This window comes from Alosa alosa, chromosome 1, assembly GCF_017589495.1.
Source record: "Alosa alosa isolate M-15738 ecotype Scorff River chromosome 1, AALO_Geno_1.1, whole genome shotgun sequence".
NCBI classification, from domain to species: domain Eukaryota; kingdom Metazoa; phylum Chordata; class Actinopteri; order Clupeiformes; family Clupeidae; genus Alosa; species Alosa alosa.
In genome coordinates, this window is record NC_063189.1 from 9,820,182 (window position 1) to 9,935,406 (window position 115,225).

The 115,225-nt window shown below is 42.6% G+C and overlaps 8 protein-coding genes across 15 annotated transcripts in view; 2 read left to right on the forward strand and 6 right to left on the reverse strand.

The window, feature by feature from the left end:
- Positions 1-732: 732 nt before the first annotated feature.
- LOC125290934 (cAMP-specific 3',5'-cyclic phosphodiesterase 4B-like) lies at positions 733-37,835 on the reverse strand. Of its 4 annotated transcripts, XM_048237388.1 has the most exons (17): positions 37,768-37,835; positions 31,271-31,390; positions 26,955-27,202; positions 22,390-22,584; positions 21,982-22,018; positions 21,828-21,892; positions 20,416-20,465; positions 11,950-12,062; positions 7,187-7,280; positions 5,649-5,857; positions 5,299-5,397; positions 5,041-5,205; positions 4,259-4,358; positions 3,906-4,060; positions 3,687-3,809; positions 3,370-3,552; positions 733-2,924 (listed from the first exon to the last, which is right to left on the reverse strand). In XM_048237388.1, the coding sequence occupies exons 2-17, from the start codon at positions 31,310-31,312 to the stop codon at positions 2,604-2,606; spliced, it is 2,199 nt and encodes a 732-aa protein (XP_048093345.1). In that variant the 5' UTR covers positions 31,313-31,390; positions 37,768-37,835; the 3' UTR covers positions 733-2,603. The 4 variants fall into 4 exon arrangements, with proteins under 4 accessions (XP_048093345.1, XP_048093354.1, XP_048093363.1 ...); XM_048237397.1 differs by lacking the exons at positions 26,955-27,202; positions 31,271-31,390; positions 37,768-37,835 and adding an exon at positions 25,825-26,140; XM_048237406.1 differs by lacking the exons at positions 20,416-20,465; positions 21,828-21,892; positions 21,982-22,018; ... (2 more) ...; positions 31,271-31,390; positions 37,768-37,835 and adding an exon at positions 19,619-20,401.
- A 4,298-nt stretch (positions 37,836-42,133) lies between these two features.
- Positions 42,134-44,668, reverse strand: LOC125298281 (leptin receptor gene-related protein). The gene is made up of 4 exons (XM_048248987.1): positions 44,539-44,668; positions 43,904-43,979; positions 43,476-43,662; positions 42,134-43,377 (listed from the first exon to the last, which is right to left on the reverse strand). Exons 1-4 carry the CDS (start codon positions 44,552-44,554, stop codon positions 43,261-43,263), a joined length of 396 nt encoding a protein of 131 aa, XP_048104944.1. The 5' UTR covers positions 44,555-44,668; the 3' UTR covers positions 42,134-43,260.
- Positions 44,669-45,106: 438 nt separating this feature from the next.
- LOC125293784 (tyrosine-protein kinase JAK1-like) lies at positions 45,107-64,194 on the forward strand. Of its 2 annotated transcripts, none has more exons than XM_048241912.1 (24): positions 45,107-45,311; positions 46,911-47,120; positions 47,349-47,469; positions 47,572-47,701; positions 48,018-48,184; positions 49,524-49,863; positions 50,165-50,344; positions 50,500-50,657; positions 50,838-50,952; positions 51,518-51,707; positions 51,977-52,074; positions 52,197-52,346; positions 52,536-52,623; positions 53,424-53,551; positions 54,100-54,232; positions 55,190-55,341; positions 55,637-55,787; positions 56,018-56,112; positions 57,806-57,998; positions 60,215-60,339; positions 60,469-60,641; positions 60,979-61,096; positions 63,040-63,150; positions 63,451-64,194. In XM_048241912.1, the coding sequence occupies exons 2-24, from the start codon at positions 46,940-46,942 to the stop codon at positions 63,583-63,585; spliced, it is 3,432 nt and encodes a 1,143-aa protein (XP_048097869.1). In that variant the 5' UTR covers positions 45,107-45,311; positions 46,911-46,939; the 3' UTR covers positions 63,586-64,194. The 2 variants fall into 2 exon arrangements, with proteins under 2 accessions (XP_048097869.1, XP_048097875.1); XM_048241918.1 differs by having other exon boundaries at positions 45,107-45,303; positions 46,909-47,120.
- A 109-nt stretch (positions 64,195-64,303) lies between these two features.
- Positions 64,304-74,861, reverse strand: LOC125293796 (ubiquitin-conjugating enzyme E2 U-like). Of its 2 annotated transcripts, XM_048241926.1 has the most exons (10): positions 74,695-74,861; positions 74,425-74,533; positions 68,792-68,884; positions 68,597-68,691; positions 68,214-68,349; positions 68,081-68,120; positions 67,892-67,983; positions 67,381-67,477; positions 66,301-66,419; positions 64,304-65,996 (listed from the first exon to the last, which is right to left on the reverse strand). In XM_048241926.1, the coding sequence occupies exons 1-10, from the start codon at positions 74,776-74,778 to the stop codon at positions 65,857-65,859; spliced, it is 1,005 nt and encodes a 334-aa protein (XP_048097883.1). In that variant the 5' UTR covers positions 74,779-74,861; the 3' UTR covers positions 64,304-65,856. The 2 variants fall into 2 exon arrangements, with proteins under 2 accessions (XP_048097883.1, XP_048097890.1); XM_048241933.1 differs by lacking the exon at positions 66,301-66,419 and having other exon boundaries at positions 65,914-65,996.
- Positions 74,862-79,212: 4,351 nt separating this feature from the next.
- On the reverse strand, positions 79,213-85,761 carry LOC125299926 (phosphoglucomutase-1-like). Its single transcript, XM_048251433.1, has 11 exons — positions 85,430-85,761; positions 84,369-84,531; positions 83,419-83,565; positions 83,182-83,307; positions 81,993-82,183; positions 81,587-81,741; positions 81,128-81,243; positions 80,868-81,003; positions 80,337-80,520; positions 79,983-80,117; positions 79,213-79,877 (listed from the first exon to the last, which is right to left on the reverse strand). Exons 1-11 carry the CDS (start codon positions 85,685-85,687, stop codon positions 79,788-79,790), a joined length of 1,701 nt encoding a protein of 566 aa, XP_048107390.1. The 5' UTR covers positions 85,688-85,761; the 3' UTR covers positions 79,213-79,787.
- Positions 85,762-87,562: 1,801 nt separating this feature from the next.
- Positions 87,563-95,722, reverse strand: angptl3 (angiopoietin-like 3). Its single transcript, XM_048260629.1, has 8 exons — positions 95,643-95,722; positions 91,553-92,096; positions 91,129-91,239; positions 90,747-90,861; positions 90,364-90,477; positions 89,839-89,934; positions 89,033-89,305; positions 87,563-88,231 (listed from the first exon to the last, which is right to left on the reverse strand). Exons 2-8 carry the CDS (start codon positions 92,027-92,029, stop codon positions 88,032-88,034), a joined length of 1,386 nt encoding a protein of 461 aa, XP_048116586.1. The 5' UTR covers positions 92,030-92,096; positions 95,643-95,722; the 3' UTR covers positions 87,563-88,031.
- A 2,985-nt stretch (positions 95,723-98,707) lies between these two features.
- On the forward strand, positions 98,708-109,690 carry LOC125305860 (KN motif and ankyrin repeat domain-containing protein 2-like). Its single transcript, XM_048260893.1, is given in 11 exon segments — positions 98,708-98,878; positions 102,399-102,460; positions 102,606-103,967; positions 103,969-104,172; positions 104,356-104,431; positions 104,704-104,925; positions 105,092-105,170; positions 105,886-106,105; positions 106,505-106,647; positions 107,273-107,473; positions 108,533-109,690. Coding segments are annotated over 10 exon segments (2,607 nt in total). The 5' UTR covers positions 98,708-98,878; positions 102,399-102,444; the 3' UTR covers positions 108,617-109,690.
- A 1,846-nt stretch (positions 109,691-111,536) lies between these two features.
- Positions 111,537-115,225, reverse strand: part of LOC125305632 (low-density lipoprotein receptor-related protein 8-like) — a 48,275-nt gene continuing 44,586 nt past the window's right edge. Inside the window, exon 18 of one of the 3 annotated variants that reach the window (XM_048260537.1) lies at positions 111,537-114,729. In XM_048260537.1, the coding sequence (XP_048116494.1) occupies positions 114,380-114,729 (350 nt within the window). In that variant the 3' untranslated portion in view covers positions 111,537-114,379. Of the gene's footprint in view, positions 114,748-114,838; positions 115,222-115,225 lie in introns of those variants that run through there. The other 2 variants (XM_048260528.1, XM_048260541.1) reach the window with 2 other exon arrangements.

Below are 115,225 nucleotides of genomic sequence, written 5' to 3' on the forward strand. Positions count from 1 at the left end.
GCATGTGTTAATGAGATGGCCTACTTTTTCCCTTTGCAGCAGCCTAAGTTTGGGTCTTTATCTGACAGTCTCAAGATTGGCCTGTGTCCACTGCTGGGCCACTCAAGTGAAAGCAGTCCCATCTCTACAGCATTCTGTTTGTGAGTAAACTCCTTCCCTCACACACTTGGTTGCTTCCATGATCAGGGTGGAAAACGCTGGCCTATGGGTCACTGCGTATTTGCTAAACAAGTCCTCTAAAGTTCACAAATCTCTAGAGACTCCGTAGAATTATCTCACCATCACTGAAACTCTGCTCAGCGCTGAGTCTAAACCTTCCATGTGAATGTGTCATGTCATTTTATCTTCTTTTCAAACAATTACACTGGCTCAACTCAAGTCTGTTTCTGTCCATGAAAACACACACTAGTTCAGAAGAAATCATTTGGGCCTCAGAGATTTTACTGTAGCCGGTCACGTCTGCTTGATCCTTATCTCTAGTTGGTCATGGGAGACTGGCAGCCAGAGATGGGCTTGTGCATATTGCTGTTATCTTCATAGACCCACGTAAACCTTTCTCAGTCTTCTTCCCTGCAAGTGTGACGCAGGTTGAATTGGCCATTTGTGAAGCCATGGTCAACATTCTTGACAAAATGTAAACTGTCCTTGAGATTCAACCATCTACCTGGATATCCGCTTTGTCAGCAGTCTGATCTGCCCAATTGTAAAGTTGAGAATAAACACAAAATCATGTCTTGTATATCCATACATTTATTGGAAAGTTGGACACATTGTTTTTTAACAAATTGACTGGATAGTGCAGAGCTTCATGAATGGTTTTGCATATGATGGCTGGTCATGAAAAAACATGTGTATGGTTCAGAGGATGATGACAGCTTACTCAAATCTTGACCACAATCTTTGTGCAAGATATACAGGTTTAGATACATTTAAGGAATAATTTCCTCAGGTTTAAATGCTCTTTCCTTGTGCTTGAAGTCTTTTTTGTCTACCATAGTCAATGAATCATGTAGAAAATGCTCCAAGTTTCCAAATGAACAAAATATAAAACTGACAAACAACCTTAAAAAAGAAAATTCCCATAATTCTCCATTCATAATGTCCACAGTAGTGCATTCTTTAGTTGTAAGACGATTACAGTGGGTCGTTCATAAATGGATATGAAAGGTCTCCAATTATCATAAATATTATGGACCCTATTGTGGACATACTGTACATACTCAAAGATGAGGTGGGACACAAAAGCTTAGGATAGCAGCATACACAATGTCAAAGTATTATTACAAATACAGCATACACTTTAATGCTGAAAGACCAGAAGTTAAGTACATGATTGAAGGTCTACATTGTTCATAAATGTTGTTTAGAACACAATAATGAGTGGTGTGTGAGAATCATAATCCTAGCATAGGGCTGCATGTTAACCACCCTGATGTTAGGCATTACAATGAGGCTGTTTTTGATTGTGTCGAAAATCTTTTACATCTTACAACTCCCAAAAGATGGTGGCACCACAGGGTAACTTCTTTGTTCTCATATGTGACCCTTAGGTCGAACCACTTACGACAATGTTTCACTATTGACAGTGTACAAGGTCTCCAATGTTCAGAGACTTCTTATCTAATCGAGAACCATTTCAAAATCATTGTATGTATTACACTGAGTCATTACATCTAATTTAGATGCTATTAAGTTTCTCTCAAAGTGGTTTGAGTGCCACTTCTAAAGTGCTTTATTTGTGAGCCTTCGGGTGCCGAGTTGTCTCTCTTGTAACCCCAAGTATATCAACAGCATTCCACTTGGCAACCAAACGAACACTGGCCTTTTTGGGGTTACAACTGGTGTTGCTGTAACATTAAAGCTTCCCATCTGAAACGCAAAATTATGTACGCTTTGGATACAACTTTGTGTCAGTAAATTAACCTACTCAACAGTTCCTTTTTAAGAAAAGCTTGATTTCCTATTGTGTGCTGTGCACACAAGTGAACTGCCAAATATGTTTTGTCTTTTAAACTATTAAAAGAGAAATAACTATTTATGAACATTTGTACAAAACCCTGGAAGACAACTGCTCTCAGTACCAAGATAACTTCCTTAAAAAAGACTCATTAAACAGGAGTCACAGTTCAAAATAAATTACATGAAAAAAGAAAAACATTTAAAAATGTGGCATTTGTAGAGAAAGTGTTCTTCAGTCTTTAGTTACAAAAGGTAAACTTGTCCAATGCAAAATCCCAGTACTCAGTAGTTGCGTAGTCCCAACACAGAATACCAGCTGGTTCCTTCATCAACCAGTCAGTCGTATCGTCCCAGCAGTGTTCGCTTCACCAGGCATCACTTCCTTAACCCTTGTATCGCCAAACTGCCAAACCTGCTTTTGGCAGCGTGGGAAATCCCCGTCTCAGTGAGAGGCAGAAGACAAGTGTGCTGCCGCCTCCACGGCCAGCTGGCCACATGGCCGCGCAGTCTTCAGGTACTCAAAGGCTTCCTCTGAAGGCCAAGACACCAAGAGATTTAGTTTCCCTTGCTTCCCCTTTTGAAGAAATGAAAATTCGCTTGACTCGGCGACCGCACGCACAAGTGGGCGGTCGACGGCAGCAGTACTACGTGTCCACAGGCGAAGGTGCTTGTGTAACAATCTCCACGCAAGGCGGAGGTGTGTGGCCGCTGTGTTGGTGTTGGTGTGGGCCGTGCTGTTCCCCGTCGTCTTCCCTGTCCCCGTGTAAGGTCAGCTCAAACGTAAACTTGTTCGCCCCCCCGCATGTCTCGTCGTCACAGAACGGCGGAGAGGGGCTCTGGGGGATCATGCTGTGGTACCAGTTCCTGTTCTCCTCCAGGGTGTCCAGGATGTCTTGGGCGTCCGGGTGAACCAGGTCTGCCCAGGTCTCCCACAGCGGGTGCACAATGTAGTCGATGAACCCCACCTACACAGAGAGAGGGAGAGACAGAGCTGTGAGCCTGGGAACATTTGGAAGTCATAATGTAATAGCTACCCCTCTGGTACACTTTCTCACTAATTACTCATTACTGTGCCACTTAATTGACTTTTTCCACTTTCTTAATGTGTCTGTTTTTGTCTCAGAGCGAAACCTTTTCTTGTCATAACTTGAAACAAAACTGAAAAGCCATGAAACGGAAAAACAGTGAAAGACACACACAGCTGTGCCCAGGTCTACTGGAGGCTTTCACACTACAGTGCAAATGTCTGTACCCCTTCCAATGGGCCAAACCCATTGATAAAGCCACACACGGGTCCATCACTGGCAAGGCAGGGTGGGAGGTGTGTGTGTGTGTGTGTGTGTGTGTGTGTGTGTGTGTGTGTGTGTGTGTGTGTGTGTGTGTGTGTGTGTGGGTGGGGGAGGCAGCTACCTGGGACTTCTCCACTGAGGCTGTGTGCTTGTCGCACATGGGGCTGATCTCCATTCCTCGGTCCCTCTCGCGGTCTCCCTGATGGAAGAACTCCTCCATGATGCGGTCGGTCCACTGGCGGTACACATCCAGGGGTTTGGTGGGATTGCTGAGGTCAGCACAGTGCACCATGTTGCGCAGGACCTGGAGGGGTGCAGACGAACATGGTCAGATGAGAGAGATATGAAACAGTTGACACGGTTTTAGGTGTCTAGATGTCACTGCTGACATAAAGTTGTAAAAAAAAATCATAAGGGAGATGGATTTAAATTGTGTACCTGTATCCTATCTGTGTAGTTGTCGAGCAGCAGTACTCCTGAGCTTGTCACTTTCTTCGTCTCCACCATGGTCTTCAGGTCCGCCAGTAAGCTCATATGCTTTGACATATCTGTGGCCAGCACCTGCAAATATACACAAGTTTGATAATGCAACCAATTCTCCCCACATGACACAAATAGACAGTCTAAGCCTGGGAAAAGTGGTTGCTGGTTACTGACCATGTCAATGACCATCCTCCTGAGATTCTGTCGCTGTTTCTTGGAGAGGTTCTGGAAGATGTCACAGTTCTCCCCCTGTAGCAGCTTGAAACCCACGGCTAAGTGATGGTTCTCCAGCACGGACTCATCGTTGTACATGAGAGCCAATTCAGAGTCTACAGGAAGATACATCAATGCAAAAAAATCAGTAAAGTATACCTTCAATACTACATTGCAGAGTATGGTTTCATTTCTGATTCATCATAAAAAAAAACTAAAAAATGTTATTGCCATTTTGAAAGCCAGTTTGTAATCTTGTAAGCTAAAATAGCTCTAAATAGCAGTACAATGGAAGGGAAGAGAATCCAACTTACTAGTATTAATCAAGAACTGGTTTGAGACGCCAGGGTGGTCCACATCATGGATTGCAGCCGCAAAGATGGCAGCAAGAATCTCCAGATCGGTGAAAACTGCCTGTTGTTGGGTAGACAGAGGACATGGGTCAATGTAGTCTACACCTATAATTTAGCCTGACTTCATTCATGTCACAAGACATGAGAGGGCGATAACAACAACAATGTCTGATAGTGTCTCCAATCTCTTCTCCCCAAGTATGACACATTGTTATGTGAATCCTGACACCAGACAAAACATTACACAATGTTTAGGGATTATGTTAAGGGTCACATGGAGTTCCACCCCGCGCTTCAGGCATTGGTCTTCATTTGTACTACTACAGACACACAGCAATTCCCAGTAAATGGAATATTTCCAATAAAACCAAGTGATTTATCACACACTGGTAGGCTGTATTAGGGAGGGATTATCTAAAGAAGACAGCAGTGACGAAAGTAAACAGGAATTAAAATAACACCACCGCTTTTTACACACATCACATTCTGTTTAGAGATTAGCCTGGGTCATGTGGAATATCACCCTCCCACAGACACTACATGAAATACGATTACATCCACTAATGTAGGGTTTCATTAGATTTAAACAACAATAAGAAACTCTCCCTCATGTTTTACAAGGTCTTTACTCTAGGACGTGGCCACAAAGAATTGTAAACACCACTCAATATCATAGCTGTGCTGTCTGCGATCAAATGATTGTTTTGACTGTTTGCCAGGTGTGGGAAAGCGTATGTCCTTACGTCCAGAGCCGGAGTGGAGAGGAGGATGTGTGTGGACTGGGCCACGTCAGCTGCGTGGAGGCTGTTATGGTACGCCACGTCCGCGTGGTAGTGGTCCTCCAGGGTCATCATGTAGGTCACAAAGGTATCCATGGGGATCTTAAATGTCTTCATCAGGTCTCTCTCCTTTGAGAAAAAAAGCCAAGTGCATGCAGTTTAATCCATTACTGTATTATTCTTACACCAAATTCATTCATGAAAAAAAGATTTGTGACTCACCTGAAAGATGGTATACATGACACAGGTGAGAGGCCGCTGATGGGAATGCTCAGCTATCCTGAAAATGTTGAGACCCCACTTGTTGATGTCCTCAAGGTCCTATGCAGGAAAAAATAAAGAGGACATTTCCAAATGTGCTCTCCAAACTCAAGAGTGCACAACTGTGGTCTTGTAGTCATCGCATGTCCAAAAAATGCTAAGGGGCACATGAGATGCCTGTGCCTTACTAAACAGAAAAAATAACTGCCTAAATGCTATAATGGTATAATAATGCTAAATGCTATAATCAATACTCTATTTGCCTTGCTATGTAAGGCTGTAGCTAGCTCCAGAACACCAGGTCTTTGTACCTTAGAGAGCAGGTCTTCCATGTCGGTCTTGACCCCGAATCGGGCCACACTGCATCCCCCCGTGATGCTGGGCCCGTGGGTGACCTTCCTCACTCCGCTGATGTGACTCATCATGAGCTGCTGCTGGTGCTGCTGCTGCTGCTTGTGTCTCCGCTTCATCTCGCGGCCCTTGGACTGGGGCAAGGGAAGGTCCAGCTCATTCTGCTTGTCTGTGAGGACGAGACCAAACAGGAAATGACTTTTAATGACAATTCAGGTGATAGGTGCCTGCGCATGTCTGTAAGGATGTGGGAGGTGGAGAGGATAGAGTCCTTTGTTCACAAAATAAACCACTATTGTCACCACTTGTCATACAGTCAACATGAGTGCAGACTCAAAATATTACACGGAAAGTCGGATGCTGAAATGTGTACAACAGAAACAAGTTCGAGGAATTGTTTAATGCTGGTGTCATTGATGGCTTCTGGTAAATATGCCATGAAGCCAGGACAGTCCAGGACAACACACCCGTGTTCACTCAAACACTCACTAAACACTCACTCATGCCCTTCACAAGCCAGTTTTAGATCATGTTTGAATTTAAGCACATATAAAGGATGGATTATGCCAGAAGAGATTGATGCAAGAACTTTGAGCAGCAGAACCAGACGCATGGTGTAGGTGTGAGATGACTCTGCTACGATAAATCTCTTCCCCTGTGAAGGTCTTAAATTCCCCTAAATGAGTTGGAAATGGTCTTCCAGAGGGATTTCCATTGTTTGCTTTTGCTGTGTGGCGTACTGATAGAAGGTGACTTTCTTAGCCCTGGCCATGTGATCACTGTTGTGCTGTACACCCTTATAAAGCAGTAATTTAGCAGCCCTCCCTAGTTTCATCTTAAGCATACAGCCTGCACTTACTCCAGCTACTGATAGCTACACTACAAGTGCACAGCAACAAACAGGTAAACACATATGTGTATGCACACATGCAAACACACACACACACACACACACACACACACACAGCAGCAGAGGCTGCGCAGCAGCTGCAGACCAGATCAGACTGGTTTGAAAACAGAGGTGCAGGCAAAACCACAGAACAACAAACAGAACCCCCCACCCCCCCTTACCGCCCCCTCTATTCCTTAGCCCACTTGCTCTCACCCTCCACACTCCCCCTCTCTCTCTCTCTCTCTCTCTCCACACTCCCCCTCTCTCTCTCTCTCTCCCTCCACACTCCCCCCTCTCTCTCTCTCTCCCCCCCCCCCCCCCCTTACTCGTCGGGAGAATCTTCTCCAGTCCTGCCAATTTGGAGCTTTCAGTCTACATGTGTTAAGAGCTCTTCCAGTGAATCAACAAACACTAAATTCTTCAGCAGTGTCCCTCTTCCCTCACAGTCAAAATCCTTCCTTCTATAAACAGCCTCTGACAAACACCTTTATAGTTCAACGCAAAGCATGATTTATTGTGTGTGCAAACACTAAAAAAGGGATTCTCCACAGTGAATCATCTTTAAGTTCCATGTGCACACGTGACTTGTTGACATGCAGTGCTTACCTAAAAAGGTGTTGGAGATGTATTCAGACACCTGGTTGCCAGAGCGGCTCATCTCGGACAGATGAGTGAGTTCCCGGTTCAACATCCTCTTGAACTGGAGAGAGAGGAGAGAGAGAGAGAGAGAGAGAGAGAGAGAGAGAGAGAGAGAGAGAGAATCATCAGGTTGGCAAGTGTGCACAGTTTACACAGGCTGTTTGAAGTCTACTACTGTCTACAGGGCAAAACATAAAGGGCAAAGGTGCATGTTGAAATGGACATCTTTGGAAAGCAGACAATTCCTAGAACATAAGTGTCCTTCCAAATGACACAAACCCAGAGTAAAAAACATGCACTAGCACACTGACACACCTTGATATAACCCCAGGGCAAGGAAAGTAAATCGTCGGTTTGATGTCCAAAAAGCTCAGTTAGCTCTGGCTGATCTAGACCCCTCTCTCTCTCTCTCTCTCTCTCTCTCTCTCTCTCCTCTCTTTCTCTCTGAAACCTGTTTGTTGACCCCTCAGCACCATCCGTCCAGCCTCCCACTCCCCCTCTCGCTGTCGGCCTGTGCTTCCCACACTTCCCATCCGTGTCCCCCGGCTACAGCAGACCACTGGACTGCGCGGCGCGGCGCGGCACGGCACTGCGCTGGACGCACCACTGTGGGTGATGTAAAACATCATCGGCTGGCTGAACTAGAGAAACTAGTTTCTACGGTAACTGTACGGGCTGCTTCTGCCTGACCTGTTCCGGTCTCATGCAGAATGGGGTACGGTGCCGTTTCTTTGCACCTTACAGTACATCCTCCTCTCTCCTTTCTCTTCTTCTCTCTCTCTCTCTCTCCCTCTCTCCTTCATAAACAACTCACACACATGCTTCTCTCATCCTCCTCTCTCCTTTCTCTTCTTCTCTCTCTCCCTCTCTCTCCTTCATAAGCAACTCACACACATGCTTCTCTCATCCTCCTCTCTCCTTTCTCTTCTTCTCTCTCTCTCTCTCTCTCTCTCTCTCTCTCCCTCTCTCTCCTTCATAAACAACTCACACACATGCTTCTCTCATCCTCCTCTCTCCTTTCTCTTCTCTCTCTCTCTCTCTCTCTCTCTCTCTCTCTCCCCTCTCTCTCCTTCATAAGCAACTCACACACATGCTTCTCTCATCCTCCTCTCTCCTTTCTCTTCTTCTCTCTCTCTCTCTCTCTCTCTCTCTTTCTCTCCTCTCTCACTCTCCTTCATAAACAACTCACACACATGCTTCTCTCATCCTCCTCTCTCCTTTCTCTTCTTCTCTCTCTCTCTCTCTCTCTCTCTCTCTCTCTTCCGTGGTTAAAATCTTCTCAATGTTTCATAATCTTTCATTTTTCTTTGAATCATCATGCTCTTTGATGTTCATAACTAGCAGAGAACTTCTCTCTACCATTGACCTTTACATCAAGTGTATCAAGGACATCAAGTACACACACACACACACACTCACACCTAACCTAGAGCTCATGTTATTAGTCATCTGAGTCACCCTACTTGATAAATCAAAAAAGGTTAAATACACACACACACACACACACACACACACACACACACACACACACACACACACACACACACACACTCTCTGTGAACTCCAATGTTGTTTCACACCATCTTCTGCTTTTATTTAATCGATTTCACCACCTCTGCAGTGACACAACTACCATGGTGCCAAAGCATTCCAGTTTTACAAAATCACTTGAGAACATCAACAAAGACTATCAAAATCAGATCCTGGGGTCGAGTATCATTTTCTGAATAAGTTTAAACACAGCACAGTTTGCACTCCTCGGGTTAGTTCAGTTCTACTTTGTATAATTCCATTAAATTAGGTTATGCATTTAAAACAAATGATCAGGAAACCATTCTTCAAATAAAAATCTTCTAAAAACCTCTCCAAAATCAACTCAACATCCTACATAGCTGACATAATTTAGACTACATTTCAGGTAATTATTCAGTAACAATTTGTAACAATTATAATTCAACAAATCAAATTAAAAAGTTCCTTTTAAAAGCTATTAAGCCATTATTCATTAAAGAAAAAGAACCAAAAGTTAAATTTCCTAGGGTCTTCAGAGTCAGTATTCATTAAGCCTATCGCCTTCATGCTCTAGCTTCTAACACCATGTAGATAGAGATTAAAAAATGCTAACAGTGACGGACTAAAACTTTTAGAACCCATTAACTTTTACAACATGGAAATGAACAAATCTTGACCAAGTACAACTTCACATGACCACTAGATATGTACAGTCACATTCAAACAGCAGCGTGGGAGGTTTGGCTTAAACTTGCCTTTCAACAACTTGCCTTTTCACTACTTTGGCACAAAGACTGAAAGATGAAAAAAAAAATCTTTTAAAGTAATTTTGAACGTATGTCTCCACTCACCTCTCTCCAGCCCTTTATTACTCCTGTAGGTTTCTGGGTCTTTTCTGAACAACACAATCCCATGTCTGTTTGCTTGGTACTCCAGTCTCTGTCTGTCTGTGTGAGTGTGAGTGTAAGTGCCTGTTCTGCTGCTGCGCTGCGCTGAGTTCACTCACTCACATGAGACTGCTCACTCTGACGGTTGCCAGGAAGTGCATGAGACAAAGTCCCGGCTGATTCAGCCACGCCACAGACGGAGACGGTTCCTTCCTCCTCCTCCTCCACCCCCACTCCAACTCCAACTCCTCCTCTGGCCCCGTCTCCTGCTCTTGCAGCACACAGAACCTCAAACTCACCCCCCCCCCCCTTGGAGTCTCTGTGGCCCCACACAGACACACCTGTCTCAGCTCTTTACTCATGACCAAGATGAGCTCAGCGAAGGGAACGGACAGTGTCTTATACTCGTCTGAATTATACGGCTAATATATTTCAGATCGACTTGACAGATTTGTGAGAGAGAAGAAGTCCTTGTACCACTCACACTGTTGTCGAAAATGATCAGTGGAAAGAGTTTTTTAAAGAAAAAAAAAAAACAGGCTGAGTTATTGCCGTGGGGAAACCATGAAACTAAGAAAGAGGGCTATCATGACATTGTCCCAGGTGCCCCTGAGTCGCTGATTCCGACTTACAAGGTATCCGTACGGGCTGCTCCCGCCTGACCTGTTGGCAATGCAAACAGTCTCATGCAGAATGGGGTCAGGTGGTGTCTGTTTGCACCTTACAGTACTGCTCATTTCCTATGCTCTGGGCTATTAAAAAGGGGGGCATAGCTTTAAACAAGAAATAATTCTCATTTACATTTTAAATAAAAATCTATTGTAATGTGTTGCATGTTTCCTAACATGAAACTGTTGCAGTAACTCAGTATTGCGAAAACTACCAGTAAGGTCAACCTAATAGGTTGCGGTAAATGTGGAGCAATTTGAGGGCTGGAGATGTGGCTTAGAGAGAAAGTACAAAGGTTCATGGCACACAAAATTAGGGAAACACCACAGAATTTCCTTTTTTACTCTGTTAGGCATGAACCCGAAAAGAAACAGACCAAGAGTTTCCTGACATCAGTTAGACCCTCAAAGCCTCAGCAAACCCGCCACTTGCAGAGTAAAGCAAAGGAACATAAGCTTCCCTAAATACTGTCCTCTGAACGCTTGATCTCTTACCCAGAAAATGACCCGCACAAACCTTACAACACAACAGATCACAACCAGAGGAAATCTATGGCTATGATTATTACAACACAAACTTCCCCTCTTAAATAATAAGTTCTGTATGGATATGAACAGCATGTACTGTATTTTCTACTTTCAACACAATTGCAACAGTGGCTTTTATAGCATATTGTCTGCATATGACCGATCATAACCTTCCCTGAATCTAAATATACAATACCTGATATACAATATACATTAACAGCAATCCTTTTCAAAGTCAAATCAAGCTCTCATAATACAAAACTCTAATTGTGTCACTACAAAAAACGTAAAACAAAATTGTGGCAGAAAACAGTCAATTAGGGCAATCTGAAATTGCCAGACAGTCTTTTGGCTCTAAGCTGACTGACCTTTTTCAGAGCAGCATTCCGGTTAAGCAGATAGTGGGCTTGAGTTAGGCCTAACCATATACCACCCTCTACGTGAAAAGATTAATCCTCAATGCAAATTTAACAATGCAGGGAAAGTTTACGGCGCCCCCATAAACCCATACATGACAAGTGCACGATCGCCCTGTACGCAAGCAAGACACCTCACGGCAATCACCCACCCTCCACACACACACAGACGCACACACACAAATCACCCACCCTCCACACACACACAGACGCACACACACAATCACCCACCCTCCACACACACACAGACACACACACACACACACACACACACACACAACGGCCACTTTCACAGCTGCCCCCAGGGAATGACACACAAAGGTAGTGGGAGTGCAGCAGATTTGCATGCGACAATAAGACAGCACAGTACAGTACTATGTGAGCAGACAACTTCACAAAACATATATCATATCTTCATTTAAACAAACACACAGCCTTAAAAATGATCTGAACTGTTAGCTTGTGTTGAATCAGGTCAATACAGTGGCACTGTTGTCTTCAACCAAGTACGAATACTTTAATTACATTAACATGTTTGTTTTTCCACATTTTTCTGTTGAGGAAAAGCAAAATACGTACCTGCTATAACTGACTCAGCATCAGTTTTCAAACATACTGACAATCATTACACTGACCCGATGCACTGGTCCCACGGCTGACCATGCCGTGGAGATTTCCCCACACCGCTCACTCTCCCTCCCTTCCCGCCACAGACTCACCTTGTTGGAGGCCATGTCGCTGACGGAGCGGTACGTCTGGATGGTCTCCAGTTGGTCCAGACACCAGTCCAGCTCCTCCATGGTCTCCACGGCCAGCCTCTGGTAGGACTCGTCTGGATGCAGGAGACACATGGACACAAAGTCAGAGTCGCGCGGGCCCAGAGAGCTCAGTGGCTCTAGGTGCTGCATGGCACACGGAGGACGCTGGTCACAGCAGACCAGAGCGGAACGTTCCCTGGCGCGCGCGCAAGACAGAGGTCTGGGTTGATCGGGACGGCGCAGCCACAGTCCAGAGCGCGTCTTATCTCTTAGCTGGGAGCTGAAGGCGACTCATTCTCAGACCGTTCTTTGTCTCACTCTATTCTGTTTTTTCTTTTTTCCTCTCCTTTTCTCTCTCTCTCTAGCTCTCTCTTTCAACTGCCAAGATCTCCTCTAGCGCAGCCGGCACCTCTGGAGCCTTGCTCCCTGCTTGAACTGTGGTGCACTGCACCCCTCTCTATGTGTCTCAGAGGCTTATGTTCTCATGCTCCTGTTGCTGCTGCCAGTTCATTCCCTCTCTGAATCTTACTCTTCAGTTGCACTACAGTGCATTACTCTCTTTCTCTCTTTCCCTCTCTGTCTCTCTGGAGTGCTGGAGTGTCAAAGCGCTTGCAGCCACAGGCAGGTCTGAAGGAGGCTCTTTATTTCAAATAAGAGAGTAAGCCCTTGTCAGTTTCAGTTTACACGAGGGAAGATGGATGATAGTCGGCTATGCCGTGGTAGGTCTGATGTGTAACAGAGTGAGATATCACAATCACAGAAACTGGGTGGGACCAGTGAGCCAACACAAAGGAATAAGTGTAATACCCAAGAGCAAAAGGTGAAATACAATGTGTGAGTGAGAAAGAGAGAAAGAGAGAGAGAGAGAAAGAAAGAGAGAGAGAGAGAGAGGAGGATTGACTGAGTAATATGAAGCAGATGTTCATGGTCTCCCTCTCGACACTGCCACCCGTCAGAAATGTGTCGGGCAACTAGAAAGACACAACTTAATGAGCCTGCACTGTTTCCTTTGATCCACCCAAAACGCAGGGGGGAGGGAGTGGTGGGGTGGTGGGGGATTCAAAGCTGGGGTTCTGTTTGCACGAGCAATGCAAGAGGCAAACTTTACTCCTTCAGCTGGAAGCAGGCCAACGCCAGCTGAGTCTGTGCCAAAGAAACGAGATCGACTTCCCCTTCGTGCGCAAGACATATCGAAAGGCTGGCCTGGAGTCCTCCAGGAGCCTCAGTCTGTTGACACCACCAACCATCACTCCAAGTCTGCCATTCTTATGGGACTGAACACCTCAGACAGAGAGACAGTGTTGCTTTTTTCTTTTAATTCAACTCTGGGAGCTACTGCGGTATACGGACATTCTTTTTTTTTACATTTCAGAATGTTTCCATTACTTTTGAAGGACCATTAGCGACCTCCCACAGCCTATAAGTACAAAATTGTGTACTTTACTTCACTTAGGTTGGGCGTAATCAATGAATCTAAACAATCTCTTTAATTCCACTCCTTTTTCATTAGGTTAGTTAGGCTAATCAGTAAAGTAAAGGCTATATCAATTCAAGTGGAAACTGTATCAAGTTCCTGAAATGCACACAACAAAGCATTATCTATGGATGAGTAAAAACGTAATTGATTTAATTACACCCATATACAAACTAGGTTTAGCTCATTACATTTAGATTTAAATGAATTTTCCAAAAGTTTCATTGAATTTATGATTGACATGGCTTTTCCAGGTCTTTTTCAGGAATTCCAGATAGTTTTTGAATTTGCAGATAGTTTAATAAAATATTGAGCATCATAGTCATGCACGACACAAAAAAACTGCCAATGGTCAGGCTGTAATCAGTTCATAACGTGAAGTTAATAGCATGACACTAACTACCAATCAACAAATATACTAAGGCGATTCCACAAAGTATTATCAGCTGACCATGCTTACGTCATCAGAGGCCCAGAGGCTGTTTCTCCATGGTGCGCGGGGCCATGACATTGAGGAGCAGGAGGGGGCATTGGTTTCCTGCGCTTCACATATGGAAGTCATTCAGCCCACATGTGCAAGTCGGTCGGCTGGCACGGCTACACTCGAACAGCCACATCAGAGGAGGAGAGCACCATGTGTGCCCGGCTTGTGCGTGTGCATATGTAGGTGTGCCTGTGTGGGTGTGTGTGTGTGTGTGTCTCATTAGTCTGCAGCACAGTCCATGAAATGTAATGAAACGTCCTGGGCAATACTATCCAAAGTCATATTGATGGAAACCATCAATTCATGTGTGTAACTATATATATGCCACATGGGAGTCGCCTGACGACAGGCTCTCGCATGCTCCAGTTGCAGAGGAAAAAGGTGCTTTTTAAAAAACGAAAATAAAGTTTAAGCTGACCCACTTGAGTAGTCAGCAGTGAGATGACGGTGACCTTTGTGAATGAGGGACCAATGACAATTCAACTCAAACAAAGTCAATGTATAGCTGAAAACAGACAGAAATAGAACCAGTGACCTTTTGCATGTTTGTCCAGACACATGACGTTGGTCCATTCAGGAATTGTTTAAATGTAGTGTGCAGTGACAATGTTGATTATTAATGAAATGGTGATGGTGTCTTGTGGGAATTTCACAATGACAGTCTTGGTCCTGGCTCTCTGACGCACTTCCTTCAGAGGGGGGGGGGTGTGACTCGAAACTCTCTCGCTCATGACAACCTGGTCATTCAGCGCGTCCTCCACACACACACACACACACACACACACACACTCACAGTCAAGCCTCATTCGGACTCAGCTGCTTACACTGGGTGTTCTGGGTACAACAGGCCACAGTGTAGCCCAAATGCCTCTAGCCCACCACAAAATGCTCTTTTGTGAAGGCAATCTGTTTTGCAGCATATTAAACTGTCATCATAAACATAAGCTTTTACTCCCATCTCATGCTGCAATGAAGGCTAGCGTTTGGCTGAAGGTTCACTGGCATCTTTATTTTAAAAAAGGGCTTTTACCTTGTGCGCCCAAGTACTGCCTGCTGCCTAGCTTGACTTCCCTCCTGCATCTATGCCACGGATATACACACTTCAGTGTCTCCCCAAACCTCAGTTGATTTGTACTCACTCAAGAACACATAATTATTAGGGCTGTCAAAAATAACTGATTAATTTCGATTAATTAATTTGAGAAAAAATAACTGATTAAAAAAAATAACGCAGATTAATCGATTCCGTGTGACCTTTGACCCCGAGCCATTCTAGTCAGTAACCATTAGACTGTAAAATGAAGGAGAAGAAAATGTGCTGCCTAGATCATTGATTGGAACATTTACTTTTAAAAAACAGCCTGATGTTGATAAAATAAAGTGTTGATTAAAATAAAGCCCTCTGCAATGTCTGCAGCAAGGAATTTGCATCTCACCGGAGTTCATCAACTCTAAAGTCGCACATCAATGCAAAGAAATAATGTTGACATTCAGGGGAGTGTTAATTTATTTTCATTGTGTCCCCTAGGTTATATCTGTGGCCAGAAATGCCTTGTATGTGAAAAAAAACTTCCACTTTTGAATTGATTTCCTCAGCATATTAGGTCATATCATAGATTATTATGGCCATTATTTGAACAAAATAATAATAAAAGAGTTTTTGAACTTTAATGTCACTAATGCTGATTATTCAATGATTCATTTGAATTTAAATATTTAAAATACTTTCACAGCAAAAAATATATATGCGATTAATTTAGATTAATTAATCACAGAGTATGTAATTAATTCGATTATTTTTTTTAATCGATTGACAGCCCTAATAATTATATTGAAGAAAATCTGTGAGAAAAAAATGTAGCCTACACATTTAAGTGAGAACTATGGTAGGACTTGGCCCTACCCTGTTTCACTTCTCGCTGAAGGGTATCTGGCATTGCCAGTCTTCCCTGTTTTAATCAGCCCACTGGGACAGGCATCTGCAGTGCGCTGAATGGGATAGTCTTCTAAACCCGAAGGCATCTGTCCTCTAATAACTTTCTGTTAGAGAGCAGATGCCTTTGGGTTTAGATTTGGGGGAAGTTCAGTCCACTTGCCATCCAAGGACTTGTAATATCTAAATAATGTGGAATAACCATTAAACAATACTGAGTGAAAACCACTCTAAAATGCAGAACAGGTGACGTGAATGCATTTCAACATTGGCTCTAGTGCATGCCCTATAGACTGAAGACATCAGAGTGAAGCACACCATAGGCAACACTCAGGACACTAGAACAATGGAACACTGGAGCAAGATTAGATAGACAATGTTGTTTTGTTCGTTTCACCTTCCAAAATATTTTGCAAAAAGGACCTGTTTGACCTTATGGCAAGTATCTGAGGCCGAGTCTGGTGCTGTCGTAAAAGCGCTCATTTCCTATGGCTAGCCTGTGCTGTGTGCTGTGAGAAAAAAACACCGTGGCTGACCCTGAAGGAGAGTGATTTGGCAGACACCTCTTGCCACTGCTCCTCTTGCGTGTGCAGTTGTGTGAGTAAACACGTTTGTCGGCCAGAGGAGAAAAGGCTCGCACGCGGCGCTCTTGACCCCCAGAGCGCCTGATTAGCCCCCAGCTGACAAACACTCCCCCTCCACACTCCACCCCACACACAAACACACACACATTGTTGTTTTTACACGGACCTGAGCCATATGGGCACTGGGCACGTGCGCTTAGAGGGCCATTTTCAGCGGAGAGGAACGAATGAGTCAAGGCCCTGTCATTCCAGCCGAGTGGCTCTCCGTCTCACGGCAAGGAACCGCTAACTGGCCAAACAATAGCCTGTGAGCGCACAGCTGCCTGCCTGGGTCTTTGATGACGCCAACAGGAACATGTGACAACAGTCAACAGCATCGATGGCAACATCACTGAAGCCAACATCACTGAATCCTTACTCTGAGAGGGCAGCATCGTCCACTCCGACTCAGCGGTAGGACGTGAGCCATGCGTGACACATCAGACAGTCATCCTCATCACAGAAAGGTCCAGTTTTATAATAACTCTGTTGAGTGACCAGTGGACCACTGACGTGTTTATCTGCGGCAGATGAAAGGTAGCTTTGTGTGGGGTGAACACTGGCTGGTAGGGAGGCTCTATGTTGTATGTTGTGTTACGCGCAAACATGAAGCAACAATGGGTTTACACACACATTGTGAGCAAACACACACACACACACACACACATTGTGTGTGTAAATCATGCTCAAACCATCTTTTACAACACAAACAGGGTGCTAGTGCCTCTGGGCTTGACATTTGATGTAATGCTTCCTGTTACAGGAATTGAATGACAACATTCCACCCTGCACCCCCCAACCTCCTGCCACACGCACACACACACACACACCGCCTCTTTATCTCAGTCGGCATCAAAACAACAAATGGCCCAAACTGACGACACACCCCTCTCTCTCTCTCTCTCTCTCTCTCTCTCTTGTGCCTGCCACTATTCCCGTGTCTGCTTGACAGCCTCCACAATGCACCGTGGAGCTCTTTTGGCTGGGGATTACTTTGGGGAAGGGCTGCAGTCAGCTTTACAGCTCTGCTGACGTCAATGGCATAATTCAAACACAAACCAGGGCGCATGCTTTCAGCCCGGAGGAGCCAGTTTTGCGGCCGAGCCCTGGCAAAGATGTGGACTGGATCGTGGATGGTGTGGAGGCGGAGGGGAGCTAGGCGAGCTGTCAGACGTCTATCTTCACTGACAAAGAGAGAGGAAAGGAGAGAGAGAGAGAGAGAGAGAAAGAATGAAAGAGAAGGGTAATCCATTACATTAATCCACTTTGTCAGCGGAGAGCCAGTAGCTCACATCAGGGTCAGAAACGCAGACAGCTGGATCTCGATATGTACTGACTGACAGGAAAATCCAGCCTAATACTATTTGAAAACAATAGATAGGTGTATACTTACATACAGCGCTATTCAAAAACTACAGTAGCTGATGTTATCCAAATCCGGTGCATATCTGCAGCCTGGATGACATGCCAGTGTGGCCTGCTTGTAGCTGTGTGAAGGGACCGCTTGTGTGTGTGTGCATGACGGTGTGTGTGTGTGTGTGTGCGTGAATGTGTGCGTGGATGTTTGTGTGTGTGTGTGTGTGTGTATTTGTGTGTGTGTATGTGCGTGCATGTGTCAGGTTTTGGCCTCCTGCACCTCCGTGCCTTCATGTCGAGAGCATAAACAGCGTTCCCATCACCTTTCCACTGGCCAAGGCTAATGCTGACCCAACACATTTGCCATGAAGGTGCTATATTTCAGAGTAAGCATGCCGACAGTCACGCACAGTATATAGATACAGTCCACCCGCAGACGTGAGCAAACACACACAAACACACACACACCCACACCCCCGTGACCCTGTGTAAACCCATTCACATGCTCTGCGGACTGAAAAGCGCAGTGAGTGTTGCCACATGCCAGCAGGCATGCAAACCCACCCACATGCTTGCTTTACACTGACAGCACCACAACTGTGCACAGGCACACTCGTCTCTAGCGACAGTACAAAGTCTGTAGCGCACGACAAACAGCACTGTATGCATGGCCAGCCACCATCACAAGTATGCACGCATGGAGGGAGGGGTTCTTTTGCACACATGCATGTAGGTGTGGTGCCTTTCAAATAAGCGCCAATGTTTGTAAGGAAGTTTCAAACCAACTTCCATATTCATATCCATACTATGTCTCTCGTTTAGTTCAATGGTAACCTCAGGAATGGGTCACAAAGTGCTCCAAAACAAGGCATTGACCCACTCGTTGCTCGCTCACTGTCCAGCCTAGATGGGGTCAAGCCCCGCACCACTTCCTCCCCACGCCTTCCAATCAGATTCCTAGAAGCCAGCTGCACTTTTAGGAGACCCCACCACTGCAGCTCCAAATGTAGTATGAATGTGCATTTTATTTCTTTCACTGCAATCAACTCTCTCTCCCTCTCTCTCTCTCTCTCACTTAAACACACACACACACAAACATTTTTATCAGGCTTCTTTGAACGGATACTTGCTAACTGAGTCAGTATCCGCATAACACACTCACAAAGGGATGACATTTTCTCTCAGCAACACACAAACCCCACCTAAGATAAGATACTGTATGAGAGCCTTCTGACGCACGAGTCAAAACAAAGACATTACTACCGACAGCACAGCAAACAACATCGACATCAAACATAACTTGTCATCATGAGAGAGACTGTAGTCCTCCATAGACTCTGTTTCCACCTCTTTTAAGCCATAGGCATGGGGGCTGGTGTAGGGTAGCATGGGGACTTTTCATACGCATGGTATGTGCACATGCTCTCATCTAAGGGCATGTGTGGCCCAAAGAGGGCAGCGCTATGACGTCCGTAAAGCTGCTCCTTTACGGTGCAGTCCATACGCAACTAATCTGCTGCAAATGTGCCCTGCAGGAGGGTGAAACATAGCACATGTCTGCATGCTATTATGTGCACAGCGCTTAAAGTACCTCATACTTAACTCATGTTAAGTAACTCATGGGTTGATATGCTTTTTCAGTCTGTCAAACCGTTTGTGTATATGTGCTTGTGTGTGTGTGTGTGTGTGTGTGTGTGCGCATGTATGTGTGTGCGCGCGTGTTTGCGCGCGCGTGTGTGTGTGTGTGTGTGTGCTCTCACTTTCTTTCCTTGCACAGGACATGAGTGTGTGCTGATTTGCGCAGACAGGAAGCTGAGGGAGCTGAGAGTAGGCCGTGACTGACGTCAATGAGGCTGGATGCAGCCGTGAAATAGGAACCGAAACAACATCCCCTCCTCCCCTACCTCCACCTGCGCTTGTGTGGTGACTGAACAGACACTCTCTCTCTCACACACACACACACAAACACACACACACACACACACACAGCATGTGCACGTGGAATTGGATAAACACACCTATTCTCGCTCACGCAAAAAAAACATTTACTCACAGACATTCTTGTGGAAAGCTTTTGTAAGACTTTGTCATAAAGTTTATCTATACACACACACACATACTGTACACACACGCAAACACACATAGACAGACACAGGCAGACGGAAGCTATAACTTGTGTTATGGCCATATCTCCTCCTTATTTAAAACTGAAAATTCAACTGAACACTCCTCATACCAGAATATAGCTACTATAACTACTTGAGGACCCATAAATACCACTGCTATTATAAAAGGCTATTCTAACAATTCTACACATTGCTAAGAACTTATAAGATGGTTTAGCATAAAATATCAGGCCCCAAAATAAAGCACTTTTTGTAAAAAGTTTTTTTCAAGTGTAAAGATGGATGCCCTTCACATCACGATCACAAACACATCAGATAGAGAATGAACAAAGGAGAGAATGTAGAAGAGAAAAGGCATCCATTTCATATTGTCATCTTTGCAGGAGTGAGTGACCGGGTGTGTGATGGCTCAGGTACTGTAGAACACTCACCTGAAGGACAGCATTTTGTTGCAGCAGGCTTACTACTAACTGGAGACCTCCTTAAAAAGGCAAATGGAGAAAAAAACAACTTTATTAGCCAATGTGCGTCATATGCGTGGTGCTGCTGTACATCATAGCACAATGTGTCAACTGTCTTGTGGTTCTTGATAAACACCTAAGCCTAAAAGGCGTTATGGTGATAAGCTACATGAGAATAAAACCGAAAAAGTGACACCTCGGATAATAACATGTTTCGGTGTGTTCGCCGCAGATTGCGTATTTTCCAGCAGTGCAGTCAGCGCTGAAGAGCTTTTTGCACTCGCATGCATGGTCATTCTAGCAGTGACCGGCACTGGTGTTTGATTATGCATATTTGTTCAGAGTAAATGCCAGTAAATGCCCCACTTATAACTGCATCGCTCTGTCCAACCACCCTCCTGCCACAAACATGCACAATGCGCGCACACACACACACACAGCAACAGTCTCACTGTATCAACACAGGGTGATAATAAAATAACTGTGATTGAGTGATTTCTAATATGCCCATACTTTCCCTTTTAACCGTACGGGAGACAAAGATATCTGATTCCAAACAGGGCAAGACTGGCCATGAAAACCATGAGTCATTGAAAAGCAAAGCCGACAGGCCACGAAGTTGACCTGAATTCAACAACACCTAAGTTGGCTTGAATTCAGCCAGTTAAATAATCAAAACATTGATTCATAAATCAATCTCTTCCGTGACACGATTACTTGGTTGACTGACAGTTACTATGTCTCCTAGATTTACATACAAACCTACGTTCACAGTTCATGACCTCACAAGGGCAGAACTAAAATGTTTATATTGCATAAACAACACTCAATTACATTCATAAATTATTATTTCCAGTAATTATTTTTCCACAGTATGCTTTGTACAGAGCTAGATGACGCTTCCATGGCCCCAGTATCCACAATGAACACATGCAACTCGTGCCTGAAAACTAATGAAGCAAACCATTATTGAGTCCTCTAGAAAGCCATCATAAAGAGTGTGTTGCAAAGATCATTTGTAATTCTAAAAACTATACACCTGTAATGGAGGCTAGCTTCCATCAGCTAGCGTGTCTTTCAAATGTGGGAACATCTATGTTTGTTTGTGTTTTTGAGAGGGCAGCGTAAATTATACTTCAACGTGTACTGCTAACATTGTATGGTGTCTCAACGGATCCTCTAGCGCCCACCCAGCAGAAGCATTACCCAGTGTGTGTGAACACTGAGGTGCTGGCGCCCCCTGATGGCGAACACATGAAACACAAAATAATTCTATCATTTTTTCCCGACACAGCACTTCTTTCTATCAGTCTGCAGGCAGTTATAGTGAATGTTCCATGGGAAAACACAAAGCCCAGTAACAAAACATTTTGTGTGCTTACTTATTCGATGGGACGTTCGTCAAGATGGTGACATTATTCCTTACAGTGCGAAGACTGGCGAGTACCTACAACAGAGCGTGACATGTCCGGTTGTACATTTCTAATTCACCATTAAACTTTCTCATTAGCATGATTTTAAAAACAACTCACTCACCTGAGCAAATGGTGTGACTATCAGGTCCTCCCCATGGCTAGAAAAGAGAAAAATAAACAAAAGAAAATTGGCTTGACAGTGACCAGAACTGACACACTAAACTGGTTAAGATAATCAGGGCATATAACATGGGGGAAAGGTAAACGATACAAAGCAAAAAGCTTTACAAATACTGTAATTTGACCAAATGCAGTCGCAAAATGGTACACTGACAACACACAACTCTGACATGTTGTGTGAGTAACTACAATAGGTCATTCTTTGACCGATCTGTACTTCACAAGGTTTTAAGGTGAAGAGGTTTGATGTGTGTGTGTGTGTGTGTGTGTGTGTGTGTGTGTGTGTGTGTGTGTGTGTGAGAGAGTGTGTGTGTGTGTGTGTGTGTGCGCACTTAGGTGTGTCACTTACAGCTCGCCCACGATGGAGGAGTTGCGGGACATGGACTTGGGCGAGAGGTCATAGTCGCTGTCGGACCGGTACAGGAAGGACTCGCGGCGCTGGCCGTGGCTGGCCATGTTGGGGTGCAGCACGAGGCCAGAGCCAGGGGACACCTGGGGGTCCAGAGGGCTGCCGCTGGCTGATGCCCCATTCTCAATGTCAAAACTGCAACGCAAATGTCCAGGATTTAAACATTTATTTAATTAGTAATGCCTATGCTTCTGTAAATACTATTCCATGTATTTCAATAAACATGTGTAGTGTTGGTACAGTGCGTCTACAAACAAACATGGGATGGAACACGTGTTGGCAGCATTACTGACACTAAACTGCCATCAATGTGATGTGTTACTACTAACAACATGGGATTGCAGTGCATTCTGCTTGGATTTTAAAATGAGAACAACGCAACAATGGTCTTACATGGACCACATCTTTTCACCGATATAATGATAATCTATATTGTGTTAACAGTCTACAGTTGGCAGTGCTTTTAGTACATTCAAACAATGTGTTAAAATATTTCCAGACAGTTACAGTATGTGTGAGACATTAATTACAGAAAAATGTATCGACATGATTGACATGTTGATCAAAACTGATCAAACAATGTTCTTTGCCAGAAAAAAATACTTTTGAAAAATATATTTAACTGAAACAGCTCAGGTGTCTAAATAGTCAATCTGAGTCAGTTGTTGGATAGCTCAATTTGATCTTGGTTTACATGTTATACCCAACCACACAATGCTCAAGTAATCATTTTGATTTCTATAGACCCTTTCAACATTAAAAACAAAAATAATGCTTGAACGTTCTATTTGGTTCCCAATCTACTTCCTCTGCATTAAGATAACATATGGAATGTTAAAACGGAAGCCTTGTGCGGCCAACTATGATGCTGATAATGGAACTCTCTTGAAAGGGTCTATACAGCACACATGCAATCATATTCACACCATGAGCACAGCCACTGCACTAACATGATTTTAATCCCATGTCATTTGGTAGGTGGATTAAGACATTCCAACATGGTTATGGCTTCTCAGTCAAATTACATTTTCTATGGTACTTCCCCCCACTAATCTGGCCAGGAGGGATTATCCATGCAGAATTATATGGAACTAACAGCAATATCCCAACACCTAAGTAATTCCTCTCTGAATATGCAGCAAACAAAATGCTGGCATTCTGCTGAAAGACAGGCATGCCCAAACACATTGCATTTACATGGAGCAGACAAAGTATGGTGCGATACAAATGTACACACTCTTACTGTACTTGCCTCGGGTCTGAACCTGTGATGCTTACCTCACAGCACAACAAGTCAGGCTACAGGAATACTACTGACACTACAACACAGTCTGACCAGCTAGACAAAACCTGGACCACAATGCTCCAGTCACTGTAGGATTCTGAAATTCTCTATGATAGTGAGACAAAAATCAACTGCACATATGAAACGTTGTCCCTCCTTCCCTAGCTGGAAATCTGTATGGAATACAAAGAGAGAGAGAGAGAGAGAGAGAGAGAATTAAATAAAAGAAAGAGCAGGAGGGAGGCAGATAGTGGAGAGCAGCTCACCTGAGAGCAGGTAGATCAGCTCCACTGACCACCTCCTCACTGAAGTCAAAGTGGGGCCGGCCCCGCGAGCGGCGGCGCGGGGAGAGCCTAAACATGTCCGCCCTGGCGGTCAGTCCGAGAGCCTGCTGGGCCGCATGCGTAGTGTCACAGAGAGAGAGAGAGAGAGAGAGAGCCAGTAGATCTGGGGTGGATTAAAGGAAAATGGACTCCACTCCACCGCTCTCTCGCTCTCTCTCTTTCTCTCTGTCTCCCTCTCATTTCCTTGCTATCGTTCTCTCTCTGACAGTCTCTTATCACATTACATCTCTTGTGCACTGGATCTAACGCACTTTTCACGTCACAGCACTCTTTCAAGAGGTGATTAAGCCTTTGTAGTTAACACACAAGCACACTCAGCTGGGAATTTACAGGAGCTGGTACGCATATCGAAAGAGAAAGTTTCTGCATTAAAGTCATCATAGTTGCTTCTGTTGCAAGACATAACTGAAGTTCAACACTACACTGGTGGCTTATTCAGACATAACTGAAGTTCAACACTACACTAGTGGCTTATTCAGACATAACTGAAGTTCAACACTACACTGGTGGCTTATTCAGACATAACTGAAGTTCAACACTACACTAGGTGGCTTATTCTGAGAGTTGCAGCCTTTCAGAATGGCAGTAATTTATGAAGAACAAGGAAGAGCAGCCGAGAGTTGGGAAGTTCCACTGTTGCATCAGACGGATGTAAGCCAAAGGGTAGAGAGACCAAAGGCAACTAGTCCGAATGGTGGTCCAATCACAGGCAAACAGATGACCAGCCGAATAGAGAGCAACGCCATAATTATCTATAAGCAAACTCAATGTCAAAGACTGATCTACCGTCCCATCAACTGAGAATGAATAAGGTTCAAGCGTCCTTTTGAGAATAACAGCTGGGCTACAGCAGATGCACAACTGAGGCCAGTGCTGTAGCTGTGGAGTTAACATTGTACATGGCGGGTGAAATCAGTCCCTGCCATTCTATTATATGTACAAATTCATGAACACATGGGTTGATATGTTTATTTATGTTTTCTTAAGAATAAAATCTAGTAGCACTTTTGTCATACGCATGCCATTGAGGGTTGTATAAATTACAACCATAACTGTAATCATATGAACATAAATGTGTGCATTGATCTAGAAAATAAGTCCAGATATTATTGTTGCATGTTCTGAGTATGCCTTTGTGTGGCTATATTACCATTGCTTCAGGTGATTATATAAACAATATTCAAACCAAAACTACCACACCCTATACTAAGCCATGACACTTTTGTCCTTTTGACCTTTTTTGTCCTTTTCTCATCCCATACCACCTTCAATCCCTGCCCAACTGGCATCATCACCCCTCCTCTCTCTCTTTAGGTCACTCTGAATGCATCAGAGTGAAAACATGAGAAATATTAGTCTCTTGAATGAACAATTAACCATTCCTGATCTGAATGGCAAAGCATGAACTATCGACTAATCTCTTGTAGGTCCTGCACACAGTGCAGTGTGCCAAATATCCAGTATTTTAGAATCATAATTCACTGATAGCAGTCGCAGATCAACCCACTTTCATCAAAACTTTTTTTTCTGTCTTCATGCAATTACTGACACATTTAGCAAAATATTGTCTGTCTCCACAATTACAGTTGCAGCATAAATAGACGTTAACGTTACCGTTTTTAACAGTGAAGTTAAAGTATTGGTGTGATGTGTTGTAGCCAAGCTTTGACAGCAACTGCACCACTATTGTGACGCACTGCTAAAACTACATTGTCCCCTCACACACACAGTTATCGTCAGCCTTACCAGGTATGGGCAACAGTGAAACGCCTGCGTTGCCGGAGAGCCTTCTTCACTACCAGCTTGCGGAACAGGCTCGGCGAACTCTGGGGTGAGACTTTCACAAGGGATGACTGATTCTCTGGGTTGGTATATTCCACAGTATCCAGTGCAGCCTGTTCCTTATGTATCCCAAGGCTCTGTTGGTGATCCTTTGGATCGTGCTGTATTGGTATTTGTTCATGCTCAGACAAAGAGGCAGCGCCTATATCCAGGAGCTTTCGTCTAATGTCTTCAGCTGACATATTCACTTTAGCAGTAACAGAAGGATAACAGAAGCATCACTGCACTGCTTCACACCCTTCCCCACTCTTTCTTGATGTATAACCCAAACATATATATGTATAGCAAATTTCACTAATCACTAACATACCTTATATACCATACCATAATAGACCTTATTTCACTAACATACTGTGCCTTGTTCTGTATATGCCTCTCTCACTCTACTGCAAGAACTCAATAACTCTGAGTCTGCTTTGTGGCCTCTGCCCTGCATTGCATCTGGGGAGGGTGTAGAAAGAACACAATTCATTCCATCTCTCTCACTCTGTCTCTTTGTCCCTCTGGGACAGTCAAGACACTTGCTCATGAAATATGACACCATAAAGTATCCTCAATGTAACTTTGTCTTAAGAATACGGACACGTGCACACACGAGCACACACACAAACACACATCAAAACTATAATAAAAGAGGAAACCATTCTTCCATACAACTTCAGATATGAAATGTAATGTAGACATGTAGGGAAAAACAACAACTCCCAACGTGATTCAATCAACAATATCACAACATATGAGCCGTGTTATGGAAGTAAAAAGAAATGCGCTGATAAACTGGGACACACACAACCAGCCATATGTCCTGTTCTCCCACCATCAGCTGATTTGTGTGAGGCCAGTGTGTGTGCATGTATATGCGCATGTATATGTGCATGTGTTAACAATGTTAACAAGTTAAATAGAATGCACTTGATGTACTCTGTGTCTACACTACTCTATATAGAGTATCTGAGTGGCACCCCCAACACGTGCCATCAACACATGTGACGAGTTTCAGAGAACATTAGGAAGGTGCTTTGCGACAGACTCACCCCTCGTTGGGCACTGGTGTGATGTTGATGAGCGGGGGAATGGGGAAGACCAACGAGGAGGGCCTGGACACGGGGTCCTCGTCTGGGGTGCGCGCCCTCTCTGCAAGTCTCCATGACAACGGGGGCAGCTGCAGGGTCCCCGAGTGGCGTCTGCGGCCCCTGCGCAGGTCCACTCCCAGAGCGCTGCCAGCCGGGTGCACTCCCAGAGCGCTGCCAGCCGGGTGCACTCCCAAGAGGTCTTTGCTCTCCTGTGAAGGGCAGCGTGTTAGGGCAAAGGCTGATGGCTTTCATTCAGGGGTTTACAGTAATTTCCTGTGTATTAACCGCATTGTGTATAAACTACAGGACAGAGTTTTACGCAAATTAAAAAAACTAAACCATGTATTATACACACCAGTGTATCAACGGCAGTGCCCAACTGCCCAGTGAATCAAAATCAGATTGTGCTCTAATCATAAAGACGCACAAAGAAAATAAATGCATGTATAGCCTGCCACTTTGTATTAAACGTATCTAAAAAAATGTTGCTAAATCAATGTATAAACCTTGATTAATAGTCGAGAAATGGTAGTACTTGAGTCCGGTCTTTTATATGGTCGCGGCCTCGTGTTGGACTAGGACTTGTCTTGGACTGGCCATGTCTTTGTCTCAGACATTGATCTGGCCAAATATTCTAGCTGGTCTTGACCGAACAAAATCATTAATTAAGTGACCTTGGGCATTGACATTAGCCACATATTAACCAAACAAAATGCTTGCCAAAAAAGTGTTCCTAGTATGTGGTTCAGTGACATAGGAGCTGAGTGCTGAACTTTGCTCAACTACAGATTTTAGTGTTTTAGAATGGCTTGGTTAAACTTCCACACTTGGAATACCCTCCCGGCAGAGTGGATTGTTTTTGTTTGTTTGTTTGTTTGTTTGTTTGTTTGAACACCAGGGGGCACTCCCTGCTATACTGGAGAGGAAACGGTCAGTTTCTGTGCAGCCACTTGATATACACTGGGATTCCTAGAGGAACTAGGATACACAGAGAATATAAAATGAGTAGGCTACAGTCACAGGATAGACTAGTGAGATGTAACAGAGGAGTTTCGATCACCTTGCCCTTTTCTCAGAGTTGCAGAACAGTATACCTCTTCACTGCAAGTCTACACTACTTAATATTAAGAAATGAAACTACAAAAAGCACATTTAATGCACAACAATGCTTTACTACTCAGAGTACATTAGTGTAAAGTACTGGCCTTTGAAGTGTTTGTAGTGTGACATAACGGTGGGCCGACGCACCTTTTGGGCCGATAGAATAGGCTACAGTGTTTCCCCTACAATGTATTCATCAGCGGCGCAGCGCCGCTCTTGGAATTCAAGCGCCACTGCAAAAAAAAAGTTGGCTAATTAAAAAAAAAAAAAAAACATGCAAGTGAACCTCAGGAACAGCTGCCGTTCGTTCAGGTTTGATGTCAACAAATAATAGTAGGCTAACGTTGAAGGCGCAGTCAGGGATTCCACAGGAGATATGTTAATAATTATGTTAACCAAGGAACCAAATTAAACACGCCAGCGAGGTAGCTCGCCCCTACCTTCAGTAGCCTATTCCCAGATAAATTCCACGCATTGTTTCGTTGTTGTTTGTGATACAGGCAATGCTTTCAAGCCCTGTGTTGCTAAAATACCTAGGCTGTGAAACTAAGGTCTAGCTAGCCTATTGGTGGGTTTAATTGAATTTGAGTAATAGGATACGCAACCATTTACATCTGGAGATAGTTTGTAATTCCTGTAGAGCTCACCAAAGCTTTTTGAGCATTTATTTTACCAAATGACATGGAAAACATAATTCATTTCATCCACATATTCTTATGCACCATGCACAACAACGCTACAGTGTACAGTTGTACAGTGGCTAATTACTAATAATGTAAATGAAAAAGGTGAAAGAAAAACATGAATAATCCTGTTCAAGTACTGCAATAATCATGCTTTGTAAATGCTTGTCTTTGTGGTTATGTCATAATTTGTAACACTCAATCTGAAAAAATCCACCAGAAGTCACCATTTAAGGAGTCATTTTTCAACATTTTCTTTTTTTTTTTTTTTGGGGGTTCCTACGATCAACAGCACCGCTGCTGGAAAATTTTCTAGGGGAAACACTGATATATATAATTTAATTATTTTGGCCAACGATCGGCCCAAAGGAAGGACAATCAGCGGCCCATTGGTTACATTTCAATAGTGACACTGGACTGATCCAATAACAGCTCACGTCAGGCCCCACCCCTCCCATTTTGGCTCAGAGCCAGGATTCTGTGAGCGCATCATAAGTTAATCGGGTTGCCTACATCGAGATTGGGGGGGTGCCGGTAGTGACAATTGTGCAAAATTAACACCAATGTAGAAGCTTTAAAAATACAATATTGCAAGTAGGCTAGCATATGTCAGCAACATGTTGAAGTTTGTTGAGTTTGAACGAGGATGTAAGCAAGCATACAGAGCAAGGGACAGTGAGCAGGTGGAGAGTGCGAGCCTAGTTGAGGCTACATGATAAGAACTCAGGTCAGATTGATCAGTTTCCGTCAGACGCCCATAATTCAACATCGATGGCATGATGGTTTGGTTCAGTTGGTCTCTCAAAGTAGAGAAGGGTTGTATCTTGGAAGGGTTATCATGGTAAAGAGCTAAAAGACTGTAGACTGACGGAAATGTAGGTTACAAAACGTCACGTCATGCACAAGTCAACTAAGCTACAGTATATATAACCTATACGATAGGCTACTGGAAGACACTACAGATAGTCCATGTAGCTGTAGGCCTACTGTTCCAAAATGTACCAGCAATGTAGGTAGGTAGCATAGCCTACAGGAATAAAATATTTCCAGCAACAGCCCTGTTTATTTTGTGTTGTTTCAGTTGTCCTACAGTGATAACTGGTATAAATTACATTAATGTCTAAGACAATCTGGGTAATTTAACTCTTTACACATAGGCTTCAGTAATTTTTGGTGCTGCTGTCAATTGTAGCCCATTGAATAATTTGAAATGATACTTTGAATTCAAGCAGAAACTCTTCTTTAATAATTGCTTGTTAGCCTACTTGAATATGGAGATCATATGCTCCATGCCTACCTCTGATCAGTCAGAGAGATAACCAATGAGGCCTACATCACTTTCAGTGCTCCATGACAGTTGAAAATATATGCATATTTAAAGGTAATGCGAAGATTTTGTATTTAATTAGGTGTGCCCGACTGATTTGAGGGCCGCTTGGGCCAAATATGCCAGGGCCGATTTTTGGTCCCAGTCCGCCCCTGATGGTACCCTTTGTTTCTCAGAGCTTCAGTGTACCCCTTTGGTTTTTATGTTTCAAAATGATGGCTTGCCAGAGGAGTTTAAATTATTCATGGGCAATGACATTGACTTAGATCTGTGCCAGCCAGCACTATTCATTTATTATTCTTTTTAATAGTGACACATGTCTGCATATTTATAGTTTGATGTTCAGCATTTGCCAAGGTGTCACTATAATTGCAAGTCATCATGTATCATGTCATTCAGTTTAACCTGATACGCAGTAAAAAGACAATCACGTCTGGTGAAACTAGACTACACAAAGATGGTAAACCAGGTGGTCAGAATCTACAGAAAATCATGACGGCAAGAGACAGAGAAGAAGGGAAGTGAGAGTAGGAAAAGCAGAAGCTGCTTCTTTTGCTGCTGGATGAGACCTGCATTATTAAAACCTCTCTACAATTCAAACCATGAAAAAAACACACCTGTCCAACTGAGCCAGGTCAGCCTTGAATCATCCTAAAAAAAACATTTGGACCAGAGGAAGCCGTCAGATACTGCACAAAAGCTCTCTCAAGGACAAGTGAGATTACCATGGCAACCCTCACTGCTCCTTTTCAATATTCTATGCCAGTGAGCTACCTACTGAAACGTACCATCGCATGACAGAGACATTAATGATGATAAGAAAATAAAACCTAGTGCTGGAATTACACAAAAAGTTATTTTAGCATCAAATGAATATACAAAACATGATAATAATTTCTTTCCTGCGAGTGGGTTAACAGATGGGTGGCTTGCCTTCTCTGTGTCCCTCTCTTCACTCTCTGTTGTCCGCCCCGTGGGTGGCCAGTCTGTTCCTATGGTCGTGGGGCTGTGACTCATCAGTCCCACTCCTGCCCTAGTTCCCCTGCCAATAGCCTGACTTAAGGTGTAGCTGCACTTTACTGTATATACAGGAAGAGTGAGGCGGCCAAGCATCAAACAATTGTGGAGAATATACTGCACTAATGGACAAGGAGTTCTTCTCTCACCTCAGTGGGGGTCACCGTGAGAGCACTGAGACTCTTCCGCATGGTGACGAAGTCCAGATAGACACAGCGCCTCGTCCTCCTGGAATCAATTTGGAAAGGGATGGAGTGCCTGGAAAAGGACTTAGCACAGTAACATCCTATTATATATTACACACGTCACACAACATAAACATTCAATTTGATACTTCACTCACACAAAGTGTAGGTCAGGGAATGGACCACTTTGTCAGTGTTCATTTCCTACAGTATAAGACCTATTTCGCTACCAACACTGAAACATCTCACTTATATCAACATCTTTACTCTGTTTTTTACTTTTCTTGGAAAACAGCAGGCTAGGTCATATAACACATACACACTGCGACCGAAGCTGTGCACACAAGTTTGTACAGACAGACACAAATACATGCATTCATACACACACATGAACACACATGCACGCATAAGCCTCGATGTTTACAAGGAGTTGCCACGGTCATATCGTGTACCTCTATGTACATCTACTTATAATTACTATTGTTACATAATATTATTTTCATAAACAATATTCAAACAAGATGCTCAAAGAGATGTCAAAAGGTTGTGCTGAATCATCAAACAGTGAAAACGACAGATCAAAGTCAGATGATGACTGTCTCTCTGATCAGAAAGGTCAAATTGACCTTCAGATAGTGAAAAAACCCTCATAAAAGAAAATAGAAAATTCTACCACCCAGACATCCATAATTATAGTCTGAGGGTTTCACTGACTGTGGCATGACATACTGTGGACGCATAGAAAAGGCTCAAACAGGTCACACTCCAGGGGTCACGTTCATTTACCTTTGTATTTATTCAAGCTGACATTTCTATCCAAAGTGAATTAAAGGCGAAGTCAGCAATGGCAGACAGCAGGAAGTCATGTTTGTTTACACTACCGGTCAAAGGTTTTAGAACACCCCAATTTTTCCAGTCTTTTATTGAAATTTAAGCAGTTAAAGTCCAATGAATAGTTTGAAATGGTACACAGATACGCAAGTGCTGAATTGCCAGAGGTTAAAAAAGGTAAGGTTACCCAAAACTGAAAATAATGTACATTTCAGAAGTATGAGTACAGTTTCTTTCACCATCAAAAGGCACTCAGAAACCAGGGAAAACTCTGACAGGAAGAGGTCTGGCAGACCCAAAGCCACAACAAAATCACAAGACAAGTTTCTGAGACTCAACAGCTTGTGTGATATGTGGCTCACAGGACAACAGCTTCAAACACAGCCTAATTGTGGTCGTAGAAAGGCTCAGTTTCAAAGATGTAAAGACAAGACTTCGAGTTGCAGGTTTGACAGGTCGAGTTGCAGCAAGAATAAGAAAAAGAGGCTTGCCTGGCCCAAGGATTTTTGTTTGGCGTAGAGTAGGCAAAAGGATGGTTCCTCAGTGTGTGACATCAACTGTCAAACATGGAGGAGGAAGCGTGGTGTCACATGTGTCTTAGACACTCTGCCTACCAATTTCTTCAAAACTGTTTTTCACCTCATAGCGGCGGATGTCCTTCAAATTGTAAATGTATCACTGCTGTCTGGCACCTTTCCTAAGTCACTAAAAACAGCTGTTGTAAAGCCACTTCTCAAGAAGAATAACCTGGATGCCTCCATGCTAAACAATTACAGGCCCATATCCAATCTACCTTTTATTGGCAAAATTATTGAAAAAGTAGTCTTTAATCAATTAACCACCTTCCTAACATCAAATGGGTATTTTGATTACTTTCAGTCTGGTTTTCGGGCAAATCACAGCACTGAAACAGCTCTCATTAAAGTTTCCAATGACATACGCCTCAACACAGATTCAGGTAAAACATCAGTCCTAGTGCTACTGGACCTTAGTGCAGCATTTGACACTGTTGATCACAATATTTTACTACACAGACTAGAACACTGGGTTGGATTTACAGGCATAGTTATCAGCTGGCTAAAATCATATCTACAAGAAAGGAGCTTCTTTGTTGCCATCGAAACTGTACCTCAACACCAACGTCCTTGACCTGTGGTGTTCCCCAGGGTCGATCTTGGGGCCACTATTATTCAACCTCTATATGCTCCCACTTGGACAAATCATTCAAAATAATTTGATTTCATATCATAGCTATGCAGATGACACACAAATGTACTTAGCTCTATCACCAAACGACTATGGTCCTCTTGAATCTATGTGTCAGTGTATAGAACAAATCAACACCTGGATGTCTCAAAATTTTCTTCAGCTGAACAAAGAAAAAATTGAAGTAATTATATTTGGTAAAAATGAGGAAAGACTTAGGGTTGCCACTCTCCTTGACACAAAAGGGTTGAAGGCAAAGGATACTGTTAAAAATCTTGGTGTATTAATTGACAGTGATCTAAATTTCAACAGCCACATGAAAGCGATAACTAAATCAGCTTTTTACCACCTCAAACATATTGCCAAACTCAGAGGGCTGATGTCAAAACATGACTTAGAAAAACTCATTCATGCATTTATCTCCAGCAGGGTTGATTACTGCAATGGACTGTTCACAGGCCTACCTAAAAAGACTATTAAACAGCTTCAGGTGATACAAAATGCAGCAGCTAGGACTCTAACAAAAACTAAAAGAACTGACCACATTACTCCAAGTCCTTGCACTGGCTTCCAGTAAGTCACAGAATTGACTTTAACGCACTATTGCTTGTTTATAAATCAGTAAATGGAGCAGGACCTAAATACTTGTCAGACATGCTTCAGCAGTACACACCTTCTCGTCCTCTCAGGTCCCAGGTGAAAAACCTGCTAGTAAAACCTACAGTTAGAACTAAACATGGTGAAGCAGCTTTTAGCTGCTATGCGGCTCAGCTGTGGAGCCAACTTTCGGATGACATTAAAAAGGCCCCAACTGTAACCAGTTTTAAATCTAGACTTAAGACCAAACTGTTCTCAGATGCTTTCTGCTAACTGTGCCGAGTTACAAATTCTGAATCTGCCTTGATATTTATTCTACTTTGTCTTTTATTACTTTTTTTACTACTTTTGCCTTTGTTTTTGCTTACTAATTATTCTTTATTTTTAAATGATTTTACCTTGTGTTTTATGTTTTCTTTTTATTTTTACCTTTTAACTATTCTTTGACTATATTGCCCTTCTATGCTTTTATTTGTTATTATTGTTTGGTTTTGTTTTTGTAAAGCACATTGAATGACCTCTGTGTATGAAATGTGCTATATAAATAAACTTGACTTGACTTGACTTGACTTGACTTGACTTGGTGGTCTGGGGCTGTTTTTCTGGGTCGGTGAGAGTGGATCCAGATCACTTTCTGGATCCAGAGTGAACCCTGAACTAAACGACTACTACAGCATTCTGCAGCGCCATGCAGTACCCTCTGGTATGCACCTACTGTATTTGGTCAGGGGTATATCCAAACCCCTGATAAGATAATGACCCAAAACATAAGTCCAAGATATGGCAGAACTACCTTAGGGGAAAAAACAAGATGGTAAGCTTGAAAAAATGGAGTGGCCAGCACAGTCTCCAGACTTAAAGCCCATCGAAGAATTAGGGTGTTTTTAAAACTTTTGACTGGTAGTGTATGTTTATGTTTAAATTTATTAGCAGACGCTTTTGTCCAAAACAATATACATTATATTTTAACCAAGGACCAAACGAAACATACCAGAGAGGTAGCTAACTCCTCCCCTAGTATTCCACACAGGGTTTAGTTTTTGTTTGGGGGACAGACTGCCCCCACTTTCAATTTGTTTTTTTTTTGTTTGTTTTTTACAGTGTACTTACAAAATGGGCTGCTAGTGGATTGTCAGGAGATTATTGCTGAATTTGACAAAAAAAAAATGATGGGCTTGAAATCACGTATGATTGCTGACTACTTTTACGAGAAAACTAATTTGGCAATGTCTTGTTGTAAAATGACATTTATCTTTACCTGCCACATTAGCTGTTTTATGCTTTCTAAACCAGAGAACAAACAGTAAATCATCAGCATGACTGATGATGGCTCTCCTTCTTGTGACTAAATTAGCAAAATTAATTTGAAGAAGCAAAGGGGACAAAACAAGCTACCAGAAAATAATTGAAATGCTGAGAACCTGCATGTTGCTTCAATTGCTAAAAAAACAGCCCATTCCATGCCAAGTAAAGATGATTAGTGATCACTGAACTTCTCAGCATGTCGAAGACACTTTCAATTTGATGGTCTGGTCCTTTGAATTACAGTCAAGTGCTAAAGTGGTGGGGAAGATTGCCTGGGGAGGTCAAGTCCATTATGGATATATATAGCAAATACAAATTGTAAGTCTACCACCAGCCTGTAGTATGTCCTGGCTTGGCTTTTCCGCCATTTTCATTTGCATAACATATAACCAATTTTTCAAAACCGTTGGGACGCTGTGTAAAATGTAAATAAAAACAGAATGCGATCATGTAAACCCATATTCTGCTGAAAAAAAAAAACATTGACAACATATCAAATGTTGACTTATAATTTTATTATTTGGAATTTAAAGCCAGCAACACGTCTCAAAAAAGCTGTGACAGGGTCTCAACAAAAGAAGGTTGCAAAAGTTTTAAATGGTTAAAAAAGAACCCAAGGAGGAACATTTCACAACTAATTACATGTAGGTTAACTGGCACCATGACAGGATACAAAAAGCATCCCAGAGAAGCTTAGTCTCTCAAAAGCAAACATGTAGAGGTATTTATCACTGTGTGAAAATCTATGTGAGGAAATCATGCAACAAAGAATAATGCTCCTCAAAGCAAAATTTCCTCATGGATAGTATATAATATAATAAAATATACTGAGAATCCAGAGAAATATTTGTATGCAAGACACAGGGCTGAAAATCAATATTGGATGGCCATTCTAGGCCTCAGATGGCACTGCTTTAAAAACAGACTTTTTTCTGTAATGAAAATCATTGTATGGGGTCAGAAAAATGTATGAAAACACTGTCTATGAACACAGTTTCATCCACAAGTGCTGGTTAAACTGTATCATGCAAAGAAGAAACCATACTTTGATCCAGACATGCTGCCATCTTATCTAGAACCAAGTTCTTGTAAGATGAACTGTGGCGAAGTGGAAACTGTCCTGTGGTAAAATCAATCAAAATGTGTCATTCTTTTGGGAATTCATGGACTTCCCCATCCTCCGAGATAAAGAGGAGTTGGACCATCCATAGTGACAACACCATGTGACGAACAGTCAAGACAGTGACGTCAGCCACAGAAAATGACTCACAAGTCACACATACTATCAACAAATGCCAGTCTGTGGGGAGCAAAGTAACGGCAAGGTCTTCAGAAGCCTGAACAAAGAATGCTTCTGTTGCCCAGCGCACTAGAGTAATCATACACAACACTGTCTTCCAAATGAATTAAATAAGCTTGTGACCAAATTAATCCTAAACAAGGTGTCCAATTGGGGGTAAAATTGTCCACATTTCATGATAAACCGAATCCTACACATCACAAAGAAGCTTTTGAGCTGTGTCTGACATCACAAACTAGGCATATTAGAGACCAATTCAACCTCTCTTTGATGACCTCAGTCTCTTAATTAATTACCTGTGGCTGGCAATTTCAGAAGATCAGGACAATATTGCAAAGCTAAATGGATAGACCCATTTCCCTCAAGTGGAGACATCTAAGCAGAGACACAGCACACCAACAGAGCCATCTTTTATTCTGAAATATATTAGGTCATCAGGCTGTAGTTTACACCGACTTACCAACATAAAGGTCATTACAATAGTTCAGGGAACATAAATAAAAAATAAGTTGACGATCTGTGGTTGTTTGGGGTATACACGCTGTGTAGGCATCCCAAGAGTGGCATTGAGACTACCCCAAACCTTTTCTGGTGCGTCTTTCGATCCCGTTTAGGTTGCTTAAACTGCAGAAGACCTAAAGCAACTCTGAGGAATGGCAGGGTAGACTATGGAATAAATGAATGACCAAGGTTAGCGTTCTACGCAGTAACGCAGTAGCCTACGCACGGCAAGATAGGGACAGTTGCTGCCAGCTGTAATAATGATGGAATTGTTTCATTTCAGATGGTGGCTGTTTTTTCTGGGATAAAAAAAAACACATTTTGTCGAGTCATTTAGGCATTCACAGTGGACTTCTTTTTTTTTTTTAAAACGCCCACGAACCGCATTTATCATTTCAACACCTCTAACTAAAGCGCGCATGCAAGTTGACTGTCCCGAGAAGTGAGTGAAATCACTAGGTGTTAAGGTTACAAACCAGGGTGCTACACGAGAATGAATGGCGTTGGCCAGAGTGTTAGAGAAAACAGTGGGCTACAGCCACACCTTTCACGTAATGTTACAGAAAAGTTCTAGGCTACACTTTAAATACGATAGGCTACAACTTAACCATAACAATAAGGGCCAGTCGACTCGAAATGACCGAAGTGCATAGGCTACATTCACATCTTACTAAGGGCAAATCCTTGTGAGAGATCTAGGTTTTTAAAATCCGACTCTTACCTGCTAGTCACTGGGTAGTCTTCAGAAAACGGTCGGTGTAGGCTAGTCTGAGGTGAAATCAGCGTTCAGGCTTTGTATCCCATCTGAGCAGACGAACCTGCAACGGCTCCATCTCATTCGCTGCGAGAGTAGCCTATTGTAGCCTATGCAGCGCAAAGCCTGCTCCGCAAAGCATAGGCTAGTTGATCGATTGCTCGTCTGTTCTCGGTTTATCATGAATATGACAAACGAGCAGGAAAATGATTTTGAACAATATTTCAGAATGTCGTCCGATATACAGCGGGGAAAATATATTAAACACGTCAACATTTATTTTCAGTAAGTAGGATATAGCCAAGGCTACTTCCAACGAGGCATGAGATTTTCACCAGACATTATGTTTTGCAACAATAAGGTCTTGGGAGAGCTCTTTGCTTTTACCCATCATGAAATGTTTCTTGTGTGACACCTTGGTATATATACCCCATCAATATAGGCTACTAACCCAGTTTATATTAATGTGCACAGATAGGAAGGATAATTACTCTCTAACTAATTTTTCCCTGTGTCATTCCACTTTTTTACTCATAACTACTTATGGACATTAATGTTTGGATTTGTTTTATATGTGTGGATTACCTAAGTTAATACTATGTCTGGTGAAAATGTCATGCAAATGGCCTCATTGGATACTTCAATATTGTGTTCAATATTATTTCCCCCGCTGTAATATAGCCTATAGATAGATAGATAGATACTTTATTGATCCCCAGGGGAAATTCAAGGTCTCAGCAGCATACATACAACACAAACACATTCTTTAACAGCAGAAAGAGTAATTAAAGTATATAATATAAAAACACAACTAAGCAATAAGGACAGTAGAAGAAGAAGATAAAGAATATGCTAAATATACTAAAATACAAATTATACTAACTAACACTTAATACAATATATAAAAATATACTAAAATACAAATTACAAAAATACAAATTATACTAACACTTAATCTAAATCAATTCTAAAAACAGTATCCACATAGTGGTGATTAATTAATCAGAGACGCTTGCAATGACTGAGGCAGGGGCTGAGCCTGTGATTCTCTGTGCATAGTAAGGTATGGTAAGGTGCTCTATGTGAATGAGTGTCATGGTGGTAGTGCAATGGTGATAGTGGTCATGGTGATAGTGCAAATGAGTAAGTCCAACAGTGCAACAATGCAGAAGTAAAGTAAAGTCTATCTATCTATCTATCTATCTATCTATATCTACAGACTGGGGGGGGGGATAGTCTAAAACTAATGGCACACACACACACACATACACACACAAGTCACCGGAATAATCATATGGAGGGCGCAGTTTGTATCCTGATGCAAAAGACATACTATAGCCATACATTAAGTTGATCATTATCATGATAATGATGGCTTGTTAAAACTGGGGTGAGTGGTCAAAAATCATGCACCAGCACCAAGGTATTGTGGATTCTGGCCGAATTCTTTTAATAGATGCCAGGACTGTATCAAATTATTAGTAGCCTATCAATTATCAATACAAAGTTGTCTTATAAAAGGATTATTACCTACCATCTCACACACATTTTCTGAAGTTTGTTCCCCATTGGTGCCTGTCTTTGCCTGATCTGATCTCTTTATAGTGGCAAAAACACCAGGGGTTGTCAGGGGCAGAAATGTGTTGGACAAACTGTCAGGGCAACTTTTAATCAACTTTTATTTTCCCTCATGGGATCAAAAGAGTATATATACTTATACTTATCTCTTTCCAGAGAAACCATGTACCAACATTTTAAAACAAAAACAGAATAGTAAATTAAGAGCTCTAACATAACCAGTTCTAAAATACTGGTCTGGATCGGAACCAGCCAAAACTTTCGTTAAGATTTCGTTAAAAAATTCAATAAGATAACTACTAAAAACTGTTAACTATTAAACTATAGCATACTGTAACTACAGTTTTTTCACCGTATGCAATTCACATCATACAAGTTTGAGTAACAATTGTAAACCATTAAAGTGTTTTAAATTATAAAGTGTTGTTGAATAAACATAAGAGAAGAGTGTCACTATTAAATAGCCAGACAAATAAGAAAAAGATTGTACAGCCTTAGTGAAGTACCAAATAACTATAGCCAAAGTCTTTGCGGCTTTTTAATTTTTATAGATTGAAACACTTTTTCCAGAGTTTCTCATGTGTCTCATTGTCAGTGTTCTCAGACAATGCTTCAAATATCAGCTCCTGGACTCAGCCGGTTCTTGTTCCAGTGATCCTTGAGGAAAAGACGGCCATGGACTGTGCCTAAGCAGCAGGGGATAACAGGGCCCTGTCTCCACTCTTCACCCAGTTCACAGACCAATGCAACATCCCTCACAGATCAGCAAGCATCTAAGAGTTCAGACATGACAGCATCACATCTGGCCTCATTTGACATCAAGGCAGCGCACCACCTGTTAGTGGACAGGCTGGTGACATGGTACCCCTACCTCCTACAGAGCACTTCATAAACAGGGGCCATGAATGTATCAATAAACCCATAATAATATTAGTTTCCACCCATGCCATCAGCACACTGGAAAGGGGGCGACCATATTGATCATATGCGTCTGCAGTCGGGTGCTAACTGATGGTTCACTTTTGTGAGAGAGATTGTGATCCATCCTCATAGAGGTCTCCATACAATTCTTACATCTGCAAACAAACTACAAAAAATCATTACTGAGCCCTTGTCTTAGCTTCTCTACCTTCCTTCATTAGTCTCATTGCAGCAGGACCCAGAGTTTTCCTGAGAGTGGCTCTAAATGATGTGTCTGAATCCACTGCCAGTTCACTCGATGTGCACAGGAGACTGCGCAAGTTGCTTTTTCATTTTGCAATGATTTATGTACCTTTGGCTTTATGTCTTTGGCTACCACAGCTATCACACAAATACCAGCAAATCAATGAAGATGAATGACAGCTACCTGGAATTGTTACAATGTCATTACTTAAGTAGGCCTATTACAGTTTTTTTCAACTGCTTACACACTAAATCTTTGCTTGTCACACAATTTTATAAACATGTTTTCCAAACATCATAACCCCACACCAAATCTGCAAAACCATACACTAATTTCCAATGTTTTCAATTTACTAAAACACATTTTTCAAAACACCACATACAATTTTCTACTTAACACACAAAAATCTAACAGGACCATACCATTATAATTACCATTAGCTCAATACATTTGTCTATAGACCTATGCATACATACACACACCCCACCCCCCCCCCCCACACACACACACACACACAAATACACTTTGCAAAACACCACACACAATTTTCTACCTAACACACAAAAATTTAAGTAACTTGATTTCATTTTTCAAACACAACCCATAAAAATGCCACACTAAATCGCAGTGCTTCACTCTCTCTCTTCACATGTAAACACTCTTTACTTTACTGAACACCATACATTTTTCTGTGCCTCCAGAAATGCCTTACTGTAGGAACACTTAGGATTGTTTTTTTCTGCAGGTGAAAGGGTCTATAGGCCTATGGATACATACTGTACACGACCCCCACACACACACACACACACACACACACACACACACACTTGTCTTTGGAAAAAGCAAAGCAATTTGATAGTATAGTCAGTCATTACTGTAGGCAAAATCAGTGTTTTCAAAACTCCATGTACATCTGGTGGTCACTGTATTAAGCTTTGCTTTTTTTCTTGTAGCTGTAAAATACTGTATTCGCAAAAGCAAATTTTTACTGTGTATTTCAACTTCTCTTTGTTGATACCGTAACTTTCACTCTTGTATGGAAATACATATAGAAAGCCTAAGACAGAAGAGCTTTAGGTTTTGAGCAACAGTGTGTACATGATGTATCCAAAATGTCATATTATGAAAAAAGTGTTTGTAATGTGAGGCGAATGTTTGGTTTAAAGATGTGTTTGCGACATTTTGATTGTTGTGTGTCATTTTGCAGATTTGAGGCATTTTGCATTTTGTGTGAGCAATTGTGGGTTTTGTGTGTGGAGTTTTGAAAAATAGACACAGAGTAGGTTAGGTTTTAAGCAACAGTATGTACATGATGTATCCAAAATGTCATATTATGACAAAAGTGTTTATAATTTGAGGCAAATGTTTGCTTTAAAGATGTGTGTATGGCATTTTGAATGTTGCGTGTCATTTTGCTGGAGATTTGAGGCATTTTGCATTTTGTGTGAGCAATTGTGGGTTTTGTGTGTGGAGTTTTGAAAAATAGACAGTTTTTGAAAATGTGTGTAAACAGTTGTAAAAAACTGTAAGGTGTGTAATTGGGATATTGTTGTGTCATTTTCTTTCCTTAGTACTGAAGGAATATTACCATTTTGTTGATCACAATAAAAGTGCAATATATTTACCGGTACTAATAATACACACAAGCAGAAATAATAATAAAAAAAAACAAGTGTTCTTATAATTTGACTGCCTTCAACAAAGACAGTCATGCACTCAACATATTCACTTTGTCAGTTTTACAAAAAGGTGCCTGCTGTACATCAAAGAAAATCCCTTTGATTGCAAATCCTATAGCATGATTGTGTTGAGAAAGTACATTTGAGAAAAGAGTGTAAATCTAAACAGATGAATATAGCTTCAATCAGCTTTGGTTATGGTAGTGTAAACTTTTACATTTTAAAACCTCCCATATTAGAAGGGGGTGAGATGGAATATCATCCGTAATACAGAAATCCTGAAAATCACTTAGACATTAGTAAATATAGCTGAGATTAGAATGGGTTATGTTGATTACAAGACTGATGTCAACTCAGCATGATAGTGACTTCGGTCATCCACAGCCGCATTAAAATGAAAAACAATCATATTGCAAGAGAGTGGATCTGGACTTAACCATAGAAAAAGCAGACAATACAAAGCTAGAAAGAGACACCAGAGCAGTACGATGACCATCCCTGCCACATTCAAAATCAAAAGAGGCATGATATATTTGAAGATGGTCCATTGCAAGAGACAAAAGCAGGTGCCTCTGCTGAAACAGGAGGACCTCAAAGGGGACGACTGACAGGTGGAGGGTAACCACCACATCCATTTTTTTTATATATATGTGTGTGTGTGTGTGTGTGTGTGTGTGAGTGTGTACAGAGAGGAGTGTGGAAGAGACGGCCACAGACAAAGGCGGGGCTTAGTTAAAGACCACTGTCTACGAGCAGTCGTAACGCAAGCAGAACCCTGTGATAGTGCGCCTCAATCCAGCTTTCTCCATCCCTTATTTGTATTTTGGCCTTCTGAATTCATGTCCTCTCATGCTCTTCCCATTCTAGGGGGATTTTCTGCTGCAAAAGCATAACATTTGCATTAGCAGTACAGTTTGGCCTTGTTTTTCCCATTGCACTCCTTCCCCCCACCTAAGTGCACTGTATATGAGGGGCTGGGGCTGGGGGGGGGGGTCCACTCTCTTCTCTTCAGCTTCGTCTTCATAGGGTGGGGGCTCCCTACCACTGCTCCCAGCTAAAATCATCCCCGCCACCGAACACCAGGAAGAAACCCAGGATGGTGAGGAAGATGACCGTGTTGCCAGCCAACACCAGTCCACAGGCTCCCCACTGGATCTGTCATGGGAAAAGGACCAATTGGTTCAAATGAGCGCCGAGAGAGACTTTTGTTTTTACAATAAAAAGTGTACAATGTAAAGTGACATGACACATACCACATATACGTGAGCAAGGACTATGGGCAGACCGAACGCAGACACCACAATACCACTGGTGAGAAAGTATGCCAGCTCGCGACAGGCATTACTGCCTGAGTCCCCATCATCACTGACTCTCCGCGCAATAAAGTGAGGGATGGGGCACAGCACGTAGAAGATGAGGACGAAAAATGGCCAATACACTCTGTGAAGAAAAGTGGACAAGATAAGTGCAGTGCTGGATGTAAATCAGAGCAAAGGGAAAAAAGACTTTGGGTACATAACTTATACGACGTGTGTAGATTTACAATACACAAGAGTGCTGTAACTCAGAGATTGAGGAGATTGATGCATATTAACTCTCAGAGAGCGGAGGACTGAAGTTAGCAATAATTTATTTCACTACTTCCCTATCCACTAAAATGATTCATCTGTAGGCTTCTTACCCATACTGATCCAATGCACAGCTCAACAAAAGGAATGTTAATCCAATAGCCCCACTGAAGGACAGTCCCACCAATGCTATGAAATATTAAAAAAGAGAGAGACATCAGCTGTAATGTTGTTCTACAGGCAATAATAACATACAATAATATTGTATAGCTAACAAAGCACACGATGCTGCCTCCTAGGGGACAAAGAGTGTAAATGCAGGACACCAAACAATGTTACCTTGCCAACTTTAAAAAAAAAAAAAAAAAAAAGTAATGTTAATAACAACTTAATTAGATTAAAGGTCTCATTCAGGTGTATATAGTGACTAGACCTATGACTGCTACTACTAAACTTTGTTTAACCCAATTGGGGAGTTGAGGTGTCACAGGTGCTCACACAACCTCTGGAGAATGATTTCGAGAGCTCAAGCTGCGAGCAAACACTGAAAACAGCGAACATGCAGTGTGCTTGTATTCCTGGTTTGGTAGCCTATATGAGTTGTGACGACGTAAATCAACACAAAAGACCTTCAAACATAGCGAACAAACGAGTCAAGGAAAATGACCCCTTCGTCATAAATATTAATATAAAAAGATATCGTAGGCTATGCTTAGCATAAATGATAGGCCTACAGTTCTACATTTACCTTTAATCCCAGCCATGTTTCGCAAAATCAGTTTCTTGTCTTTGTGCTAAGAGTTCAGAAGCCACTTCCTATTTCCTCCTTTTCGTGGGGTTTCACCAGCTGATGGTCTTAAAGAAACAGCTGCCGGAACGGACCTCATCATCATGCCTCAGACATGCACCATATGCCGGGCGGAGCTAGATATTTTACATTTTGTTCCTTTATATTTTATTTTATTCCATTTTGTTTTGTTACCTTCTTCCTGTCTATTTGACCAAATTATTTCCCTTCCAGAATAAACGACATTGTTCACCTTGTGTAGCCTATTTGGTCGTTAGGAGGTCTAACATTCACTTTTATGAGGCTAAGGAATATAATAGATAAAATAACTCTAATAGGCCTAATCATAGTGTATTATTATTACAATATGTTCCTTTCGGTATAGGGTCTTCGCTATCAGCGATAACTCCCACAAACAAAAACAAACGAAACAAAAGTGATTGACAGGACCTCCTGGCCAATCATCGGTGTTACCGAAACTTGGGGCGGATCAACAGTGACGAAGTTTACGGGAATCGGCATAATATGCAACCAATTTTCAGGAAACGTAATGATCCGGTTACTGGCGTTACTGTCCGAGGAAATTGGCCTACTGACACATTTACTTATGTACTGTAAGAAAAATATCTGAATAATTTTGTTTATTTGCCTACATCTTGAAAACAAAACAAGAACATCGTTTCATGTGCGCTGCTTTCCAGGACAGACATATGCGCACTGTCTTGAAGCAATAGGTGAGTTTACTTTCGTTTTTACAAAAGTGTGTCTTAGCCAGCTCATGCCTTATGCTACTACTCTGGTTATGAGATACATATGAATTGTGACCGTGTTGAATGTCGTGTTGGCTAGCCTACATAACAGAGTTATGGGGAGTAGGGAAGATGTTTAACAAATGCTGCTACGTCAAGTTCATGAAGTTTAGTGAAGCGTACGTGCGAATTGACTCCACATTTGCCTGTACATGTCCAAAGTCTATCCTGGCGCCCCCCCCACACAGGTTCGAAACTCTTCCCAAAATATAACTTAACTGATTGATATTTGGTAGGCTATAATTCACCTTATTTATGACAGCTATTATGGGGTTTATCTGAGTTGCTGTTGTCAGAGCGCATCCGCACGGAGACTCGTTCATATTCAGGAACACTGTTAAACTTATCTTGACAAGAAACTGTCAGACAAGTGTGGAGTCCAGGCAGAGACAAAATAAATTGTTGTGTGGTTTTATATCCACTCATCACTGCCCTAATTCACTAAAACAAAATAAGTCTTAGTACAGTACATCAATGGTGTAGTGTACTGCTAAGATTAAAGATAGGTCTAGGGCATTAAATAGAGCTGGCCACCTGATATTTTCAGCAGACCTAATCTGGCCCCCACTGAATAGTCAAGACCACCTAAACCAAGACCTTACCAAGACCAGGTGTATATCGAGACTGTAAGACTTTGAGAGACCAAGTTAAGGCCGGGTCCCGGTCAAGACCAGAACCACATTTTATATGACGTAGGATTTAGCATACATTTGCATATATTTGCTTGATCCCAGACAACAAGAGTTTCATCCATACCTTCACATATATCCTGTAATCAGTTGAGGCTTAGGGGGGACGGCAGTTAAGAAAAGTAACGACATGTTCACATTTTTACAAGCAGAGTTGAGTTGGATGTTTTACATCCAATAGTCATGTGTTAACAAACAAATTAATTTTGAGGTATTGTGATATAGTGGTCTGATCTTGAAATAAAACCCTGAGTCTCAAGTGCACGAGATCAGTAATTCGAATGCAGTCAATTCCGAGACAAAACCAAGACCCTGAAGTCTTAAGACCAAAACCGGTCTTGAGCACTAAAACACCCCCTGACCCCAGAGTAAATACTTCTCCATCAATCATTTTTGATTGGTGATCTTTTATTAGTAGCTTTTTAAAAGGGCATTTCAATGTCTAGTAGTCAAGTTCCGGGCCCCACATTGTCAAAAAATATTTTACTAACATAGACCTACCTAGTTATTACAACACAGAACACCCATTTCAGTATGTGTGCATGACTTTGTTTTTTCTCTCTCTCAGGGAAAGAGTAGCCTAATGCATCTGAAGCCTAAAATCTTCATGTTAAAGTTAAATCTGTGTTGATTTGAAGGGCCACTCAAAAACATTAACATTTCAGGACATGACGATAAGAGTAGTGGGCTGTTTCATCCAAATATTTTTTTAAAGCTATTTTGAAGTGGGTGTAATTTTTTTTTTTAAGCATGTGTTCAGGAATCTTTCATTACATTTTAAGAGGGACATATGTGGCATACTGAATTTGTGCTCTTGTATCTTGCCCATCCTCAGGTGGAGTTGGTGGATTAGAAGAGGCTGACATGGATATAGGGAGACAGATCCTGGCAAAGATGCGGAAAAAGAGAAAGAGTGACCACACAGGGCCGTCTAGTCCAAAAGGCTTAGAAGTCCACTTTTACACTCAAGCCACTCAGCCACTGGTAAAATCCAAAGGGTGCTATACTGTGGAGGATTTGTGCACTGAGTGTGCCAAACTGTTTGGTGAGTTATCCGGTCAAATGCACTGGGAGGTTTACAGACAGTCTGTCTGAATTTCCTGTACGTTACCTGTAAAAAAGTGATAAATGAGTTGAGCTTCCTGTTCCGATTGATGGAGTGACTATCTGTTCAATGTTAGTTCCTCATCTGAGCTACCACTTCATCTCTACAGCACCTCAAGCATTGGTCAGTGGTCAGTGCATAGATAACAGCCTATGGTATTTTTTGTAGGAATCTCTCCACTCTGTCACAGTTTGTATGCCCTGTATGACGAGGAAAGAGCAATATGGTACCCTCCAAATCACTCCTTCAAAGCAGACGGAGCCTGTATAAAGCTCTACTATCGCATGAGGTAAGATAGGAACAACTTTGAAGTTTAAAATAACCTGATGTATTTGGCTGTCAGTAGAACTGAAACCAGATAAGACATTCACCAGAGTCTGTGGCATCTTAGGTTCTACTTTACCAACTGGCACGGCACCCAGAAGATTAAGAAACCCATGATTAGGCACACTTTGAAGCGGGTGGGACCTGAAGGCACCTCCATTCTGGATGAGACCTCATTGGCGTACCTCTTTGCACAGGTCTGCAACCACATATTGACATGACTTCACGGATGTCTCATTCATGTCTCACACATGGTAACGTTCATGACAAGATAGATGCCTAGCATAGAGACGATCCCAGAGATGTTAGACCTAACTGTATGCATGTGCTGCCTTGCCGATCAATCCTCTACACTTCCTGGTCCACACTCCTTGGTGGACAGTGTGTGTATGTGTGTGTGTGTGTGTGTGTGTGTGTGTGTGTGTGTGTGTGTGTGTGTGTGTGTGTGTGTTTGCTTTTGCAGTATGTGTGTACAGTATGTGAATGTGCATTCTTGTGTTTGTCCATCCACAGGGCCAGTATGACTTTGTCCATGGCTTGGCCCCAGTACGTCTTGCTCAGGACGAGGGGGAGTCCCATGATATTGAGAATGAGTGTCTGGGGATGGCTGTGTTGTCCATCTCACATGATTCTGCAGACAAAGAGCACCTTGATTCAGGCTCCACAGTAAGGAAGATAAGGTAAGACAACTTCAGCTTTCTGTGGTACCACTCAAACACACATTCACCTAAGTTTCAAATGTGGTAAGAGCTCATTGTTGATCAATGCAGGATGTTGTACAGACTCATATTCAGCTGAATGATGTGCATTTGAGAAGTGTGTAATTTCAGATGTCAATAATATTTTAACATGTTGTTGATGGATTGGATGGATTGGATGGATTAGAAATCCAAGCTAAGATAGACATGAAGGGTAACTTAGAGCAGACAAAGAATGAAAACATGTTTTTACTTTGTGTTTGTTGAATAAGGAGTTTGGTTCAAAGCTACAAAGCTACTGTAAACAGGAAATCGTTGTTTCCTTCTTCATATGCAAACCTCAGACTTTGAAACAATGACTAAACGGGTGAATCTGAACAGACAGAGTGTGAAACACCTGGCTAGTATGGCAAACGTTAAGCTAACTCACAACGGGAGCACAATCGATTTCACTAACGTTAACTTTATTCAAGTTAACTAAATTTATGTGTGTGCTTCAGCCATTCGGTCATCATTTTCGACATAAACTTATTTGAAATGATTTGACGCTAACGTAGCCTATAGCTGCTACAGTGCCCACTAACATGGATGCTATAATGCTAACATCTACGTGGAATGTCACTTACCTGAAAAACTGGAGCGAAGTCTTCTTAAATTGTCGGTTAGTAGGCTTCAGTTAATAGCAACCCATTTTATGTCAGATATTTAAATAAACATTTTCAGAAAGGATGTGGTAGGATCACAGCCAAGACATCGGATTCTGAGTTTCCTCCACTCAGCTAGTGACTTCGTCTGCTGCCTCGACACCAGCCGTCAATCAAGTTGACCACGCCCTTAATTATTCATACATTTAATATCTAAATGCGATCTAAACTAACGAGTTAGAAAAAAATTCACCCCCCTCACAGTTGTCAGGCACTCGGGAACTACCAACAAATACAAGTCCATGGGACCAACCTGTAAAAGCATGAATTTATGCTGTGAAAACGGACATTTTAACATGGGGGTCTATGGACATTTGCTCCCTTTTGGGACCTGCCCCTAGCGGATTTTCGATGTATTGCAATTTTTCGCATTTCCGGGTGGGCTTCATTGTTCAGATTAGAATGTTGCCGCTTGGTAAAAACGTACTTAATTATTCATCTGGGTGCCAGATAAGCATGAGGGGGCGCTAAATGTCTGCCAAAATGGGCCATTTTATCCCCCAGTCTAATTATAGGCTTGTGAATGGGTTTGTAAAAAGTTTTTGACAGACCAATGTTGCATTTTTTTTCTATGTTAACATCAGAGTATGTATGTATGTATGTATTTATGGCTCCAGCTACAAGAGACACATTCCTGAGTCCCTGAAACAGTCCATCTATCAGCGTAACTTCCTTGTCCGGCTTCGCATAGCGAATGTCTTCAAGAGGTTCCTCAACGAGTTCAACCAGAAAACGGTAATGGAGAGATCTGTGAGCCCACTGGACCTAAAGCTGAAGTACATCGCCACTCTAGAAACGCTGACGGATGGCTTTGGCTGTGAGATCTTCGAGCCGGCCTCTCTCCGGACCTTGGACGCCGATGGCCTCGACCAGAGTCCGGTTCCCAAGCAGCCAGCCTGCCACCAGGTGCTGGTTTCGGGGACAGCCGGCATCCAGTGGCGCCTGAAGCCGTCAGAGGTAAGACATGGTAGTGTGACCACTGCATCACTGCAGCCTGCTGCTTACTGCATTCCCACACATCTTCTGTGTCCCATGAGATCTATTCAGAAATGTTAACATGGCCTCAGTAGACACATACTGTAGAATACTCAATACTCACAATACTCATTATACATAGTATAATGTAAAAAAAAAACAAGTAGGTTGTAAGTGCTGGATTAAGATTTGCTAAAAGCTCTTGCTCTTGATTAGTATTCATGTCTATGTGGAATATTGTGAAGCATAGTGCACTGATGCTGGGAATTGAACTGATCCCTAGAGAGAATTGCCTCCGAAGGAGAAAGCCAGTTCCAAGAAGACCAAGAGGGACAGTTGCCTGAAAAAAGACAAGACAAAAGACTGTCAGGACTGGATAACTTTCTCCGACTTTTATGAGATCACACATATTATCGTCAAAGAGTCATTGGTCACAATTCACAAACGGGACAACACACAGATGGTATGCTCTCTTTCTCTCTCTCTCTCTCTCTCTCTCTATATATATATATATATATATATATATATGTATATTTCAGCTACATATGAAATCAACATTTAGTCTGATCGTTCTCATTTCCTTATTACTTCGTGTTTTGTTTGTAATAATATTCACAGGAGCTGGACCTGGAGAAGCAGGAGAAGGCTTTCTCTTTCATTACCTTGGTGGACGGCTACTTCCGGCTGACAGCAGACGCACATCACTTCCTATGCAGAGAGGTCGCCCCACCCTCCGTGAAGCTGAACATACTCGAGGGATGTCACGGGCCAATCAGGTGAGTGAACACACTCCACCCATGTACTTGCCCTGGCCCCACCAACATTTGGGATTTTCTCAGAAAACCTGACTTCAGACTCTGTGACTTTACTTTCGCACACTGTACTTGCATGTACTGTTAATATGCAACTGTACAGTTGAGATTGTATGACTAAACCTCCCTGGGTAATTCTCACAGCACGGACTACGCTATTCACAAACTTTGCGAGGAAGGCAATGACGAGGGTCTCTACTTGCTTCGCCGGAGTAGCACCGATTATGAGCACATCCTCCTGACTGTTGTGTGCAATGAGGTATGTCTCCGTGGAGGTGCTACTTATGAGAGCTCAGACATAGTGAAGACGCTGTCAGTAGTTTGAAGTATTGTTAATAATAGTTTCAGGTGAAAGGTTTACTTTTTCCTTAAAACATTAAACTTGTTACATGCAAAAAGCATAATTTGGTCATGGCGGATGTGGTGGCTATGGTGGTCATTTCACTATCCGCCATGACCAAATTATGCTTTTTGCATATACGTGTAAAAAGTTTACATAGCCACCACAAGGTGTTACATAGCCACCACAAGGTGTTTTTGCGGTGGATCCATATTTGAAAATGTTGCCAAACTGTTTTCACAGTTATAAATAGAGATGATGCACATTCACAGTCTTGTATTTAAATTACATGTAGCATTAGAGTTGGTGAGATTTTATAGAGAAACACACACTAATTGCACCACAGGTTGTGAGCACGAATCACCAATGGCAATGATAAAAATGTCATTACAAGACAGAGATTTTTTTTTATTTTGCACCTGACATGCTGTTGCACCTGGTTTTTCTTTTTTGCTCCTAACACGCTTGTGCGTCGTGGGGACAGATGAACTCAGTGAAGACCAAAAGCTACAAGCACTTCCAGATAGTGAAAGAGGGCGACGGCTACCTGCTGTGCGGCACGGAGGTGAGTCAGCCAGGCCTCAGGGAGCTGATGGAGCTGCTGGAGGGGCAGCAGTTGCGCTCGGACAACACTACGCTACAGCTGACCAGGGGTTTTCCACCCCAGCCCAAAGGTAAGCACCACCATCTAGCGTATACCTGTCTGACTCACAGGGCTAGAGTTAGCTTACACAGGCACCTTATTGAAAACGTTAGTATAGAGAACCTTGTGTTGACAATATTTATGTACTGTTTCTTTACCATCAGATTTTAAGATGTTACAAAATAGATGTTGTAATGCTTTATTTGTTTAAGTTGATTCAGATTTTGGAATATAAAGTGCAGCAAACAAGCAATCATTGGGATAGAAAGCCATGACTGTCTGTGATTGACTTTATTTCAGAGATTTCCAACTTGCTAGTTGCAACAAGGGAAGAAATCCAAAATCTTCCACCAACTCACCTAGTCTTCCACAGAATTCTGAAAGAGGACGTAGTTGAGGTATTGCTACCATTCTGCATGTTTGTAGTGTGTGTGTCTCTGTGTGTGTGTGTGTGTGTGTGTTTGGATTGTTCTGCTTTGGTACTTTTTAGTTACAACACCATAATTTCCTTGTGGGGCAGGGGGAGCACCTGGGGCGTGGCACCCGGACCAACATCTACGCCGGCAAGCTGAGGCTGCGTGACGAAGCCGATTACCTGGACTTTGCCAATGACCACCAGGAAGTGAAGGTGGTGCTGAAGGTTCTAAGTGCTGGACAGAGGGACATGTCTGTGAGTAGGCCTGTGCCTCTCCTCTCATTCCCCTTCTCTCTGATATGGGGCAACTTTTTATCACAACTTTTTATGTGTGTCTCACAGAGAGTTCATTGATACCAGCATGTGTGTGTGTGTATTAGTGTGTGTGTTGGAACAGTAGTCAGATGGCTAACTGAGGTTTTTCTGCTTCTGTGAACCTGACAGGACTTCTTGGAAACTGTTAGCGTGATGCGTCTGGTTTCACACAAGCACATGTCTCTGCTGTATGGGATCTGCGTGCGCAACCAAGACAGTGAGTAGCATCTCCTTAATGCTGAATGTCTCTCAGTGGATGCTCCTTGGAATTGTCCATTGTTACACGCTGTCATTTGAAGCTCAGTATAGCCTTTGAGGCAAGCACCAATATTTAATGTTATTACACGGCTCTTCATAATGCTGCAGAATGCTCCATTCACTTGAATGGGCCTTCCCAACGTTCGGTGGTCTGCTAATTCTCAATAACAGACCGTTGCTAAGTATTACAGACCGCTGTCAAGGAAAATGGGTTTTGTGCTTCTAATTCACGTCTTTCATTTCACTACGCAAGGACTGGAACTTAATTCAAAAGTGAAAGCAGATGGTTGATCATCTGTGTTCTAAAGAATGTTTGATTCAAGTTCAGCTTGTGCTGTTGCAAACTATTTGTTTCTCAGCAAAAGCCATGATGAAACGGTAACACATAGGCTATATCCTAGGCTATGTAGGCTAAAGAGTCATATCGTGGGGAGTTTATTGTTTCGTTTTGGCAAGTAGCCGTGTAATATGTGGGATAATGTATAGAACGCCAGTCATTATCGGGAAATAGGTCCCTTCAGGGCGGAACAAGACCCCTCTGCTGCGCGTCGGGGTCTGGTTCGCCCTGTCGGGACCTATTTCCCGATAATGACCGGCGTGCTATACATTATCCCTTACATATTTTAGCTAGTTGCCAATTAGACATCTATAGATGCTGCTATAACCTTTACTCATCATTATTGTCGTAATGGTCACTGACGTAATGGCAATCCTGAATTTGACCCTGTCAATCATTGTTGCCCTTGTTCTGTGGTGCAGTCATAATGGTAGAGGAGCGTCTCCAGCATGGACCCCTTGACCTGTTCATGCAGGCCCATGGCTCCAGCCTCAGCCCAACCTGGAAGTTTCAAGTGGCCAAGCAACTGGCTAGTGTCCTGAGCTACCTGGTGAGAATTTTAGCTATTGGTCTGTTTTACGTTTACATTTACATAAAATTTCATTTAGCAGACGCTTTTATCCAAAGCAAATGACTTATGTCAATTATATTACAAGGGCTAATGTCCCTGGAGCAACTTACCGTTAAGTGCCTTGCTCAAGGGTAATGAACCCACAACCTCTCAGGCTACTACATGCTAGCCCAGCTCCTTAGCCACTACGGTACCACTGCCCTTGGTAGCTACAGTATTTAAATATAACTTCAAGCAGTGTTTTTTTCACCTGACTCTAATTATATCAAGTTCAGTGGTGACCTTGGTCCTTGCCATCAGCAGTCTATCTGTAGCAATAACAGATACAAATGTCACTATATAATCTTACTCTTGTAAAAGGTGAAGGAAGTGGGGAATTCCACTATGTCTCAATCTACAGTGATAATGATATGTCAATGTGTCATCTTTAGATTAGAATGGCAGCCTTATACTACTATACCTGTATTACTATGCCCTTACACTGTCCATTCGTTATGCAGATTTATGTTTGGTGTCCCCCTTTGTAGGAGGACAAAAGGCTCGTTCATGGGTTTGTGTGTGCCAAGAACATCCTGTTGGCCAGGGATGGCCTGGACGGAAATGCCCCTTTCATGAAGCTCAGCCACCCGGGAATCCCCAGCACAGCTCTCTCCAGAGAAGGTAACAAAAAGCACGGTGACTCGCACACAACAGACAGGAAGTTTGGCATCACCAATCTGAAAACGCTGAAAACACATACTGAATCCGTCATGTCAGTCCTCACTTAACAAAGGTCAATGTGAGCTTATAAAATACTACACCAACAGAATTACACTAGTTGATATTAGTGTCAATAGTAATTTAGATTAACACCCACCCAGCAGAGAGGTTTACAGTACCCATGAATCTGAATGTCACATAAACCTTTCTGAAATTTCAGCTGAAAAACACTGACTATTTACGTCAGTGGCCAACCTAACTTCCTGCCCCTCTGCAACATACAGAGTGTGTAGCAGAATGAGCAGATACATGCTGATGATAAATGGATTTAAAGGGGAACTTGGCAATTATTTCAACGTAATAAACCCGTTTAGAAATCATTTGGATGGTTAAATGACCTGTTAAATGGCCCTAGCGTCCCCAGGCGGAAAACCAACCTTGCAACATTGAGACTACCGTCCCGGAAAGAGAAGTGAGAAACAAGAAACTTGTGTAAATCATGTTTCTCACCTTGTAACATACACATTGTCTGCCGAACTTATGCTAACCGTTTTGCTAGCTTGTAAACAAATCCATGTGCTTTATCGTTACCTTTTTCCACAGTTTGAAATAGCATAATGCACAATTTCTCCAGCAGAGGGGGAAATCCTGCCAAGTTTCCCTTTAAGAAATGTTTAGAAACATGAAAGAAAACCACAGGACACACAGGGCAACATGCAGAGTGCACATTTGATTCATTGGGTTTGCAAAAAGATCACCAATCTCGGGCCATATCCAAGCTCTGCAGAGAGCTCAGACTTGTCTGTGATGTGGGCTGGAGAGGAACTGATGAGCCTGATTCCCTGCACTAACAGTTTCCCCTCTCTCTCTCTCTCGCTCTTTCTCTCTCTGTCTCTGTCTTTTTCTCCCTCTCTGCAGAGCGCCTGGACCGTATTCCATGGATAGCGCCCGAGTACATGGAGAACCACAAGGTAGTGAGCATTGCAGCTGACAAGTGGGGGTTCGGCGTAACTCTGTGGGAAATTTGCCACAATGGAGAGCGCCCCCTTAAGGATAAGAAGCGCATTGAGGTATGGTCATCACACCAGCTCCACAAAGCGACAGTACACATCTTGTAGAAGAATGGCTATTGTATTAAATGTGTCTGCAAGATGACCTGTTTAATACAAATTACAGTTGTAATGTGTACTACCCTCATTGTTGCATGGTCATGTGATATTATTGAAAATGTAAATAATTCGTTTTTGCCTTTTTATATTCAGTTCAAATGCCAAGCTTTCCTTGTGGCCTAGGCTATGAAACCTTGAGTATTTATGCCTTTGTGTATTCAAGCTCAGTCTAAATGCAGCTTTCTCCCCTGAACAGAAAGAGCGCTTCTACACAGCTAAGGGAAAACTGGTGAGCAAGCAGGTCAGTCAGTTGGCCAGCCTCATGACCGAGTGCATGAACTATGACCCCAGGCAGAGACCATTCCTCAGGGCCGTTCTCCAGAGGCTGGTGAGGATTGAGGAGGAAGGTGAGCTTTTTTTAATTTCCTGTCAGACACCTATGGAAAGTGTTTTAAATGCCTTAGGCCACAAAGCAATAAAGACTGGTGGGTCATCTGTTCATAAATGGTTCAGAGAGGTTCTTAGAGGTAGACGTCAACATTTGGCAGTAAAGATCTAGTCTCTAAAATGTACTTTGTCATGATTATGTATTCATTATGATTATTACATGGTTCTCTCCCTCAATCAACATTTACAGATCCTGCAATTGACTCAAGTGGAATGCCAAATGTGGACCTTGATCCGAATGTGTTTGAGAAGAGGTTCCTAAAGAGAATCAGACCACTGGGAGAGGTATGCACTTTGACACACACACACATATATATATATTATATATATATATATGTATTACACGGCTCTTCACAAGGCAAGTAGAATGCTCCATTGACTTGAATGGGCTTTCCCAAAGTTCTACGGTAAAATATTTACATGTAATTACCGCTGCAAACATAATTACCGCTGTCAATGGCAACAGAGTTTGTGCTTCTACTTCAGGTAGTTCATATCACTACACAAGAACTGGAACTTCATTCAAAAGTGAAAGCAGACGGTTGATCTTCTGTGTTATTAAGAATGTTTGATTCAAGTTCAACGTGTGTTTTTGCGAACTATGTTTCTCAGCAAATGCCACGATGAACGGTAACAAATAGGCTAGGCTATGTAGGCTATCATATCGTGGGAAGTTTAATATTTCGTTTTGGCAAGTAGCCGTGTAATAAACGGGATAATGTATAGAACGCCGGTCATTATTAGGAAAATAAGTCCCTTCAGGGCGGAACAAGACCCTTCCCTGTCGGGACTTATTTTCCCAATAATGACCGCCGTTCTATACATTATCCCTGACATATATATATATGTGTGTGTGTGTGTGTGTGTGTGTGTGTGTGTGTGTGTGTGTGTATGTGTGTGTGTGGAAGGCCTGAATATGAACATGAATTAGTTCAAAGTTCAGTTCTCATAGGTTCAAAGTTAACAGCTCACGTCCATAGTTCACCATTTCAATTTTGAACTAGTTCAAAGTTCAGTTCATTTTTTAGTAGAGAAATATGAGAATGAAAGATCCTGCAATCAAAAGCCACAACAAATGAATGAATGAAATAAATTACTACTAGATCTTAAATGCACACAAAATGAAAAAAAAAAAAAAAGGTTTTGCATTATAAAGTAGCCTATGGACAAAGGACAAAAAAATGTTTTTTGTTGTTGATTTATTGGTCTATTGCCCAATACTGTTCCTCTAAAAAAATATTCTAAGAAATGTATCATTAAAAAACATAAGAAATCATTTCAGTGTGACAGAACAGGACATTTTTTGTCAAACAGATTGAGGTACTAACTTTTCAGATTAAAGTGCTGAAATACTAGACAGCTTGACAAAATACTACATTTGCACAGAAACTCATTTTACTCTTTATCAATATCACTCCTGTAAACTAGGAGTTCCTCTGTAGTGGGAAGGTAAACACTCCAAAATTCTAAATTAACAAATTTCGAGGTTCGCCTACTGGCTGAACTCACTTCACTGCTCTGCACCGTCATTGCTATGGAATACGCATGCCGATATGCGTTGCTAGTTTGTGTGTGCAATGCATCGTGGGGAAAGGTAGTGTGAAGTTGTCTAGTTTAGGGGTTGCTAGTTTGTGTGTGCAATGCATCGTGGGGAAAGGTAGTGTGAAGTTGTCTAGTTTAGGGGTTGCGCTCGTGAAATGTGGAAGTGAGACAACGATATGCTGTTGGAAAAGCATGAGCAGCAGACCATGTCACTTGTCAAGAGAAGAAAAATTCTGTGACGTTTAATTAGACCTCAACAGTGGCGCTCACTTTACATAATCTGAACTGAGAGTCCACGTTCTAGTTCTTAATTTGCAAATATGTTGCATTCAGTTCAATGTTCACAGAAAAATGAACGTGTTCAATGAACGCCTTCTTTTGAACTCGTTCATGCACAACACTGGTAGACTGTCACAGTTCCTGTTTGTTTCTGTAGGGTCACTTTGGCAAGGTGGAGCTGTGCCTGTATGACTCACGTGGTGACCGTACAGGGGAGCTGGTCGCGGTGAAGTCCCTAAAGTCCGAGAGCTCGGGGGTGGAGACCAGCAACCTCTTGCGGGAGATCAACACCATGCGTGAGCTCCTCCACGAAAACATCGTCAAGTATAAAGGAGTGAGCGCCGAGGAAGGTGAGACCACTTACTCGCTGACTTTAGAATATGACTATCTTTTCTATCTTAATCTTAAATTCCTCTTTCCAGTGAATGTCATAGGATCATGGGCAAGCACAGCAGCACCTGATAGACAGTGAAAGTTAAAGGGCCGTATTTTGACGATCAGAAAACGCAGCGCAAAGCGCATTCTTAACACAGTGCAAAGCTTATTCCTATCTTACACTCATCATTGTGTACACTCAATCATTTTTCACTAAGCGCTTATCTTTTATTAAACAATGCGCCCAGGAATGTGGCAATTGACAGCCTAAGGTGTGGTCTGGCGCATTATCTAAAAATCGCTATTTTACACCATCTAAAAAGCATTACGCCACTGACCAAGAAAAGCCTGGTCTATAGCGAAAGGCACATATGAAGCACAGTTGAAGACGCACGTCACGAGATGTAAGCAGCATCTCCTCTGCAGGATAAATGTCCTTAGGTTTTTTATTCAGTCATTCGAACATTATTGGGGTAAGTGTAGCTTTTTTCAGGCTATGTTTTCAATGGTAATCCTACCTCTTTCACTCTTCACTTCCACATTTTACAAGCGCAACCTCTAAACTAGACAACTGGGGGCAGCCGTGGCCTACTGGTTAGCGCTTCGGACTTGTAACCAGAGGGTTGCCGGTTCGAACCCCGACCAGTAGGCATGGCTGAAGTGCCCTTGAGCAAGGCACCTAACCGCTCACTGCTCCCTGAGCGCTGCTGTTGTTGCAGGCAGCTCACTGCGCTGGGATTAGTGTGTGCTTCACCTCACTGTGTGTGTTCACTGTGTGCTGAGTGTGTTTCACTAATTCACGGACTGGGATAAATGCAGAGACCAAATTTCCCTCACAGGATCAAAAGAGTATATATACTTATACTTAATCCATTGTTAGTCAATAGTGAAAGTAATTAACTGTGTATAACTGTTTTGTTATTGACTATGACACCACGATGAAGTTAGCTTCACTTTGCTATGAGTTCTAATAATAGACAGATCCATGTAGGCTATACTCTGCTAGGTTTTAGTAAAGCATGGTTTAGTTTAAAGCATTGGTTTAAAGGATGTTACCTCATAACACACCCATGACTGATTAAGAAACCGCCTTTTTGCGCCAAGCGCCCGACGTTTGATAACAAAACCACCCCGAATGTGGACCGGACAAACCCCTAAATGTATTTACCGTAAAACTCCAAATAATAGCCTGGGCTTTTATTTCCCCAAATCGCCAAACTGCACCGGCTAGTATTAGAGACAGGCGTCTATATGAGACGGGCCTTTAATTCCCTTCACACAAAACTTTTCCTCTGCAAAGATGGAAAATATTATCAAATTAATTATTTCAAACATACTGAATGTCTACCTATATGACTAGGCTATCTGATGACAATTACGGATCATCATTCATTTAGTGTTGAGATGTTGTTCATTGAGCGTTCACACTGAAAGCTCATAGTTTGTCACTAGCAACCTAGCCTATATCGGTCCTTTGTCAAATACAATTGCATTATCAGCCCTGACCAAAACCGTTCAAGAATTATTTATGCAAAAGTGGAACGTGCGTAATGTTTAATTCTCCCTCCTTTTCAGCACGAATGAAACAGCATGAGAGAGCATGAACCATATAGTTTCTCCTGTATTTTATTTGGCAAATTTGACAACAGCCACCTTACATTTTAAATCATAGCCTACTTCTTTCTCTTTATCGCCATGGCGGTATGCATTTAGAATAAAGAATAACGTTCGCGAACCCTTTTGTTTTGTTGCCAGCATAAAAACAAGCTTACCATCGGCCAAACACAAGGGATGAATTGAACGATGACAAAGTCATATAGGCATAGTTCATATTGAAAAAAGTTATACAATTTTGAACTCTATCTTTCCCCACGGCAGTCTTTTAACCCAAACCTGTAGCCACGCCAAGCGTTTAAAAGAGACATGCGTCTATTTGGGACTCGGCTATTATTTGAAGTTTTGCGGTAAGCTATTCGCCAATGACCATCCATTTTAGATCGCCAAAATAGGGCCCAAAGTGTATGAATAGACTGATTCATTGTGTTTCTGATTTTTTTGTGTGTACAGTATGTCTATCTTTGCTTTGAAGAGAGAGGTGTATCATTTGACATTTTTTCCTTTTACAGTAGCCAGAAACTGAGTTACCAATAAATTGGTTATAATGTGCATGTTAACCTGTTCAATGTTTTAGGAGGAACGACCTTCAAGCTCATCATGGAATACCTGCCAATGGGCAGCCTGAAAGAGTATTTGCCACACAACAAACCTAAGATTGACCACAATAAACTGCTTCTCTATGCCAAACAGATATGTGAGGTATAGTACATAGTATAGTATGAACAGAATTTGAGAATTTAACTGAAATATCTGAGGTCTGAGGGCATTTTTTCCTGTGGAGTGAAATTACTGAGGATCTGTTCAGCATGTCTTTTTTATTGTCATCAGGGAATGGAATACTTGGGATCCCAAAACTACATTCACAGGGATCTGGCAGCCCGAAATGTGTTGGTGGAAAGTGAAAATCTGGTGAAGATTGGAGACTTTGGCCTGACCAAGAGCATCAAAGACAATGAGGGTTACTATAGAGTCAAAGAGGAACAGGAGAGCCCAGTCTTTTGGTAAGGATGTAGAATGGGGCATTGGTGTAAAAAAATCTTTTTGTAATTTTCCATTGTTATGCACCTTATATTCCACTAACATTGCACGAAAGCCGTTATAAATATCAATTTGGTCTGATATTGATTGATGACCTCCAATCAACATTCAAACAATGGTTATACAACACTTTGTATTATCAGCTGGTTCCTGAATGTTTTGTGTTGTCACATAATATAAATATCAAGAATTCAAGAATTCAAATTCATGAAAAACAATTTAGTTTTATAGTTAACATTGTGGATTGATCGGATGATATTCAGCTGTTGACAATGAGCTTGTTGTTTTTCTATCCTGTAGGTATGCCCCAGAGTGCCTTGTGCATTTAAAGTTTTACCGTGCATCTGACGTGTGGTCCTTTGGTGTGACTCTCTATGAGATCATGACCTACTGTGACACCAAGAAGAGCCCTCCTGCAGTAAGCCCTTTTTCTTTACAGATACCCTGTCCAGTCCCAACCAAACTGATACAGTATAAGATAGGGAGTACGCCATACAGTCTATTGACCCTTGTCTGTACACTTTGAGAGATCTACTCACATACTTTGACAGTGCTAAGTGATTATGGTCTGAAGAGTGATTTTTTGGTGTGTGTGTATTTGTGTGTGTGTGTGTGTTTGTGTCAACAGAATAGAATAGGTCTTTATTGTCATTGTCACATGTACAACAAAATCTCCAGTCAGTGCATCATTCATTGAGTTTATAAAAATATAATTTAAGTGCTGGTGTTACTTAAAAAGAATAAATAGAAACATATAACAGCATTAGCAGCACACAGTACATAAACACACAGTCATACACACACCCAGTCACTGCATGAAAAACAGTATGAACACAGTTATTGCATAAAAACAGTATGAACATAAAATCTACAGACATGCATACTTTCTGTCATTGCATTAATCCATTTCATATCAGATTCCATATTGCACATTATTTTTTGCAGCATTGAGGGTGGTTATTGCAGTTGGATAAAAACAGTTTGAGTCTATTTGTCCTTTCGTTAATTAATCTGTACCGTCTAATGTGTATGTCTAATCTGTACAGTTTAAACAGGGAGTGACCGGGATGGTCGATGTCATTTATAATGTTGTGGGCTTTTTTTAGACAATGGCAACTGCGTAGTTCTTCCAGTGTGGGGAGAGGGCAGCCAACGACCTTTTAGACGGTGTTGATGACCCTCTGGAGCACTTTCCTCTGAGCCGCAGTGCAGCTGGTGTACCATAGGCACATGCAGTACTGTATGTTAGTATGCTCTCAATGAAGGCACGGTAAAAGGACACCAGCAGTCTTTGTGTGATGTTAGTCTCTGATGGGCCTTTTCCAGCAGCTTAGAGGTGTTCACAGAGGTGTTGCTGTGATGGAAAGGGAAGCAGTTGTGTGTGTAGAGGGAGCAGAGCAAGGAACTCAGCACACAGCACAGAGCCGGTACTGAGGCTTAGGGCAGTGGATGTGTGGTGGCCCACTCTGACCCTCTGCCTGCGGTTAGTGAGGAAGCTATTTATCCACATGCAGGTCCCCCAGTTTGACCACTAGCTTGTGAGGAAGGATGGTGTTGAATGCAGAGCTATATATTCCACAAAGAGCATCTGCGCACAGCTCCCCTACTGCTCCAGGTCTGATTATGGAGTGCTATGGCTATGGCGTCCTCTGTGGATCGGTTCGCTCTGTAGGCAAACTGGTGGGGGTAAAGGCTGCAGGGCAGGGCTGTTGAAGATCTTTGTGAAGATTCCATCCAGCTGATCTGCACAGTCCTTCAGCACACGTCCCGGGATGCCATCAGGACCAGCCGCCTTTCTTGGGTGGACGGTCCGCAGCGGGCGCCTCACCTCATGCTCTTCCATTTTGAGGTTTATGCTGCTGTGGGCCGCGTGGTGTAGTGGTGCCGTCTCTGGTGCTGTGACCTCGAAGCGGGCAAAGAAGATGTTCAGCTCCTCTGCCTGCACAGGGCCGCCTTCAGCAGCTCCGAGGTTGGTCCTGTAGTTGGTCAGATGCTGGACTTCCCGCCACTGCTCAGGCTGTTACTGCTTATTGTCACTTGTTACTGCTCAGGTGGTCCTCTGTCCTCCTCCTGTAGTCTGCCTTGTCATCTCTGATGCCCCTCTTCAGGTTGGCTCGAGCTGTGCTGTAGAGGTCTTTGTTGCCGGACCTCCAGTGGTTGTTGTAGTTGTATTTTAATTCCAGTATTGCCGTCTGGTGTTATATTTAGTGAAAGGCATGCTGCATGTCTGTTATACTTGAAGTGTATTACTCACACAGGTTACATTACACTAACCAATAATTACAAATTAGTCATGTGTTCTTTTTTGTGATGCAAGAAATACAGTGTGGTTTGCACTAACAAGCCGTTTCCCCAAAACAGATGTTCTCAGATATGATTGGTCGAAGCCAAGGTCAGATGACTGTCACTAGACTGGTCTCTGCCCTAGAGGCGGGGAGGAGGTTACCATGCCCGACTGGCTGCCCAGAAAAGGTAGGGGGAATGCTAAGTTCAGGCTTAACTGCAGATTGTTTTCAATGCACTTGTATGTGTTGTTTGCTAAATTGTAAGCAATGCTATGTAATACTACCCCCGTTAGTCTGCTTAATTTTGGAAGTGGTCTAAGATGGCCTTTTATAGTTTATTGAACACATTTTCTACCTTTCTTATTTCTGTTAGAAGAGTTTTTATATGTGTTAAATATGCCCAGGCCACATGTCTCAGTTGAAACGGTATTTCTGTGACTGGGCTGAGTGGATTGTGACACATGTGCATTTCTGATGCCATCCCTAGATCTATATCCTGATGAAGAGCTGCTGGGAGCACTCACCAGACCACCGCATTGACTTCCAAGGCCTCATCAGCGAGTTTCAAAAACTTGAGACTAGTGCTCTCAACCCATCAGACCCAGGAGACAACAGCGTCTGACAATGATCACAACTCACCAGCCTGGAGTAATACTCACAGTAGTCACTAGTCATTAGGACAAAACCAGCATATACTGTTCACATTTTTTTAGATAAACATTATTCACAATGGAAAACTAACAATATCTAATTTTTACATTATATGTTTGTACGTTTGTTTGTGATGTTACGCGTATATTTTACATTACATGTTCCCCCTAGCCTGGCGTAGCCAGACTTGAATTTTGTTCAACCTCAATTGCTGTTTATTTGTTCATTTTTTTAATTTATTGTGCTGTCATTTTCTTGTACAACAGACACAATAGCAAAATTCAAACATCTTGCTTGCAAAACAGCCTTTTTGTAGTAAACAAAGGGTGCGTTCGTAAACTGCCACTCCGATCGCTCCGAGCACTCTTAACCGTTCGTAAATTCGAATTATCGTGTCTTTAATCAGAGCCTCACACTCTCGGAGCGTCCAGAGTGTGTCAGATTGAATTTACGAACATACCCAAAATGAACTCAAGCACGCTCGGGTGATGTGAATGACCTGGCACTGTTGCTCTTCTGGCCATCCTTGTATGTAGCCCCACCCAAATGATTTGATTGTCCCCCATATATATATATATATATATATATAGAGAGAGAGAGAGAGAGAGAGAGAGAGAGAGAGAGAGATAGAGATAGACATGTGTTTGTGTTGCGTGTGTGCATGTGTGTGTGTATGTGTGTTTCTTTTATCATGCACTTTATTTCCAGACTAATATTCTTTTATGCTGTCATTTTATATCTATAATGTTGAAACAGTGTCTGTTTCACTATAATCCATGAAATAAAAAGTAGAATTCCTTATGAATTAAAATCTGATTTGTGAATCTTACAAAAATGAGGACTAGCAAGTGTGAGATATATTAACATAATACAACCCGAATTCCGAAAAAGTTGGGACATTTTGTGAAATAAAAATAAAAAATCTAGGAATGATGTTTCTTATCATGAAATTGCAAAGGATTTGAGGATTTCATCATCTACAGTGCATAATATCATTAGAATTCAGAGAAATATATAAAACAAAGGGACAGGGCTGAAATAAATATTGGATGGCTATGGTCTTTTGGACCTCAGATGACACTGGATAACCACACCTTTTTGTAAAGAAAATCATTGTATGGGCTCAGGAAAACTTCTGATAACCATTGTCTATGAGCACAGTTTAATCTTCCATTCACATGTAAACTCTACCATACAAAGAAGAAATTTTATTTGAGACCTGATACAGAAAATGATAAACGAGCATAAGCTTTTAAAATGGACTGAGGTAAAGTGGAAAAGGGTCCTGTGGTTAGACCAACTAAAATTTGCAATTCTTTCCAGAAATCATAGACTCATCTGGGCTAATGAAGAGAGGGACTATTCAACTATCCAACTTATCCAGCTTCTTATAGTGCTCAGTTCAAAACCCAGCATCCATGACTGTGTGGAGGTGCATTTGGGTCTATGGCATGGGTATTCTGAACGATGTGCACAGGTTTTGAGCATCACATACTGTCATCAAGACCATGTCTTTTCAGGAAAAACCTTGAATATTTCAGGAAAACAATGGCGAAATTAATTCTGCACATATTTAAACATAAGTATTTCTTCATAAAGGAAGAGTCCAGGAGCTAAAATAGCCTGTCTGCAGTCCAGACCTATCAAATGTTGTGCATCATGGAATGACACACATGATTAAGAAGACCCCAGACTGCTGTGCAGCTGAAATCCTACATTACATACATGTTTCATTCTCAAAACTCTAGCAACTGGTCTCCCCAGTTCCTTAACATTTAGAGAATGTTGTTGAATAAAGAGATGAAGCAACACAGTGGTAAACATGCCCGTCACAACTTTTTTTAGACGTGTTGCTGGCATCAAATTTCTCTTTGAACTATTCTCAGTCAAATATAGGGGTTGACATGATTTGTAATTCCTAACATTCTTTTACAAAGCGTCCCAACTTTTTGGGAAGTCGCGTTGCACTTTTATGCTTTGAAGTTAAGTAGTAAGATAATAAATTGGAGAAAAATAAATTATACTGTAACTGTGTCATTTGATCAAAATGAAATACTTGATGAAATACTTGAATTACTCAACAAATGTTTTTAGTAGCCTTTAGCAAAGGTATGGAGAGACTTGCCTAATCCAGGTGACCTGTTACCACACACCTCCCATATGAAATGCATAGAGGCAAAGCCTGGTCTGTGGACATAACACTACTCTGCCTATGCCATTGGAGGTGTCACATCACTGTAGGTCAGGGATCTTCATTCAGCTGCTCCAGAGACAGGGTGTGTGTCCACGCCACCAGCCTGTCCACTTCAGTCTCCCAGTACTCGTGCTGGCCTGGACCCTGCACTGTGGCTGGGGGTGCTGCTGGGCAATCCTGCTGGGGCTCTTCAGGTGTGGATGGACAGGTGCATGGGATAGACCATGGAGGAGGGAGTAGAGTAGGAGTCAAACAAATGTACAACATGGCCGTATATTTCTGGGTTGATCTCACTGTTGCATATAGCCCAACAGAAAATGATATGTAACATTTTGATTGATTGAACGTGTTCACAACAGAACAGACTGAACACAGCAATAAAATAGAAAAATGCGGAACATATGGAAAAGTAGAGTCAGAATCTAGTCATTGTGTACTTTCATGAGCTGTCACTTCTTGTAAATTGTCTGGTTTCTAACACAAGAACAGTACCCATCAAGCTGTGAAGCTGGTACAACTTCCTCATTTGCTGAATCTGTTTGAGTTTATCCTCTTTCTGTCTCATTTTCCTCTGATGCTTTTGTGGTGGGCCATACATTACGTTTTTGATTCTGTACAAAAAAAGACAAAACATTGATCTCAGACTGTGGTGGGCATGATTTTGGCTGTTTCTCAAAGTCAAGGTGGGATTCTTCAAGGCTGCAATTTAAAGGATGTTACATCAAGTCCTGCCGAAGTACTGTTCAAATGTCAAGCATCCAAAAGACCAAATTCTACTTGGCGTAAATTCTGAGGATGCTTGTGTTTATCCTCTACGTGCTAGGAACACCCACAATCATGTGCGCAAATTTATGGAGGATAAAATCTGTACTAAACAAGGCAGTTCACTATGTATTTAAATATAAACAAGTATGGGCTCAGGTCATTTTGACAACTGTGAACTCTTACACCGTAATCGTGTAAAGAAGGCATTTAGGAAGGGTATTTATACCTTTTCCAAAGAGGGTGATTGCGAGCTAAATAGTACAGTTTTCTCTTTACAATTTTGCTTAATGGTTGCTGCTCTGTGGTTTATTTTGGCAAATTAATTAAACATGTATAACTTAAATAATTTATGCGGGAGAATGACAGTGATCCATTCATTGTTTTTCAAAAAGAAGAATGGGCAGGAAGCATGGTTTTCAATAACGCACACCTTCAGCTTCCTGCACACTTGCCAGTCTGTTCCATTGTGTATTTTGCTAATAAGAAGCTTGCCTTGTCTTTGAAGGATTTGACTCTGCAGGGCTCAGTTCTATCAAGCACGAATCTTTATGGATCCGCAATTTTGAGAAACAGCCTCTGCCAAATATGTAAATCAATGAATGTGCATATTTCAATTGATGTGTGTTTAGTATTTATGCGTATTTCACATTTTTCTCATTTGTGCATATGAGCTCATAAATATTTAACGCAAAGGAAATGCATTGAAAACACAACAATACATTTAACAATACAAGAATTTTATCATCACTATACATCTCAAAGCATTTAAAATTTTCAATTGTAGTGGTACATGGAAGATAAACTTACGTTTCAAGACAGGCTTCGGTATAGGGAATCAGTTTTTGGGTTGGTGATCCACAGTGGGACGGAAACACCTGTGCAAAGCTGACCAGTTTATCCAGTGCTATAATATTGAAATCAGAATTAGTTGATAATAAAGAAAATGTATTCATCATAAACCTGACTAAAGGGATTTACTTTTAGGATTTGCATACATGATTTTAGTTTGTCATCGTTTGACATAACCATATGGAATTTTACGTGCTTAGACAACCCAACATTGTCCCAGGACATCCATTGGTCGCACAGATATCCTAAATATTCATTCTTAACTGACAATAACTGCACAATAAATCACCTCTAACAACGTTATACAATAACTTCAGAACTAAGACAAACAAACATTTTTGGAGTATTCCAATACTGGACAGGAGAGCAGAAGAAACTATGTATATGACTAGATAATATCTCAGTTGTTGAGACTATTTTTGGCTGTTTTGCTTTCATTGTCCGTCTCACATAAAAATGGCTCCCATACATTCATTTGGGTCATTACGAGGTCCTTCTTTGCTGGTGGCTGTTTTTGTCCATGCCTGCAGATACTCCTCAAAAGAGATCTTCAAGACAAACCTGATCACCACAGTTGTGAAGATAATAACATGACAAAATCAGAGAGAATTCTGAATACCCCTACCCTTGCATTGCCTTACCCACAAATGCCTCTCACCTGTCACTTCTCAAAGGATGGTTGGGGCTAGCATCAGTTGCTGGATATTTGAGGAAAGGCACAATGTTACTTTAAATTTTATCTACGTTCTAAAATCACCATCAGATCATCAGATTTCATCATTGTATCTTACCACCTTCTCTTTCTAATGCTTGACTGGCTTTCACACATTGCTCAACCACCTCCCTGTAGATGTGCGGCCTTTTCAAAAACATTTCCGCAGCTTCCAAATTTATGGGGTCCTCCAGAACAGGGTAAGAAAGTATGTGCTATGTTGGACACCAAAGGAAACACATCATCAGGACTCATGTATAAACTGCAATCATTTTCTGGACAGATGTAGGCCTACTGCACATGACGTGAGCACTGAGCAGTGTGGTCCAACATTCCGATGTTAATTCAAAAAGGAACCTGAGGTGTTGTCATTCTATCTCCATCCCATAGTGCAATTGCAGGTTTAATCCTCATCCCCTAGTATTTATCACTTAGGTCAAATATGTTTGATTTTTAGGATACCTGAATGAACCTAAGGATGCTGAAAGCAGAGTTGGGGTCCCATGTATTTCCAGTGTGAAGAAAAGAGATGCATACCTCCCCTGTGTCTTTATCCACTACAATGATAGTGGAATGAGAGAAAACCAAACATTTTAGATCATACCCTGAGTGTATAGCCTGACAGTTTCATTTGAGCCCACTCCTTCATGTTCTTACCATTGGGATGAACAGGAACAGTGTTGAACACCGCACGTGGTGGAAACCTCCTGGGCTGATCATAGAAATATAACGACACACTCAACGCACCCCCTGGTGTAAAATAGACACAGACTATGAGTCAGTAGCCCTATTCCTTGTTAGCCCAGAAAATTAGTAGGCCTAGGCCTAGGTTAGACACATTAGGCTATAATGGGATAGGCCTAGCTACACTGTATTCCCCAACAGTGTTCTAAACTCAATAAAATTGCAGAGCTGTACTCAAAGCTGCCATATAGTTCAGGCACCACAAAAGTTTTAAGTTCACTCAACTAGTTTCCCAGTTACTGATTATTTTGAGAGAACTATATGAGTAGAACTGACCCCCAAACTCATTTCTTTCAAGAGTGGATTGAAATTAGGCCTTACGCATTTTTTTTGTTTTAAATCTTAATGCTTTTAAATCTTAAATTTGTCTATGTATGTCATTATGTCATCTCCACCACACTTTGTCATTTCCATCACAACACATATTTTAAGTTAAACATGTAAAAATAATACAACATGCATTTCTGGAAAATTAATACATTTAATATTTTGGCTGATATGTGTAATATTTAATAAAATACATTTGGAACAGTAGATGTTATTTTTGCTTGAAAACACACGTTTTTGTTGTGTTTTGGAAACGTGTGATTGGGCAGTCGTGGCCTACTGGTTAGGGCTTCGGACTTGTAACCGGAGAGTTGCTGGTTCGAACCCCGACCAATAGGAATGGCTGAAGTGTCCTTGAGCAAGGCACCTAACCCCTCACTGCTCCCCGAGCGTGGCTGTAGCAGGCAGTTCACTGCATCGGGATTAGTGTGTGCTTCACCTCACTGTGTGTTCACTGCACCGAGTGTGTTTCACTAATTCACAGATTGGGATAAATGCAGAGACCAAATTTCCCTCACGGGATCAAAAGAGTATATACTATTCATAAGTATAACAATTTACCAATAGCCTACGAAACTCGAACCCAAACTGAAAGCATCAAGTGACTGACCGATAACTTTAAACAACCATACAATGAATTTGTTGTGTGCATGAATGGCATTGTTTGAGAAACAAAACAAAAACGAGCGACCAGGAGCTCCCCCACATCTAACTCGTAAATTCCCCTGAATAAACTACTCACCTAAGTCTTCTCGCTTAACCCCAAGAACCAAGATTTTTACTCACCATACCGATGGAAGGGACTATCCGGGCCAGGCCCCTCAAGCCAACAGACCACGGCTGTGTCCTCGGCCCAGGGTGAAGCACGTCAATCCCCAAAAAGCCAGACAAAAAGCGCAAACGGTCTGAAATCTAATGCAGGGTTAGTACTCTGCTCCAATGAAACAAACAAAAACAATGTTCCTGCACACAATGCCAAGACAGCACTTACCTACTTTATTAAGGTTGCTTACAAACAGCCTGGCAAAACCAAACTGGTTTCCCTCTCTCCGCGATCCACGTGAATCTCCCGAAAAAGTTTTACCTACAGGCCTAGGGTGCACTCAAGCACAATCGGAGTAGCCAATCAAATGCGCCAATGCCCAATTAAAACAGGTCGCGTCTTCTAGACCGCCTACCCATTCACAAATTTAAGTGATACGTTCGCTTACCCAAAACCAGCACATTTACCTACTCCACTCAACAAAAAGGCCCCAAAGTTATCCCGGACGAGCCCCCATATGTTATAACCACCCGGCTCGTTCTGGGTGATTTAACATAGGGAGACCACACGTGGGTAAAGAGTTAACAAAAAGATGTATTTATTAAAGTAAATATGTGTGAAAACATGAAGTGCAGTCAGTATTAATGAGATGGTAAGAAAACAAAAGTGTGGTGTACATCAGGGTAATGTGCTAAACCCAAACAAAAGACAAAGGCGACGCATGTAGCAATGGAGGGAGGGAACCCTGAACTTCAGCCAGGTAGCCTCTTTTATAGTGCAGTTGCCCCAATCAAGTGATCAGCAGCACCTGCGTCTTGACTCCGCCCTGCAAACCGGAGAAAGACAAACACAGGCAGGCAGGCAGGTAGGCAGTGACCGGCAGGGTCGCAACACTCCCCCCCTTAAAGACAGAGGTCCCTCGAAGAGGATCTCTGTAATCAGAAGACACCCCAAATCAAAAATACATTCAATGAAGAAATTAAGACAATATCATGTACATGTAAAGCAGATGCACAGATATCAAAATCACAATAAAGATCAGTCACTTATCTTAGGTCCAGAAATGTGTGTGGTAGAACTAAGAGCCTGAACGCCCCAGCTGCAGAATAACAGTCTCCCATGTCTGTATCTCACCGTCCAGCAATTCTTTGCCACTTAGAAAAGCATTTTAAGGACAAGAGAGACAGACAGAAGACACAGCCAAAGCTACAACTGATCAACCTGGATCATTTTGCCCCTGGGACCAAGCTAACACAGTGCCTACACCCCAGTTATGTCGAACATCCAGGTTGCAAGGCTGCCCAACCATCCAATGCACTAAGCACTGGTGAAGTACCTGTAGAGAACAAACAGTGAGGGATAGACAGATATCCAAAAACACACCCCCACCCCTGTCAACCAATGGAAAAGCACAAATCAGAGGCAAAGCCTCCTTCTGTTTGATGGTTTGAGATGGACTACAGTCCAAAACTTCTTCATCCCTGTGTGTATGCTCTAAAGATGGGCAGGCGAAAACATAGGGCCTCGCTAAAATGTTAACTAACTGACACTCAACCCGCAAGTCCACACCCCTTGCCTTTTCCTTGTCAAGAGACCTAGGAAGTGAGCGCTGAAGTTTTGGGGAAGCCTCACCCAAAACCTCATGGTCAGTTAACTGTGTGGGTGTGGAAATATCTGAATGAAAACTGCACAGGACCAGTGAACAAACATCTCCCCTGCACACCACTTTCCTCAGAGCGGTGGCAGGAAGACTCCAAATCTGCCACATGTTTAAAGTTTCTAAGCTGAGGCTGGAACACATGGTCGTCAGAATCATTCACCTCCTCTTGAGTGCATGCTGCCACCATGCTAGGAGTGAATGAGTGAACCATCTCACCTGCTGAAGACAGTCCCCCAGACTTTACCTCCTCCTCTACTGTACTCTTTTCCTCAGAACACTGATGGACACAAGCTGTTAAATCAGTGTTGCAGAGCTGAGTGGACGGTTGCTGACCTAGAGAGGAAGCTAGATTCTTCTGGTCTGACACACTAGGCCTACAAATACGCTCAACAAACTCATCCAAAGAAAATATATCAACTAGGCCCATATCTTCTTCAAACCAAAGACTGGCCCATCTTACAAAATGGCACCATCTCTGAAAAATGCCTAACACCCAAATCCAGTTCACAGACCAACTGCATAGGTTTTACCACAGAGGACGATGTTGAAGCACGCCAAAAACCTGCAGAAGGCCCAGACGGGAGCGTCCCTTCTGACCTGACCGAAAACCGCTCAGGCTCATAAGCCCGTTTTCTCTCTATTATATACTATAATATTATATACTAATACTGGAAATGACAGTTAGACTTTTGGAATAAAATGTCAAAAATATATATTATTCATCATATATATATTATATTATATTATATATGAAATCTTTACAGCCACTATTAGGGCAAGTTTATAGAAAGAGTACATAATTAAACCATGCAAAAAGATTTTTACTGAAAGATGTTACATTTTCTGAAAAATACCAGGTCATAGAGTACCATAGTTGAAGAATAACCCTGCAGCAATAGCATATGTCTTATATTAACGTCAATTCCAGTTTTGTTAACACGAATAGGAAACCAAGTTGTAGCTCTGAACTTACTGACAATAGCCTAAGCATGATCAATGGCAACGTCTGACTCTGATAGGCCTGCCTGTACAGAGAGAGATGAAGAGACAGTCTGACTGACTTTTGTGCAAAAAAAGTGAAATAATACTGTTTATAATATTTTTCTCCTCAGGACCAGATGGCTGTGTGACATGTTTTCAGTTCTGTGCAAGGAACCACCATCACACCATGGTAAGTGATAACTTACTTGTCCTCCATTTACTAGTGTCACAATGTAGCCAACGTGTAGCCTATATTATTATATATATAAGTTATAGTGATATTTTGTAAGCATTTATTTACCAATGAGAATAGCCTAGCCTAATGTTATCCCTTTGCATCTCTCCACAGGGATACACAAAGGCTAGGGTTGAGTGATGTTTTTGTATCAAAGAAGGGATGACACCTTAGACTTATTATATGTGGCATTTTCAAAATGTGTTGGCTATGCAGGTCAAGTGACGCCTCTTCTGAGACACAGGCTCAGTTACTTTGCCATTATTAGTTAAATCACAGTCAGTTTGCAAGGGTCAGCCCATTACCATGCATACACCACTCATGCATTTGCTCATTCCAGTCTATTAATGCACTGAACATTCGTCTCACGATTTCATAGAAAGACAGAGGAGGAGGTTGCATATCAGGAGCGTGAAAGAGTTAATCTTGTATTTACATGTCACCTGTACTATAGTCTTATTTAATATATGCATAGGATTAATATTCTGCTGATTTGTCTTCCCATTACCCCACAATCCCTCTGTCTTTCTAGGAAGACGTCAATGTCAACAGCAGAAGGAAAATTACTCTGCAGGCCCTTCCCATATTCCTGTGGGAAGATGGATTTTTTAAGATTTTTTTTTTATTAAATTGTGTGTCCTCTTTCACTCTTTCTTCTTTTTTTACTTTGTCTTCTCTATATATCTCTATTTCTATTCAGCCCTCTCTGATACTACCTTGCAGCCAAAAGACAACAACCACAACCATCTTCCTAGCCACCAGAATAGCAGTTAAATCATACTACAGTAATTCACCAAGAATTACATATTTGGGAATTTTACCTGAACTTTTCATTCACTGGTATTTCATATTATATTGAATACACATGTAGTGTTTTTGATTGACTACTCTACTCATCAACTAATTACTGTCATGTTCTACAGGCAGAAGAAATTGACCTGCCAGACTTCTCGGATGCAGCTGTAGCTATTCTCACTGTCTCGGGTGATACAGACTCCCTTGTGAAGTTTGGTCCTGCTATCCATTCTATATATATTATTAGGAGTGATAACTTAAAAACATCAACTCCATTTCCAGTGTAAATTTTGTTAGTTTTAACAATGGTTTCAAAATGATCAGGTTCATTGAACTTATCAATGATTTAGGCTACTTAAAATGTTTGTTTGTCAAATTATTATGTTTCAGTTCATCAACTTCCTAAAATGAGTGTGAATAACTTCTAGTTTAGAGTAGTAATTACTTAAAATGTTTGTTTGTTGAAATGATTTGTTTTAATGTTGTTCATTTTCTCAAAGATTTGGAGTCTTAAGAGCTTGTCTGACTAATGTAACAATAACTTAAAACATCTATTTCTCACATTATTATTTTTAATTTTATCCTCATCCTTAAAGATTTTGAGCATAAAAAAGTAGAAATTACTTAAAATATTTTTTTTAACATAGCTAAATATTTTGAGGTAATCAGTTTCATCAAATATTTTGAGTCCATTGAACCTGTTGGGGTTTACAGTGTACGACTAATTTCTGGAAACATTCAATTTCGCAAATTAACACATTTCGGTTAACATTCTGTTACATTGCCTTCCCACAAGGTGTCTTCTAGTCCTTTGATTTTTGCCACCCATTCAAGTAGGTCGCTTCTGACGGGAGTTGCTTCTATCCCCAGGTGATTTTTTAAAGAGGCACATTCCTGCAATGAGTATGAAAGACGGTTTAAGGCGGTAGCCTACAACTTGAAATATTTAATTTAGCTAGGTTGCTGTATGCCCAGAACTAACGTTAGGCCTACGCTACGGGCCTCTGTAACATGCCAAGCTCTCTTTGTCAGCTTCATTAGGCTAGGCTACTTACGGGTGTTCTGCATTTTATCGGTTTGACCTCGCTGTTCTCCTTTCCATCCAACAGACGAGTACCTTGCGGCGGCGCAGGTAACATTGAGAGGGCTTAATACTTACTTCACACAAGTATCTTGATGGCCTGTGTAATGCCAAGGTAAGCCTACCATAACATTTATCTTATCTTGATATTATGTTTATGCCCTGTTGTCAAGCAACAGTTCCTACGAATGTGACCATTGCGCGTGAACATTCCTTGTTTTGGGCTTCTTTGCAGCTTTCACATAGGTCATAGGTTATAGCACAACAGCATTGGCGCACTGGGCATCATCCTTTGACGGAGTTAAGGCTGCAGGCAGCCGCAGTAGAAACAGAGCCTACCAGACTTGCCTTGAAAGACACAATGAAAATATTCTTGTATTCTGCATTTCAGGGAGGTATCACGAAGCCCCAAATAATAATAATAATAATAATAATAAATAATGTAATGTAATGTCTAGTCAGTACACCAATGTAGATTTTGGTAGTTTCCATGTAGCCTAGCCTTGGCAACTAGCCATCTAGTATAGTCCTAAATAAGATGCACATGAATTGACACTAGTTAAACTCACTTCAACATGTTTTTTGCTATCATTTAACCCGCCATGGGCAATGCTAAAGGCACTGTTACAAACAGTGCAGCGTGCAAGACTAGGCCTGTTATTATTTTTTACTCTTATGATTATGAGACAAGGGTAGGCTACACTTTGAAATTGGTCTAACATTTTCCTTTTTTAGGGGGAACTGACTCTGCCGTGACGCTCCTGTTCCTAGATACACTGAACTGATTAAGTTCGGGAGAAAAGAGATAAAAAGCCCGCCTATACACTGAAAACTGATTGGTTTATTTAGCGAAACAGGCCAATCAGGATGCTCTCTGTCTTGGATGCGCTCAGGCACACACGCACCACCCCTCTCTCCCTGTCGTGTGCCCGCTACACTCAGATGCACACGCGATTTCAAGTCTCGGTCTGGCGTGTGAGCTCTTGATAGATTCCGGGAGATTTTATCTAATTTGCCTGCGTCAGGGAGGCGCTATCAACAAAGATGGTTGATTACGAAGATACTTCATGAGAGGCCATTTCCTGTCCCTGGAAATGTATGCAAATAGGGTAGCAGTACACGCCCCCGCACATTTATGCAGTGATCGGGCTCTCTTTTTAACGTTGAGGTCTATGGCAGAATCTAAGAATTTCCCAGAATTTGTCAAAGCCTTATTTTTCTGAGCAATGGATGCACATTTCGGACTAGACAATGTAATGTCTAGTCAGTACACCAATGTAGATTTTGGTAGTTTCCATGTAGCCTAGCCTTGGCAACTAGCCATCTAGTATAGTCCTAAATAAGATGCACATGAATTGACACTAGTTAAACTCACTTCAACATGTTTTTGCTATCATTTAACCCGCCATGGGCAATGCTAAAGGCACTGTTACAAACAGTGCAGCGGCAAGACTAGGCCTGTTATTATTTTTACTCTTTATGATTATGAGACAAGGGTAGGCTACACTTTGAAATTGGTCTTACATTTTCCTTTTTTTAGGGAACTGACTCTGCCGTGGACGCCCTGTTCCTAGATACACTGAACTGATTAAGTTCGGGAGAAAAGAGATAAAAGCCCGCCTATACACTGAAAAACTGATTGGTTTATTTAGCTTAAACAGGCCAATCAGGATGCTCTCTGTCTTGATGCGCCAGGCACACACGCATTCACCCCCTCTCTCCCTGTCGTGGTGCCCGCTACACTCAGATGCACACGCATTTCAAGTCTCGGGTCTGGCGGTGAGCTCTTGATAGATTCCGGGAGATTTTATCTAATTTGCCCTGCGTCAGGGAGGCTTATCAACAAAGATGGTTGATTACTTAAGATACTTCATGAGAGGCCATTTCCTGTCCCTGGAAATGTATGCAAATAGGGTAGCAGTACACCCATTATTTATGCAGTGATCGGGCTCTCTTTTTAACGTTGAGGTCTATGGCAGAATCTAAGAATTTCCCAGAATTTGTCAAAGCCTTATTTTTCTGAGCAATGGATGCACATTTCGGACTAGACAATGTAATGTCTAGTCAGTACACCAATGTAGATTTTGGTAGTTTCCATGTAGCCTAGCCTTGGCAACTAGCCATCTAGTATAGTCCTAAATAAGATGCACATGAATTGACACTAGTTAAACTCACTTCAACATGTTTTTTGCTATCATTTAACCCGCCATGGGCAATGCTAAAGGCACTGTTACAAACAGTGCAGCGTGCAAGACTAGGCCTGTTATTATTTTTTACTCTTATGATTATGAGACAAGGGTAGGCTACACTTTGAAATTGGTCTTACATTTTCCTTTTTTAGGGGGAACTGACTCTGCCGTGACGCTCCTGTTCCTAGATACACTGAACTGATTAAGTTCGGGAGAAAAGAGATAAAAGCCCGCCCATACACTGAAAAAAACTGATTGGTTTATTTAGCTTAAACAGGCCAATCAGGATGCTCTCTGTCTTGATGCGCTCAGGCACACACGCACCACCCCTCTCTCCCTGTCGTGTGCCCGCTACACTCAGATGCACACGCCATTTCAAGTCTCGGTTCATGCGGTGAGCTCTTGATAGATTCCGGAGATTTTATCTAATTTGCTCATGTCAGGGAGGCGCTTATCAACAAAGATGGTTGATTACTTAAGATACTTCATGAGAGGCCATTTCCTGTCCCTGGAAATGTATGCAAATAGGGTAGCAGTACACCCCATTTTATGCAGTGATCGGGCTCTCTTTTTTAACGCTGGAGGTCTATGGCAGAATCTAAGAATTTCCCAGAATTTGTCAAAGCCTTATTTTTCTGAGCAATGGATGCACATTTCGGACTAGACAATGTAATGTCTAGTCAGTACACCAATGTAGATTTTGGTAGTTTCCATGTAGCCTAGCCTTGGCAACTAGCCATCTAGTATAGTCCTAAATAAGATGCACATGAATTGACACTAGTTAAACTCACTTCAACATGTTTTTTGCTATCATTTAACCCGCCATGGGCAATGCTAAAGGCACTGTTACAAACAGTGCAGCGTGCAAAGACTAGGCCTGTTATTATTTTTTTTACTCTTATGATTATGAGACAAGGGTAGGCTACACTTTGAAATTGGTCTTACATTTTCCTTTTTTAGGGGGAACTGACTCTGCCGTGACGCTCCTCTTCCTAGATACACTGAACTGATTAAGTTCGGGAGAAAAGAGATAAAAAGCCCGCCTATACACTGAAAACTGATTGGTTTATTTAGCGAAACAGGCCAATCAGGATGCTCTCTGTCTTGATGCGCTCAGGCACACACGCATTCACCCCTCTCTCCCTGTCGTGTGCCCGCTACACTCAGATGCACACGCGATTTCAAGTCTCGGTCTGGCGTGTGAGCTCTTGATAGATTCCGGGAGATTTTATCTAATTTGCCTGCGTCAGGGAGGCGCTATCAACAAAGATGGTTGATTACGAAGATACTTCATGAGAGGCCATTTCCTGTCCCTGGAAATGTATGCAAATAGGGTAGCAGTAAACCCAACATGTTTTTTGCATTTATGCAGTGATCGGGCTCTCTTTAACGCTTGAGGTCTATGGCAGAATCTAAGAATTTCCCAGAATTTGTCAAAGCCTTATTTTTCTGAGCAATGGATGCACATTTCGGACACGGTATCATGATCTCCAAACCCTCCTCCCTATTTCAGTAGAATGTTGTGATAGTATGACCCTCCAGTCGGGAGAAAAACAACATTAGCCTATTGACCGCTCACAATTTGTTTGATCTACTGCCCTCTGGGAAGAGGTACAGAAGCTTGCGCTCCCGCACCACCAGACTCACCAACAGCTTCATACACCAGGCTGTTAGGATCCTGAACTCTCTTCCCCCTCCACCCTCAGCTACATAACATCCTGGACTTTTAGACCCACAATGGCTGCCTTGCACTACTCCACTTGCACTACTCCACTTGCACTACTCCACTATTGTTGTTGTTGTCCTGTTGTCCTGAACACTTCTGAACACACTTCTGCTGCTCTTACATAACTTGCACCACTATGCCACTTGCATACTTAGGTCAAACAAAACTACCTCAGCCATTTATTGGCCTGACTTTTGCACTATTATATTGACTGTCTACTGTATGCACAATTGCACAATTTCTACCAAATTTTGCTGCTCTTATTTCTTCATTGTATGTGCCTTCTTATTTTTACTTTTTATATTGTTTACTTGAATGTTATGTTTGTCTGTGGACCTAATTGGTAAAATATGTCTTGTCTCCACCGTGGGATAGTAGGAAATGCAATTTCGATCTCTTTGTATGTCTTGACATGTGAAGAAATTGACAATAAAGCAGACTTTGACTTTGACTTTGAAGGTGTACACCAAGTTTATTTTGTACTCCGGCTTGTCTGGCGTGGAACCGAGGCGTTCAAACGTAAGTCATACGTCAGTGACACGCCCCTGTGCAGGCGGGAACTGAACCAGAGCCCGTCTCTGACTGAACTCCACTTTGCCCTCATAGACATGAACTAGGACGACCCATCTTGCTACGCATTCATTATCTTTGCTATCAATATGCAGGAGACTCCCGGAACTTCCGGGAGACTTGGGACGTCTGTTACTTATGAGAAATGTGTTTGCTCGTGTCGCCTGTCACTTGAACCAGTTATTAGACTTTTTTTGTCAGATAATAGTTTTATTGAAGTCAAACATTTCTGTATGCTTTTCAGAATAGATGTAGGGAAATAGCCTATTGAAAGTATTAGGGCCTAGGCCTGATGACTGTGTGTAGCCTATTGAAAGTGTTAGGGCCTAGGCCTGATGACGGTGTGTAACCTATTGAAAAATGTAGGGCCTTGGCCTATGTGATGATTTGAAAGTGTTAGGGCCTGATGACTGTGTGTAGCCTATTGAAAGTGTTAGGGCCTAGGCCTGATGACGGTGTGTAACCTATTGAAAAATGTAGGGCCTTGGCCTATGTGATGATGGTGTGTAGCCTATTGAAAAATGTAGGTCTAGGCCTATGTGATGACGGTGAGTAGCCTATTGAAAGTGGTAGGGCCAAGGCCTATGTGATGACGGTGGGGCCACTGCGACCCGTCCTCTCTTGAAGCATCGACAGCTTGAGAGCCAGATTCACTAGAGGGGCCAACATCACCTGTTTGAATATCAAACATGTCTCATATCAGACTGAATATCCAACATAGTTTCATTATAGTCATATAATTATTATGTAAACCCCAAGTCAGGACTTGTAACTTACTTGTGAGTCTTGGAATATTTTTCTTGCGTCATTTTCATAGCTGTCAACATAGAGGCGAATAGTGGCCCCAGAGCTGCCTGTTCCACTTAAGCGAAAGATGACACGGGAACCATCTGAAAAGATTATTCGCAAACCCTGTGGAAGATATACACAAGATCATTTTCTTGTGGTTGAGTGCAAAGTAATATAAATATCTGTTAGCATGTATATTATTGCAGTCCACAGACAAAGTGGAGGAAATAAGCAGAAGTATTGAGAGCATCAATAGGGGAAAAAAGTTTTATTATGTTTATTAAGTGTATGTGTTACACGGAAGTTATCCAACCACAAACATGATTGATTGAGGATTATCACCTGATGCCTTGATATGCTTCCATCCACTGGGTCATTGTACTCAAAGTTGTCTGCCCTTTCAACCTTGTACGTCTTTTCATCCATTGAGAAACTTTGTCCAGTGAATGCTTTGTCAGACATCATGGCCTCTAGATCTTCCATCATCTCAACAGCTGAGAGAATATCCACTTCCTCATAGTCATACCTGTTGACAATGAACCCCACAAGTCAAAAACAGTTTCTAATCGACTTTAGAGTTAAGGACAGGTTATGTCAGAAATGTTGTTAAAACATTATCCATCGCCAGGTTTGGTCAGGGTTCAGATGTACTAACCTCTTTAGACCAGAAGTTTGTTCAGACTAGTGATAGATTTTATTCAGATTTGCCAGATTTCTTTTGTGAGTGTGCTTATGAGATCATTACAAAAGGTTGGCTGTAACACTCGTCCAGCCACTTTAGAGGAGGCAAGCTATCACACATGCAGACATAACAGACTTCCAAACTAAGCTGCTAAACTGGATACATTTCTGTACACTGTGTGTGACCCTTGCCTGGTGAAGAAGTTCCTCCCATATGTCTGCCAGTGCTCAGTCACAATCTCCTCCACACTCTGTTGCCGGGTGGCCAAGATGGAGAGCCATGCCAGCACAGCCCACAGCCCATCTTTCTCACGAATGTGATCGGAGCCTGGATGTGCATAGGGCAGAAAGCCTTAGCGAGATTGTATAAGCTCTTATATAAGATCTTATAAGCACTCTCTGGGCATTCACATTGGTGTGTGTTCGTTTTGTTTCACTCACTCCTAAGCTACCTGTGCCGAAACTCTCCTCGCCACATAAGGAAAGCTTGCCGGCATCCATCAGATTCCCAAAGAACTTCCAGCCTGTCGGTGTTTCATACAGCTGAATCTTGGTGGCCTTGGCCACACTTGCACAAGCACAGACAGAATTTGAGTTTAAATGCTTTTTTTGGTGTCATACAGGAGAGTTAGGCGACATGATTTACAGGTAAGTAGGGGTATAGTTTGATTGACAGCTATAATTAGGCAATATTTCCACAACTGAGTCACCATATGTTATAATATCTCATTAATACAGCTGGAAATCAGACATATAATAGTACTAGTACTGTAGTATTATGGTGCATGCAGGTATTATGATCGTAAATGGTTGCAAACAACTACAAAAAAGCCAAAACACAGTTGATTAACATCATTCTTTTTTTAGAAATGAAAAATTATTCTTCGCTCAGGTCTTGTAGAGATCCTTACTTGTCAAGGGCGCCACTTGTTGGCATGCTCCTTGCAAACCCTCTCACCCCCGTGTGCTGGAAGTAAGGTATGCAGAAAATATTTGCAGCGATGACAGCCACAGAGTCTGATGGGTTGACGAAAAAGCCATGCTTCCCCAGGATCATGTTACGATCCTGGAGGGGACACAGTCAAGTTAGGGGTTATGTATGGGTCGGGCAGTGCGATGACAGACAGTGGGTCCAGACACGCACTTTAAACTAAACCTGACCCACAACAGCTTTATCTGATGTTTCAATGGTACACTAGAATCTCTCAAGCCTATCCTCTGTGTGCACTTAGTATCACATGGTGTGTTTTGAAGAGTTAATCCACAGAGCTATACTTAGTGTCACCAAAGAAGAGTTTGAAGAGGTCTGACACATACGCCATCACCATCAAAGGCTGCCCCAAAGTCATACTGGCCACTCCTCATGGATGCGACAAGCTCTGCAGCGTAGGTGAGGTTTGGGTCAGGATGCTGTCCCCCAAAGTCCTCCAGTGGGACGCAGTTGATGACTGAATTGGCAGGGCAGCCAAGTTCCTCACACAGCATCCTCTTCAGGTAGGGCCCCATTACTGTGAAAGTAGGCAAGTGCCAAAATGGTAGCAATATGGTCAAATGAATATTGGGTATTTAGAAGACTGCTAAAGCCATTTGTCATTAGAGAAGGAGTAATGTGAAATGTGGGTGAGGGTTTTAGTTGTAGGTAGCCAGGTTTAGTTGTAGTTTAGTTGTAGTAGCCAACTGTTTCATGTTTCCTAACGATCTGACATTGGAGCCATTTTACAAAGTTTCAGGAATGATGGCTCTATGTTTCTGTTTGATGTGCTGAATGAAACAAGACTAGCGGATGAAGGTGTTGACCATCAAGCCTGGTTAAAGTTCCTGTTATGTCAGGAGTGTCTGCAATGCCAACAGGGTGAGGCTCTAGGAATCGTGTGAGTGTGTGGGAAGGCGTGGGTGTCTGGGGAATCTGTATCCGGTGTCAGTGTTATCTCAAAGGACTCCCCTGATGGCCCTAAGACCTGTGTGAGCATGGAAACCCAATATCCCAAAAGGAGGCTGTCTCATTTGCTCTCCTGCCATATGGGTTTGGAGGTAGCAGCTGCACCCATAATGTGTTTCTGTCAAATGTATGAATAACAATTACCATAATATCAAGTTTGGTGATGCTGGTTGGTAAGTCTAATGTATTAATAGTACAAAGTTATTCTTCTCTCAGCAGTAGCTGGGAGATGAGCCCTCTGTAACAGAATGGCTTAAAGATATGAATAATGGAAGACCCAACAGTTAAAGACCCTAAATCATTAACATTTTAACATCTACAGATTCTTAGTATAGTTTCCTCCTATTAATGTGTTTGAGTGTTTGATGGTCTGTGCTTGCTTGAATATCCATAGATGTTTTTGACTATTATGAGTGAACTGTAAGATCAAACTTAAATGATGAACTGTAAGATCAAACTTAAATGTCCTGTTTTGACCTACATATTTAGGATCAGTTTGATTAGTGTATTTACAGTACACTCAACTCAACACAACAATTCTACAAGAACTAACACCTACATTCTTACCTCCATGCATAGCGTCAAGACGGATCTTTATGTGGTTATGACCTGAAAGCATTTCCTTCAGTGCAGCAAAGTCAAATATATTTCGCAGCATGTTTGCATACGATTCGACTGGATCCACAATTTCCACTACAAAGAGCAACAAAGAATATGCATGCTTTCAGACAAGGAAATCTACTTTCCGAAATATAAATTAGGCTCACCTTAGACTTTGATCAATGTGACAGAAATACTACTGACCTGTGAAGGGTTTGAATTTGTTTTCTAGGTCAAATGTTTGTTTCCCCAGAGTGGCCAGGTCCACCCTGAGCTCTGAGCATATGGCATATTCCTCAATGGTCCTGCTGAGCTGGAATATTTTGTTTGTGATGGCTTCTGGAGCAGGGCCTGTTAGGGGGTTGTGTGATTTGGATTAAGCAAAGAATAGGTCATGAGTGTAGTGGATCAGCGTATTCAATTCATGCTTTCTCTGTGTTATCAGAAATGAAAGGTAAAATAGGAATCCTAAAAAACAATCTTAATACATCTTATACTCAAGGCATAACATATAGCTGCTATTAATATCATATATCTTACAGACGCATAAAAACTCAGCTGTTTACAATGATGTCTTTAGATGAAACAAATCTTCAAGAGTGTGAAAGTGGAATAGGCCCACTTAAAATTGGAACACAATAGACAGAATGAGCTTTTATGTGCTTGTTATTCCAGGCACGGCAGTACTTAAATTGAATCTCAGTTCATCTCAAGAAAATGTTGGATGCTTCCTGAAAAAAAAAAAAAAAAAAAAAAATCCACTATATACACCCGTCTATAACTTGCTGTGTGGCAGTGGGTTAAAAGTCAAAGCTAGTGATATGCAGGTATTGGTTTGACAACACTACCTTTGAGTAAAGGTGCTTTTAACAACACCAGATGAGAAGTCAAAACATTACTTTCTGTTGCTATCCTAATCTTTGCTATACAAGAAACTTTAGATTATTATAACCCTGGTGCTCCTATAGCATTTACCCACTCCCTCTATTCCTTATGATACATTATAGAATGTGTTGGAAATGTATTTTGCTATGTGTTATTGTAAAATAAAAAAACGCACTACTGCCAAGTTGTTTTCAGATGCAGTTTAGGTGTGACTGTTCATCTTTATATTTCCACCAACATTCCCTGTAGGCTTTGTGCTCGTGTCTTACCACCATTGGATATATTGAACTTGATGCCAAAATCCCCATTGGGGCCCCCGGGGTTATGGCTAGCTGTAAGTAGGATACCTCCGATGGCTTTCATCTTTCTGATCACGCATGACACGGCCGGCGTGGACATGATCCCATTCTGACCAATTATGACACGACCTACCTGATGGGGACAGCAGACAGTTAGACAGGATTGGAATGACTCACTGTGTGTCTGAATCAAGAGGATCAACAGGACAGTGCTCTGACAATGAGCACACAGGACAACGTATATCCTGTGTGCTCATTGTCAGTTGAACTCCATTCAAGTGACAAAAAGAGAAATGTTGAAACCTATTCAAAATTCTGATGGCCAAAAAATGATCAATGCCATTCCATCAGCCAAACTGCTGTACCTTATCAGCATGTCTATAACATAAGGTAGATGAGCTCTGACCTGTCACTGATCCATCTGTGGCACTGAGCCTTGGCATTTCTCATGCACCTGTGTGCTCTAGTATTAATTTACCGAATTAGAAGCACATGTATCATCACGCATATTTCACTTTCAATCCCCTATGAATAGCCTTTTGCTGATGAGAGGCCAAGTTTGTTGGCTCCATTCAACAAGCAGTGTGCAAACAGCAGTTAGCTGCCAAACCCAAGGTCTATTTCAAGAGGAAACAACTCTAGATGTGCATGTACCATTTATGTTGGTGATCTTCCATGGTGTAAAATGCATTTGTTTACTAGAGTAATATCTTGCATAAAATATCAACAGAAATCTTTGATTTACACAACTGCTTATGTTCTTAGGCTGATGGTGTTATTTGTAGAATATTTCTGTAAATCATACCCTCTGACACTACTGTAGGTATTTGGAGGACATCTACAATTTAAAGCTGTAGTTTAAAATTATACTGATTATGTGATCATGGATTAGGCCGGACAGTAGTTTGCAATGAGAACAATGTTGATTCATGACACATGCATGCACATGCAAAGAAGAAACATGCCACTATCTCAGAATATCTACTTGCACATGAAGCTGCATCAACTCAGCAACTAGTGGTGAAACTGACCCCGTTTGCTGCTGCCATCTGCACAATCACCTCGATGGCCACCCGGTTGAAGTAGCGCCCATCTCCACCGACAATTAGGGTGGATCCTTGGCGGTCACGCAGATCTATGGAGGAGAGGACGCTCTGAATGAAGTTTTGGAGGTAGTCCCTGTTGGACTGGAAAACATAGACCTTCTTCCTCAAACCACTGGTCCCAGGCCTCTGGTCTGGGTATGGGGCAGTGGGCACAGACAACACCTGCAGAGGGCTATCGTCCATCGTTTGACGGGCTGAGGAGGAAAGAGTGGGGGAGAGACAACAAAGCAAAGGCAGCCTGCACACGCCCCCCTTGAGGGGAGAGGGAACTGGGTGGGAAGAGGAAGGGAAAGCCTTGCGGCTGCCCCAGGCATTCAGGACGCTGGCAGGGCAGTTAAGGGGCCAAAAATAAAGCAACGGAAAGGCAGGCTGGTAACTGAAGACGTCTCGGCACACATGTGTCAGGACATCACTGTCATGGACGGCTGTCCCCTGGGGGCCCAGAGTAGCTAGTGCAGCCAGGTCCGGCCTGGAGGTCTGAGACGAGAGCGCTCTGATTGCACACTAATGACACAGTGAGTCATCCCCGGCTAAATCGGACGATGTGTTTTTCTTTCTCTCTTATTCTGTGGTATGGATGATGTTATTTTAACCATCCCATGTGCCATTTTGGGATTTGTTGAACTCTGAAGTGTGCAGAAGAAATGATTGGTGACCTCTACTTTTCCATAAGTAACCTAAAGTAGTAACATAAAGTTTAGGAGCTTAGGGGAAAACAAGTATTCAATCTCTTTTTCACAAAAACAAGCTAATGAATGTAAGTTCATGAATATTATTGACTTCCCCTTCAATGTATGTGACATCAAATTCATATAAAAAGTTTTTGTAATGAGTGTATTATCTCTAATTTAGTGTGCACTAAAGTCCATTTATTGCAAAAAATTGTGTTGGGCTTTTTTTTTAAACTGTCACCATGAACCATGAAAACTGTTTATATCAAATCTTTTTTGGGAAGGTTCAGTTTCTATGACAGTGCTGTTACTGACCCCTGGTCTCTAGGAGAGGTTCTGTACTGCAGGACTGGCCCAAAGAGCCTCCTCATCCATTCTCATGCCTGAGTCTGAAGGGTTACAATGTATGCAATCTGGCCAGATCACTAAAAGGTCTGGCTCATTGGTCTGGGATTTTGAGAACAATACTCAAGTGCAGTGAGCACTGAAAGACAAACGTAAGAGCATATTGAAAGCATATGAAAAGGCATATATCCATGCAAATATGCCTAAATGTGCAAGAGAATATGCAGTTCTGGCTAAAAATGACTAAAAACCTCTGAAAAATGACTAAAAAATCCATCACCCTTAAAACATACTTTTTACATACATACTTTTAATGTAGACCCTACTGGTTGAAAAGATAATGGCAGTAAGAAGAACCATCAGCAGAGGGAGACACTGCTTCATGTGAGAAGAGCCAGGTACCCCAACTCCCTCTCCACTCTGGAGAGAACTGACTGAAAGTTAGTCATACTGTATGCTACTATAAAATATGTTGTATTGTTGTACAATAATATAAAAATGTCCACAGAAAATGTGTTAATGCTGTGATAGACAACATATTGCCTACCTCTAAGGGAAGATAGGGTGAGAAATAAGACAAATAAGAAACTGCAAGAATATATTTAAGTATATAAATAAAAAAATAAAAAACTCCCAAATATAAAAGGAGAGGAAAATCTTATTGAAACCCACTGGCCTTTACCAGTTGAAGTAATCTCAGCAAATATAATGACGGCAGCACTGTTCCAGCCATGTGGCAATCCGTCTGTGCTTCTTTTGGCAGACGCTACAGAGCCTTGAATGCCCTGTTAGCAGAGTTCATTAGCCGCGGGTATACCCACAGGAGCAGCTGGACTCTCTGGCCTGCCAGAAATGGCTAAACCATGGGGCCAGTGGTTTGATTCTGTAATGTGGGTGTACAACAAACTGTGGGTGGATGGTTTTGTCCATGGGAGTGGGTGCACTACTTGTGTGTACATCTCCTTATTCTCCCATGTCTCAAAAGTAATTTGTATACAGGTACTCATACAGATACACATACTCAGATACAAATATACACGTGTTCTTTTTTAAAAACACTGTTTATTTTCAAGCTCAATACAAATGGCACCACACACTACAAAATATATACAGTATGAATGGGTATTCTTAAAGTCAATGTGACTCAGTGAAAAACCTGTGACTGACTCCGTTAACCATGGTTGACCTCAGGTTGAGGGTCCACAATACTCAGGCCCCTGCCCAGTGCTTCTGACTATAAAAGGCCGGGATGAAAAAGGGCATTCTAAGATGAGCATACCTTATTCAGTGACCGCTATCGAAAATCAACATAATCACAGACTGCAGGGTTCTAACCTGTTAGCACCATAGAAACCTACTGTAACATATACACATTGGACACTTCTATTATCTGAGTTATGTTATAGTGCTACGCTATAAAAGTTTAACTTTATAATGCAACTACTCCGATATTCAGTAACAGCAACGTCGTTGGGGGTGATGTGGGGAGAGTGAACAAGGAGAGGATCTGTTTATTCAGCTGGTCCCTGAGGAGGGATGTGTGTGCTTGACACATGTCGTATTGTGATTTGTGAGGACTTGAGTGAGAACGAGCTCCATGCGTGGGCCTTCAGGTGTGTTCCCTTTCTGCGGTCAGCACGGCCATGCGGCTTGCCGTTAGTGTACCTCCCATTGAGATTGATGTCGCTGCAGGCGCTGAACCACCAGCCCCCTGGGAAAGTACACAGGCAGAGACAAGAGATGCAGATTTGAACGGTCAGAACTGCATCCTCCTGACCGTTTTGGCCACAGCCTCCAGTGATCTTGGCCTGACCTGCTCAGTTTTGCTGACAACTAGATGCCACTGATTGTATCGCCTGTGGGTGCAATACATCCTGAGAGCTTCACAGCTGCTATGAGAGAATTTCTCAATCAAACAGTTTGCATGCAGCCAAACCGCTGCCGACTGCTTATCAGGCAGTTACACTGCTGTGAATACATGAATGGCTTCAGAGATAACTATAATATACATTGATTATGGAATTAATGCAATCAATGCAGTAAATTACTCAAAAGTCACATGTTTATAATGTGAGTGAAGATGCTCAGAGGGATGTCTATCTACAATAATATAGATATTTGAAAACCAAACCTGCATATCAACCAAACACTTAATCTAAGTACTTGAGCCGTGTGTCTTGACGAAGCATACATTTTGAAGATTATTTTCCTATTATTATTATTATTATTTAGTGGTGCAGACATATAGCATCACAATGTCAAGTTTTATGAGGTGAATACCCTTTCATCTTTTAATGGTTCGGCACTGATAATACAGTGCATTATGTGACATACAAACCTACTTAGTGTAACGTAATGTTTTGATGATGATTTAAAAATTAGCTTCTCTCTTCTTTCTCTTTTTTATCTCATACTGCATCACTTCTTCAACTCCTGAGTATAAACACATAACCTTTAAGCTTTAAAATTACTCTTCAGGTTCTGTTCCTGATCAGAGGTCGTCTTACTGTACCTGTGTAGTCATTGGTGCAGCTGGGCTCCTGGTGTTCGTCGTTCATGCGGTCCTTGGTGGAGAACCGGATGGCTGTGTCGTTTCCCACAGTGGTCGGCAGGTCACTGTCTGTTGGCCTGAGGTGGATTGCGTAGTCAGAGCTGGCATCCTCCATCATGAGGTGGTATTCCACAACGTACTTGGCCTGTTTGGAGTCCTCGGCTATGATCCGCAGGATTGTGTCATTGTGCTGAGTGAGGGCATGGACCTTCCTCAAGCCAAGCCAGAACTCTCCTGCCAAAGACAAAAGCACCTCATTGGTCAACTTGTTTGTTTAAATGTCTCGCACGGGTTCATCTTAAACTGCTCCATCATTTAACTTGATTGGCATAATGACATTACCTAAAGACACAAATATGTATTCATACCTACATTAGATTACATGTGTATACATTCTTCATTTTCTCCTGCATTCTCATGCACAAGCTACTGTCTGTGTGTTAACGGACTTCAGTTTATTACTAGACTAGCTTAGCAGTATGGTATGTTGCAAGAGGCCTGCTTAGAAGGATGTAATGCTGGCTTATAGTAAACACATTAGCCAGACATCTTCAGGAAGCTTCTTCAAGAGACTCTGAATGACAGTTCACTGTCACACAACAGGCTACACAGCAGCAAAGTTGATTTTCAGAAAAGACAGGTCTGTCCCGTGCTTGAATGTCATCACTTACAGGTAGGGGTTACAGGTGTGGGTATGTGCAGTGAGGCTTTCCTAGCTTTGATCAAATTACAAGACACATACACCTCAATCTACACAGTCAACACACCTTTAAAGCTGCCAAAGCCCTCTTCATAATTTCTCCAGGTCTGGTCGAAATCCACAGAGCCATCCTGTCTGTGCTGAATGACAGTAGCACCCCCATCTGCAGGCAAAAATTGAGTACTGAGTTTCCCCACTATTTTATTCAGCTAAAGGAAAGCATTCCAAGTTTGGTGTCATTTTTGATGAAAGACTCGTCTGAAAAGGCCCCTAAAGTCAGCCTCAGTAATGGTTGACATTTAGGGAGGAAATAATGGATTCAGAGGATTCAGCCTCTTTCAAATAGCATAATACTTTTATAATACTATTACTACTACAACTGCTACAACAACTACTATTACTATGACTACTACTACTACTAATAATGATAATAATAAAGAAATTCATGACTAAATTGTCATTCGATTTGGCAAACTATTGGTGGTGGTGTTGCCTGCTGAAAATGCCTAAAATATTTTCCTGTGTGCTGTATCATTTCAATCAAATGTCAGAAAACATGACATCTTTGTTTAATAAGGAAGAGGAGTCTTACTGTCGGTCATTTCACAGTGCACCAGGAAGGGCCGGGACCGGTTGGGCTTGATGGGGTACAGGCCGCTGTTCTTCTGGCCTCTGGCATACACATCACCACAGTGGGCTGGGAGACCTGTAACATGACCCGACAGAAACAGTCAAAGCTCAATGTTTTCATATAAACTGGCTTCTGCACATCAGCAGGTGAAATATGCTGGTGGCACCAACCAACAGAAGTGTTTTTTCCTCATGGGGACACTACTTCACATTGGAATATGTAACACTTATATATATATTGTACAATAAAATCACATTGTGAGCTGCTTAATTGAAGCATTCTCTAAATGACCAGAATGACATGTACGGATAGCACAATAAAAACCCAAAAACGATCACACGTACCATCCCACAGAGAGTCGTTACTGGTGCTGTTGTCCGACAGGTACCCAGACACATTGTGAGTCTCTTTGTTCCAGACCCATTTGAAAACAGTGTCCTGAAGGATGCTGTCACTGACCTAGTGGGGGCATAAGGACCAGGCTGTTAATTACTGGAATAACTTGTACCTGACAGCACATTATACAACATAAAAAATATGAACCTGAAAAGTAAATGAACTACCGTGCTCATACTATTTTGAAACTCCCAAAGAGGCTGTTCCTTTACGTCACGTAGCATAGCTACTTTGGATCTAATCATTCAGGTGAGTTTTCATGCCCCTATTTCTTCATAATTCGGTGTGGATGCAGCGCTTAACAGTGACAATGTATGCAAAAGACAATACCTTCTTCTCCAGGCTCTTGATCTGGGTCCTTTGGAAGTTGAGCTGTTCACTTTGTTCCCTCACTGCCTTCAGGAGGTCTGTGATGCTTCTCTCTTGGGTGTGAATGACCTCCTGCAAGGCGACACATCACAGCTCAGGGTAGCCCAGTACATATTTTTTACTTTTAGAACATTCACTTCACTGGATTCATTTCAATTCTGAGCTCAGAAGTGCTATGCTTGCAGTTATCATCCTTCGACAAAAGTGAAACTTTAACTTTTGCACATTATCAGTTTGCCTTTTAAGTGAATTCACAACTTTGCACTACTTATAAAACTTGGCTGTTCTCACTCTCCTGACAATTGGCCACTCTGAAAGAAAATATGCTGACAGGCTGAAGATAAGGCGGAGAACCGAGGCCACAGCACTGTTCTGGAAGTCTCACCTTGAGAGCAGAGATTTCGGCGAGCTGGTCTGCGGAGAGAAGGCCCTGGGACAGGCCACTCATCTTCTCCTCCAGCTGGCCCACCTGGCTCCGCAGCTTGCTCCGCTCCCGAATGATGTCCTCCACCTTGGTGTTGATCTCCTGGGACAGGCTCTTGATCTCGTCGTTGTTGGACTTGAGGACGACGGTGGTCTTCTTCAGCTCCTCCTCCTCCTCCTTGATCTCGCTGGCCAGGGTGGCGAGCTGGTAGAACGAGCGGTCGAACACGTTGAGCTTTTGGAAGATGTCGTTGATTTGGCCCTTGGTCTTCTGTACAAAGTCCTTCAGGCTGTGGCCGAGCTGAAGGAGCCCGTTGGCCAGGAGCCGGACGTCATCCAGGGGGGCAAAGGAGAAACGGGACTCCGCTTCCTTTGCACCAGTAGCGGGTAAGCCATGAGCACAAGCAACGAACACCAGCAGGAGCAGCAGCAGCTTCATTATTCCGGTTGTTTCTGGAATTCTCCCTTCGTGGTGTTGGCGTCTGTCTGTGTCTCCTCTACCGCCTCTGGAAGAAAGACGGCCAAAGTCAGTGGCATGTCAGCTTATATACCTGCTTCCAGAGGGGGGTTGATTATTAAGCAACGCACAGTTTGAACTTTAGTAGTCCTCTACACTCCCTGCTTGGTCCTCAATGTGCAAACAAAGTGTTCACAACAGGCCAGTATCACCCTACCCCTGATCTCCTTAGATGTAACATGGCCTGTTGTGAACAGCTGCAGTAATGGAACTTTTAAATGCCTCCTCTACTCTCAACTCCTTATTGCCGCAGGGGATTTCACTCACTTAACACCAAACATAAGGATTCCATAAGGGGCCATGGGTAAAAAGTGTGCATCAGAAAGTTCACCAGGCACATCAGAATTTTTTTTTTACAAAAAACGTTTTTAATCGTATGGAGCCCCCGATGGTTCACAGTGGTATTTGTTTTCTAAGCTTTTTTTGCGTTCCCCTTGCAATATTTTTACATTCCCTTGTCAAAGTTCTGCGTTCCCTCAAATTAAATTTTGCACATTTCTTCAAATTAGTTTTGTGCTTCCTTGCAGAAGAGTGCTTCTGACTTTAGCAAAGGTATGCAAAACTATTGTGAGGGAATCCAAAAGGGTAAAAAAAAAGGGGTTTTGCCATGACACACAGCTGTAATCACATATCTAAATAACAGATAACGTTATATACAGTAATTACAGAAAAACAGCTGAGGCAAAGTCATGTTTTCTGTCATGTAGAGAGTGAAATCTGTTTAAATGGGTCATGTTTATAGGTCTGTGTGTGCATACCAAAGGGTCAAAGATTCTCAAAAATATTTTCATGTCTTCCAGACAGGCTAGAGGCTGGGCAGACTGTCCTTATTGATATGTAGTCACTTTCTGAAGCAGACATTACATTTAGCAGACACTTCTTGACCAAAGTGACTTACATATGTCAGCTATATTACAAGGGATCACATTGTCCCCGGAGCAACTTGGGGTTAAGTGCCTTGCTCAAGGGCACAACGATGGAAGCTGGGAATTGAACCGACAACTTTCAGGCTACTGCACGCTAGCCCAGCTCCTTAACCACTACACTACCACCGCAATATCAAATAGTTTTTTTTGTTAGGCAAACATACCTACTACAGAGTGAATGGCTATACAGTGGTTTGGATAAAGTGGCACATGAATTCAGGTTTGTCAAGGGATAAAATGACACCAGTTACACTACCCTTACACTACCCATGTCAATTTAATAATTCATCTAATCATTAATTACATTAAATTATGTACAATTAAATTACATACAATTACATACAATTAAAAATCAATAAAATAGTCAAAATAAATAAAAAATAATCTGTTTCCAAATTACAATCCACTGTAGAAATAAATATATTAATTCTAAGTGTCTGTAAGATTTTTTAGTTGATTAAGTGATTGCTGTTAACCCTTGAACCCTTTCTTGAATTTCCTCTGGGGATCAATAAAGTATCTATCTATCTATCTCTATCTTGAACCCTTTCTTGTGACGACACAATAAACAAAGAAACCTTGGTTAGTTGAATAGGGTTGTTTGTTGCCCATGGGTATCAGGGCATGGCACACAAATCAAACAGATCTCACTAAACTCAAACAGTTACATTACTCTGGTGTGTCATTTTGACTTTCTGGGACAGAAAAACGAAATCCACTCGAGATCTGTCTTGATCATTGTTTGGATCTTTATTGCAGCAGAGCAGGCATTGGGGATATTCCTCTTTTGCATTAGAAGAAGCAGTAGGCTTAATCATCTTTAGATGAGATGACATGACAGGAAAAATCAATAAATTATCTCTGTTTTGATGAATGTTTTATTTGCATTTCAGGTACGTGGCAAGATGATCAATCAAAATGGGCACATCAGTGGAACACTTGGACAATTATTAATTTACAATTCCACAATGTTTTTGTCATTCTGGCTGCTGGTGAAAAAGAAACAACTCTCTCAGTTCAAGCCAATAGCAATAAAGAGTATATCAGTGAGATGTTATTTTATCCTTCTTATTATGATTCAAGACATCATCCTTTATGATTTGTAGTTTCATATTTTTTATAGTATCCAATGACACATTCTGAAATACAAAAAAACAACCAAGCAACTCTACCAACTACTCCAGTGAAAATGTAGGTCCACTAGGCTACTTTATCCATAAAGTACTGGTCAGTATAATTGGTTGTACTGTACACCTACAGACCAAATCACGGTCACTGGGACCTCTTTTCACCCTGTTAAGCCTGAGAGCCAGTCGTTAAATGTTTACTTTTCTGGTGGGGTCTAGTTCGGGCACGTACATCAAACACCGGCCTTGGCCCTGATCTCAGGCCGACCTCAAGGCACAAAGGAAGGGTGCGTTGTCATGGATGCCACAGATACTGATGCTTCATTTAATTTGACCATACTGTTCCAGTGCTGGCATACTTTGTCAAAACACCAGGCTTGCTACACATTATGGTTATTCTGCTGAATTGAATATCTTTTGTCTTTAATATTTTACCATCATCCATAGCTAGCAAGATAGTCCATGTTCGCAGAGGAGAGAACAGTGCTTTTGGTGGTATGTCCTAGTTCTTCTGTCCCCCCTTTTTTGTAGATAAAAACATTAGATATTTTATTGATATTGGCAACAAATTGAATATTGTCCTTGGTTTTCATCTCAGAAATTTGGTCACCATATCTGCTAGACCTGCTGTCGAAATTCAACTCTAGCATATTTTGACCTACATTATGCAGACAAATGGGACCTGGCTTGCTAGTTATACCAGAGAGGGTTAAAGCGGAGCTAGTAATCAAGGATCTTTGGTTATACTCCAGTCAGCCCCCAACTGTAGACTTACAGTTCATTGCAATGCAATCAGTAGGCTACAACTAGAACTCACCTTCAGGGCACCCACCTATGAGTTAGATTAGGTTCTCAACCAGATTGTGTGGGGAAACATTTACATTTTACAATATAACATCACTTTTCATCCATTTTGTTTCATTTTCATTTTATACAAAACAGCATTGTTCACACTGGGCAGCTATTAATACTGTGGGCTTAAAATGTTGTCATGACAACATAACATTAGTTTCCTCTGTGAGTCGTTAGGTAGGCCTAGTTACAGTACATTAACATTGTCAGGTTATGATTATGAACATGGAACTTGATGTTCCTAGCAAAACTAGCTTCTATATCCTAGCATTAGGAGCATGAGGATAGTTGGTAGAAGCCTCATTATAAAATCGCTAAAGTCCTTTAATAAAGTTTCTGGTCTCACCCACCACCCACCTAATGGCTTCTCTGAAAATATAACATTATTCCAACTCAAGACTCCAATCTAAATATAATATTACAACACAGGGGTAAAGCTACAATGGTATTCATTAATGGTATTCATGCTTAGCTAAGGTAGCTATCGATATAATGCTATTATATTAGCTAGCTTCTAGTTCATCATGTCACTCTTTGGGGAAAAAAACAAATCAAAACAAACATACAAAAAAAAATGGTTTATTAAATGTTATCTGGCCTGCCTGCAAAAAGTGAACTGTGAGCACTCACCAACTCCCGAAGTGTACTGACAGGTAGGATAGGAAACGCTGGCTTGTGAAGATTGTATGGTTGAAGTGGATAGGCGGTTGCTGAAGGGCGATTTTTAGCATTGCTAACTTTTAATTTTTGTTACAGTAGCTTCTAGTTACGTTCCAAGTGAGAATGTTGCCTGGTAAGCCTACTAGACTGTCTAACTGGAGCATTTTAAGAAATAAGATTTGATTACTGTATATCATATAAGAAAGCAGTTTTGTTTATTCACATGAGTTTGACTATTCTGACAGTTCAGGGAACTATTTTATTGTTGGTCAGACAGCCCCCCTTAGAAACAATTATTTTTAACTAATGTAGTGTTCCTAATCATATACCTAAGTGGCTTTGGACAAAACCGTCTGCCAAACCATAACCAACCAATGCATGCATGCATGTGAGGGCATTGCAGCCAGGACAGGAACCATAAAACCAAGAGTAGCCTAGGGTAGGCCTAAGAGCAAAAACAGTAACTAACATCCAATGAACTAAGGTTAAAAACGTGTTTGGAATTACAATACACTACATTTGCAGTTTCAAGGACGAATACCGAATTGTGATGGGAAATTAATGTTCAATCTTGCTTAGTTCAAATATCTGAGCTCATAGCCTAATGAAATACTTGGCACAATAATTTCAGTAAATACTCTCTTGCAAGATTGCATGGATTGCAGACAGACAGCATAGCACAAGTTTGGTTGAAATTGGTTGGATCTGATTTAAGTAGCCAAACATTTATTTATTAGTCCAGCTAGCAGCTAGAGGGTCAGTGATTATACTTCGGTCACTGACTGCAGAGCATAGGAGCATTTACAATGTTGCCTTTCTTGGCCAGGGACCATTTGAAAAAGATACTATAGTCTCAATACGACCCCTCCTGGTTAAATAAAGGGGGGGGGGGGGTAATTGAACTCATAACAGGCCAAAAAGTCATGTTATTTGCGCTCTATCTGCTCAGTCCACCATACACACACAGCATTCAATCTAGCTTTGTTCATTTACTCACTGTACATGATACACAGATATGTGATCCGATCTAGGTAAACCCTTTTCATGGTGCACTGTGCACTCAAAAGTCCTTGATTTTGGCTCCGTTTCAACCCTCTGGTTAAATTTCACCAACTTAAGATTCTGATACCATCCTGGCAACATTTTGGACACCTAGCAAAATCCTGGATCCCATCCTTTGGACACCTAGCAAAATCCTGGATCCCATCCTTGATGTTGTTAGGATGGTGTCAGAATCATAAGTTGGTAAAATTGCACCATGTGAAGGGTTTTCTCAGATTGCATCACATATTGGAATGTATACAAAATGGCTTGGGTGGTCAATATTGGCATGTAATTGGTATTTCATCTCTGGGAGAATTTTTACCCACCTGACCTAATTGGTACCATGTAAATCAATTATGAAGGTACAGAAGTGCATTAGAAGGGACTCTTCAGGTCTTTGGCCTTCAGGTCGTAGGAGACTTTTGCTACAGAAGGCACTGTGCCAGAATCCATTTTGGAGTGCTTTTGCGTATCCATGACCTCAGCAGTCCGGTAAATTTAAGTTATATAATTTCAATCAAAGTGAGTGAAGTCAAAATGACAGGATGACACACTGTAACACTCTCTTGGAGACCTCTTTAGATTGTACATATACAGCACAATCAATTGCTAATATGAATATACACATATGCTATTCAATGAGAATTAATAGGGTTTCTCTTGCACTGTAACATGTGAGTCAGACCATTTATTAATATATCTGCTTCTCAGGTCAGCTTTCTGATTCCCCTGTACTCTGGAATTTGAGTTTAACAATTTTCTTATGTTTACACAATTACAAGAAAACAGATTTGTTTTGATTGGAATATTTTTTGTGTCTTCAGTTAGCTAGCAGAGCAGCTGTGAGTTTTCATTTAATAAGGCAGTTGGTTACAAAGGGGTTTTGTGATCCCAGTGCTTTTGGCAAAGAGATAGATTCACACCCCTCTGTGTGCAGTTGTAGATGCTGTCCTACAGTACACCTTTCCTGTGAGTAGTGAGTTAAAACCCAGTAAATATGGTGTGAAGATGACTCACACACAAACATCTTTCTTGGTATGAAGCAAAACACCAACACTTTTTGTTTTGATGTTTTAATGCCAACTGTGTCACTGCTATAATATGGAAAGCAATGATACTTAAGAATAACTTTTTTCAGTCCAAACCACAATAAATAAATGCTTTTGGTTGTGCTGAAACACAGTACTGAAGCAGTTTTAAAGATTTATGATAAAAAAAACCTCCCAGCTTCAACACACTTAACCATCACATAGTAATTTAGTAATAACACATATTTAGCACATTTTACACATTCTGTAAGAAGAGTGGAATGAATTATACAAACTCCATTGTGTACTGTAACTCCATGTACCCATCAGAATCAAGCCAGCAAACAGTGTTGAACCAGGCTGATGACCACCATGGAGAGGCATGATGAGAAGCTGGGTGGGGTTCAGCGTGTGTGGGACAGTGCCGGCTCTGGATGTCGGGATGATTGTGGCCCAGGAGAGGGGAGAGTGGAAAGGAGATACCTTAAGCATGAGTGGCATGCTGCCCCATGGGACTAGGAACACTCTAAATCCCCGAGCCCCCTCTGGTATTCTCGTGATTACAGAGGACAGTCAGGCCCCGCATAGCACTGGATAGAGTTACACTTCAGTGTGCGTGGAGTGGGGTAGGTGCACACACGTGCATGTGTGTGTGACAGGGCTCACGAAAGCCTTTTGGAAAAATGTTGTCCCTGTCCACTGTTGATACCCTCAGCAATGAGCCCTGTTACGAGAGCTGTCCCCAAAGAAAAGCCACTAAGTAGTTACTGCGTCTCCAACTGCTTTGTTTGACCACACCCTCTGGCTCCTATTGGATCATAGCTAAGGACCATCCTTGGTGCAGTGACACCCACCGTCTGTCATTGGGCAGGAGACAGAGAGGAGAGGCATGGCCGCCAGCATCTACCCTCCCCTATTGTCAGCACACAATAACACTGCTTTATGTTCTAGAAGAATTTCTAACTCGCGTTTTCTTGAGCAGCGGCTGCCTCCCACTTCAACTGGTGTCAAGCTGCTGTCCCTGTCTCAGAGTGAGACAGACAGAGGAAAAAAGGCTCAACAGGACCACAGCCAGAGACAGGCGTATGCTAACAGGAAAGGAGAAGAAGCCATGCCAAACTTGAGGTATTTAAGGTAAGTGATCCACATGAGGGGAAACTTGGATTTCAAGCATCCTGTCTGAGAGCAGGGGGAACTTCAAAGTGAGTGGGCTGTGTTCTTCATTGGTGAGTGGAACAAGTCCTTTGAATGAAGCTTATTTTGCACAGATCAGATCAGTCTCTTCTTTTCCATGATGCAACTTCCCTACCAGTGACTAGGCGTTAATGTTGTACAGCGGCATGAGTTCTGTCACACATAATTAAGATATTTGTGGGACTTTGTTGGTTTTCATTTAATCAGTATCATACACACATACGCATGCACACACACACACACACACACACACACACACACACACACACACACACACACACACACACACACACACACACACACATTGACACACATGGTTACAGACAGTGGTTAAATATTTCAGTACTCTGTCTTTGCCAGAAACAGCTATACAAAGTTTTTTCCGTTTATTTTTATTTATTTATTTTTTGTCTATTTCACCACAGGGCATGTGGTGCTCACACGGTATTCTGTCAAGAGCAGTGCAGCTAAATGTTGCTGTAGTAATGTGAAACCAGTAACATACCTTTGGTGCATAACAACACAGCCTCACATGCAGCATGTCATGATACTGGTACACATGGTACACATGTCCTATTGCTCTTGGCATGTGGCCTAGATGATTGTCAAGTTTTGCAGGCGAACAAAGAAGAAAGAAACAGGGAAAGAGAAAGAGAGATGGAAAAAAGAAAGAGAGAAGGGAGAAAAGGAGTGTAAGTGTAAGAGTGTGAGTGTGAGAGTAAAAGAGAGAAAAACCTGTGCTTAGTGGCTCTGACAGAGGGGTGAAAAGAACAGACATGTGAGAGATGGCAGGGTTGATATATGGCTCAGAGCTTACAGAGAAGCCATGGCTGTGCAGTGGTGGGACTGACCAGAGACAGCCCTCAGAGGGCCAGAGCAGGCAGCGTGCATGGAAAACAGGGCCTGTCCCTCCCTGCCTCTCTCCATTTCAAACATAAGGCATCTGACAAGGGGGGATTATAGTAAATGAGAGAGAGAAAGAGAAAGAGAGGTTGGCAGCTGTCCTTAAACCAACTCCAAATTGTGGAGCAGGAATGAACGGTGCTGGAAAAAAAAACGTTCGGTCAAGAGGGCCAAACAGGAAGAATAAAATACCTCTCTCTCACTATAAAGCCAACTGTGTGTTTGTGTGTGTATGTGTGTCTCTATGTCCATCTGTCTGCGTATGCCATCTGAGATCGATATAAATATTATGGCTGTGCAGTACGCTGAATCACCCACGGCCTGCTGAGGTCAGCGCCACAGGCATTAAGATGATCTCTTCATGTAGCTTAACATGGTTATACTTTTCAGAATCCTTGTGGTTAAATCTAACAGAGCAATTTGTGCCAACACTGGCATCAAATGTTCCATGGTCCCTCTTCTCACTGCTTTTCTTGCTATTTCTCTCACTTCATCCCTCTCACTTTCCATTTTGCTCCCTCCTTCACCTCTCCTTCCTTCTCTTTTTAAACGTTCCTTCTTCCTCACTCATTCTCTCCCTCTCACTGAAAGTCTGGGCTTAAATGAGCCATTCTTTCCCAGAGGTTACACTGTTTTTAAAGTTTTTTTCAGAGGGAGCCAGCAGTTTCTAAATTGTCATGAGTTCAAATTCAATTTGTGGTGGACAAAAGAATGCAATGGAAAGAAATGTATTTAATGAGAGTCCTTTTTTTCTTCTCAAAGGGCGCAGCAAGTATAGTTGCACAAGAAGAGCTATAATTATGAGAGGACAGAAGTGAGGACTGTGTATAGGGACTGAGCAGAGGCCTAGCTAAACATCCTCTTCGTCCCTTTGGCTAGCCGGCGAGAGAGCAACTGCGGCCAAAAGAAGTGATCTTTTCCTTCAATTGTCTTCGAACGCTTTGGAGCGGATGCTTCTGTTTTAGCATTTTTCTATTCACCAGACACTTTCATCCGAAGCTACACAGGTCACAGGGGAAGTGTAGAGCTGCATCTGTACTTGACCCTCATGGGAAAACGTCAGCAGGCTCTGTGGGAAAGGAGGAAGGTATATAAAGCCTTCATAAAGACTACATAACATATTAATAACAGCTACAGAAGGAAAACAACCAAAAAAAGCAAGTCACTTGGGCCACAAGTGGCCATTTGATGTTTGAGTTTTGAAAAGCTAGACATAAAGAAAGTGACCCAGCGTGTGATGGACAGTGAGGAGGAAGAAAGGCGCTTTGTTTTACGCTGTTGCAGACCTGGGGTCATATATCCGGAGACTGCCGAGCTGACTCTTGTGTATCCAGGGTTTGTTTTTAGAGTCAGCCCTCTTTTTTGATGTTATTTTTCTCACACACCAGCTGTATGTGGTGATTAAAAGCCATGGATGTTTTTAAATGAAAATCTTGAGGGATCGCGGAGTGGACTGAAATGTCAAAACGTTCTTATGAAAACAGTTATATCCACATCTATGCTGCTACCTCCTTGGAACCTAGAGATGTGTACATCTTATGTTTGCATGTACTGTAAGGGTGTGTGTGTGTGTGTGTGTGTGTGTGTGTGTGTGTGTGTGTGTGTGTGTGTGTTGATGTATGGGTAAGGGTCATAAGGATCCACTCATGTCAGAAAGGAAAGCTATTCGAAGTCCAAACAAGGCTTGAGTGCGGAAACTATACAGTATGTCCTGTCAACACTTCAGGATAAACTGGACACATTGTTTTGAGTTGCATTTCCACAAGGCGGTCCCTTTTTCCTGTCTCTCAGAAGGTGAAAAATGAGTGCAACAACAGGGCTTATGGGGCCATGGCACAGCATGCTCCGTGTGCTTCTACTGACACAGCAGACAGAGCACCGCACCGCGTATCTGATTCCCCTCTCTGGCACAGAAAAAGAGAAAATGAAAGAAAATAGCCTGTTGCTTATACTGATGGGCATCACTCTGAATGATAGCTATCAGTCTCGTGTAACTGAGACAGAGATAGATGGAGGGAGGGGGGGGCCTGACATACCAGATAGAATTTGTGTGCTTCAGAGAGAAAACCTGAGAGGGAAAAGTGTATGTCAGAGAGGAAATATGTCTCCTATACTTTTTGATATGCTGTATGCATGTAAAGTTGGAGGTTATGTCTTTATTTAGTGTGTGTGCGTGTGTGTGTGTGTGTGTGTGCATTTTGTTGTTGTGACCGACAGAGACAGCGAGAGTCCAGTTGCTTTTTCTGTTTGTCTGTTTATTGCATAGTTGACATTGTTTGGGTTGTGGCTGCCGCTGTGGTGCCTCCGCTGCAGCATGTGGTCAGAGATAGGGCAGGCAGGCAGAGCCAGGGTCAGAGGGGGAGGGAGAAGCCGACACATCCCGAGAAATAGTGGATAGAGAAATTCTGAGGAAAAACAGAGGATTTCAAAGATAGAGAGAATAGTGTGTGAGGTAAAGAGAAAGAAGGGGGTGGGGCCGTGTCTTTGGACAGTTATGAAAACATGTGGGGCATGAAATGAGGAAAACAGCAGCTGATTACAATCTGATTATTTCCAGGCTGTAAGTACTCTCCAAGGAGCAACTGAACAGAAGCCTGAAAATAATGGAAAAACAGACAGGTATGTTTAACCATTTGTCTGTTAGTTGTGATGTGAAAACAATTTGTTTAGATTTAAAATACCATGAATAAATAAATAAAAACATGGTTATATGGACTTGATGTTGTTGTGTTGCTGATTGAGACTATTGTGTCTGTCTGGCTAGTAAATGGCATATCTCCAAACATGAATGGGAATTGGAAAAGGCCACCCTCCTACTCAGTGGAGACACCATATGGCTTTCACCTGGACCTGGACTTCCTGAAGTATGTGGACGACATTGAGAAGGGGAACACCCTCAAGCGGGTCCCCATGCAGAGGAGGACCAGGCCCGCCAGCGCCAGTGCCCACCACAACCACAGCCTCCCGGGCCACGGACGCACCCATGGCCCCACTCAGTGGAGCTCCATCGGCTCCCTCTGGCCCAAGCCCCGCGGCGCGGACGGCCAGCACACGTACGACGGAGTCCTGTCCGGCTATCCCAGACATCCAGGCGCCCCTTGCACATCGCCGACCAGTGCTCACATGGAGGAGAGCATCCGGGCGTTTGACGAGCAGCCACTGGGGTGCTACGTGAGGCCCAATCTGCTGCGGGCCTCCAGCCTGCCGGCCACTGTCCTGCAGCGCAAGCGCTCCGAGTCCAACGACGACCCGACCAGTCCCCGGGGCTCCAGGGGCCACCTGCTGCTGCAGGAGGACGACGGCTCCTCCGAGGACGTGTTCGTCGACTCGGGCAGGATGTCGGCGCCGGTCGGCGGGTCAGGGGCGGGGACTCTGCAGAGGCTCACGGCGGCCCTGCGGCGGGTCGAGGAGCTGGAGGAGGAGATCCGGGTGGTCCCAGAGCTCAGGGCCCAGATCTGCATCCTGCAGGAGGAGAAGGAGAAGCTCCTCACCAGGCTCTACTCGGACCCGGAGAGCAGCCCGGAAGCGCCGAACTCCGGTCCGAAGGCAAACGGCCGACTGCGGGCTTCACGGGCAGGCGGCAAGGCCGATTGGGGCAACGGGCACAGTTCGGGACGCGGCTCGAGCAGTCTGGAGGATCAAGAGGAGGACTGGATGAGCCGGGAACTGCAGCGGCTTGAAGAGAAGGTCAAGGCCTCTTCTGTGCAGGTGGAGACTGAGGCCATGATGTCATCCGTCCGAGATGGCACACTTTCAGGGGCAGGTCAGCGGTCAGCTCGCTCAGTCCCCAGTAAGGAACGAGCAGAGCACCAGTCTGTGGACGCCCTACAGAAGAGGCTCGCTAGCCTGGAGCAGAGGCTCAGAGAGTCAGAAAAAGAGCTGGAGATGGCCAAGACCATGCTGCAGACCCACGTGGAGGAGGGCAGACTGAAGGACCAGAGAATAGAGGAGCTCAGGAAGATGGAGAGAGCCGAGGCCCAGCAGGATGCTACCAGAAACCTAAACACCACCATCAGCTCCTCATGCTCAGTCACCCAGCAAGGAATGCCCAGTAAAAAGGATGCCTCTGAAATCACCCCAAAGGAATGGAGAGTGGCTGGGGATGGGGGCAGCAGACAGGAGGGGACGGAGCCAGCACGTAAGTCACCACGTGGGAAGAGTGCGCCAGCTCCTCCAGGAGCAGTGGGAGTGTCTGTGCGCAGGCCAGAGGCCGGCGGAGCCCCTGCCCCCCAGGCTCAGCTCCATCCAGGAGGAGCTGGTGAGGCTGGTGGACACTCTGGCCTCCAGCGTGGACCCTGGGCAGAGGAGCGGCCCTGGACACCAGCTCACCGGTTGGTTCACTGCTAACTGCTAACCTCACTGCTAAAACAGACAAACAGAATGGCACAAACACTTGATCTGAACTAACTTTCTCAACCAATTGGTATATTGTGTTGAAATTCTTGAAGAAAATGCAAAAAAAAATCTGTTCTTTGTAACTGTAATTTAATTATGTATTTGTTTCTTATTCTCAGAAGCTAAGACCTCTGCTTTGGGAGGCGGGTATTGTCTGGTTGAAGAGACTATCAGGAGTGGTGGAGCTAATCATAGGTAGGTTTATGATGACACACTCAAGCCCAGCCCGAGGCGCTCCAAACAACCTTAATTGCCATGACTGTCTCTTTGAGGTCAAATCCTCTGTGTTTAGTTTACTGCTGTGTCACACCGTATTAATTCAGTGCAACTCTGTGAAGCATAATTAATTCCAATCCCAAAATCGGGCAGCTGGTCCTCATCATGTGATAAGAGGTGATTCTATAGTTACTGTGTGAAGAAGCTTTACAATTCCACTATTATACTCAACTCAACAAAATGACTTCCAGCAGGCCATCTGGTTGTGAGGAGATTGTAAAAGAAGACTCATCACACCGAGATGAAACCAACCCACATAGGAGGACTGAACGAGAACGGGACATTCAGACACAGCCAGGATCACAAAGACAGACAACAGGGTCAGCAACACAACAGGAGAGGACAGAGGGAAACTCAGGTGGACACCAGGGGGGATCGAGAGAATCGATGGAATCAGGAAATGAAGCAAACAGGTGAGATGCCATTTGTGGAGACAATGTAGCTGAAAACAGACATACTCCACAAATACTGCAGTATGATACTGCTGTTCCATAACCACATCACAGTGACATTTTTAGGGGCTTGGGAAATTTGGGGAAAGTATTATGGATTCATTGTGTTGTCTCATCCCTTTGACAGGGTTGATGAGGCCTTCATCGCTGCATGTCTTTACCTGAGGGACCACATGGATGAAATGGCAAATCTGAACGATGACATGGTAATGAATGAACTGTTCCACAAAACAGAAAGGGCAACTGAAATTCTATTCAGAATAGTAACATGCCATTGGGTTTTGATTATGGGGCGTGTTTTTGTATACAGGGGTAAAAATGCCTCTGCATGCAAAAGGATAGGTTTGGTTTACCTACCAATCAGAGCAACAAAATATGTGAAGGGAAAACAGCCAAAAATTCCTTCTTCTCGACAAATGCCTTAATCGCTGTTTTCTGTTTGGTTTTTAAAGTAATTGCACTGTTAATATCTTGTACAGTTGATGCAATAATGCTATCTAAACATCTTGCTTCTCTAGTAACTGTTTGATGTAAACAAAATCAACTCAAGTGTGCTCAGGTGACATGAATGACTAGGCACAATTGCTCGCCCAGCAAAAGCCCGCCCAGGCGATTTGATTGGTCTGAACCCCTCGGGCATAGAGGCTTTTCAGTGGTGCGACTCCAGAATTTCTCAAACTCAAAATTTGTGGGCGGGGTAAATTCAGGGTTGGCTTCCAGGGGTGTCTCTTTCAAAATGTAATCAAATCAATGTAACTCTTTTTTAATTATTTTGAGGATATACTGTACCTTTGGAATAAAACTGCAAGTGAAAGACAAGTGTGAGAGAGATGCAATGGGTAACAGGAAATTAATATTGAATAAATATTTGTGATGGCTGAGACATGTGTGCTGAGGAATGCTGCATGCTTTTATTTCCAGAGGCAGGCCCTGACGGTGGTGTTCCAGCAGTGGTTCCATGTGACGGCTGAGGAGGACTCGTCTGTCCACACGGTGGCGCTGTACCTGGACAAAGTCAGGGCCGCAGCGCCCTCGCTTCTTCACTTCCTCGTCAACCTGGCAGACGACAACGGCAACACTGCCCTGCACTACAGCGTGTCTCACTCGAACTTCGCCATCGTTCAGACCTTACTGAGCACAGGTCAGTGTTCATGCTGTGTGTGTAGTGTACGTGTGTGTGTGTGTGTGTGTGTACACCTCTCATCAGCCAACGTACAGGTGTCACATCATCTGGCGCTGACACTGTACAGTATGCGTGTGTGTGTGTGTGTGTGTGTGTGTGTGTGTGCACACCTCTCATCAGCCTACATACAGTACTCACATCATCTGGCACCACTACCATCCACATTCATTTACTCATCAGTGCCCAATTTAGGACACAACATAGACATTAAGGCACAAGTCTTATCAAAGCACTTAGCCCAACAAGGGCACTTGTGTGTTATGTGCATCTATGTGTTTGCTGTGTTGACTTCAGCGCTGAGTGAGGTCCCTTCTCTGTGTGTGTGTGTGTGTGTGTGTGTGTGTGTGTGTTGTTCAGGTGTTTGTGACGTGGACGTGCGGAACAAGGCTGGCTACACCTCCATCATGCTGGCCTCTCTCACTGCTGCAGACTCCGCTCTGGACCTGGAGGTGGTGCGCCAGCTCCTACGGAGTGGAGACGTCAGCGTCCGCGCTGGCCAGGTCAGCCCCTCCGTCCGCTGTCCGCTCCGACGGCAGTGACAGCAGCAGGCCGCCCACTGCACCTCCACCACCACTACCACCACCACCACCACCACCACCACTACCCTTTATCTACACTCCACTGATGGAGATTGGACTAAAACTCGATCTTGTACACCATGCTCCAAAGTTCACCACCAAAAGTGTTTTGGCAAAATCATTGTTTTTGTAAAAAAAAAAAAAATCTAATAAACACATCTAAATAATTCTTCAAAAACACAAAATGCGCTATACAGTATATACATTGTACTACACAGTAGGACTGTATTGTCACTTACTCTAACATTCATTATTGTAAATGTAACCTTAATGCATCAACATCTAACTTCAGCTGGTTTATAGACACCTCTGTCTAAAGGCTTGTACACTGCAGTGCAGAAGTAACCACTATTGTAGGCTGGTTTGTAGGCTTTTGTTTATTAACAAGAAGCATGTGCTCTTGTGAACACTATCATCTGTATGACTCATATCAAATAAACGGATCAATCAAACAGTTTTAAATCAATACACATATTTAATCCTTGACTTGGCTGACGTTCTCTTAACAATGAGCCTTGGTAGGATGACTAGCTCCTTTTTTCCCCAGGCAGGGCAGACTGCCCTGCACCTGGCTGCAAGGCACGGGCGCCGGCTAATCGTGCCACTCCTTCTGGCCGCGGGTGCCGATGCCAACGCCCAGGACCGCAGCGGCAGCACTGCTCTCATGCTGACCTGTGAGCGGGGACATGGCGACCTCGTCGCTTTCCTTCTGGAGCAGGCCAACTGCGATCTGACCCTCACTGATAGGGTCAGTTCCCCTTTCCATCTCTTCCCCTTTCTCTCTCACTCTCTCTCTCTCCTGTATGCATGCACATTGTGTGCCACACACACACACACACACACACTCACATACTCACTCTCACACACACACACACACACACAGATGGTAGAGAGGAACAGCCGGTAGCTGCATGCTGATAAAAATAAACGCAACTGAACATCAAAGAATAGGGGGCCAGTGGAGCCTCCTAGTACAGCAGCCTCCAGGTGGCAAACTGTAGTAGTGCTAATGTAAGAATAGTGTGGTGCTCATCGCACACATTTGGGAAGCTCTACCTGTTAAGACACCCTCAGTAGTCCAACCCAAGTGTTATAAAGCGGTCATAAATTCTCAACTTCCCCCCACCCCACCCCCCACCGCTGATGGGAGTTAAGTTTTTATGTTTGTGAATAACAGCAATATGATAGGAGTGAGGATTAGCCTTTAAAGAGCTTTCACAAACTTGACTGGAAATGAAAGCTCTACAATATGGCACAAGCTTAATCAGTCCTATTGTGAAGGTAAGCCTCAGCGCAAGTTAATCCTCCTCCAACACTCCTTATCTTTTTGGTGGAGGGGAGAGGGGAGGGGAAGGGCCGACTCCACACTTGCATGTGTCAGAGAGGGGAGGGGAAGGGCCGACTCCACAGAGTGTCTTCTCCTCTCTGCCAGGAAGGTCTTACTCATATGCAAATGAGCACTTCTGTCAGCCCCAGTGCCTCGGCTGAGCTGCAGTTTGCACAACCTGTTTTTGTTGTTGCTAGAGTGCCTGTTTTAGTACATTTGCAATGTACTAAAACATTTTACATTTCAAATCAAAAGCCATTGTCATAATGTGAAATTTAAATGGCATTATGATTTAGGCAAAGGAGATACTCAGTGTGACTTGTACGTAGTTTGGCAAAGGTGTCTAACCCAGCATGACTATCATTTATTAGTAGATGTAATTAGACATCAGGTATGACTAAAAGTATGACTAAATATCAGATAACATCTTATCTGACGGCTGCACATTCTCTCCTCTATGTGTGTGTGTGTGTATTGCAGGAGGGACGCTGCGCTCTGTCAATAGCTCTCCAGGCGTCCTTTACCAACATTGCCGACCTTCTGAAAGCCCACATGGCCTCTTAAGGCGTTGCTGAGACTCAAGCCAGATCACTCACCAAGAAGACTCTCTCTCTCGCTGACTCAGATAGCAAACACTGTTAAAAAAAGATTAGCACATTCAATATGACCCAGTCAAGTCATCTTATTGCTTTGACTTGCTTTGTTATGTCAACGTGTAGGGTCAAGTATATACTACACATAACCTTGATACTACACATAAACTTGACACTACATGTTCAAATAACTGAACTCAGTCAAAGCAATAACATGACCTGACTTGGGTTATATTACCTGTGTTAATGTTTTTCTACTAACACACACACACACACACACACACACACACACATAGTCTCTCTCTCTCTCTGGCTCAGATAGCACTGTCACTGAGATAAGAATCTCAACAGCAGACATAACTGTAAAGAGGAGATAGCGGCTAAGTGTTTGAATGAACACTTTGCAAAAACATACAAGCAATACCAAACATTTTGTAAGTAGGTGCAAACACATTCTAAAGTCTAAAGGAGCATAAGCAGAGACTGGGAACTGTTCCTTTTATCAGTGGCCACATGACAGAATGTCAGATATTGATGAAAATACTCTGAAGACCACAGACAGTACATCAATAACATCTCGGACATCATGCAAATATTCTCTCTCTCACACACATACACACACACATACACAAACACACACACACACACTAGAACATGCAATAAGAAAGAGTGGTAGAGATAGAGACATCAGTCAGTCAGGAGTGGGAACAAAGCCCTGCAGAGTTTTATGATTTGACAGTCAAGTTGACTCTGCCAGATTATACTTGGTCCTGTCAGACCTTGTCTGGCTGGAGTAATGTGTAAATGTTAATGTCAGTTACAATGTAAATCATCTACAGTGCCTTAGTCTACAGTTTTAATATCCACCATTTATCGTTCTCAGCATTTTTTAGCTATGATATTGCTGTAATATTGCCTTTTGCTGATGCCTGCAACAAGCACTTCAATAGAATCGGAAATGACCACCATACTACCACGCAATTTCCCCAGAACTGTTTATCCAGTACTGTGGCTTCTATCTTTCAATAAATATTTTTAATAGCCAGCAGTGTACACATTATTTCATACAGACTATTGAGAGAACACATTTAAGGTGGATTTTATTTTGACATTCCAGGATTCCAGGGTAAAGTCATACACTAAATGCATACATCTATCTGCAGGTAGACACAACAGAATCTGTGTAAATACCCTGAAGCCGTGGCTCTGGAACAGGATATGAAGATGAAAGATGAAAGAGGTCATCACATTCGAGGCCCTGGGAGGAATGCTGTCGCTTTACATCAGTACACCGTGCAGAGGCTGCTAAAACAGAGCAGCTCACTGAGAGTGCAAGCTAACCTACTGTATAACAGAGTCAGTGGTTATGGAAGTAGTTAGCTACTGTATGAGACGGAGTCAGTGGTTATGGAAGTAGTTAGCTGCTGGGCACAACTCACTGGATATGCCCATATCGTCAGTTCCAAATTGCATTTCAGCATGAAGTACATGTTAGTATGTTAAGGAACTTCTTTTGTTTTAATGAACTTGTCTCATCCAGTAGTATGCAACTTCAAAAACTTTTTTTCCATTATAGGATTACGCTCCTCTCCCTGTGTAAGATTTTGCATTGGCTAATTAACAGTTTTGGTTTCTGAACAAATCCTTTGCCAGTGCAGACTGAAAAAAACACACACTAAATAACACAAAATAATAAAATAATACCATACCGTACCCGCCTTCTACAGTTTACAAACACACACAGAAACACAAACCCACAGTGATGTTTCCGTCTGATCAACTAAAGATCCTCTAGGAGGAGCTACATCATCAAACATGTGATATAGGATGTGTATGACAGACTAATAGGGCTGGCAATGCAAACACCTGAAACACGTCTGAAATGGTGTCACATACAGTAGGCTAACATTCTTCAATAAGATTAAATTACATAGACTATTATAGGTTTAATTACACTTCTTCTTGGATTTTTTAAGTAGTTGTTCTGTGAGCTAAAAAAATAACGAGAAAGTTTCAATATAAGTCGGTCTGATGCAGCATACAGTAGATGATACTTTGAACTTCAAAATCCAGCTTGTGGCTGTAAAACATTGTATCCTTCCATGCCTCACTATCTCTGCTTTGCTTTCTTACACTCACACTCACAAATATGCATGTTTTGTTTATTCAATACTGCTTGTTTCCCGAAGGAGTTTCTCTGAAGCTGTGTTTGGGTTCCTGATGGCAGAATCAGACATTTTTAAAACCCTTTTATATTGTAGTCTCATAACAAGTCATAAAGGGAAAATGGCCATCTATTCTGACGGAATGCGCAACAACTCTGACTCCGAGTTTGCTGTTAGACCAGTGCAATCTATTGCTGTTGCTCCCTCGTGGATTGGGTTCAGCTGAGGCATTCTCTTTGGATGAGATGGTATTGAGCTTTCATTGATATGTGTGTGGGAGAGGTTGCGTTAGGAAAGGGAAAAGTGAGAGACCAAGACATAAAACAAAGCAGAGAGAGGGAGGGTGGGGGCACTGGTGCAGAATTGATTGCTTCCAAAAATCATCTTGGCATTTCGCAGTCTGCTGGGTATTCAGTGCAAGAGACAGTGGGGTCAATCCAACCCAGCCCAGCCCAGCCCAGCCATACCACGTACAGCAGCTGACTGGTGCAGAGGACGTGGCCAACAAGCACAGCAGCAATCTGGGTCGCCACCACCCTCACTGAACCCTTACAGGCATAATAGCACACATACATTAAACTAGTCAGCCACATTTGAAAACACAAACGGGAGTATTAATACTAAAATAGCAGCCTTCAGCATACAAATGCAAATGACATTTCTAATAGATCTACATCGAGATAATATTACTATCATCCATGTTAAACAGAATAAGAGAGACACACAGAGTTTTAATCCATTTTATATATCAATATAGAGAGAGCTGTTTTGAAACATTTCATAGAAATATGCAACCATTTTGTCATACAGTAAAGATTTTTAGCACACAGACAGAAAAATAAAAAGATACAAAATTAAACAAGGCGCAAAACAAACTGAATTGCCAAATAAAAATACAAATTCACATGTAAAGAGTGCTGTGACACCTGTTGGAAGAAAAAAAAGAAAATAAACAAACTCCAGTAATAACACAAAACACTTTTGGCAGATAACACTTCATTGTTACAATAAAAAATCCAGTGTTTGCTTTTATTATTTTTGTACAAATAAATTAATGTATGGGCAGACTTTTATCTAAAATCTTATGTACAGAATTTTACATCTATGTATCAAAATTCCCTTATGAAAACATATCTACACATCTGGATTCAAAAACACCACAACTTCACAATACCAATATTAAATTTAACACATGTGCACACTCGCTCACTCACACACATACACACACACACACACACACCCATCAACCCTCACAGCTTGACAGGAAATTGTCCATCTCTGATTTTCAACATCGTTGTGGGAACCAAGATGGACAACAGAGCAGAAACAAAAAGTGTGACAAGGGAGCACAGCAGGCTCACTGCTCCAAATGCTGACTGACCATACAGAGCATATACTGCTGCAGGGACATCAGCAAACTAACATGCTGCATGGACTTTGGACAAGGTGTGTGGCTAGCAGTATTGAATGGCAGCAAATTAGCCTTTAGTTAAGCCCTTGATGTATCGCTCTCCATAAAGCATCCTTGATGTGTGCTCTACAATGTCAAAAAACACTTCTGTGGGCACATCATCACACACACACACACACACACACACACACACACACACACACACACACACACACACACACACACACACACACTCATATGCCCCTTAGACATAATCACATTCTCCCTGTTCTTGCTGTCTCCTTCCTAACACACTCTTTCTGCTCCATTTCCCTGAGACAATACAGAGAACTCAACACGTACAGATTGGCGGATTGTTTGGCAAAACAACAAGAGATTTCTATCGCCTCTCCATCACTCCTCGCCTGTGCTGCCCCAGCAACCCCACTTCTCTCCAGTCCTTATGCGGACTTCAAAACTCCAGTGGCCTCTCTGATCTGAAACTTCTGTGAGTCCAGCCTGTACCTATCCGTCAACGCTGGCGTCGACGAGCCGGAGCGGTTAGTTTAACCGGGCCTCTGGGAGCCACACATGCAGACTACCGAGCTCGCTCAACTTCCTCTGTCTTAGCGGAGGGCCCGGGGGAAGCAAGCGGCATACGCTCGTGTGGAATGCGACAGAGGGAAGCAGATGGAGAGAGCGCAGGCTGAGGGTAAACACAACGGCGGAGAGCGCAGCGCTGTTTCGCTCCGTTCCCCAGGCCACGGGGGCCGTCGGGCCACACAGCAGGATGGGGCGAGACGAAACAAGACGAAACGAGACGAAACGTGGTGAGCGAAAGCTAGAGACTCCTTTCATGTACAAATATGCCCCCACCAGCAGAAATGGCAGCCTAGTTTTGGGGACCTAAATTTGTGCAGATGTGTTGCAAACGTGCGGGTTGGGTTTTTTCCTGTCCCTGTGTGGATATCTTGGCTGTATTTTGTCCAACCATCACGCCATGTGTGTACACATAAACAGCAAAACACTTTAGTCTGAGATGCACTGAGGCTGCAGATTTTGTTCCACTTCACGGACACATAGCTGATTTTAAGCTGCCTCTATATACATATTCAACACTTTTTTTTATACCCTTCACACACCGCGTAGTATTTTGATTCTTGTTTATTTTATGCTGTAATCCAAGCGTTATTGAGGGACAGGATTCTCTAATTTTGCACACTCTCAGGAATGTATGCACCCCCACCCCCACCCCCCGGCACGGCAAACATGCTTTGAGCCACTGACGCCATCACTAACTCAGTCCCACTAGGTTGCCTGTGATCCAGGCTTGCAGTCAGTTTTTCCCCACCAAAACGGATCGGTGTTGACAGACACATCCTGTGGGTACGCTGAGCACCAAGGCATACAAGTTTAGAGTGAGTGTGTTGACTGAGCGCTGGCTAGTCGAATTCAGTTCAGTCCCTTTTCGACAAAATAATCAAATAAACACCAGAATAAATAAATATATAAATAAATAAAAAAGGCAAAGCTGAGCCACTGGGGGAAGAAAGAACAGAACACAAAAACAGGGACCCCAGGGGTCTCTCGTCCCTGCATCCTTATTGAGATCTCAAAGAGGGACGAGGCGTTGACAGATCTCACCACGTTATCACTTCACATCACAAACACAAACCAGACGCAGTTCCTTTCTCGTGCAGAGCACGCACTCAATGTGTGAAAAAGGGGCGAAGAGGGTCACAGTTTACCTGACGGAGCCTTACACTGAAGCATCACCACACACACCTACCCTCTTTAGGAACACACACAGCCAATAGAGTCCAGGTGAGGGACTGAAGATGCCACCTTATGCCTATTAACAGCATCCGGCTCCAGTGCCCCGAGGGGGCATGTGAAGGTCGCCTGTGTCAGTCCCCCCCCCCACAACCGTCAGGACGAGTTCAGTGAGGCGTCCATCAGTGAGCTGTGGGAAGGGGGTGAGGTTGGGAGATGGTTTGGGGGGGCTTCTGAGCGTGGGCCCACTGTTCAGGGATGTCATGTGCGAATGAGTCTCACTGTCACAATCTGACCACAGTCTGACCACTAAGCACACTAGTTAAATCTTTGGCCTGGAAGCCACTCTGTCCCACCACTCCTGCCTTGGGGGAGGGGATGGGAAGGGGGGGGGGTGCACAGACTGTCATTTTGGGCCGGCGATGGTGGGCTGCTCGGTGTACCAGTGCGTTGCTGGGTCAGGCAGTGCGCTGCCCATGGGTAGTGCGATGAAAGGCGGACACGTGCCCCCACTCCCCCCGGCGCTGCCCCCCACGCTGGGCATGCCCCCCACGGGGCCAGGGTAGGAGGGGTGGTGGTGGTGGTGGTGGTGCGGGCCCACCAGACCCTCGGTCCGGCCAATGTGGATCTCGTCCTCCTCCGTCTCGCCGGTGGTCTTGCGGTAGACCGGGTTGTCGAAGTTCATGCTCTTGGTGCTCTTGCTCTGCCAGTTGCGCCACACCAGGTAGACGCCGGCACACACCATGCCGAAGACCACTGTGGCAACGATAGGAACTGCATGCGTTTAACACACAGCCGCCCAGGGAGATGGGGGGGTTGGGGGAGGGGAGGGTGGGAGGGATGAAGTGTTAAAATGGTTGCACAGCGGTGGAAGGACACAGTCAACCAGACACAGGAGACGCACGTCTCATCAGGACAGGGCAGAATGAAGACTCAACCAAACACCCGAAAAATTTCAGCAGCAAAACAAATTAGAGAAGTAGCTCTCTTTTTATAGCAGTAGTATAACTAACAAATACCAGATGATTATAGAAATATCATAGTAAAAAATATATATATCTTGTTGTGTATATATACATAACATATACACACAGGCTCTGCATTTTGTACATACACATCACATACACATACAGGGTCTCCATATATACATGTATATATATATATATACTTATATATGGAGCCATCTACATTCCCATTAGTCAGCATTTGTCACAGTCTTCAAAGTTGTGCAGCTTCGTTCTGCCCAAACTAA

Bases quoted from the DNA above. Each gene is read 5' to 3' on its own strand.
- LOC125290934 (XM_048237388.1), bottom strand. From the start codon at position 31,312: ATGCGGAAGAGTCTCAGTGCTCTCACGGTGACCCCCACTGAG. The intron at 20,466-21,827 runs GTAAGCACACAA...TGCCTTTTTAAG, and splicing joins ACGAACGTCCCATCGAATAA to GAGGTCTCCAGTTAGTAGTA. The intron at 3,810-3,905 runs GTCAGTAACCAG...GTATATTTGCAG, and splicing joins GGAGGATGGTCATTGACATG to GTGCTGGCCACAGATATGTC.
- LOC125299926 (XM_048251433.1), bottom strand. From the start codon at position 85,687: ATGGACGATAGCCCTCTGCAGGTGTTGTCTGTGCCCACTGCCCCATAC. The intron at 83,308-83,418 runs GTCAGTAGTATT...TGCTCTTTGTAG, and splicing joins CAAATTCAAACCCTTCACAG to TGGAAATTGTGGATCCAGTC. The intron at 80,118-80,336 runs GTGATAATCCTC...TATCTTCCACAG, and splicing joins GAAGCATATCAAGGCATCAG to GGTTTGCGAATAATCTTTTC.
- LOC125293784 (XM_048241912.1), top strand. From the start codon at position 46,940: ATGGATATAGGGAGACAGATCCTGGCAAAGATGCGGAAAAAGAGAAAG. The intron at 48,185-49,523 runs GTAAGACAACTT...TTATGGCTCCAG, and splicing joins TCCACAGTAAGGAAGATAAG to CTACAAGAGACACATTCCTG. The intron at 50,953-51,517 runs GTATGTCTCCGT...TCGTGGGGACAG, and splicing joins TGACTGTTGTGTGCAATGAG to ATGAACTCAGTGAAGACCAA.
- LOC125293796 (XM_048241926.1), bottom strand. From the start codon at position 74,778: ATGTTACCTGCGCCGCCGCAAGGTACTCGTCTGTTGGATGGAAAGGAG. The intron at 68,350-68,596 runs GTATCCTAAAAA...TGTCCAACATAG, and splicing joins GCATCCTTAGGTTCATTCAG to CACATACTTTCTTACCCTGT. The intron at 68,121-68,213 runs GTAAGATACAAT...TCAAATATCCAG, and splicing joins AGCATTAGAAAGAGAAGGTG to CAACTGATGCTAGCCCCAAC.
- angptl3 (XM_048260629.1), bottom strand. From the start codon at position 92,029: ATGAAGCTGCTGCTGCTCCTGCTGGTGTTCGTTGCTTGTGCTCATGGC. The intron at 91,240-91,552 runs GTGAGACTTCCA...GTCGCCTTGCAG, and splicing joins CCGAAATCTCTGCTCTCAAG to GAGGTCATTCACACCCAAGA. The intron at 90,862-91,128 runs GTATTGTCTTTT...TGCCCCCACTAG, and splicing joins TCAAGAGCCTGGAGAAGAAG to GTCAGTGACAGCATCCTTCA.
- LOC125298281 (XM_048248987.1), bottom strand. The intron at 43,663-43,903 runs GTAAGAAGCCTA...TTTTCTTCACAG, and splicing joins TGTGCATTGGATCAGTATGG to AGTGTATTGGCCATTTTTCG. The intron at 43,378-43,475 runs GTATGTGTCATG...TTCCCATGACAG, and splicing joins TCCTTGCTCACGTATATGTG to ATCCAGTGGGGAGCCTGTGG.